Here is a 127,909-nt window from a genome sequence, read left to right as displayed (position 1 = left end):
TGAGAGATCTCACGCTGTGGGGGTGTGAAGCAGGCTGTTGGATAATAAGCAGGGATAATTGTCTTGTAACGGCTGTTTTCTGCAGCTCAGGTCATTGGCTGGTTCAGATGAGTCTCTACATAGTGACATTGAACTGTTTTGAGTTGTTTTGTGTGTGTCTGTGAGTTTGTGTACACAAAAGTGTGCGCTTCTGTTTAGAGCAAGAAGGACAGCTCTAAATAATATTTACTCTGGGGTCAAGTGGTCACATTTTTGTTACACACCAGCTCATAGCGATGTCTGTTATCAGCAGCAAGATGTGTTTTTTGTTAATACTGGATGTTAGGACCTTACATTTGGGTCAGTGAGAAGATAACATGTCACCCATGTTTACTACCTTAATTTCCTATGGATGCCCTTTGGGGACAAAAGTGTTGCGTGTGTGTATTTTCACAACTTTTTATTCATTTTTTATTGGGACACCATCAGAGCTCATATCATGACAAAGGGATGAAGGGTAACACTGAGCCAGAATGTCTTATCACTTTTTGTGAGCTAACTAAAGCTGAAAAAAACAGTACCATCATTAACAAAGAAAAAGGGACATCTTGAAAACAGTGGGTTATGGTGCTCATGGGAAATGCAGTCTTCATTTTGTGAAAACACTGATTTTATCCAAAGAGGTCACCAGAATCAACCAAGCAGCAAACCATGGCCCAACGACATTAAGACTTTGTGGATGTCCCAAAAATTAATGTTCCTTGAGAGTCTACTTGAGACCACAGAAACAAAAAAAATCCACATACACACAAAGCCATAAAAACAGACTCTTACAGCAAAAATAGACATGTTTACAGACCAGTTTGCCAATTCACTATCAACACACAATGGCCAGATGGTGATTTTTTTTCTACTTGTTATTTTCAAGTTATTAAACTTGCAAGTTTTGCCCATATATGGGTATAGCTGACATGGCCATGGTGTCAGCTTTCTGCAAAGAGGCTAATGCTGTGTTCCATTTGTACTCAGAACTGGGAAGTCGGGAGTGCGAGTGAAAGTCGGAAAAACTTGCCTTAACAGCAGTCAAGGCAAGTTCTGTATCCAAATATCGAATTATACCATGTACACGGCTGATTTGTTGCAACAAAAACTAGTCAGAAATTCTAAAATAAAGAGAATATAACAGGAGTTTGATTACTGCTTACCCCCAAACTTGGAATTTCCTACAGGGAACTCGGGGGTGGTTTGAGTGCTTGGACATACAAGTCAGAAATTCCAACCTCAGGGGTGTTCTGGTTGGGTGTTCCCATTCAGAACTCAGAAATTCTGACTTCCGAGTACAAATGGAAAGCAGCGTAAAGATCTACCTCTGAACCTCAACCAAATTTGAATGCAGCTTGGTTGAGTTCAGCATTTTTAATTCAGCTTCTGTCAACAACTGGCTTCAAAACTCTGTATCAGAAACTAATGGGTGAAGTCACAGAGACTACATTGAAATATTATACAGTCAATGGAATCAACACTCCATGAAAACCCCTTATGGCGTCTTAAATGTAAATGATAAATATTTGAGCTTTTATCGTCCTAGTTCTACCGGTGCTGTACGTATACATTAAGCAAACATACATCCATGCAATTTATTTAGTTAGTTATGCTGTGATAAGTTGATTTTAGATGTTATCTGACTTTCACTAAATGTCAAAGGACAACTAATCGAACCCGAGACGCAAAAGCAAGAAAAAGGATATTGTCCTGTAAACACAAGAGAATGAGTTCTATCTTCAGTCACTTCAATTATAAGAAGTCAACATCTCGAGCATGCAATTACACTGCAAAAAACTGAAATCTTATCAAGTGTTTTTATCTTTTTTTTTAAAGTAAATATTGTCTTATTATACTCGATATGAGCCACTTTCAACTTATCAATCCAGAAAAATGTCTTGTTTCAAGTTATCAGAGTACAATAATGATGTTTGAATCGCTTGTAACCAGTAAAAAAAATCTGCCAATGGAACGAGAAAAAAATGCTTGAAAATTTCCTTGAGACTAGAACAATGTCTTAATACAAGTAACTTTTCTCTTGTTCCATTGGCAGATTTTTCAACTGGTTACGAGCAACTCAGACCTCATTTTTGTCCTTAAATAACTTTAAACAAGACATTTTTTTTTTGAATTTGGCTCATATTGAGTCTAAAAAGGAATTTTCTACTGAAAATAAGACAAAAACACTTGATAAGATTTCAGTTTTTGCAGTGTACACTTTATCACAGAGTAAAAAAAAAGGGACGTATTTCCTTTTAGGGCCTCCATCACGTTCAAATTTACAGTTGTGCAAAAATTCTAACTAAAAAGTGTAGTAGAGTGAAAACACAAAATGAAAAAAGGAAACATCTTCTCTTGTAAGAAGAAGTGATTTAGAAACTGGTTTTAAGCTCTGTTTAGTAATGCATGCAATGTTGAAATGGTTGTTCATTGTTGCCCTTGCAAAGAGTAATGTGTCTATGGCACTCAGATAAAAGGAATAAACTAGAAGTTTCAGCTTGAACTTAAAAATTTAAACACTGAAGTGTAAAGGATTTTCACAGTGATTTTCCACCATTCTCCTTTTATCTATACAGCAATGTTTCTGTGTTATGTTCGGACTTTTCTGTGGTTATCAGGTATCCAGGTGAGAACAATCACGCTCGTCCCTCAATGCTGCAGTCCTGCACTCTCTGTGGCACCGTCAGCAGGTTGCACAGCGAGACAAAGGGACGTGTTCTCTGCAGGTCAGCACCTGTGTCCCCCTCTGACCGGCTGCTGCGTTTAATCTGATCTGCAAGACAAGAGAGAGGGGACAAAGGCACAGCTCTGTGTGTGTGTGTGTGTGTGTGTGTGTGTGTGTGTGTGTGTGTGTGTGTGTGTGTGTGTGTGTGTGTGTGTGTGTGTGCGTGTACGTGTACATGAAGCTCTCTTTTGTCTGTTCAGCCACTGGAAACCCAGCCCAACTGAAACACTGATCTGATTTCCACTTCTCTGTTTGTCTGCTGTAATAGATCAAGATTTATTTTGAAATGACAGTTTATTCAGACAACAATTTAAATTTCACTTCTCTGTAAATGGTCTAGACCATTAACAGCAGAGTGTTTGGAATTGTTGTTGAGGTTACTTTCTAAACCAATGTCCATGTAAAACAAACTCTAAGTGTTGAGTTTCTCTGCTGTGCTCAGATTTCCTTTCTGGACAGAGGAGTTTTGAAAACATGTCCAGGCTGGCTGAAATGTTGTCTGCATTCAGGGGCAGCTCTGACACACTGACTTAAAATGTAGACAGCATGCAGGAGCTTTCACACCTCCTGAAAGATTGAAGTATGCTGGTGATGTTACTTTAAAGGGCAAGGTCATAATCCATGTTATTTTCTAAATGCTATTTTTTTGTATTTGTGGACGACCCGACCAATCTACTTACAGTAAAGTTTCTCTGACAACACTAAACCAGCCGGCAAAGTTTAGCAGCAAGAAGCAAGGTCCGTGTTTTTTTTCTCTGGAGAAAAAGATTTCTCGAATTTATTTGTGGCTGACACTGGAGCTGGACTGGCAAAAAGTTACAGGTTTGGGGTAAAATAGGAGGATTGGAATGAGGATTTGGGTTTAGGGTTAGTAAGGTTAGGTTGAGGGACAGAGTTAGGGTATAGTTGTGTACTAGGGTTAGGTTACCCCAATCCTATTTTTCCCCCAAACCCTAACCCTCTTTATGCACAAAAGGGACAAGCCTGAAGTTATCTATAAAGAGTTTGAGCTTTTTATTCAGTCTATGCCTGTATGGTCCAGGGGGAATACCTTTCAAGGTGAATGACACCTGGTGGAACACAGTTTACCTACTTGATTCCTGTCAACTTTGGGCTCTGTGAGGGTATGGACCCTAGTTTTGGAATTATAGTTGTATGTCCTCTTAGGCTTTTTATTTGGCCCATGCTCATGCAGGCCAGAGGAAACCCCCCTAAAATGGATATCAATCCAGACATGGTCACTCAGGCTCCACTGAAGTTTCTCCTGTAACACCATGTAATGATATGGATAAAAGACTCTTAAAACTAGCCTACTCTTGCGCACCACAAGGTTAACCCAGTTTTTCAATAAAGGGCCTCTGACTCCATGATTATACAGTATGACTGTGTTTGAGTGACTGCAGGTCTTGGCATCCTGTGGGATGGTGGAAACATTCACTGAATTTTGGAGCTAACTCAGACACGAGGCAACCTTAGTGCAAGAAATGGGGGCAATGCATGACAGTGCTATTTCCCCAAGTTATATTTAGAGCTGCTGGGGTGAAACTATTTGATCAAGTGTTCATGTCATGAAAAAAAATAAGTATTTAGTTATTTGATACTTGAAGGAAATTAGGCACAGGACCTGGAGTATTGTTCAAAAGTTCTATGAATTTTCAAAATGTTTTAGTCCAAAGGGAGGGAAAGACATTAATAGAATAAACTATTACTGAGAATAAACATTAATCTCAATCTAAACTGATCAGAACAAGGAGCTCTGTTCAGTCTTTTTGGAGAAGAGCAGGTTTTATCTGTTTAAATACTTCCAGAAACTTCCAAAGAACTCTGCGGACAGATTTCACTTATTCTCGTATGTTTGGAGTTCTGGCAAGCAGACGTCTGCAGCACAAAAAAGCTGTTAGTGTTGCGGGCTGAGAGGAGAGGAAGTGTCTTTAGATGCAAGCTCAGTGAGCAGGACTTCCTTCTTCTGTTTTTTTTCCCTCCTCAAAGAGCACAGTTACATAACCTTACCCAAGCACCATTAACAACAGTCAACAGAGCCAACTTAAGAGGCATTTAGAGGCTCTAATTTTCACAACAAATAAAATACAGATGGGCTCTGAATAATCATTAACAGGCTGGAAAGGTTTTAGGGGCAGGTTGGATGCTAAGTGATCTTTCTGGATTTAAAGATGGGGTTCATTTCCGGATTTAAGATGTTTTAAAGAGGCTCTTGTTTTGGTGTAAATACAACATGTTGTTCAAACAGCCCCTTCCCTGTACATCCCTTTGTCTCCATGTATGGACCACTCTTCCTCTTTCCATGTCAGTCAGTCAGTAGGTCTTGCTCAGACTTGCCCTCGTTTTTAACCAATCACGTTGTCTTGCCCTACAACAGGCAGGCCAATCAGCTACAAGGTATGGCAGGGGCTTGGTGAATGGGGCCGCTGTAGCCGTGCTGGGCACCATGTGTGATGTAATACAGCTTGGTTTATGGTACAGTCAGAGTTTCCCAAGACTTCACTTTGAAATATGATCTCTATTTTGGGAAGAACTTGAAGCGTCTGGATTAACTGTACCACAAACAAAAACTTTTTTTTAAACTTTCTACATTTTTTGACTATGGAATCTACTCTTCCTCTGCACACTCATAAGTAGGTCTTAAAGATGATCAAGCCTGATAAAAAGAGTTAAAACCCACAGCACATACATGCTATCGGCACTGGGAGGTGACACCCACCAGCAGCAGCAGCAGCAGCAGAGTGAACTCCAGTAACCCCGCTGAGACTGCACAGGTTACACTGCAGTCAGGACCATCTGTACCATGAGGCCCTGCGAGGGGCAACGACCGCTACGTTATGTCTCTGCACGAAACCAATCGCTGTTTCAAGACTTCACTAGCATCAAACTGAGCTCCATATGCTCTGGGGAGTATGAGCTGAAACAGTCACTGAAGTAGAACAGATATAAAGGATGGATATACTTCTATTTTTTTGATGATTTTTTTAAAACTTCGCTACATCTGAAATAGAAGATAAATATTATTATTAACACCTTATTCAACAATGATACTTCTGTTTTAATAAAATTATTTCGTATGACTGATTTCTCTTTTTTTTTCAAATGACATTAAATTCAAAGAAAGGAACATTTGCATTTTCTGTGGATGTAAGTGTTTTATGTTTTGGCCCCTGAGGGCTTATCCACCATGAACAGCTGCAGTGCATAACGAACAGAAGTAATATGTCTCACATGATGTCTCCTTGGCTCTGTTACATAACAGCACGCAGATCCATCATGCTACTGTCATGCCAAATAAAACCCCCAGAGTTTATAAATATACTAATAGCTAATATTCTATGATGAATATGATGCTTTTCAACATTTTAATGAATTTTACCAACTTCTTTTCAGTCATAATTATTCAAATTAACATTTTGTAATATTCATTCAATCCTTTATTTTTTTAAATTTTACTTTTATTGTGGCTAAAAATGTTTGAAAAGAGGACAGATGATATATTTTAAAGTGTTGGTAGAAACTAAAAGGTCATTTTTGGAGGCTGTGAAAGGCTGAATGAATTTCCTGTGCAACTTATTGCATTGAATTTCTTTTTTTTTCTGTTGAAGACAGAAAGTACAAACTTGAGTGAAAATCGTACTGATAGTGTGGAGTGGAATTCCCTGTACCTGCTGAATTGCAGCTTCTTTTGATCTGATCTAATAAAAAGAGAAATAGGCAGCAGATGACTGCTCTCAGCCGACATATGAAGCCAGTCACTGTCATTGGTTCCCTCTAGTGGATAAAGTCAAGTTAAAGAGTTATAGGTCGAAAGTCTCCATTGTCTGGTTTAAAACAAGACAGAGATTTTGTTAATGAGCAATGTTACAAGTGAGATCGTGAAGGGAGGGAGCTGATGTAGAAATAAAGTTCAACAAACATTATCAGTTATATTTTAGCTCATAGGAGGACCACTGTGATGTCTCTGCTTTCTTTGAGATGTTAAAAATTAACATTTGTGAGGTGGAGCTTTGGAGTCACAACACATTAGGAAAAAACGCACACACAAAGTATAAATGGTCATGTTAAGGATGAGTTTTCAAAAAAAAAAAGAATGACCTGACTCCTAATGGTTGAAGTACTGCCTTGTTTTGAAGTATTGGAGTATGACTGCTGAACAGTTTTGGATAAACATTTGAGGGATGAGAAGCCAGTTGCCAGACTATTAACTAATATGGGCCGAGATAAATGAGTATAATGTGTGATTGTTTATTTTCTTACACTGCAAAAAGTGAAATGCAAGCAGGTGTTTGTCTTGTTTTGGGAAAAAAAGATGCCTGTTAGACTTATTCTGAGCCACATTCACCTGCCTAGTCCAGGAAAATGTCTTATTTAAAGATGCTGAAGACAACAAAAGAAACCTGTTTAAGTTTCTTGCACTAAGATGTTTAATATCTTGAAATAAGACATTTTCTGGACTTGGAAGGTTAATTTGGCTCATAATATTTAGAAGTAGATAAACAAGATGTCCTGTAAAAAAAAATCTGGGGTGATTGAGAAATGACTGCATATCAACCCGCTACAGCATGCTTCAACTATTTCACAAGTATTCAGAGTCGTTTGCAGCTCCACACCAGAGGAACACAGCTGAGGAGACAATGGGTCACACAAGAACTGGTTGATAATGAACCAAATGGTGCTGAATCCTCCTAAAGATCGTGTTCAATCCAGCTTAAAAAATAAAAAGATTTCTTGAAATTTATGGAAAGAAACACTCATAGATGTGGCAAATCAGATGTGTTGGAAAAAACTCTCCCTGATCACTCTCTTCATCAGGTACAGTCCAGATTAACATTTGGTACAATCTACCTGAAAAGCAGAAGATCTGTGACTCAGGTTTTTATTCTGTAAAAGTTTTAAAACCAGAACACTAACGGGAATTCCTCACTCTCATATTGATTCATCTGAACAGACAAAGAGATAATAACTATGATCCACAATCATGCTTTATTCTTGTTGATTTCTTATAAAAGAATCAAATAAAAGTCTCTCCAGGACCTCACACACTGCTCAGTCTCTCAGTTCGGCTGTATCCCGTTTCCTAAACTAAACTATACTTCTCTTTACACCTTTAGTCTCTTCATCTTAAATATCTTTTATTAGTTTGTGACTTCAAACCAAAACATCATTGATTGTCAACACAAAAATCGGTCTTAGCACCAGTACAATAAAACTGTACTTTAGCTGTTCTGAAATACTGTTTGTTTTTTGAATGAAGGAGTAAAATCTGAGAATAAAGGGTCCTAAGAACGTTTTCAAAATGAAGCACCAATCATACGAAGCGTTTTCTTTTCATAGATAGGCTCATCAGATACACAAGAGGTCAAATATATTAATGACTATTAAATTAAGCACAACAAACAGTGTAAATAAAACACTGCAACACAAAGCACTCCGGGATCTGGAAACATCATATCAGGACGCAAAGAGGGGAGAGTCGTGGCTGCAGATTGGAGGCAGTCTGAGCTCCTCAGACACAGGATCGGATTACTTTTCCTCTGAGAGAGATCCACAGGATTCTGTATCAGTTCAGGAGTAGTGCATCCTGGGAAATGGAGACCTCTGCAATCCACCAAGTCTCGTAAACAATCTCTCAATGTCAAGGTCCAAAAAAACCCAATGATTTAATTCTGCAAGCAGGAGCTCTGACAGCGTGGTGCTGCCTGCTCTAACTCTGTGAAATGTTTGAGAATTAATCAACAGAAAGTCTTAGGTCCAAATGATGAGAAAATGTAAATAAGTCTCTGAGCTAAGCGAGTGATTCTGTGTGAAGATTATGTGCCGTGATCTCCTCTCTGCAGGTCTCCATGTCTCCCAGGCTGATGGAGAAATCATCCGGGCACCGTGGCCTCCCTGACTTGAGCTTCACGCGAGAGTCCCCGAGATAAAAGCCTCGGATTTTCTCCCATTGAAAAAAAAAGTATAGCTTTCCCTCGGAAACAAAACAAAAACTCTAAAACATAATCCGTCCTTTGCCACAAGAATACATTTATAGAACCAAATGTGTTAACCCTGATGGCAAGATATACATTTACACTACCATGTACAGACAGAATCATAAAAAAAGTTTTCTCTTCTGTATTCAAATAAACCTAGAGATAGGAACCTGAAAGCTGCTTTCCAGCACCGACATCTCCCGTGTGCAGGTCTGTGTGATCATGTGATCACCTTCTGTCTGAGGTCAAACGTTAAAGTGGAGTGTCAAGTCATTGCTGGAGTTCAAACCCCTGTTACAGCGGACGGAGAGGTTTCCTTTCAGCTGCTGCCTGGAGGGAGGGACTCGAGCAAAAAGACGACACTTAAAGGGAGGCTATCGACTGCGAGGCTTCCCTGTGTTCATCAGCATCTCTTCCTCCTCCTCTTCCTCCTCCTGTAGGATGTGGATGGATGAGCCCAGCAGTCTCTGGAGCTCTGGTACGCATCGCACCAGATCCACAAGTCCCTCTTCATCCTCTCCCTCCTCATCCTCTGCTTTTTTCTTGCCTCTGTGGGGTGAAGCCAGAGTGCAGCTCACCTGGCTGACCGACACCTGCTTCCAGAGCTCAGAGTGAGACAGGTTTACCACCTCCAGGTGAGGGTAACGTGCCCGAAAGATCCGCTCTGACATCTTCAGACGCTTCAGGACGTCGGTCAGGAGGAACCAGTTGCAGAATCTGTGAAAGAGGAAACTCCTGATCTTAGGTACAGAGTAAACAAAATTGTTAGGTTTGTCATGTGTAACTTGTAGGTTTATTTCTCATGAACTCACCCCTGTGTTAAAGACACTTGGACATGGTAACAGGGTAAGAGAGGCTCAGAGGAGAACTCAAACAGAAGGCAGTCTTTGTCTGAGTCCGGCTCAGCCTTCCCCGTCCTATCCTCCTCCAGATCCTGATTCTGCTCCGACAGCAAGAAATCCCAGCACGGCTCCTGATCTGTTTCTGTGAGGGAGAGTTCAACGAGGTCAGAGGGAGAGATGGGCAACAGGCAGAGTTTGACTGCCCTCTAGAGGACAGTATGTGCACTGCATATTATATGGACTGCTACTGATATAAAGCCATGAAAGATTAATGTTGCAGATAATTCATTTGAAGCTTCACTAAGAAACATGAGATGAAAACAAAGTTTATAAGCAACATTATTTGTGAGGATTACTTACAAGCCAACTGTTTTTCATAAATTTGAGCTGTTGGACAATGCAAAGACAGTTATCCAATCTACTGATGTGAAAGCTTTGTGTTTTCTATAATGAGATTATACTGACATGACAAAGATCCAAGTCAGTAAGACTTGTACCAAAAGCCAGATACTTTATCCTGTGTCATAGTTTAATCCTCTTCTTTAGGTTACAAGCAATGAAAGTATCTTACAGAGGTTTTTCTATTTTCTATAAACTCAGGGTCAATTCGGATTTGTTGAATGCAAATCTTATGGTGTTATCTGTGTAAATATGGACAATCAAACACAACTGTTTAAAAGTATATGAACCAACAACAAACATGAAATATGCAGCTAGACTGGACGATTCTGATTTGAAGGATAAAACTGAAGGTGTCTCCCCGACCACTTAAATGACACATTCATCCCTTCACACTGAATTCATTCACTGATGGCAGAAGCTGCTTCATAGAGTGCTCACGTGTATTTTCCACGGCTGTCTAATGATGGATCTTTGTTTTGGGACTGTAGTTAACGTCTCCATCTAGTTCCATTCACAGGTCTGTGGTGGATTAACCTGCTCTGAAAATCGTCTTCTGCCAATTTTTGTTTTTTTGTGATGTGGTCGCCCACTGACAGCTGCATGTGTATGCTTAGCTTGTAATGGTATTTCAAACAATGAGGACTCTTATATTCCATTTCATAGTATAGTTTACATACATTTGAGTGAGTGGGGTTTTTTGAGGTGAAATGTGCCAATTGAAAGTGATGTGGTGTTGCTTTATTTTGTAGCAGTGGCAGCAGGAAGCAGAAAAAGACTGCGATAGTTAAACAATTGTCAAAGAAAAAATACCACTCAGTAAATTTAGAAAAAAAAGAATGAATTTTAGACCCAACTTGAATCCTGTGGGATGTATTGTTTAACCCTGAAACCCTGAAAGACCTGGTGAAGGATAATCCCATTCATTCACATTCTGTTAGCTGTGCAACTGGAGTACATTAAGGACGCTTCCACTGCTGAACCAAAAGCTGCCCTTAACAACTAAATATTCCATTTTTTTAAAGAAATGTGGATGTAGTTTTGCTATTTTTTATATTTTTATTTTCAAATATAGTCCTTGAGATTTGAGTATTTAAGAAAAAATTAAGTGAAATAAAGTGAACAATTTCTCCTTGACAGGAGGTCAAATTAGGGCTAATTTGGTAGCTAAACATTACCAACATATTTCAGTCTCTACAGTTTATCCAGAAAGCTGCAGTCCATTTCCTGTTTAGGCTCTTGTGGTGTTTCCACAGAACTCTTAATCCTGTTCTCCCTCAAATGGATAACTGGCTCCCTGTGGCTGTTTACAACACAGCACTGATGCTGGTACACCAGGCTAACACCCCTTTATGTCCCAACAGTTGAGCCAGAGCCCGGCCAACATAGTAGAGTGATTTCCCTGCGGCCACCTGCTCATTTGTCCAACAAGCCTTGACTGGACTTCCTCACAGCCAGCAGAGGAATGAGTTCCCTACTACCAATGTTTACAAACTGAAGTAACACATTTGATTGATCAGCGGCCTGATGGATTGGCAGACATAGAGGTGCAGATAGAGAAACTGCTCCAAGGTTTCTTACCAAACAGGGAGCTGCTGTAGAAATCCCAGGGTAAACCAGGATCTGGATCCTTGCGGCCTTCCAGGTCAGTAAAATATTCTGTAAAAAAAAGTATGTTTTACACCTGAGCTGTACTTCCTAACTGCTTGAGTGTGTCCATTGTCAGGACAGAGCAAACAAACAACAGCAAAAACAGGTGATTAAACACATCCTCTTAAAGCCACTCAGTTTAAGATATAGCTTGTCTTTGGGGTTCCCTCCCCTTTGCTGCTCAGTGAACGCTCCATTCAAAAGGAAAACTGGGCATTGTGGCTGTATTAGCTACTGAACCATCATCTCTCTCTGTTTACCTGAGATTCACTGCGTGAGAGTAAAACACTCAAGTAAACACTGTGCTGCAGCCAAGTTTACACTAAAAAAAAAAAAAAAAAACAGCGCTAGCAGTGAAGTGTTAGCTGATGTTGTCTCAATCGCAAAAAGCAGCCAATGCTGCAAGAAGATACTAAAAACTGGTTCTAAGGAATATTTGCAATGCTTCATGGGAAAAAATCTATACAGTTTGTTCAAGAATGCATTTCTTCAATGAATCGACTGGATATTCAGAACATAAAATGTTGGATGGTGCTACAGCTTCCCCAAAGTGAAACCAAAACATGTTGCAAGCAAAGACGGCATCTGGATACCAAAGCTAAAAACCCAAAGTTCACCTGGATCATCAAAAGACTGTGATTGTGTATAAAAGAACAGATTTAACAATTCAGTTCAAAACCTATGCCCAGGTCAGGTAGATAAAGATGGTAAGAAAAAAACCACTTCTTTAAAGAGGGGGTACTGTGCTGTTTCCTTAGGCCTGAAACTTTTCTTTTGGTACCACTGCTGTAGCTTTACATGGTTTACATTTCAAAAATCTGATTCATTCGCACACTGGTGTTTCAGCCTCTGTATGAAATCTTTAATTTCAGATGCTATTTCTTTAAGGTTCCCACAAACCCCTGTCTTCTGATTGGCCAGCCCTCTGCAGATCTGTCAGGAACAGAGCTATAGGCAGAGCTAACAGTTAAGACATCCTAATGTGATGACCTCCTTATTTCAGTGAGTCTCGGGAAGATCTCATGCCTGTTTTAGAACAGACCGTTTGAGTAATTTACATTTAATCCGCACCAGCATTATTACTCTATAACCATCATGCTTAGTAATACCCCTCTTTAAAATTCTGTTTTAAAACATAAAACTCTTGCTTTTTAAATCTGTGAGAGCTTTGTTAAATCTGTCATAGGGTGTTTGGCACAACAGCCATCTCCTGACGAGACTCACTGACTTTTATTTAGTAACATGAGCACACCAGTGTGATCATGACTCATCAGCTCCACCTCTCTTCTGTTACTTTTTGCTGATGATTGAGCTAATATATTTTTTTTGTTTACAATGAAGTTACACTACAGCACACATTATGGTTTCAGTTTAGAATGTCAAAAAAAATGCACTTGTGCATGAAACACAGCAACTGAAGGGAAATTCAACATACATCCAGGAGCTCAAACACACTGCTCTGGACTAATGCTCTTAATGTTTTGTGGAAAAACGGATTACATATCCAGCTTTTATGTATCCAAGCTAGGGATGCACTGATCCAACTTTTCTGGTTCTGATACCAATACTGATACCTGGGATTTGGTATCGGCCAATACCAGTCCAATACCAGTGTTAAATAATAACCTGCACGCTCTACTGTGGGATAAGACTGATCATGTTTTGGGTAAAAGGCAAAAAAATAGTTTATGGAATTACTTAAGTTAAAATATATTTAAACTATGAAATATTTAAATGTTTACCATCAAAAGAATTCTTCAGAATGTAAACAAGTTATTTTCAAATGTAAACTTTTATATCCTGTTGACTGATAATGCAGCAAAAAAAAGGCAAGTGCATCAGAGGTAATATTTCAAATCAAGGAGCAAAGAGCGCTGGTAAAAACAAAAACAAAAACAAAAAGGCATAGAGCCGTTTGCCTGGATGGGACCATCAATAGCTTCTGACTGATAACCGATACCACCAATCAGTATCGGTGCATCCCTAATCCAAGTTCTTACATGTGCTTTGTTTTGAATTTATTGTTGATTAATCACTGCACCTAATCCAATGAAGAGGAAGTGAGAGCTGATAAACGCGCTGACTAACTGTTCATTAGGTGGAAGTTGATCAAAGAAAAATGTAATGTGCGTAGCATCAACTTAACTCTGCTCCATTTTTTCTTTGTTGTTAATTGTGTTTCAAGTGGTTGCTGATGATGTAGGATACAAATTCAGCTGAGTGTGGGGTACAGAACAGTGTGATGAGAAAAAAGGCCAATGAGAAGGATGAGCTCACCCGTGAGGAAGGTCTTCATACTGGGGCTGTGTGCCAGTTTCACCGGTGTGTGTCCAGAGTATGTGGCCAGGGTCGGGTCTGCGCCGTGGTTCAGTAGTAGCCAGACTATTGGGAGGTTATCGCTTGCCACAGCATCATGGAGAGGCCTAAATAAAAAGAAAAAGAACACAAAACAACTGCTGTTAAGTGAGTGTACAGCTTAAAATAAACATCTGTTTGAAAACTTGTGCATACCATTAATCAGATGTGTGGATCATTAAACAAGAACAGTTTGAACAAACGGTGAAAATTAAATTTAAATACTATTCAGTGATTAACTTGTTTGTGTATCTAGGATTAGAAGAAGAATCAGCACTAAACTGTGATATTATTGAATACTGCAGTCACAATAAGATTTCATTTCATTATAAACACACAGTCTGTTGGGTGTTAGCACACACCAACACCTGTTGAGGCTAAACATTATCAGGGGAGTAAGAAATGACACATTAATCCTATAGAAAGGTCTGTATGTCGTGGAAAAAAATCTACAGTTTTCTTTTTCATGTTTAAGATATGACATGATAATATTTCATGGATATAAATTTCCCACAGCCATCATGCTAGTTTTTCAAGAAGTGGCATTAAATTGACGGTCAAATCTGAGGGCAGCTGAAGGTTGTGGGGTTTTCTCTGATTGGCAAAATTGGGTGAGTTAAGTTGAGTGTGATGTCAGACAGTCTTCTAGGATTTGAAAAGTTCAAAGTTCATAATGATAAAGACTGAAATAAAAATTGAGATAAAAAATATTGAAATGTGATTACTTGGCTGGCACTCTCTATTAAAAACAGAAGTACATTGGCTTTGCAAACAAATGACCCCTTTTCTTCGAGGAAGCTGTGAAAGAATCAAAATAGCAAACTCCTGATGAAAGGCCAATAAATAACCTCAACTCTGGGATCTGATTAAAAGGTTCCTAAAAGACCTTTAAGAAACAACTGTTCTTTCCATTAATGTAACTAACTACAAACTTAAACACGACATTAAGCCTCACCGTGTTCCATCCTGAGCGCTGCAGTTGACGTCAGCACCGTATTTCAGCAACATCTGGACAATCTGCGTCCAGCCTCGTGAGGACGCCTCATGGAGAGCGGTGTAACCAGCATTATCACGCCGATTGACCTCCCTAATGTCCTTCTCAAGACAGTACTGAACTACATCCTGCAGAAGAGAAAGACTGTGTCACATCAACATGATTCAGAGAAATAAAATCATTTGAATTAAAAAGTGGATTTTACCTGGTAGCCCAGGCGGGCAGCACGCTGCAGCAGGGTCTCCCCGGCATTTTTATTGACAATCAGTCGGCGGACCTCTGGTGGAATGGGCTTTTTTGGTGGAGACTCTGAACTGTTGCTTTTTCCTGATGAGACTTTCTTGTTGGGTGGGGATGATGGCACACTTTTTGGAGCAGGTGGAGGGCTGTCTGTTTTTTTCACATCCACAGCATCATCATTCAGGGGGAGTGAGGCAGCGGCGCGCTTCCCCAAACAGCTGCGTTTGGTCTTCACCTGAAACACAGATTTATTGTTAAGAGCGCCGTGTGTGAAATGGAATCTGTGTAATACACTGCCAAGTCAGAGCAATGACTTCCACTTATCAAGGACCTGAGCAGTATAACTCCAGCTGCCCTCATAAATGTGACAAACACAGCATTTATCTAGCCACAGGGGGGCACTGTGAGCTAATATATTCATGGCCCTTTGTGCTTTACTCCTATCATCCTTGTATAGTTAAAGATATACTGCGAGCCTGCAGCAGAATCAGTGAGCGACTTACCCTCTGCTCATCATTGTCACATAAGTGCTTGCTTTTGAACTTTCTCTTCCCTGAAGGCTTGTCATTACTCTCTGGAGACAGATCCCCATCCTGATAGCGAACTGACCCCGAGCGTGTGAACGAGGGTCTCCGTGGGGGAGGCTCTGGACTGGCGGCAATAGGACTGGGGCACTGATGTGCCTGTGGATCTGTGATGGCAAAACATATCCAAGATTATGCAAAGTAATGGCAAACAGGTGAAGATCGTAAAAATACACAAATGATCTTTTCATTGCAGCCATCATACGGGTGAGCTAATGCTCATCTGCAGAGCTAAACATGGGACAGGAGATATTTCAGGTGCTGTTTGAGCCAACATCAGGTGGCAGAGGACTACCTGGCCTTCACTGCTCTCAGGCTTACCAATGTTGTTTGCTAAATCAGAGTTACTGCTGTCCATGATTTATCCTCTACTGCAGTTTGCAATCATGTTCTTGAGATTATGGACAGTCTCTGCATGTAGATTTTCTCATTTGAGATTCATCCATGTCAGATCTGAGGTGGACACAGTTTTCACTTCAAAAAGCTGAGCTACAGTCTGGATGTTCTGCTTTTGGAGGAATTTATCATCTTTATTTTATCCCAATAAATTTAATATCTACAACCCTAGTCATCCTTTAGTTGATTCAGTTTCAGGAAAAAATCTGCAAAAACAAGACAAATTGGTCATTTAATATCCACTTGTTTTGAACTCACTGAAACCAGGTGGACTCAACAGATGAAATTATGCAGTGATGCTGCTGCTGCTGCTGCTCAGGACAGACATTTGTAAAGAGGAATTTCAGACAAATGTTCAGGAATCATTGCCTGGCTGCTGCACAATTGTTCCCCTGACTAGAACATGGCTGCAACTATTGTGAGTGAGGATTCGTCCATCAAATATTCTTTTAAAACAATACATTTTAGACAGTGATGGTCAGAAAAAAATGACATGATTCCATCACAAACCAAATGTTTGACACTTCATCTGGTCAGCAGCCAAAAAAGATTGATTGATAGTGGTATTTTTGTTCATCTGAATAATTTGGAAAGCTCCCAACTAATGTTTCAGATAAAAGACTTAAAAATTAGAGTTTTATTGAGGACTCCAGTTTGTGGCTGTGGTTAAGTTGACTTTCAATAATCATAGGAATCAAGTCTTGATTACTTCTAGAGTAATTTGATTACAGCTGATGGATAAATCATTTGGCAAACTGCTGCATAAATAGGAAATTTTACTAATCTAAATGCTCACTAATAGGGTTTAAGCTGATGAACCGTGGTCAAAACTTACCAAACACTCAGTTGTTCTGTTTTATAAATCTAGTTTAAAAAATCGTCTGTCTTTCTAATAAAACTAATAAAAGCAATTTTAAATACAGCTGCATTTTTGTCAGTGACCTGAAGAGCAAGTCAATATTGTAAAACTCAGCCAGAAATAGTGAAAAATTTAAAGTTCAGAAGTAACTTCCTTTATTTTATAAGTTTTAAATTTGTGTCTTCAAGCAAATTTTCTATATTCTGTTGAAAAAAATTACAGAAAGGGGAAATTAAAAACTAGACAGATCATCTCAGAGAAACTTGTACCTGCTGGGATTCCACTGTCCTTTCTTGAGGGGTCAAACTCTTCGTGGCGCTCTCCGTCCTCCAGCTTGTCTTTCTCAGTGATGTAATCTCCAGTCTGGTACTTTTTACTGCGACATCGTCTGCGTTTCTTATGAGCAGGCGTCTCACCTTCTGCGCCACCAGCCTTGCCTTTGCCCTGAGACCCTCGCTCTGGTAATGGGTGCGATCGAGGCCTTCCTCTTGGACGACGTGCTGGTTGGGCAGGACTTTGAGGGGGTGACAGGGAAGCTGCAGGAGGGGGCATTGGCGGGGGTGGAGGGGAAGGTGTTGCAAAGCCCCAGAGGTCAAGTCGAGCCTCATCTGCCCGCCGCCGTCCTCTCCTCAATCTGGGGAAGGGACTGTCTGTGTGGTCGGCCTCTTTGCTGCGTAAAGCAGAGCCAACTGGAGGAGCCAGAGTCTCCGCACGGTGAGGACTGCTGCTGCTATCTGTCACTGATAAAAATCACATTTTATCATCAGCTTCTGTGCAAAGATATAAAACTGACACTTGAAAAGTTCCCAGTGAGATAATGCATGTGACTTTTTCTGTCTGTTTAATACACACACTACTGCACTACTAAGGCTGACTGCAGGCTATTTAACTAGCAAACAAAAGCTGTGAGATTCCACAGTAATCCAACTGCATGCACAACAAAGACTTCATATCTGACACAACTGGAAGCACGACTCATTTTGTTGTAAATATTAGAAATGTGTCAGCTTTGAGAGAGCTTTTCAGAAGGGGAAGAAACAAAAGAGATCACCTGGTTTCTTGGGAGCTGTTTGGTCCACCTTGTTGGGACTGATCTTATCCTTTGGAGCTGCTTCTTTACATTGAGGAAAAACTTTTGCCACTGACAGACTTCTCTCCAGCACAGGTGAACACTGTTTCTTCTGCTGAAACACATGAGGGGAGAGAGTGAGGGTGCTGTGTCAGAGATTATTGATCACAAAGCTTTCATGGTGATGGAGGCCATGTCACTGAGGTACAATGAGCCCTTAAAAGTGAAAGTGTCACTTACAGATTAAGTGAGAATTCTATCAACAGGTCAAATATATTCATAGGTTTTCAGCATCTTCTCTGTTTATTCAATTGGGAATGAAAAGAACAATTCTGAAGGCAAGTAACAAAATGTGATCTAAGTTACCTTCTTTTGTGGAGATACTTTAGTTGGAGTGTTTTCCATGTCTTGCTTTTTCTTTCCTGAAGTCTTCTTTGGTCCCGTAGGTGACTTCTCCTTCGCTGGCTTCTTGGGGCTGCTTTTCTTCTGTTTGATGGCTTTAGCTTTGGTTGGCGACTCCTCTTTGGTTCCGTTTGTTTTCTTCTCAAGCTTGTCGCCTCCCCCCTCGTGCTGGCACGCCAGAATAGACGCGACCATGCCTCCCAGTTTTTCACTGGGGGGAATTTCTGGTGCCCCACTTTCTGTCTTGGATATCTCCCCCTCTAACACCTGGGCAAGCTTGCTCTCCATCCTGTTCCCGTTTGTTGATGCATTGGTCCCAAAGAGATGAGACTGGCCAGCAGGCTTTGAGGAGCCCTGCTTTGCTTTCAGTCCCCTGTGTTCTCCGTCAGTGGTGTTTAACTCAGTGTTATTCTCCACAGGCTTGGCCTCATGTCTCTTCAAAGCTTGATTTGAATCTCTTGTTGGAACATCAGCCCATTTTTCCTTTGACCAGTGTGATGGGTGTTCAAAAGAGGAAGTGTGTTTAAATGCTGTGTCTTTGTTGCTGGTTAGTGGACTCAGAAGATTGGCTTTTTTAGACCCAACAGGTGAGGTTTGAGGACTTCCCTCACCTGTTAAGGTGTTTGTTTCAAAGGCTTGCTGCTTTACAATGGACGCGAGGTTAGACAAAGGAGACTTCAATCTCTCCCACTTATCGTCCTCAGGTTTGGACGGGCTGTGATGGGCACTCTGAAACTTTTCTTCTGTAACTGTGTTTCCTTTAGTCTTTGGAGATCCCTGTGAGATTTTCCTCTGAGCAGACGAGGCTTGAAGATGGGATGGCTGTTGCCAAGCTGGATTGAAAACGGTGTTAGAGTACAGCACTGCTGTTTTGCCAGGTCCAGATATCTGATGAATCTGAGCATTGGCAGAGGCTGTCAGGGCTGTTGACAGAGCTCCTTTAGAGGGACTGTTCTTGGTTATGGCTGTGCTGTTGTTTTTTACAGGTTTGACACTGTGAGCGTGTTGGTTGCCCTTCATTAGACAGGATGGCTTCTTTCCTCCTGAGGCCAGGTGTTCTCCTTGGTCAATTATAGATATGAACTCTTGCTTTGCAAAACTCTGAAATTCGTCCACAAAAGCCCCTTTTCCATCTTTGCCACGCAGTGTTGAAGCCAGAATTGGGCTTGCCACACCTACATATGTTCCAGGGATGTTTTTGATGTCTTGTGAAGGTCCCTTACCCCAGGCTGGTTTGGGCTCTGGGATCTGGTGATTCTGAGGCCTTTTTATTTGCTTTTGATGAGACCCATTTCTATGGGTGTTGGGTAAGATAGGGTATTGCACAGCCGGGCTATAGGGGGTAGAATGAGTCCTCTTTGAGTTAAGAAAATCTCTCTGATTTGATTCATTATTATGAGGCTCAATTGTTGTAACAGAAGGGTCGTTTAGGCATTTAGGACGTTTTGATTTAGCGGACAAGTCCAAAGGAACATCTCTTGCTTCAGCTAAGCAACAAGTACCATCATCTGAAGCAGAGGAGGAAGTTTTAAGAGAGCCCATGGTGGTCTTGTCTATGCTGTTTCCTTTCTCTATGTGGTTCAGCAGTCTGCTCTGAGACGTGATGCTGGCCAGAGTAGAACCACAGCAAATGGCAGCAGTGGGCGACAGCGTGTAGCAGGTGGGTGCAGCAGAAGTTAATGATGGGTGCTGCAGCGGTAGGGCAATGGCTGGTGAGGCTACTACTGACACTAAAGACTTATGCTCTACCACAGATTTGGTATTCTTACTGGATGAATGGTTTGGTTTTAGTTTTGTTGTTGATGCTCCCGCTTTTTTCTCTGCAGCCGGAGTCCGGCCTACAGAGAACGAGTAGGGATAGGTCCGCATGAGAGGTGTCCCTCCGACACCTGAGGTTTGAGGCTGGATTTCTTTCTGAAACTGACTGGCTGTGGCTTCTCTCAATGCTGCAATCTGACCCAATGCTGGTGGAAGAGTTATTTTACAAAGTGGGGAAGAAAAATTAGTGGAAGGAAGGAAGGCAACAGGCTGGACTGGCTTGAACATGGCTGCACATTGAAACCCAGGCGGGACACTTTGCACAGACTGTGTTTGTGAAAGTGACTTCTTAGTAGTCGTCATGTTGCTGTGACAAGGGTTTAGGGAGTCCTCTCGGCTGACTTTTATGCCACTTGACCACTGAGGTGCGGGGAAGACCGTGGCTCCGTCAGCCTTCAGTTTAGGAGCTTCGGGCCTCTTTTCGGCTCTCTTCTCTGAGCTGGTGAGAGCTGAGCCAGATGTTGGTGCATTGTTGGGCTGTTGAGGTGGGGAAAGCTCAGGGCTGTGGTTGTAATTGCTAGTGTCCGGACAGGCTTTTGCTGTCTTACAGTCTGTTGTTGGAGTGGTCTTGTTTTGCTGACTGAGGGTAACATCTCCTCGAAACTCAAGGGGGAGCGTCTGGGGGGGATTCCCCACCATGCTAGCAGACGCTTTATTTGGAGCACTGATCTCTCTGCTCACCGTGCCTCCATCCCCTACATTCATTAGTGTAGGATCCACCTGAGTAATAAGAAAAGTTCATTAAGGCAGTGTTAATTAGACACGAGGAAAGGATGATCTTATCTAGTAATGTTACTACAATGAAAAAAAAAAATACCTGCATAGGTGTTTCTTTAACACAACATGCCTCAGGGGTAGCTGAGTCCACCAGGTTAGAGTCTTCCTTGAAATACAGTGATACGCTGTAGAACAAACAAGAAAAAGAGAACACTTAATGTGATCACCGTAGTGCTGCTGGGACTTTCATTGGAGATTTAAACCCGTTTGGTGCCATGTTAAATGATTCAGAGTAACCAACATTGGGAAATTGAAAGCTTCCTTTCTTTGAGACGGGGCTGGAAGGCCAGATGTGTTACAATTTCCGCAGCACGGGGAGACAATTCAGGGCAGCAGAGAGAAGTGAGGCAAGCTGAAGAACAACCCTTTGGTTTTATTTGCACGCTACAGGGAATACTAACAATTTATTTGCATTGATCGATCTGGAAAGTGAATAATCTTTAGAAAAAATTAGGCAATCAGGGAGTGAAATGAGACTTCATTCATTAGTTGTAAATTGGACAAATAATGATCCAGGAATACATACGTAAAAGGCTTCTATTCTTGATACTATACATCACATCTGCTTGTACCTTTTTGCAGGAGTTTTTTTTATGGTATTTTACATGTTTACTTGAAGTCTTTAATTCTGTTTTTGTGTGCAACTGTCCCTTTGAGATGATAATGAGGCTGCCCCGTTTAAAGAGTTCTACCAAGTGAGCAGGTTCAGCTATCCCTCCATGAAACAAATCAGACGCTCAAATGATTGGTAAGCGGCTGCCTCCTTGTGTTCTGTTCAGATAAAGAAGTGCACACCAGAGGAAAGCAGATGACTGCTAGTGGTTAAAGTTCTGTTACTTTCTGCAAGATTAGTGGATGGTTAACTTACAATTACAAATTAAACCCACCTGAATTCAATGCAGTTTTAACTAATGGGTCATGCAGTTTGATTGCTCGTCATTTTAAAAAAAAAACATAAAACACTCCCAACTTTTGTCTGTTAAAAACTCACAGACATTTCAATCTCCATGTCCCCTCTTCAAAAAATATTTCTTTGCATGCACACCATGAAGACGATAAATAATAAATAACGCGATCATCTGAAAACAAACATTGGAAATACTCTCGTAGACACCGGCGACACGCGCCAGAGCAGCTCCTGGTATGTGGGCAGAGGTGAGCGCAGGCGAGCGCATCTGCAAGTAAATGAGACGACTACAAACAGGCAGCAGGCAGCACAAAATCTATGTCAAAGCTTCACCCTGGAGTCAGTGAAACATAACGAATATGATGCACATAATGACTGACACGCCAATCTCTGCTGGAATCTGCGAGCACGGCCGCGCGGATAGCGCTCGGTGCAAGGAGGGTCTGCATTCATTACCGTGTACAACAGTTCGCTTACAGCTAGTTTGTCTTTGTGCAGCGATCATACCGGGTCTGTGATTCCATCCGCTCTGATGTAGGCCAATGAATGCATGCCGTAGTCCGCAACAAAGTGAAGCCTGGCATTACCTCCAAGACAAAACAAGCCTCAAAACACAATTCATGATACGACTTCAACAGCACGGTCAGCTCTCTGTCCACAAAGGGCACACAGCCCACATGCATGCTGTGGCAGCGGGGCACTTTAAAAACAATGTGCTTTTCTGTTAGAAACATCAGCACGGAAAAACTCTGGAGAGCTCCGGGGCTCTCTCGCTGGAGATGGCGAGCAGTCACCATAAAGAGAGCATGGCAGCCGGCTCTCAGGTGATGCAGCCTGGATGCCTCTCAGAACTACGAAATCAAGCCTCGGTGAAAAAAATCTTTCTGGGAGATGGAGGACAGATGTCGGGGCGTGTATGTGACGGGACCACTTCCACCATGGTGTGGCTGCAGGGACACAATGTGGCAGTGGATCCCATCTCCGCCCGATAAGGTAAGTCAACATGAATACGGCGCTACACAGAAAACACAAGGCAGACCCAAACAAAACAAACCCATCATCAGCCTACAAAAAGTCTGCCTGTGGATGCTTTTTTTCTGCAAACAATCAATTCCAGAGATAACACAGAATGAGTTGCTTACAGAAAAAAGTATCAGAGGCACTGTGAGCTAACTTCACATACATTGTCCAGCTGGAGGCTACAAAACAGAGGGCAAACATATAAAACTCCACTGACCACCTCCACCTCCTCTAGCTCCCTGCGCAGCGGAGCCTCCGCGGAGCCCGTCTCGCACCGCTCCACTCCCGGTGGTTAAAACATGTCGAGGCGGGCTGTTGTAATTGATCCCCCGGCCGACCTGACGCGAAGTGCTCCCGTCTCTTGCATCGGCCCTCTGGTAGGACTGTCTGAACCACTCCGGCGATGTTATAAAATGACCCCACCGAGCCTCTCCTTTCCTTTAAAAGACTCCCTCTCTCTGAAAGGCTGAATTATTCCCGAGATGACAAAGATGTCTAATGACACAAACAATTACAAACCAGCTCGTCCAGATGGCAGTGACGAACCAGGCACGGCTCGGATACGGCCGCGTCCAGCCTTTCGCCTCTGCCGACCGCGGCTGCTCACTAATCTCGACGGTTTTCGGTTCTAAAACTCCGGGGAGGGGAGGGAGGAGAGGGGCGGGAGGGAGAGGAGGAAGAGGAGGGGAGGGGTGGAGGGGGGGTCGTCAAGACAGTCCGTTTCGTATCGCCAGTCTCCAGTCTGGTGGGAGAGTGAGAGAGGGGCAGAAGGGTGCTCTGTGACAACATGGGAGATGTAGTGCTCGGCTATCCACGCCCAGGATTAGACGCTGGAGAGGCTGGGAGGGGTGAGGACTGCAGGTACCAGCATGCAACGCGAGCTCCAGCCGCTCAAGGGGAATAGGGAGGGAAGGGGGGAGAGAGGGGTCGCGACCAAAGAGTGTAACGGTGCGCTAAACTGAAAAAGCTTATCAGGGTAACGAAGTAATAAAGTGTATTTCCTTAAACCAAAGGAGGCTCCGAGTATCACTGAGCGTATATTTGAGTCTCAGGTCAATTAACAGAGTCAGGCCACGGGGTGAGGGCTGCTGAGAGGAATTACTGAAATGTAGGAGAAAAAAATAAATAAAAGAGAGAGTGGGAGAGGTTTGGGTCTGTTGCAGAAGAATTAACACGAGGAAGAGAGAGTCAGGCTGCTGGAGGCTGTGAGCTGCAGGCTGCTGCTGCTTCAGGAAGAAGATGGGGGAAACACTAATCCCTCCTCCACTGATGTGTGGAGGATTTCACGACCAAAACCTCAGACATGCTGTCTTTCATCAACGACAAGTTCTGGGCATTTGAGGGGAATGCCATGACAGTAACCATATTACCTTTAACATCTGCTGGAGTTGAGTTTCAGCAAACCACAAAACAAGAACTCTCAAATGGCAACACTTCGTTTTCAAAATGTGTTCTTCGTCTCTCATTGTGACCCGTGTGCCTTTTTCTACTTAACCAAACACACAGCCAGCAACATAAGCCAATACTGTCACATGCAACTTTATATTTCCCATTTTTAAGCAAACTTAAATAGTCAAACCACAAAAAATGCAACACATACAGGAGTGTGACTTCTCATAACTAGACAACATGTTGAACACCCTTATCACAACCTTTGTGACTGACTGTCAGACACTTGCATACCTGAACCGAGTAAAACTAAAGTGCATTTATCAGGCTTCCTTGGTTTGTCCAGGTCTGAGGTTTAACAGTCTGAACACATTTGCCAGCAAGGCTTCGGTCCATACAAAGCATGCCACTCACTCTTCTGTGGCATCTCCTCTTCACTGTCATCACTGCAGTGCAGTGTGACAAAATCACACTTCCTGTTGATACCAGGTCAGGTTTTAACTGGATTTAGACACATTTACTACAGAGGGGTGGGCTTGAGCTAAGCTGAAAGAAAAACTTAAGACTGTTTTCATGTTTTAATTTCAACCCTTAATTTGCATCAAAATTTTCTAATTTTCAAAACAAGCTACTATTTCTATAAGACAAATTTAACTTCAATTTGAATAATCCTTATATGTTCATCTGTAAAAACACAAAAACTGTGGTGGTAAACCTGCCCCAAAAGGACTTACAGAGGGATATCTTATGGAAGTATTGTTATATTTAAATCTTTAGAACCAGAAAAAAAAATCTATTTTTGCTCTCCACTTTCACATCAAACAGGCACTACATCAGCATTCCTCATAAAGCGTAAAAGCTGTAAACACACACTCAATGCAGCTGGGAAGAAACTACTATGAGCAAGAGTTCACATTTGAAGCTGTAAGATGAATGACAGCACATCTGCAACTTCCAAACACACAAAAGCGAGCTGACAAAAGTTTGTAGCATCGAATCTGTCAATGGGTCAGGGGATTTCTGCACTTTCTGATTCTCCCTCAAAGCTCAACAGCCACAAGACATTAAGCTCAGTTATTCCATAATCACATTTGGACACAGTGTTTAAGCAGTACAGGTTACCCTGTCCTGTAATTAGGCCACTTGTCTTACCTGAATCCTGAAAGCAGCACAGGCCCGCTGTTTACAAGAGTGTCCACTCCTCTAGGCCAACAAATTTCCTACTTTTCTCAACACTTGTGGTGGTGAGGAAATGACCGTTCACTCACAGGCACACACACATACACAGAGGAGCGAACCTCACATCGTCGTGAAACTGAAAGAGTTTGTTTACCACCGTGCACGACCCACGTCGGTGCAGGACAACGATCCTGTCCGTCCGCGGAGAGCAGTCCGTGTCTGAACGAGCTCTAACTATTTCGCTGCTCGTCTATCGCGGAGAGGATCGGCGTGTGTGTAAGAGAGAGAGCCTGTAACATGCCCTTCGCCATTCGCTCAGTAATGGCTGCGTGCAGGCAGCCAAATCGTTGACAGATGGCCAAACGTGAAATTGGGAAACCAGAAAACGCCGATCAGTTATGAAAAAGAGGAACGGTGTGGGGATCCGTTCCGGCGTGGAGAAGCGGGAGTAGCACAAAGTGGGCAGCTGACACATCGCATTGTGTCTGAGCCGGGGGTAACCCGGAGACCTCAACGACCGCGCAGGAGCTATCCCGGTAGTGACCGGCTGCTCGGGGCTTCACCAATTATAGACGAGTTTGCTGCACGGGCTCCTGTGTGTGTAGCTGTGGGCTTACACTAAAACTTGTTATGCGTGCATTAATAAACCCCCATGAGCATGGATGTAGTGTTCCGCACATGCACTATGACAACTGCGATAGCACACATGAAGGAAGGCACGTTGTTTATTTCGAAGGCCTGATTCTTTTTAAGAGAATGTCGTTTTCAAAGTGAGCCTACATGGTCATTTATCTGGGAGTCATATTGGAGATTATCGACCCTGTTTAGGCCGCCATGGTTTACGGCGACGAGGATGTCCCGTCTAAGTTGGTGGTTCACCTGGTCAATACTGAATGTCGAGGCTGGGAGGCAGCGGGGGGTTGAACGTTGAGTGAAAAATAAAGCGCATAATTCTTCCATCTTGGTGTAAGTAATGAATTATTCTGCCATAAATAAACGTAGGCAGGATGGCAGCCGATCACAGGAACAGAGGAGGGTGATGTTCTTGTTTGCCAGGTTAATGGATGGCCCGATGCGCCGTCCACATGATGTTAAATATGTGTCTGAAATGAAAACGCATCACTTCGTGTATAGTTACCGTGTCAGCGTTTGGACAGCCTACCGCATCCACAGCAGCCACGCATGGACAGCAGACCCAAGTATACCATCTCGATACACAACTTGGCTGTCCATACATGTGACACGATCCTACATAATGCCGAGGGAGAACAGCGAGACGCCACCGCAACTACTGTGGCTTCTGCATGACACCAACAACTCGAAAATACAGATATCCAGGTCAAAGTTTGGCAGAGTTTTACTCGCCCTCAATAGCGTTGTGCAATGCCCCCTTTAATGCCCCTGCTCGCCCGTAACGCCTTTGTTATTAGTAATCGCATGGTATTGCACCGTCTTACCTTGCGCTCCGAGCTGTCTACAGCCACAAAGCCTGCACACAGCGCAACAAGCTATTGTTGTCTGTGCGAAGTCTTCCGTGTGGGGCCAGGGATGTGATTTTCAAGTAGAATGAATACAGTATGCAATTTTGGCTTGTCCTCGCGATCTTCCCTTATTGCCAGTTTTCGGTCTGCAGCAGCTGGAGATGAAAATCGCGCACCCTGGGTCCTAGCGCCGGGTAAAGCCCTACAGGTGAATAACAAACACGCTGCTGCTCGCTGGGATTCAATCTTTAATTGCAGGGGACCTCGCAGGAGTCAGATAAATACACACCTTACAACAGGCTGTCTCGCTTTTTCTATCTCCAAAGATTCAACAAATATTAGACAACCTTTTAGGGGGAGTCCACAGGAAGATGTCAAGTAATTTTTTTCACTGTCCTCAAGTTCTTCTGACCACATAGGTCCGGTTTACGCTGCTGATCTGCCCTCACACCGAGAGCTGTGAAATAAAGATTATTTAACTGTCACGCTTTCGATACATCCAATTCACACTGACTAACGTGACATCCAATAGGGCCAGTGATTAAAAATAGAAGAAAAATACATGATCGTGTTTAAAACCAGATGTTGAGATAACGTGGTAAAATCACTGTTTTCTGAGGCTGAGTGTTGCATTTACATTTTATCACCATGACCAATGAATGGAACTGCAGGGCACAGATTCAGGGCCAGGAAATCAAGGGATTGTCTATCACCAACATTTCCTGTTTGATATTCAAATAAACTCTACTTTCTAAATCCAAGACAATTACTGAAACCTTACCAAATCAGACTAAAAAATAATTCTGGGTACAGGTCAAAAAGTCTTCCTAAATGACGGGTGAGCAATTTTGCTTCTAGGAATCGTAACCTGCATCACACACAGGTGTCTCTGTATGCTTCACAGTGGGCCTGACAGGAAAAAACGTTGCTATCAGCATGTCTGTCAACATTTGTTTCTTGTAATTTATCAACCAATACAAACAAATCAAGCATATAACTTGAAACAGCAGGATTCTTATCCAGATAGCAAAGATTCTCAGGAGCTGGGACAAGCAACAAACACTAAACATCTAGTATGTGTGTTTATGTTATAGACTTGTGGACAGTGTCATATCACTCACTGGTTTCTGAGTAGCTGTCTTAATGTTTTGGAGTTTTTTTTATCACCAGGGTGGATTATATCTGGAAGAGAAGATGAAGTTTGAGAGTAGGGAGGGGTTGGTAAATGCTGAGTTATCAAAGCAATACAGTCCTTGCCTTTTGGCTAACTTGTACAGTGACTTTAGTTGTGGAACCTGGCAATTTCTGTCGTGTCACAAGCTTAAGCTGGACAGTCAACATTGTGTTGATTTTATTTTCAAGTATTTTTTTCAGCTATCTCCTTTCTTGTTTCAGTCCTAAATATTGTTTAATCGTTTATTATTTTACCTATTATTTTATTTTCTGTCTCGTCTGTTGTGAATCACTTTAGGCTACATGTTTGTATTTATGAAAGATGCCTGATAAACACAGTTGAGTAAATAAAACAAACTAAGTAACTCAGTATGTCAGCCACTTCTCTACAGCTTAGGTAGTAGCCATAGTTATCTTGTCCATCATATACAGGCTACCATACATTCGACAAAAACTGCAGGAGATGCACAAAGCCAGGTGGTGAGCATGAACACAGATACCTGCTGTTTAGTGCAAGCATTAAAATAAAACTAGACTTTTAATCTTTAGATTAAAACTACACTACATGTCATGGTGAAGCCGGTTTGTGTGTTTGGGTTGTTATCAAGTGGCAAGCTTCAGTATAAAAATAAGGGGCAATGAGGAAGTGCTAGAAAACACTGTTCATGAAGTGTCCGCTTGAGGCTGGCTGCAGAAAGACCAGAAACCACATACACACCAAGCCAAAAAAAAGCTCCCTGTCTGTTACGAAAAACGGCTTGGGTCTGAAAAGCTCATTTCTCTACCGGCACACACCATAGGGCAGGTGAATTTTAAGATCACAAGTTCATCCAAGCTTCCCTGTTACCATAAAAGCTACTTAATGCCACAGAGATCAGGAAAGCTTTTTTTTATTTTTTTATATTTTCTAGATAAATGAACTTTCACTGGTCTTCAGTTGAACATCACCAGAGAATCTCCATCCTGATTGGCAAACATGGCAGGAATGAGTCAGATTTTTTAATTTTTCTTAAAGGATAAGTTTGGTTTATACAGCTTTTGCATTGTTTATAGAATGAAGTAGAACAAAATACTCACCCATAAGGCTTTCCTGATCCAAGCAGTGCTACAGGAGATATTTAGATCCAAAATCGTGCAGCGGACGTCCGTATAATGGGATCCATCGGGGCATAGACAGCGCCGCTCCTAAAACGGCATTAATCGTCCAAAAACTCATGTTTTTCACCAATATTCCATCATGGTCTGCTCCGGGTTAGTCCTCTGCTGCAGTCTGTGTCACTCCAGACAGCGCTGCGTGGCTGTAAGGACCTCTGAACTGACGAAGACTTTGTTTACGTTTGCCCCTCAAAGAAAAGAGGAAGTGGAGTTAGCTCTACAGAGAGTACTGTGCATGCGCGGAAGGGCAAACGTAAACAAAGTCTTCATCAGTTCAGAGGTCATTACAGCCACACAGCGCTGTCTGGAGTGACACAGACTGCAGCAGAGGACTATCTCGGAGCGGACCATGATGGACTATTGGTGAAAAACGTGAGTTTTTGGACGATTAATGCAGTTTTAGGAGCGCCGCTGTCTATGCCCCGATGGATCCTATTATACGGACGTCCGCTGCACAATTTTGGATCTAAATATCTCCCGAAGCACTGCTTGGATCAGGAAAGCCTTCTGGGTGAGTATTTTGTTCTACTTCATTCTATAAACAATGTAAAAGCTGTATAAACCGAACTTATCCTTTAAGGAGAAAATAAAGCAAATGACTCGTCTGGAGAGTTGACTTTGTAACCCATTTGTGCCGCAAAATTTATGTCCTTTATATTACTAGACAAGAACTAAATCTTTACACTGCCTTTACATATAACTCACTCGAAAAATGTTTGTATTCACATTTGGAGAGCACGAAACATAACTGCTGAATGATCTCCATGATGTCACATGTTCACTTCTGATTTGGAATTTTCGAGCAAGTCATTCGTGGGAATCGTAGTGGAAATATGGAGGGCTTAGAGCCACTTGCACTGTCAGTCAGCTGAGCTATGCTTCTGATTGGAGGTCTTGTGGTCTTATTCTCTTCTAAAGGACCAAGTTAAAAAAAATCACTCCAGCATAGTGTGTTGTTAGATAAATTAACAGTTCAGACGGGAGGCTTTTTTTTTACCAGTCTGTAAGTGTGTTTATTTTTGCTGTAAAAATCATTTTTTTACGGCTTGATTTGTTCGTGGTTTTTGGTACTTTGGGAGTCTGCTTCAAGCGGATGCTTGACAAACCCCAGTTTATAGCACTTTGTCATTGCCTCATAGTTTTAGACTGGAGGATGCCACTTGGGAGCAAAGGAGTGAGGCTAAGGAGTAAAGTGCTTCATTCAGGATGAACACCCTCCTCAGCGCAGAGATAAAGGAGCGAATAGGAATCTCAAACACTGAAAAAAAAAAAGATATAAAATGACACTCAGTTTGTATCAATACAATAATCAGAAGGACGGATCAATTCAGAGTATTGTTTTTAACTTGAAAAAAGGTTCCTTCATTGATCCAAGTCATCTAAAATTTTCATCACCCCACATTTTTACCCTCTTCAGTGAAGCAGAAGATGTCTGAAGGTCTAACTCATGAAATTTGCATCATGTTTAGCTCCTTTATGTTTTACTCATTTTTGATACACCAAAAGATGTGTAAACCTTGGCAAAAAGTAAACGACTGAAAGTTGGCAGGGACAAACCTGAGCAATTCATCACTTGACTATATGGAACATCCAATCACGCATCTCCACACAGAAATGCCCCCCAGTCTGCACACAGTGTCAAACTAAGGACCTTGTTGCTTTAAGGCAACAGTGCAGACCACCACATCACCACCAAGTAGAAAATATGATAAAACACTTGGGGACAAACCTAAAGAGGGTCACCATACTAAAGTCTATCTTTGAAGGGGGGGATAAGAAATGTGTTTCTCAACCTGTCTTCAATAAGTCAAGTTTATTAAGAAATCCACATAGGTAGATTATAAATTATGGTTTTGATAACATTCTCGGTGTGATACGGCATTTTGCTTGATATTCATGAAGAGCAGAGTAGTGTGGATTTGCTGTGATGAAAGCTTTAGACAGGAGTTAGACAGCCTCTCTTTTATTTCCTGTGTGAATGAAATTCTGAAGGTCAGGTGCAAAATAGAAAATGTCGCTGAAAAGATAGAAAATGAGCAAAAGCAGAGAAAGGGTCTGCGGCTTTATACATGGAAGATTTGAGATGTTTATGCAGAGGAAATTTCCAAATCCACATTAAAATATATTGTAATTATACTGTATTTTTATGTTCACCTCTGAATGGATGTAAATCAACTCTGTACTGTCATGTTTGAATTGTAGAATGTTTAGTTGTCTGTGTTCCTGTGTACTGTAAACAGATCACACACAGCTTAAAAAATAAACAATATTTTACAAATATCAGAGGAAACACTGAGTAAGTCTAATTTACATCAGTGACAGAAAATGCATAAACCAAGCTGAATCAAGTTTCTGTTGTTGAATACTTCAGCTCATCTGATCAATGAAGACTGAGCCCTGCTCCCCATGCCTCAAGACACAATACAGGAGCAGTTTTTCCTGTATGGACACAGAGACACTGTCGGTCAACAGCAAACTGAAGGCCAACGCAGACAACAGCCACAACTCAAGTACACCATATAGAACAGATATTCTCACTTGAGCATTTACTGATGTGCTGTTGAAGCCAGCACACATCGAACAGAGTGCAGTTGCTGTCGCTGGAATGTGTACGATCACAGTATCTGAAACACAAACAGACCATTTTAAGGGTGCACATCATTGTCTGATGCAGCCATAGGGATTGTATGTTTTCTTATCTGCTTCCAAAATTTCTACATATGATGAAATGAATTTAATCTGTGGAAACTAATTTGTGTAAAACTTCTGAAGCAACCGGCAACAATTCCCTTCAGTTACTCTGGATTATCTACAGACCTCACTCTGAGAGATTTTCTGTGGAAATTCTGTGCTTCTACTTGAGAAACAGACCCATGGAAACTGTTGACAGCGAGGTCTGTGGATTATCCTGAGTAAGTGGGACACTGCGGCTGACTTCTTCAAATTTGACTTTCAAACTTTTTAGCAGTACAAAGAATCTGTGCTCACCCTCATTTTGGGGAGTGTTGTCAGAAGAGTCAGACAGGGATATTTGAAATGAACTTCAATAAAAATCACCAACATAGCCACAAAATGTAAGATTTGGTTAAGAAAATTAGTAACTGTTATGTCAGGTGTCTAACATGAGCAGACAGCACAAGTAAAAGTAGGATAGACACTCAGAGCAATGTTTCCCACAGCAGCTTGTAAAAACACACACACACTAAAAATAAGTTGGAAAGACAGTTCATGAAATAACCTAATCACCTCCATCACCACTGGTGCAGCATCGTTCTGTGTCACATACTGCAGAAGTTGCATATGAACAAAGCTTAAAGAGATGGCATGTGATTTCCACGTCCACCAAGGCTCTGCGCACCAACATCTCTGCAAGAGACTACAGTTATTGAACTCACAAGTGCTTGTGAGTAGAAGGCCATCAATATGGCCACGGGCTGTTAAACAGAGGAAACGCTGCTCAGTTTGAAATCTCACTGAAGCGCTAATTTAGCCTTAGACTTATTTTGGAGAGCGGGAGAGACAGATGTCTCTGATCAAACAAAACTAACCTATCTGTCTCCTTATGAAAGGAAATACAATGAAACCAAGCTATTTTTGTATGTTATATTTAGAAATGTGCATGCTTTTGGTCACCTTCACTGTTTAGCACCAGAGTAACCAGCCAGTTGAAGAAATTTTTAATACTTTTGGTTTTTTTTGGCATGATATCTCAGTCACAGGACTTGTCTAAACTCTTCTGCAGCCACACATCACTAATGGGAGCTGTAGCTTCAGTTAACGATGATATATAAAAAGTGTTAAATGTATGGCATCTTGGAGAGGTTTTGTAGTGTTTTGATAGATTTTTTTTAAAGTTGTCGGGTTTTTTGCCTATTTTTTTCTTTCTTAATAACAGTTGAATTGTGGCAAGTCTTAAGCAGGTTAAACTGGCACATAACCACTAAACTGACACCAGCTCAGGCATGTAGATGCTAACCTGCAAGGAGGACTGAAGGCTAATGGTGGTAGCTTTGCTATTGTAAGCCACACTCAGTAAACTAATAAGATATTTTCCACAGATGCACATTAAATGGGCTTAAATTTGCCTGTTTTTTTAAAAAACAAACAGTTTTCTGACCTTTGCTCTTGTAGTCCAGTCTAAATTTGAATTTCAGTTTGAAACAACTCGGAAATTAGTACTTTCAGATCATCTTTAGTGTATAAAAAGTTGACATGGTCTTATTGTCATTCCAATGCATTGCTTTCTTAAATTAGTTACATTTAAATTAACACTGGGAGAAAATTGATGATGAATTTGGCCAAGTCGTCCACAAGCAATGAAGCTAATGCAAAGGTGGAAAATAAAACCTTCATAACAGAAACAACATTCACACCAGGCAAACAGAGCTAAGTTTTACAGCAGAAGATGACCTGTAGAGCCTGGACCAAAAGAAGACTTCAGGTCCACTGTTGCATTTCCAATATGGCTGCTACTGATAATAAGCTTCAAAACTCTGTATCAGAAACTAAAGCTTGCGTCCCAGACAGTACGTCTGTTGTGTGCAGTCAAAGATATTTACACAAACTCATTCTTTACTTTCCACATCTTTTGAAAATTGATATACTGGTATATAGTTTCATCTTTATAAGCTGTCTAAATAAACATGCTTAATGATTATTGCTTCATACGAATATGTGACATGAGGATTTATATGACACAGGGGCTTTTGCCTCTATATCTCCAGCAACTGCTTCAGTGAGGGCAGTTCAGTCAGAAGAAAGTGTTCACAATTTAATCAAACATAATAAATGTTTTGATTAGTTAGTGAAATTGAAGTTCTATGTTGCAAACACAACAGACTTTTTTGTTCTTCCTGCAGTTCACCACAACATGAATCCAAACAATTTGTGCATAATGGCTGACACACAGATATGCTAATCATGAAGCTGAATGATAACAATCAACATAATATTAGTGCTTCTAACTGTAATGGACACAAGTACAAAAGAGAGTCTGCAGTGGCCTCTACCACGCTAAACAGGTAACGGACGTTATACTGGTGTGTGAGGTGACTGAGTGAGGCTCAAATGATCCAAAAATCAATGATTGAATCAAGCACCTGAATCTGCTTTGACTGGCAAGTAGGTAAATGTGATCATGTAGTTTGTTTACCACAAGTATCCAAGTTTACTGTGACTGCAACAATCCCCTAACACACACACACACACACACACACACACACACACACACACACACACACACACACACACACACACACACACACACACACACACACGTGCATGTGCGCTTAAAAAAAAAAAAAAAAAAAACGTGATTAAATGTGCAATGCCATCTGCTCAAACACGGCACAAACAAATCAGATCCACTCAAAAAAATGACAAAAAATATCCAGGGGGAACCTTCAACATCCTGTTTAACACCGTTCAACTGATTGACAGATGAGAAATTACAACCTCAGCAGGAGCTCAAAGGCAACAAGTGGGAAACAGCAAGCATATCTGGATGAAAGAAGTGCACAATGGAAAGCATCTTCTAAGAGAGATCACATTTTTTGAAGATTTTATAAGGATGAAAAGGGGATGGAGAAATTTTGCTTACAACTCAAGGACACACACGGTGTGTTATTTTTCCACATGCATCTGATGTTGTGAACATGGCTTTGTAAAGTCCTGTTATTCGGTTTTGAGGCTAATGTATGTTCTAGAGGAGGCCATGTCAAACATCTGGTGACATCTTGTCCATTAAGTTTACGTTAAACTCATTTAGATTAAACAGACATCAGCTAAACAAGTTTTTCACAGTGTATGTACTTGTACATTATCTTATGACAATAAAGCATCTTGAATATTGAATCTTGAATCATTAGCAGCTAAATACAGTCCAGGTCAAAATGATTAGCACCCATTATATTTTAGGTTTTCTTCCAAACTTTCTTAAGTAGGGATGGGTACCTTTCACATTTGAAACAATACGGTACCTATGCCCCGTACCTGGCAATCGGTACCGGTACTCAATGGTACCAAGTTTCGGTACTTTTTTGTGTTTATGTGTTAAAAAATATCAATTTGATTAATAATGAAATATAAAAAAGTATCACATAAAATCAATAGGTACCATGTTTAGGTACCTAAATGCATCCTTGTGGCTGTGAGGGAGTGGAAGAGTAGGAGATTTTCCATGCTGGACATGAATACAGCATTGCAAGGTTATATATTGAAAAATAAATATGTCAAATTGAAAATAAATACTATGAAATATTGTAAACTTTTTACCACATAAACACAAAAAAGTACCGAAAATTGGCACCGTTGAGTACCGGTACCGATTGCCAGGTACGGGGCACAAGTACCGTATTGCTTCAAATGCAAAAGATAACCATCCCTAAAGGTGACTGGAAAAAATGCCAAAAATAAAAGAAATCGGTTTAGACGTGAGAAAAAGAATAGTAAATCCTCACAACGCAGGAGAAAGTTACTGCTGCATTTCCAAGTGTCAGTGAGGGGAGCAAGAAGTATCATCAAGAAATTCAAAGAGAGCCACACAGTACAGAAAAAGTCTGACAGAGGCAGTAAGCCAAAGATTTTAAAGACTTTGGGAGAAAAAAAAAAAAAAAACTAGCGAGAGATGTGTCTGAAGACTCTCAAACAACTACTTAACATTTGTGTATGACTTAGCCAAGTCAGGAATTGCAGCATCAGAGAAGACAGTCACTAGAGCCTTGCACAGAAACTGACTGCAAGGATGCAAAATTCATCCTCTACAGGAGAAACACCGTCAATCTAGACCAAAGTATGCTAAAGACAATCTGCGGAAATCCTGTGCATACTGGAAGTGTATTCTTTGGTCAGATGAGACCATACTAGAGCTCTAAAGTATAGAGCTGCTAATCTCTTCAAGGTTAAAGACACCTTAAAGATGCTATGAAGAGGATCTGTTTTAATTGGACTGCATCGCCACCTTCTGGCCAGAGGTCTCACGCACACTGTTGTGAAAATTTGACTTTGAGCCAGGCGTGTGTTTGTTTTGGAACTTATTTTCTTTGTTCAAGGCAACTGTTTAACAGATACAATGTGACAAGGTAAGGTATATTTCAGCTACGCAGCTCTGTTGTTTGGAGCGTGGCAACAAGCAAATGTAAGTTTGTACCACACGTTAGTAGCCGGCTATATGTAACGCTACTAGTAGCATGGTGCTACGACGCATCGGTAGGCTAACATGTCAACAAGTAAACTGTCAGTTCGTTAAGCAGCCATCCATTTGAAGCACTGACAGCTTGGTGCTGTGAGACATGTCGGTAATGTGTAATGTAAATGTATCCTGGTTATGTCCTGCCAGTCATCTACCAAGCAGAGCTAACGTAACCTCACCCTTCATTTTATTGATAGACTCTCAAGTTTGAACAGACCACGGCAAAATAACTGCTGCATATGGGCTGGAATGAACATTATCACAAACAGTTTAGCCCCTGTGTTAGCCTTTAGCTCAGGCTTTATCACTCTCTCGTTTAGCTTTCTTGTGTTCTTCTGTCCTTTTTCTGTCTAACAGTTGGGCTCCTGTGTCCACCATCACTACAAAATTAATCACAGAAATTGTTTCTATCAGTGAAAAACACAGATCTCTCGTCTCACTAAACTTCGTCAGCCAGCGTGGTGTTGTCATGGACACTTGGACCTGCCATAAATTGATCCAGTCTTGCTTGACCCGATCGGGAAGCTACTAAAAAGCTATGAAGTAGCATTTCGAAATAACCTACATTGGTTGTGATAATCCCATATTGAAGTGTGGATTACGATCAGGCATACATCTTAAAGGGAGACTTTTTCAAGATCACTTTCAAACTCCTCACAGCCCCTTTAAGAAAGCACAATGTGTAAAGATCTTGACAGAAAATCTTGAGCAGTCAGCAGCAAAACAGGATCTGGTTATCACTTCGTCTTCCAATAGAACAACAAGCCAAAACATACATGGCTCCTGGTGAGGAACTAGCTATAGAAAACCAAAGTGAACATTATTGACTGTCCTGCACAAAGCCTTGACTTAAATCCCTTTGAAAAAATCTGTGGGCTGAACTGAAGACCAGGGTCCATGTAAGGAGACTGTCAAAACAGGAGGAATTTGAAGATTTGCTAAAAAAGAATGGGCTGAGAGGAGTTTCACCTTAAGTATCGCCACAATGCCGAACTACGGACTGTGTGTGTGTGTGTCTCTCTTTCCCTTGCTCCCTCTCCCTCTCCCTCTGTCAACATTTCTCTCCCTCTCTCCTCTATCTCTCTCTCTGACCCCAACACTGTCTAACATGAGTCTGGTTCTGTCCAAGGTTTCTGCCTGGTAAAGGGAAGTTTTTTCACGCCATTGTAACTTACTAAATGCTGCAAAGTGCTGTCCTCATGGTGGATTAAGATGAGATAAGACTCCTTGTCTTGATGTTGGGTTTCTGCTAATCAAATTTTATCAACATTAACGGGTCTAGACCTGTTAATTTTTTTTGTAAAGTGTCTTGAGGTAATTGTTATGATTTGGCACAATATAAATAAAAAAATAATTGACTGACTGATTGATTGATTGATTGATTGAGATGTGTCAGAGACTTGTAACAAACTACAACAAACAACTACATGCTGTTGTCTAGCTAAAAAAACACAGTTGACTAATAGCATTGAGAAGCTAACGACTTTGACCCTGGTAGCCATTGGTATAATAATCTAAGCAGGATGTTTTGGAAAGTCATGTTAAAAATTCATCTGTGTAAACTGAAAGAGACCGTTGTTATAAAGAAGATGTAAACTTCTTTTGAGATACAAATGCAGAGATATATTTTTCTATGTCTTGGTTAACAGAACATCTTAACATTTTGTTCACTGTTTGTTAATGTAATGCAATACAATACCATAAATTATTCCAGCATACGATACCGTTCCAAACTGCTTTGATTGAGTGATTTTTCGACAGTTTATCTAGAAAGAATGAGTTCAACTTTACCTCAATTCTCTTTATCAAACAACTGCGACTCAAACAGCACGACACCACATCTGTAATCTGGTCTTGTTCACATCTGGGGAGTGGAACAATACAACTTTGTAGCAGTAGCCATTAATCAATCGGAGCAACAGCTCTGGCTAGTAGTAGTTTGCCTATACTGATTTAGCACAGGTACATACCATCTTCTCTCTCTCTGATTAACTGACTTTATGGGGTTTTATGTTTATGTGCACAGCCCGCAGAGCATCAGGCATAAACTGAATAAAAGCAATATGACGAGCATGGACATCACACAACACAATGCGATGCGATGCATTACCATGCAATGCGATATATTAGTCTACTATATGAAAGTCTACTATGCAATCATATACTGTGCAATATGATATGTTACAGTACGATGTGTTACAATACAATATATTACAACATGATGTGCAACAATAGGATATGTAACAATACAATGTTAAAATACTATATGTTTTGATATGTAACGATACAATATGTTACAATGTGTTACGATGTGTTATGATACAATATGTTACAATACGATATGTAACTTTAAGTTAAGATATGTTAGGATACACTATGTTACAATGTATTGTGCTGCGATATGATACACTGTGTTATGATTTGATGCAATATGATTCAATGCGATACAATGCAATACTTTATGATGCAAATTCTAGAAAACACCACAAGACTACTGGGTCATGACTACTATCTGGCATTTCTTAAAGATCCAGGCAGAAAACAGTCATCTTATTAATGACCCACATAAAACATATTTCCTGTTTGCTAATATTAAGTTTAAAAATGTAGAGAACTTCTCTCTGGTATCAAAAACCCATAATATATGTTAGCTATGGTATGGATTTACCCCAACTTTGATCCAATCCCCTTAAATGAATTGGCCTTGTCTGCTAACTGGTCTGCGGTGTTAGAGCCAGGATCAGTGAGCAAACAAGCTCTGGCTTCCTCTCAAGGTGTGCTATTGTACCCCACATGATAAACAGATGCAGCTGTCATCCCCACATTTTTCCTACTCACGCCTAACTGCCCTTCCCTCACTGGCACCTAAGGAAGCTGGAGCGCTCCAGTCAAAGTGGCTAAAAATGGAAAGATGCTGCAGAGGAAGGAGAGGAGAGTCTTTGTCACTGATATGAAACCCACCAGCGGTAAAATATGGAGAGCTTGACATTTAGAGACACCTTGAGGAGGTCTGGAGAAGTTTCTTAATTAATGCTCTGACAGTAACAAACACTAAGAAGCCAACAATTTTGGTGAAAGATGAATATACAAACTTAGCCTGAATATGTCAAAGACAAACTTGGCAGGAGAGTTGTGACTGTGAGACTTCCTTTTCAGTTTTGAACTCTTAACATTTGTTTTTGATGTAGAGACTACAGCGGACACTCTGGCAGGTACTACTGATGGAGCAGCAGAGTGAGGAAAAATCTAAGCCAGCACTTTTTCCTGCATACGTGAAGCAGCAGTTCAAAAGAGAAGTAAAGTTACGGTTGAGATGCAGAGGTCAACTGTGTTAATTATTCAAATTTTGGCCTGTACTTTCAGCTTCCTGATCAACATTGCTTGACTGAGTTGATGCAAAGTGATAAAATTTTGTATAATTTAAACTAAACACCAAATTTTGCTGCAGTTTTTGTTTGTTCAGCCATGTGTGCAAGTGTACAATAGATTTCTCTTACACGGTAATGTTAATTTACTAACCCATTGTGCATACTACTCCAAAAATTGAATGATCCATGAAAAGAATTAATTTCTGTAATATCTCCAAGGTAATTTTTCATGCTGTGAATGCAATTTAAAAAGCAATCCAAAACAGAGACATTCTCCTTTTCTGTTTTGTGTATTTATCATTCAGAGACAAATTTTGGTTGTGGACTGATATTTTGGGATATAATACGCATATTTTTATAACAACATGAGTTAATCAAGAAAATAATGTGCCTTTTAAATGATAAAGAAATAAAATGTTAGTTTTAATACACTTTCCTCAACTTAAACATTAGTGTAAGAAGTTGCATCGTGTGACAGCTCTGATCTTATCCAGTGGTTTTCAGTTATTTTCTTTCATGCTCTAGGGGACAGAATTTTTTCACATCCTCCCTGAATTGAAATACTATCGAGAACCTGATAATATCTATTTTTATTGATTATTTACCTGTGCAATGCTTCAAATACAGATCAATGGAACAAGGAGATCAAGAGAACATAACTTCGGGACTGCTTTAGAATCCAGCAGCTGTCAGTCGCATCATTCTCAAACAGTTCTCGCTTTGTCAGAGATTTCTTACAAGTTGTTCGATTGCAAATCAAACAGTATATCAAGATGCCAAAGCAGAAAATGGTCAAGGGCAGAGGAAAATATCAGGAGGACCTCACTGATTTTTCAGGTTAGCAAACTGTGGAAACACATGGTATGTCTGCTAACACAGAGGGGGAGAACTCCAGCGTGAAGAAAATTAAGAGACTCACACAAGAGGTGATGAACGTGTTTATGAAAGAAGGATCCTAGAACAGAGATTCAGAGGAACAGCATAAAGAAACCCCTGCTCTAGAAGCTCAGTTCATGGAGACCATCAACAACATGCCTAAAAAGCTTCTTCCGAAGAAGTATCTAATGCTGAGAGGGGATTATTACACAATGCAGGTGAAGCTGGTGAAAAAGCTGCACCAAGAGAGGATGAAGAATAAACATCTCAAACAACAGACGGAGAAGAAAGCCAAGCGTGAATCTGAAATCCCTGCTCAACAACAACAGGCTGATTCGTTCAACTGTGAAACCAAGGAGAAGATCAAGTCTCTGGAAGACAGGGTGCTGGACTAACAGAAACACATCCTTTATCAGGAGATAATAGGGCGCAACACCCTTAAGGAAGACACCTTTGAGAAGGAGAAACATCTCTTGGAGAGCTGAAGGAGCTCAAACATCTACTCAGTCTCCAGAAATGTCCTCAACAAGAGGATGAGGAGCTGAAAAGGATGCTCAAAACCAGCCAGGAAGATCTCAGCACTGACAAAGAAAAGAAGAAGTCTCTCCAAGAAAAACAGGAAGGTCCCAGAGTTTATTCAAAAAGCTCAATGAGAAGTATGAGACAGAGGCCATCAATGTCCAACATCAGGCTGAAATCCTTTGAGCGAGCTCCAGAAGGAGGTCCAGTCTAATGCTGACAAGGCTGTGGGAGACCAGAAACTCAGAACTTAAAAGACCAACTGAAGAGCACCCAACAGAACGGCTTGGGAAAGGAGAGAGGTCTCTTGGAAATAACCCAGAAGCTCAGTGTGTCTCTCAGCTCTGAGAAAGAGCTTCTGAGGGAGTTGGGGGAGCTAAGAAGAAACAGAAAATCAGCCAAAGGAATTTTGATTCCAAGCTTCAGAAAGAAAAACTTAACAATCAGCTTCTCAGGGAAGAACCAGCAGTTTCCATCAAGAGAGACAGAGGTCCTTGATAACAAACTGCAGAACGAGGACTTCAGCTCTCTCACAAACACGTTGGCAGCACCTTGAAGAAAAAACTGAGAGCAAAGAGCTTGCTCTTGAGAGATTGTGGCTCTGAAAACTGAACTCAGATTCATATCCACTTTCTAGTTAAGGTTTTAGATGAGCTGAATTCTCAAAGAGGAAAGTTTTCCAAAAAAGATCCAGCCAGCAAGCAGGAGGAGGCATGGGCTGGACACTGAAGTCACTGGGACAAAGACTCCAGCTGGACCTTCAGCCTTGAAGAGGTTCAGACACTCCATGGACATGAGGGAGCCACATCGCTGGAAGAGGAGGAGCAAGGTTTTAACAACTTCTCAGCCCCATCCTTCTGACCCCTCCTCAGGCAACCAGCCCTCACCATCACATCCACCCCATCACCCTTCCCCCTTACTTTGGGTCTTCTCTGGGTACTCCGGTTTCTCCTACGAGCCTGATAAATTAACCCAAAAAAAATATAAAAAATACAATAATAATAATAATAATAATTAAAAAATGATTTCAGATTATTTAAACTCAGCAGAAGAAAGCATGTTTTGCATATATGGCTAATGTGTCATATATCATCAAATCACTTGATTTGAAGGGGTCCACCTACGCTTGTTTACATGCGATGATTTCAGGAGTGTATCTATTACAAAGTCGTAATGTTCAGCTTTTAACTGTTAAAAAAATTTGCCCAAGGTCCCCTGCTGTGGAAATGAACTCAAAGGCTTATTCAAGAAAAGAACAAGAGCAAACAAACAAAAAACACCCAAACTTACTGGTTGTGCTCATATATCTGTGGTTCCTTAATTAATCTGCCTCCACGGATACTGTCGTCATCCTGATTTAGTCACTTCAGGGGTCTTCAACAAAGACATGCAGAAAACAGGTCGGATATCTTCCAAAGGTGACTCCAACTGATAGGATTGAAGAGATGCTGATGCGCTTTGAGGGGGTGTGGAATCAGAGTTTTTACAGTCCAAATCAGAAATCTGAAAATGCACACACTCCCCCGTGCCGTTTCACCACACAGTGGTTTCGGAGCTTCGAGGCTGCAGGCTGATGAGAAAGACGGGTAGATGTGGTTGACTCAGTCGGTTCGAGCTGGCAGCTCGCAGTGGCTGAATGAATGTAGGATGTTAGCTTCCTCGCTGTGTGATCCACAACAAAGAGTAAAGAGACATGAGAGGGCTTGAATCGTAAACTGAGCCAAAACACCAGCAGCTCAGCTGTTCGCGGGTTTGGTGTAAAAGCAGCATGAGCTGCTGCAGAGACTGGAGCGGGTCGGTATCGGTATGTGTAAACGAAAAGCCACGGAGAAAAAAAAACCTCTGGGTGACGTTACAGGAATGAGTCGTCAAAGGGATCGGACAGCCAACGTTGAAACATTTATCATGTCACCAGAACACACTCAGATTTAATCCTGCTGTTTTTCCGTCTTTAATCAGCTGGTTCCATAGTGTAGCGGTTATCACGTCTGCTTTACACGCAGAAGGTCCTGGGTTCGAGCCCCAGTGGAACCACATCTTTTTTCCCCACGTCTCAAAACTCATTTTGTTAGCAAATTGGTAGTGCAACACGTGGAAGGGTCATTCTTTAAATGCGGTGCCTTTTGCGTCCCCAGCCTAAATCCAGCTGCATTTTCTGAAAATAACAGAATTAAAAAAAAAAAACAACCTTTTTATTTTAGTCAAATTTCACTAATTATCTGTTAAAAAGACAAGGATATGACTCATAAAACTTAAACAGTTTTTTAAGATACCATTTAAAAAATGAAAAATGTGCTATTTAGCCATGTCCCCAGTGCCCTCTCCACTGTTTGTTCAAGAAAATTATGTTGTTGTTGTTGTTTTTCCCCAAAATATTTCTGGATATTTTTATTCAGCTATAAGGGGTTCTTTATATGTCTGATAATTTCATCAGCAAAAAATTATATTTTTGTCTAAAATTGCAGTTTAATATTCGTCCCTGGATTTAGTGTCCACCATGTTATCCTAAGTTACTGTACCTCTAAGAAGGCTCCACCCACATCAGCATGATGCAGTCTTTTGATGTGATGTCATTCCAGAAGAGGGAAATTCAACAGTGGTAAGATTACTCACTTTTCTTTTGTTAATTTTATTTTATTATATCTACTCTTTAATGATGAAGATCTAATGTGGTCAATCATAAAATGTCAACTGTGTTATCCCAGTTTTATGAAGAAAATTATCAAATATCATAATTTTAAAAGGTTCCAGGGTAAAAATGTTGATTTCTTGTCAGCTATCCCAAATCCTGTAAGCTTAAATGCTAATGAAGCTAGGCTAAAAGCTATTTTTGTTGTAAAATGTCCACCGTGTTATTGTCCACCGGTGGACACAACACAGTGGACCCATTCATTGTGACATATATTTTCAAAACTTTAAAAAAACGTATTAAATTTAGCAGATTTAGATTTACCTGTATGCTTTTCATAAAGCTCAGAGTCATGTTTTTAAGAAGAAACATCAAAATGAAATAAAGAAGTTTTTTTTTATTTTTATTATTTTATTTTATTTTTTTTACCATTTCTGTGACCCAAAAGTACCGTATTAAAAGAATGACCCGGAATCCTTATGAATGGCAAAGCGTTACCATCATCCTCAGCGAAAACTGGTGATTAAGATTAACAGGTTACCTGTTTATCAAAAGCAAAGCAAAACTCACATTGCAGCTTTTGATGAGCCCCAAACCAGCACGCATACCTACATTATAAATATAACAGTACTCTGATATTAGGATTCTGTACGCATTACTCAAACTTTCAGAATACTATTTCATTATAACACAGTGTTTACACTATTGGAGCCTGACAAATACTACCAAACCCACCTTTAAAAACAAACAAACAAACAAACAAACCTATTTTACAAGGACTCAAACAAACTAGCTGATTCAGAAGTAACTATCAATAGAAATCTGATTTACAAAAAAATAATACTCATTTCAATATATATAAATATATAGGGTATTAGTTTCACCTAGACATTTAAACCTATGGAGAAGGATAAGGACCACAGGAAAAAAAATAAAAACATCCAAGTTTTTTCTTCCTTTTTTGAGAAAAAAATGAGAATTCTGAGATTGAAGTCAGAATTCCAAATTCTGACCTTAATCTGAATTCTGACCAATCTCAGAATTCTGAGAAAAAAAAGTCAAAATCTGAGATTAAAGTCAAAATTCTGACTTTTTCTCTCCAAGTCTGACTTTTTTCTCCGAAAAAACATAGTAATGGAAAAAAAAAATGGATGTATTTTTTTTCAGTGGCCCCAATCATCTTCCGTATATGGCAGATTCAAGATTGTAGCTAGGATTTTATGTCACTTAAGAAAAAGTATCCCCAGGGTATTCTGAACAATCAACACATCAAATGATGAACAGGTGTGCACTATCAAGGTGCAGCCCAGCCATTATGTTTTATGTTTTGCTTCACTGTTACTGTACACTAACAAACAAGGTCACATGTGATTTTTGACATAAATAAACAAAAATCATTTCGAATGTAAATTTTAAGTCCCAAAATTGAAAGCGTATACTACTTTTCTATGTGCTAACAGCCACATTACAATTCCAACGGCTACATTTGGGCCGTTTTGTTAGACAATATAAAGGTTAGCTAGCTTTCGAATCCCAAAGTGATTCAAACGTTACTCACCAAACCTTGTACTGTAGAGAAACTGTTTTCTTTGAAGGTATTTGGTACGTTTTCTTCCCCTGTTAAATATGTACATTAGGAATTTTTGGTTGATTTATGAGCTAGTTTAGCTGACCGTTACCCGGGGAAAACAGCGCCATCTTTCTTCCTGATAATACATTCGTTGCTGTCTTGACTTCATTTGAGCTAGCTATCACGTGGCTTCGGTGACATATTTATTCTAACACGATTTTATCGAATTAACTTTAATGAAGGTATCAAGCACAACGTGAAACTGTCAGGAGGTTAGGAAAAGTCTGAGGAGTGGGTTTAGAAAGTGGCCAGGGTTGCCAGATCTGACGAACAGTTTTCAGTCCAAACAACGTAAAACCTGCCCACCTGGGTAAAAACCATGCCAAATCTCAACCTCTCCAGAAACACGCTAAACCATAGCCTGCGTCATATTGGTTGAGACCTGGCGATAGAACAAAGACTTGACACTTGGCACTTAATGCGACATTTATTACTTTGTGGCACCCTGTTCTTTTACACCACACTCGGATTTCTATAACAGTACTAACAACAAGCAGCAGAGATTTCGTCTTGGACAGAGCAACCCATGATTTAAGCTCGAGATTAGTATCCAATTCTTTTCAGTATAATTTTGTATTTTTCCCTACCTCTGCAAGATGCTTTTTCTAAACTCAAAGCTTCTTAATACTTTTTTAAAACCTGCTAAATATTGTTAAAAGCAGCCAAAAGTTTTCAGCCCGCCCAACTTGTTCAAAAGAAGACTAATGTGGCTGGAAGCTAACAAATCTGGCAACGCTGAAAGTGGTTTTTCTTTCAGAACCGGATATTGTCAGATAGTAGTTTCCTGTTGTCACATTCATTTGTGTCCCCAAAATGGCGAACGTAGCTGCCGCTGCGGCTGCTGCAGCAGCCGCTGCCGCTGCTGCAAACAGAGACCCAGCTGTTGATCGTTCATTACGATCAGTGTTTGGTAAGTTTGCTGTTGTTTTGATAAGCCAGTTGGTTACCCAGTATCATTGTTAATCAATGGCTAATGAATTAAAGCCTGCTAACATGGGTAGCCAGTACCGTTAGCCTGGCAACGAGGGAAGAAACATAATGTTAGCTACCTGAGAACTAACCAAAAATGCAGTAAAAGAAATATCGATACATCCTTTTTTCATATTGACGTTTCTCATACCTTCTCAATTACTTAGTGGGGAATATTCCATATGAAGCCACTGAAGAGCAGCTGAAAGACATTTTCTCGGAAGTCGGGCTTGTTGTCAGCTTCAGGTAAGTGAAAGATCGCCATTCATTTATGTTGGCTGTTGGTTAGCTATCATTAACATACTGGTGTTTTCAGGTCAGATTCCTCTAATTACACGGAAACTTTAACTAGTAAAACATTCCATGTAGTTCTGTATCTCAGCGTTTACAAGGGAGTGAGATTAATTTTCCTAGTGTATTTTTAAGAAATATAACAAACCATGTGCACTTTCTCATATGAATATATACCTTCTTAATTACAGGTTAGTATATGACAGGGAGACAGGAAAGCCAAAGGGATATGGCTTCTGTGAATACCAAGACCAGGAGACTGCCCTCAGTGCCATGAGGAACCTGAACGGGAGAGAGTTCAGTGGTCGGGCTCTACGTGTTGACAATGCAGCTAGTGAGAAAAACAAGGAAGAGCTCAAAAGTAAGTGTAACAACACTTCTATTTGTGATCATTTGAGGTGTTCGTGTAAAGCAACAGTCGTCTGATACTTTTATCTTTCACAGGTTTGGGAACTGGAGCTCCCATTATTGAATCTCCCTACGGAGACAGCATCCAGCCAGATGAGGCCCCAGAGTCCATCAGTCGAGCTGTGGCCAGTCTGCCACCTGAGCAGATGTTTGAGCTGATGAAACAGATGAAGGTAGGCTGAGTGTTTCGCCTGATGGCAGTCGCTTTTTGAATTGTGGTCTTGTGCTCCTTTGTTTTGCTGAATGAAATGGTGTCGGTAAAAAGACGCATATCAGAATAAAAATCTTAAACAGATACCCTAACCTCATGGACTGAAGTCTACTATTTTTAGTGAGGTTTAGTTACAAATTGGTATGTTTAACTCATTTTTTAACAGCTCATAACTCTGGCTCTTGATATTTGCCCCCAAAAGATCAGGATGATGGGGTTTTTTTCAGAGGTTACTTCTTAGGAAATGTAACTTGTGATTTTTCTTACACCATAAATACAGCAGATACATCTGTGGTCCGACTCCAATCCCTTGCTTGTTAACCGTGTTTGTCAACTCACACCAGCGGTGTTTTCAGTCGATCAAGCTGCGTCACTGACAGATAGCTGGAGTCCCCACGCTTCCCACTCCATTGATAGGTCTCTCTTAAGTCATGTTGGGCTGTAAAACCTCAGTCCACTTGCCGTCATAGTCAAGCTGTATACAAACTGATTTGTCTAATTTGAAAGTTTTAGTTAGTTAACGGTCACAACTTCCCGCTCTATCTTCCCTTTGCTAAATTTATGCATCACAGCTCCACGTCTGGCAAAAATAGTATGGCTGCATGTTACCTGCAACATGATGGACCAGCCACACAGACAGACAGCAACAGAACTGAGCCAGTGTAAGTTTACTCATTGACTTGAATAGAAACCTAACTGAGCCGTTACCTTGGCGGAGTGAAGAAGGACTACAGACACATCTGGTGTATTTCAGAAGTTAGTCATGCTCTTCATGAATTATTGTCTTTAATTTGGGGCTATGATGTGGTTTTAAACTCATAGTTTGACCCAAATGTTTTTAATTTGTTTAATTGATGTTCTGCTTAATGGTTTTGTTTTTTGCCACATAAGAAATGCTGAAAATTGCTTTAAACTTTATTTAGGTACAGCTTAATTTTCAATTTTTTGATTATGTGAGGTGGCCTAAACATCCAGTTTTTATCCTGCTCCTGAAAGTCTACATGAGCACTTGTAATGTCTAGACTCTGATGTTATGAATGAATACCTGAAACCAGCTTGACATGGCAGTTATGTGTTTGCGTATTTATACTTAGATCTTGTGCAGCTGTATGGTGAGTTGTAGTTGACAATGGAGCGGATTATCAGATACTTGTAGGATTTCCATTTATTGGTCCAGTTTTATTTTTGTTTTATCCTTCAGAAATGTACAAAGTGAAAACGACAAAACTTAAGTAATCCAATTATGTAATCTAACAAAGTTTTTTACTGGAAGTCCCACTTTCAAATTCTATTATAATGCTACCCTAATCTCCAAGCACTTTCATAAGATGTCTCATTGACTTCCTGGTCATCAGTTGCATGCAGATGGTCTTCCCTTCCTTCCATTAACAGAAGCTGTCTGTCTCAGCCTTGCTCGGGAAGCCCTATCTCTGCACATCTGGTCCGTGTACTTCATTAAGCTCAAAGAAACAACATACTGCAGACATTTTTTCCCTGCTAGAGTTGTTTTGTTGCTCTGAAGCCTGTTCTGTAGGACAGCTCCATATAATAGTATTTGTTTCATTTTATTGTGCTTATGCCACTATTTTGGTTTACTGTGGACATCATTCTGAAATATAAAAGAGGGCAAACAGTACAGCAGGATATCTCACCTTTCTGAAGGATCTCTCTTTGAAGGTAAAATTATTTAAGAGTTTCTCTTTTTCTCTGCATCATATGTGTGATATTTCCTTCCTCCAGCTATGTGTGCAGAACAGTCCCCAGGAGGCGAGGAACATGCTGCTGCAGAACCCCCAGCTGGCCTATGCTCTGCTGCAGGCCCAAGTGGTGATGAGAATTGTGGATCCTGAGATAGCCTTGGTGAGAGAAGAACTGTTACTTATCTTATATTTAGTAAGATCAAAACTGCAACTTACTCATACTGCAACTTTATTAAAAACAAAGACCACTTCTGAATTAAGGCACATTTTTGAGATCTGCTGCTCTTCTGTACTCTTATTCTTTAGAAAATGCTTCATCGTCAAACTACAGTCCAGCCTCTTATTCCTGCTGGCCAGGGTGGAGGGGCACCTCCCATCAATCCACCTGCTGCACCTTCCAATGTGCCCGTGTCTCAGCCTCAGCCTGTCGTGAGTAGAGTGGTCATTCACCCTTTGGAGAAGCATTCACGCACAATCACTGCAAGATGCAAAATCACTGCTCTGGTGCACAGAATAAGTAGATATAGAAGCGGAGATGCCCTTACTGAAACAGGAAATGCGTGTTTGAAGTGGTCCATTTTGTAGACTGCGGTATGAATGAGAGACAGAGATGTTTGTTGGATGGAAACACATCTTTATTTTGTACTCCTAATGGCAAATTTATGGTTGATGTCACATCAAGCATCATCTTTATCATCTCTCTAACTGACAAACATGACTTGTGTAAATCCAGGAACTGAAAATAGTAAATGATGAAAATGTAACGTCACTAACATGGCTGTGTTCAGTACGCCCATCTAAAACTTAAAGACAAATTCAGGTTGTGAAAAAATTTTATCAAACTTATTTCACAAAATGTTATTCAGTTGGTTAACTCACTTTTTCTCCCATTGTTTCGTTCAGCCTGGAATGCACGTCAATGGAGCCCCACAAATGATGCAGCCTCCTGCTATGGGTGTTGTTCCAGGAGCGATGCCCGTACCAGGACCAGGGCCGGTACAAGGACCAGGACCAGTGGGACCTCCAGGTAACAGTCAACCTGCATGCATACGTTTACTTCCAATAAATCATCAACTGTGTTGTAGACCAGGGGTGGCCAACCTGTGGCTCGTGAGCTGCATGCGGCTCTTTGCTTTTCCACTTGTGGCTCTTTTATCCATTCATTCAAAAAGTCCATTCATTGTTATGAGTAGTGGTGTGCAGATCAATCTAAAATACAGATGTATCAGTACCAACACTGGAATCAGTGTTGATCAATACATGTGTGATTAGATTGATAATTAAGTTTCAGTTTCTCTTCTTTACATTTACTCCTCTCACTGCGCTCACACACACACTCCGCCCCTCTCCCTCTTCCCCAGCCCCAATGACTGCTGCCGCTCAGTCACGTCACTCAGCAGCCTGGCTGCATGATGGCAAACACGAGCTTTGCTTGGTTTTATTTTACAGCTGAAAACCAAAATACTGCAAGCTGTGATGTTTTCACAAAACAAGAGCAGGAGAGACAGTTTATGTATTTCCATTCATGGGTATTAAGTTGTGTTTGATATAAACTTGGCTTTGAAAATGGGGAATGTATTTATTTTCATTTTATGTCAATTTGTGTTTTGTGTATTAGAGGCAGTTCTAGGTAGTTGTCAGACCACTTGTATGGTATGGAAGCACCACCGCAATTTTTGTGAGTCTTGTTCTCTGATTGGTTGGCCACCTCTGGTCTGGACATTACAGACATTATGACATTACTATGACATTGCTCTTCCTTATTTTATGTTTTGCGAATGGGGTTGTTTGAGGTACTTGTTAATAGTAAATGCATTAGTCAAAGGGGGTGTCCTGTCTGTAGTGGTCGATAGAAGTGTGTAAAAATTATTGATACATTGATATATAGTGATCGTTTGACCTCCGATACAATTTCGATATTTCAACTCTTAAAATCCATATTTTTGTAAAAATTAAAATTGATGGTAGGTGGCGCTGAAGAGCTACCCTTGTATGTTGCCAATTGTATAATAGACATCATCTCAAAGTAAATTTAGAATATTAATTTTCTAAACTTGATAATTTGGGTCTTTGTTGCACTGAGTAAATCACTATGCCTTAGACATAAATTATTTTCCTTGGTCCTTTTTATTTTAAATAATAATTTTTATTTATACAAACATCATCCTTAGTTTTTTCTTATATAAATGTTTAGAATATAGCAATTTATCACAATATTGTGATATTGTGATACATTGAGACATCGTAATGCTATCGTATCGTGACCTAAGTATCATTATGCCTATTGTACCAAGAGGTTTTTGCCAATACTCACCCCTTGTGTTTGGCAACCTTGGGTAACCAGGGTAATCCACTTATCTTTTGAAATATACCCCATACAACCCTACTTCAAAAAACACTGAACTATCCCTTTAATGTTTAAAAGTCATTAATAGTTGCTGTGTTGTGTAAAAGTTTTTTGGCATCTCCTACAGAATTAGTCCACTTGACCACAAACAGAAGAACAAAACTGTACTGCACACAGCAGACAAAAAGCAGAATTAAAGGAGCAGTGTGCAGAATTTAGCCACATTTGGTGGAACAGACTCAGTAGAAATGACATGAAATATTTGTAGGCATATTTAAATTAGTGTATAACCACCCAAATATAAGTCTTTTCATTCTTGTATACCTAGACCAGTACACCATGAATTTGTATTGATAGAAGTTTTTGACGATACGGAGTTGAAAAAAGCAGGATCATACTAATCATGCATCACTGAAGCTGCTCATCCTTCATGGCCACCGTTGCTTTAATGGCAGGAGGGCGGAGCAATGAAGCATCCCAGTCCAGAGTCTGACCACAAGATATCACTTAATATTCCCATTTCTACACACTGTACCTTTAAGGTCTCAGTAAAACTGACATTTACTTGTTTCAAAACCATCCAAAACAACACGTGCAAGGGTTTCTGATTTTGCCCAGCCACGAAGCCAGCCTCAGTGGGAAAAGCATTCATGCTTATATGTAGTGAATAAGTGATTAATCACAATCAGTAATTAGTCATGCTGCAAAAATAGCTCAGATTTTCCTTTGATCTGTGTTGATGACAACAAAGAGCCCAAAATGTGCTTTAAAACAGTGCTTAATTAATATATAAGGCCCTCAACAATACCCCAAACACTGTTTTATTATTTTATAAAGACACCCCCCTCTGGATCCCCCTCAGTTTCTACTAAAACTAACTGTAGCCCCGAAAGATGTTCAAATTATGTTTATAAGAAAAACAAAAAGGTAATTTAATTCTGAGGCTGTCATGGCTCATGATGATCACTAGGTGTCAGTGGAGTCATGTAATTAGGTGAGCTGTAATCAACTCTGGAGCAGCCTCTCCCTGAATGTTTGGCATTTTATTTCCTCAGTGTGTTTAGGAAGCTTCGCTGAACTTGAATATAACCTTGTGTAAAGAGTCGTAAAGCTCCCTTTCACCTCTGTGTGTTTATATATGTGTATTTCTGCATGTCACTAGCACGCTTCAGACTGCTGTTATAGTGCTGCTTTGCTCTCTTGAGTTTTGTGTCTCTTGTTCTCTTCACTTTAATGCTGGCTCAGGAAACCTTCAGCATTCTCCCACAGGAGCGTCTGGGCAAGCTGCTATCGAGCGGCCTCAAGGTATCACTGTACTCCTTCCCTTCTCCAGTCAGGTCCTAGAACCGCTGTGGAGAGGTCACCATGCAGGTTTATGATAGCTTCAGGTTTATGATAGCTTCAGGTTTTAGTTGTAGCTCTCTACTGATCAGTCGTCTGTATGTCAACTGTTAAAAAAATTCTTTCACACATTCAGCCCTAAATTAGTCATAAACTCACTTGTATGATAGTAAAAAACTCTGAGTGTTATCTTAACTGCAGCAGAGTGTGCTTCGTCATGATGGGGAGAGGATGGTGGTGAACAGATACAGTTTGGGGCAGGTGCCAGGAGTCATAGTGTTTTTGTGCAATTACTTTAGGTTTTTCAGCCAAGCCTAATGAGTGGATATCACAGTGAGTGTGAAAATAATGTAATGTGGAGAGTTTTCTCCACACTCATATACTTACTCAATAGTGAAAAATGAGGCCTGTATTTTCAGGAAGTGTAAAGAAGCCATTTGTGTTTGGACAAACCCTGTAAGAGGATCCTTAAGAGAAGAATCTAAATGACGCTGTTGACCTCTCAAAACTTGAGTTAGGCATGTGTATTAACTCAGGGATTGTCAAACTTTTCAGCCCATCACCCTTGAAATGTAAGACAAAATTATTCCATTGTTGAGGCTGTAGCAGCTACGTCACCATTAAGTTACAAATAACGTTCAACTACTGTTTTGAATTTACTTTTTACTGTAATGGGTTTAATATGAATTATTATATACTTTTATTCTATTTATATATAAAAAAAATTTAAAGGTATTTTTCGATCACTAACTCAGTTTCCAGACCTCTCCAAGGGATCTCAGACCCCACTCAACTACTGTATTAACTCAGCAAGATAAGCTACAGATCTACAGTTTCATTTAGCAGAAGCTTTTTTCCAAAGCAATGTACAACACAAGCAAGAATTTAGACAGAAGGTAAAATCTGGTTAGTGTGACAGATGATAACAGAGGTTCTCAAGAGTCATGCAAAATATAGCACATATAAAACAAAGGAAGTTGGCCAAGTATCCCGGCCAATACTCACCTTGTTCATAGACTAAGCCTGTCGCTGTGCCACAGTAGCTGATATAAACTTAGCACAAAAAGTAAATGAATATGGGAATGCTAGATTATTCTTTTTTTCAAACAGTGCTTCTTGGCAATAAATCTTAAGTTGTTAAAGATAATATATTTTCCCTTAAAGTGGTGTAAGAGTTAATAGAAATAGCTGAATAAGCTGTTTGGCATTAGCAGAGAAGATTTGGCTAATTTTTCATGGGCACAACCCACAGACTCAGGTCTGCTGCTCATCCCACAAAAGGGAAATAAACAGGCTTTCTAACAGTATAAGATTTATAGTGAAGAAGCATTGTCCCAGTAAAGAATAATCTACCAAACAACGATCTCCTTACTTTTTGTGCTAAGTTTGATTACGTTGCTGTAGTATTCATGATTTAGAAAAAAGGTTTAGGACTAAAAATTGTTTCTTTAGTAGTTTGTTGTCATTAAGCTGCTCAGTAGTATTTAAGCAACTTGTTCAGTTTCACAAAAGAATCTTTTTAGGTGTGATAGAAAGTCACATTGAAGGTTCTGTTAATCCAGGCACATTCAGAGACGGTGTGATTAAGGCCTGAATGACTTTGGCTGGGTGCCCCAGTGTTTTCATAAAGTAGATTTAAACAGATCCTTGACTCATAAAGTAGATTTAATAACATGAAAAATAAAATGGGCCTGAGCAGTTAATTATGAATATTGTATCAGAATAGGCTGATTGCTAAAAAGTTATTTATTCCCAAATTTCCTCAACCATTGCATCCTTCATTTAAAGAGAGAGAGAGAGAGAGAGAGAAAACATAACTTTTCTCAAATAAGTGGAGTAGGCTGTCAAATGTGGAAAAGTGTGCTCAAAAATAACAGAAAACTGCAAAGATTGAATCCCAGAATCTCAGTAAACAAGGGGTTTACTCCTGAACCTGCTATTGCAGCACATGATGGTGTATTTTTGTTCCAAACTTGTTTCCGTCTTTGCATCATGCACATTATTGAACGATGATTTATCATTGTTAGGAAATGTTGCATGTCTCCAGGTGACAAATCTAACCAATGCCAGATTTTGAACAATGCAGTCTTTCTTCCTGCTGCTCTGTCCTAGTTGGACTGCACTATGCAGCTTGAAAGCTGCCAATAGTAAAGTGCATGTGTGGTACTGAATGTGCAATTATTAAGTTTTGTAAAGATACACCTGCCTGTCACTGCCCAGATATTTGTCTCATTCTGAGCTGCACAGTGTGGCCTACATTGTCAGTGGACAGGTGTGACTTTAATCACGAAGCAGGCTGTCTGAGTCACACGCTGAAATCAGACCTTTAAAAAATGGAATAATTGGTTTGCACAATCACTACCTTTGGGTTCATTCTCACACGGTAGTGCACTATGGAGCTATTATTGTAGCACAATTATTTGTGTGTGTGTGTTAATGCATCCACAAATGCCTGAACTGATCCACAAATGTGTAAACAGATTCGCAAATGTGTAAAATATTTACAAATGTGTACACAAATCCACGCAATCCATCCACGACACTTTGTATGGTTCAAGAAAGGATGAAAGATAAACTAAAAATAATTTAAATCACATAATTTTCTCATCAATTACGCCATTCACTCAAATGAAGTCTAGCCTGAGTGTGCTAGGACCAAAAAGGGTCAAGTTAGACTCACAGGAGAAGACCAGTCTTTCATAGCACGTGTTGACACTGTTCTCTTTATGTATTAATTGTAGGTTTGTTAGGATCTAGCTGTTTCCTTGTGACAGTTTTTTCTGAATATTTGTTTTGTAATGTTTGTTATCCAACTTAGCCTCCAACTATCACATCAAATTTCAGCTGTGTAACAATGATAAAAAAAAATATGTGTAATATTTCCGCAGCAGATTTCTCACCATGTTGTTTCCTTGTCTCCAAAGTGTCTGACCTGTGAGCAGTAACTAACCGTTCTCATGCAGACAGGCGTGTTTGTTTATGGTGGGGCTGTGCAGATAATACAACCTTCTGGATGTGCTGTCTGTGTTTCTTGGCACCTCTCAGTCCCTATTAGACGACGCTGACCCTTGGGTTGCACGACAGACTTTGCCATTTGTAGTTGTATTGAGCCCAGGAGAGGACTGAATTCATGAACCAGAGGAGATCTCTCTCCATGATGTAACTTGCTGGCTAATGCTGAGGTTGAGACAATTTTTTGCCTTAAAAAGGCCTATTTATTCTACATTTTCGTGTTTATGTGCTGTTTTTAGCCATGGTGCTGTTGCCATGGCACTGTGGGCAAATCTGGCTCAGCCATCCACGGGTGTGATACCCCTCCATTCCCCACCCCCACTCTATACTTGTGGACAGACATCACGGTCCACAGGATCTGACAGAACTGAACTTGGGCTTTTGTTTAGCAGCTAATTAAAATGGGACACACTATTTAGAATTGTAAAAATGTAATAATTAATATTCACACCTGGCTGGTTTTCACCGAACTCTTTCTGTACTGAGCCAGCAGGGAATCAGAGAAAGGCTCTGGGTTTTAAACTGAGATTTCTTGTGCTCTGGTGTGCAGCTTTGTACTTTAAAAATTCCAAAACAAAAGCAGAGTTTGAAAAGGATCTGAGCTTGTGAAGGGAGATTAGGAGTTGATATAAAATGAGAGATCTGTCCTCCTTTCTTTGGATTTATCTGTTTTAAGCTGCATCATTTTTAGTCATGCTAATTAAGCTAAAGATGCTACTTGTCTTACTCTGGAAAACAAACATCTTCTCCACACTGCAAGCAAATCGAAACTTTAAGACAAACAACTCACTCTGTTCTTGCTTTTGATCCTGTTTGTAATGTGCGTCCAGACATTACCCAGCTATTTGCATGGGTTGCCATGGTAACAGCACAGGTTCAACCACATAACTGTCAAGTGCAAGAGCATAACAAATGAAGATCCATCATCTGGTCCATAAAACATATGTCTATCAAGTTGGGGTGCAGAAGTCCTCTGTCACAACAGAGAAACTCGCTGATGGAGTTTTCTGATCCACTTTAGCAGCTGCGTGACTCACCCCAGACTTTCGTTACTTGTGAATGTTAAAATAACTGGAAAAAGACTTTTGACTGCAATTTACCAGCTTTCTCATCCAAGTCAAGTCAGGTCATTGTTTGGAGAAATGACAACAGTTAAAGAGGGAGTATTCCTTTTATAGATGAATAGTAAATGGCAGTGTTGGATGTCCATGCAAAATGTACATTGATTTTTAAATTCAAAAAACTGAAAACTGCTCCAAATGGTCCATCATTAAAACATCACAAGATTTTCACGAGAACATTTTTAAAGATAGTTAAACACAATACCCCCTCTTTAAAATTAACAAAAAGATGCCATAATTCCCTGCGAAAAAGGCAAAAACATCTATTGTCAAGCTATAAAATCAGAACACTATTGCATTTGTAGGGTTATGAAATTGATATTTAGTGGATAACTACAGAGTTTTGATCACAGTTTTTATGTGTCTTAGCATGCTCCCCCTAGCACTTTAACTCCATTCTTGAACGATGTTCAAAGCAGAGTAAAGAGATGCCAGAATATCACTGTTTATGTTTGGTGCCATTAGCTTGTTCTGCTTTTTTCTCTTTTTTTCTGTTGTTGTTGTGTTGTTTTGTTTTTTTGTTTTTTTTTAGCAAAAAATACTTTTAAGTGTTGATTGTGTAATCTAGACTTCCAAAAATGGGTTCAGCTCATTGTTAGAATTACATCTCTTAAAGGCTCTGTTTCAGGTATTGTTTCAAGCTGCATGTTACCTTAAGGAATCTGGAAAATCATGCTTTTTCCTGCTCCTTTCTGTTTTCCTCATTGTGTTTGTCAGTGTCAGTTGTCAGTTTTTTTTTCTCAGTGTTTACGATTTACTGAGGACAGGACTAACAACATCCCACACATTCATGTTTGTATCCTATAGGCCCTCCTCTTGAGTCACCATTGATTCAAAGTTGAGCTGAATGCAGCAAAATCTTTAACCACTTATTGTTAGGCCAGTTCCCAGCAAGCCTATTAACCCAGACTGGAATTCAAGCCTGAAATCAACCCAACCCAAGAATAAAGTGAAACTCTTTCTTAAAAGGCTATAATCACCAGTTTAATTGAGTCACACTAACACATTACAAAGGTGAGACTTTATTCTAAGCTGGTGTTAAACTTTCATTAACCTATTTCAAGCCCATCCCATGATGACACTTAGACTCAGAACTCTAGTTACATGAGTTAAAAGGAAATAAGTGTGTTTTTTTAAGCCTGTGACCTATTGACTCATAATACACTGGAAAAGATAGACATCTTATCAAGTGTTTTTGTCTCATTTGCAGAAGAAAAAAACCTTTTTAGACTCAATATGAGCCACATTCACCAGACCAGTGCAGAAAAAATGTCTTGTTTCAAGTTATTTAAAGACAAATATGAGGTCTGAATCACCACTGAATCACACAAGTAAAAAAAACTGCCAATGGAACAAGAGAAAAGTTACTTGTATTCAGACATTATTCGAGTTTTTAGCTAATTTCGGAGCAGGTTTTTTTTTATCCATTGGCAGATTTTTTTTTACTTGCTATAAGCAATTCTGGCCTCATTTTTGTCTCAAAGCAACTTAAAACAAGACATTTTCTGGGCTGACCAGTTGAATGTGTCTCATATCAAGTATAACAAAACAATTTTTACTTAAAATAAAACAAAAACACTTGATTAGATTCTAGTTTTTTGCAGTGTGTCACACTGTTAGTTTTAAATTTGACATATTTATGTCATAATATAGTGACTCGTGATGTCTAACACACCTGTTGCACTTGGTCCTCTCTGCATGCTCTCTATGGTGATGTTCTCATGGTTATAACACCAGAGTTTCAAGATTCAAGTAGGCGACTTCTCTCACATCCTGCCCTCTGGTTTTTATGTTTTGTGAATCTGTCACCTCCCTTTTAACACCTGCTTAGACCTTAAATATCTCCTCTGTGTGTTGTGACATCAGATTGATCAGTGTGTAGTTTGTTGTGTGCTTTATCAACACCAATCAGCTTTGATCGCTTCCTGGTGTTTATTTCCTGAGCATCCACATAAACTTTTATATCTGTGTGGGTGTAAGTGTGTGGTTTTCCTTACCTGAAACTCAATTGAAGCTCATTTGTGATAGATGACTCATGAAACATTTCCTCTTTAAATGAATGAAAGAAAAGTGTTTCCATGATGCTACATGTTTGATTTTCTGTTCTCAGGACCTGGTGGGATCCCACCCAGAGGCCTTCTGGGAGATGGTCCTAATGATCCAAGAGGAGGAACTCTGCTGTCTGTCACTGGAGAGGTCATCGACCCTAAGTAAGACTTTCACTGGTGTCATGTAACTGTAATTACAGGACGGGATGAGTCAGTTTGAGATGTTAGTATAATATTTCAGCTCTACAATACAACAGTGCATGGTTAAAAGTGTTTTAAAAAGCACGTGGCTTTTTGTTCCATCACACTAATGATTATTGTAGGTATTATGAGGTTGGCCATTCCCATATATAAAATCTTAGAGAAAGGTTTTTGTGGCCAATTTTGTGTTTTTGAGCAAAGCTTCATGAAAGCATTTGTTCAGTTTTACAATTTCAACACCCTGAACGTGAGGAAACATCAGCAGGAAATGCCCATTGTGATAGTAAGATGAGAGGAAACAATACAATTTCTTATAGTTTATATGTTTTCAACCAATTTTTATCACCCCAACTTTATTTAGCACCTTTGATACACAACAGCACGTAGCTAAAAGTGCTTTACAACAAAAGAGAGAAAAAGGATAAATGGACCGAAACGGTTCAATTAATGGACTACAGTGGTTTAATAAAAGTCATTAAATCAATAAAAACAAGTGAAATTTGAATACATAAAGACAAAAAGCAGATACGTATTGTGAATGCGATAAAAACTTAATTATAACCTTAAATTAATTAAAAGCTGAAAAAGAGTTGTTAGGATGCTTTCTAATATCAGAGGCTTACTCTAACAACATGGCCAGACATGCAAGATGATGGAGAGATACAGGCATGATGGAGTTAAACCGTTGAGACAAAAGATGTAACAATATACAAAGAAGCCAAGAGGGGAAGAGATACAAAGAATTAAAAAAAAAAAACTTAATTGAAGGAAATTAACCTTTAGTTTTTTTTTTTTTCTGAATCTTTGAAGTCGCGGTTACATGGGAGCTCCTCCAACCCACCAAGCCCCACCTGTACACATGGCCCCAATGGCAGGCGGCCCCCCTCCAGACATGAGAGGACCCCAGATGGACATCAGAGGCCCACCCATGGGTGAGCCCAGGAACATGATGGGTGACCCAAGAGGGCCCCCGATGATGGAGCCACGGGGACCCCCCATGGAGTCCAGAGGTAGGTGTTATAGAAATATTTCACCTTTCAAGATGATGAAATTCCCTTTGGACGGCAGACAAACCAAGTGTCACTAAATCACATCAGTCATTATGGTTGACAGTTTTCACACAATACACCGTGTGTTAAAACAAACCTCTTTCTTCCCGCTGAGATGGTGACACTTGATAAATCTTTCCCTTTTCCTGGTATTGAACGCCATCTCTAAGGTTGTACAGATCAGTGCTGCGAACACTATCAGTTACGAAAACAGTTCTTCGTTTTATTTTCATGAGTCTTTTTTGTAGGGCTGGGCATGCTTATTGTACACACCAAATTTTAGGGCTGTAGCTCGAAGTAGCCCGAGGGCTGCAGTTTTAAGCCCCTGGGGGAGCATTCATTTTTGGGCAAGTAGCAGGCTTTGACAGTGAACTTGTGTGTGCATTTTGGTCCTGATCCAACATTGTACAAGAGAGTTATTAAGATATTAATGAAACGGCAAAATGGTCAACTTTGGCAGTCATTTTTGGCCACGCCCCAAAAAATTATTACAATCCTATTTTGATTATTAATCTTCAATGTGTCTCATATACATAAGCCAAGTTTGGAGTTGGTCTGAGAAAAAACCTAGGACTAGTTCTTTCAAATACATTACATACATAAGCCTTATGTTGACAGCCTGCATGGACTGGTTGTAGAATCAGTTGCTGTTGTCTGAATTGATGTACCCCTCCTCTTTCTCTACTCTCTACCCGCTTCCTTAAAAAATAAAGTCTCCAAAACCTCAAAAGAAATCTAAATAGATAAATCAATTAATTAATTAATCCTTTATGAAAAGTTAACTTTTTTTTTCTCAGGCCGTGACCCGAGGGCGATGGATGCTCGTGGTCCAGTGACTGGACAAAGGGTTCCAATGGCTGCAGGAATGCCAGGCCCTGTTCCTCATAGCATGGGCGCTAATGCTCCTCCACCTGCAAGACCGGTAACAACTGCATCCTGTTATATCTGTGTCTTTACTTAAACAGCTTTTCTCTTCTGTTTGTGTGTAAACCAATGTTACCAATATCCAGGTTACGTTTAATCCAAAGCAATTCAGAGTTAGTACATGCAACCAGACTGTTTGAATCCTTGGTTATCGATTAAAAAATCAAACACAGCATTTACTACTGCTTATTGCACAGATTTCAAAATATTACTGCACGGATGAACAGTGAAATCTAACAGTTTGATGGTTCCACAGGGACCTGGTATTTCAGGGGTTCCCCAGTCCGGTGGAGGGTTCAGTCCAGGGCAGAGCCAGGTCTCCACACAGGACCAGGAGAAGGTAGGTGCCTCTGTCTACTTCAGGTTCAGAACAAAATGTAAAACAGCTGCTTTGATCAGATGGTTGTTGATCACAGCCTGTCAATCAGCGATGTGTTTGAGAGCTTTCAAGTGAAACTCAGCCTTACCATTACCATCTACTGATTGAAAGTTATTGTAGGTATGCGCTGCAGGCATGTATACGTGTATCACCTGAGGCGCAAGAGCTCTTGAGAACATAGCGCTGATTGTTTGTCTTCAACAATAGCCTGAAACAAAAGGCTTGTAAAGATCAGACAAGATATTTGAGTTTAATGTCACCTTGAATACTATTAAAGCTCACATGCATTTCCCTCTGCGTGACACCTAGATTTCATCATGCTTCGTTGTCTATCTCCAGGCCGCCCTGATAATGCAGGTGCTTCAGCTGACCCCAGAACAGATCGCCATGTTGCCCCCTGAGCAGCGGCAGAGTATCCTCATACTCAAGGAGCAGATTCAGAAGACAGCTGGGGGAGCAACTTGATGATCTGACAGCAGTAAACACATCCAGAAAGAGAGGTTTCTGGTAGGCTCAGATTTTTTATTCAATTCAGAAACGATAAAAAGCATCATGATGGGAAAACACTTTTTGTTTTTCAAGGATTACTTCTTAAATTTCTTTTTTTTTTCTTTGTCTTCAGGACGGTCTGTTCTACCCTGTCCTCGCCTGAACTGGTCTGAAGACATCTCTTTAGTTTGGATTAACATTTAGTTTTTTTTTTTTTTTTTTTAATCTGTTGTCTGCTTTGTAAAGGACTGAAAAGTTTGTGCTTGCAGATTCAAAGATAAGCAAAGCTCTTTTGAGCTAAAGAACAAATAAAGTTCACTGCTGGATTTTCACATGGCTTCACTCTTTCCCCCCCATTAAAATCAGTTGGGTTTTTTTTCTCCATTTTGTCACTACTGGTTCCAGATTTTGTCTTACAGTTTTGTCAATAAAATGAACAAAAAATGCATACATTGCTTGTATTTATTCATTTATTAAAAACATGCTGGTATTATTTACAAGAAAAGAGCTTTAAACATCAAGTGATGAAGTGATAAGAGTAGCTTTGATTACCAGAAGTCCTTGTGTTTAGATGATGATTAACCTCAGGCTGTGTGACCTCCTTACCTCCTTAATATACCTACGAGGAAATACGAGTGATATCAACCGCTGACAGTAAATCACCTTCTAATGTTTACAAGAAGCTTGTTTCCTTAACTGGTAAAGCCTGAAGAAACACGTGCACGTGTTAACACTTTCACTGTTTCACTGTTTCACTGTTTCACTGTTAGAGCTGAAAATATTAACACATAGTAACACAAACAGACCCATTTCAGTAGACAATGTGTGATTTACTATATAATTAATTTAATTTTAGATCCTTATGTAAAAAAAAAAAAAGAGGCATAAAGATGAATTATTTTGTAGAAAGGGAATGAGTCTGATAGATGTTTGTTGTTCTGAAGGATAAAGATGAAAACTCATGGATCTTTCACTGGCAAACCCCAAATTTAGAGACCAAAAGTTGAATTAAGACTACATCTGACCAGTTATTTATCAATAAAAATACTCTTTGGCTTCAGCCCTGGGTGTAGTAGTAAACTATAGTTTACTATTTACTGTCTTGCTGTAATGTTATTTTTTGTTTATATGTCTTTTATTAAAGACATAAAGTAAATAAAAACATGTACAATAGAGACAAACACCCTCAGTCTTGATACTTCTGTAACAGTAACATTGTTTTAACATGAACTTGTTCAAGTCTCAGGAATCAAAAAATAAATCGTCAACTGACATGTAGATTAAAACGAACATGATGTGGCTGTGGTATAGAATGGAAATTATTAGTCATGATGAGCATGATTAGTATTGCCCCATGCTAATTCATGGTTTCATAATGGTATGTAAAGGTCTAAATAAAGAAAGCCAGTCCCTGAGTAGTGCAAAAAAAATAACAAGATGCCATGCCTTTCTGTCAGAGCACAGTTAAGTAAGTCCGAACACACCCAGCTCAGGCTGTCAGGCTGCTTTTTCTTTGCTCTAAGATAGTAAACGAAGGGAATTTCCAAACAATGGAAGTCCATAGAAAGCTCAATGCTGTTTCCTCTCTGGATGTCTCTTAGAAGTTTTCCTTGTTGAAGTAAAATTTGGTCTTCCTGGGATCCACGTCTGAGTATTTGGCACATTTCTTTGCCAAGACTTCAGCCAGAGCTCCAGGGCCACACAAGAAAGTTCCAACCACTGACCTGAAAACATCACAAACAAAGTGATGTTAGTTTTAACATTTGAATTTTATCACAAGATGATTCAATGTTGTGGACCAACATTTTCAGCAATGCTAGCAGCTTTGACAGAATGTTCAAAAAACATTAGCAAACTATTAATAATTGTTTAAAAAAATACTGCTGGGTACAAAGTTAGGTTTCAGGTTGAAGCTTTTTTTTTAATCAACTAATATTTGTTTCAGTTAATACTCTTTGAGTTAAAAACTGCTAGCTGCTATGCTGGGTTTTGGGTTAGCTAAATGACACACACACACACACACACACACACACACACACACACACACACACACACACACACACACACACACACACAAATAAACCGTTTTTTTTTTTTTTAAACAAAATGAACAAAGTCTCCTTTAAGAGGAAGTAGCACACTGAGACTTTACCGTAGTTGCATTTGGGGACTGCTATGTAGGCTATACAGTAACACAGTACAGTAGAGTTACATTAGCTAGCTGAACTGTTGAAAATATTAGCCAAAAAAGAGCTAGTTAGGTTTATATCACAGATTAAAATTTGAACCATTCTGGTCTTTGTTTGAGGGAAGTAAATATACGTAAAAATGCTTTGACCAAGCTAGCAGTTAAGTGGAACTGGACTAAGAAATGAGCACACCTCAGCTAATTGCATTCAAAAAACAGCATGCTAAAATGCTAAAAGTTACAAAGTGCTGATATGAAGCCAAAGATTGTAGTTGAGGTATTTTATAAATTCATTGAAGGATGTGACAATGGTACTAGCTTAAATGTAAGCGCCAATGAGACTAAGTTAATGCCCCAGGAGCGGATTTTTGCTTGAAATCTTAAAAGCAACCATGCCATATTTCTTGACACATTTTCAAATCAGATATGGAAACTTAAAAAATGGTTGACATAAGGTCAGAGGTGACATAAAAAACCCATCAAACTGCTTTCAAGAAAATAACATTTGGAACTAAAGGCTGGACTTAAAATAAATGAGCACAAAAACATAAATTTTATCTTACGTTGGGTTTTCTTTGCGGACTAGTTCAAACTCTTTGTCCCAGGCTGGTCTGCCAAAGTGTGTTTTCTGTTTGAGGCCTGTTATCACATCTGCCTCCTTGTCAAAGTGAACATCCTCATGGAAAGGCTGTGAAAAAATGTGGGGGAGGAAAAAGGAAAAGGACAACAGTGAATGAGGAAACAAGTTCACAGAGTTTATCTGGGCTGGACTGAGACTTTAACAAAGAGACAACTCATATCCACGCTCTTACAAGACTCGGGTCCCAGCTGGTCAGGAAGAGTTTGTAAGTGAGGAAGTCCCCCATGCCTCTTTCCTCCATCTCACTCTCCAGCCCCTTGAGAAGGTCGGCAAACCATTCGAAGGCGTGCGTTTCACGGCAGAGCCAATAGAAGTAGATCTGAGACCAGGAAGCAGATACAGGCGACTTGAACAATGGTCCTCTTACATAAGAGCAGCTGATGACTTGTCTTCTTTCACGGCTGGATTGTGAAATCACACTGTTCCTTATTTAAGGGACAATAACTGGCTCTTTGTCTTCATAATAGATGGATTTACAGGTTTTAAATGTAAGAAACAGGCTGATTGTGAAACTGCGTAGCTCTTTCAAATATTACCTTCCTGGTGCGCAGCTTGGGGTTGCAGTCTTTGAACTTGTACCAGATGGACTTGAGGATGGAGGCGAAGGGAGTGACACCAATACCGGCACCGACCAGCATGCTGACCTCATAGTCGAAGACGTCCTCACTGGCTGTGCCAAAGGGTCCATCTACTCCCATTCTGAGGAATAACAATGCATAAGTTGTGTTGTTAAGTCAAATAAACAACAGGGGACAAATGGAACATGGAAATGAAAAGAAGAACAAGTTGTGTTCTGACCACATCAGTGGATTTAAGCTTAAAATTGATGTAAAAATTTAACAGCCAAATAAGGTCAAGCTTATGATTGAATCCGAAATTCTGTTACAGTGTGAGATTCCTGAAGTTGACTAACACAAGGTTCAAGAGTAAGTGGCTATTTAACTCGTGCATGCTTTTAAAGCCACAAGAATTCAGTATGGATGAATGCCACAAACCACACTACATCATCTATCGCCTGTGCTGGATTGCAATAACAACCACAAGATTGGCTTTTAAAAACGTGAGTTTTTGGATTGTAAATAAACATTTTCTTGGAGATGGAAATGTGATGTTGTCAGTTTTCCAGTCTTTTTTATGGATTACTAAATGGCTAATTCAAAGTTTACTCATAATTAATCTGTGTTATAAAGCAAAGGTTTGCTTCATAGTTTGTTGAAACCTGAAGAAAATTACAGTCTTTGGAACATTGGGTCTAAAACCAGATTACTTCTGTACATGAAGTACTCACTTTGGTCCCTGTGCTCCTTCAGGCAGCTGCTCCATGATGCTGATGAGTTTGTCCGTCCAGTCCCCGGCGGAGCGGATATGGACACTAAAGAAGTCCTCCTCAGGGGCCGAGGTCATGGTGAAAGGGTGCCACTCCAGCTGAGAGATGGCTGGGCAGTTGAGGAAGACGTACTGACCCACCTCCATTTTGAAGCCGTTCTTCTGCAGCTGAAGCTCCAGCACCTTGGACGGCCTCATCACGATCTGAGATTAAAGCCAACAGATTAAATGTGATTTAGAACAACCTGTACAACAAGTCTAAAGAAAAAAATGAATCACGAATCAGACCTACCTTCCTGTATCTGACTGTCTGCATGTAACGAATGAAGCGAAGCAGACGCTCACAGAGATACAGAATCATGGGACCTATCACCCACATCCAGGTCTGAAAGATCAGGAACATAGGGACCACAAATTAGATATTTCAAACAATACTCATGGCTTTTCAAATGTGGATGGATGAAAAGTTTACCTGTGGGAATCCTCCAGCAAACTGAGGAATGGGACACTCAGGAACTCGTCCCCAATCCTCAACGCGATCCTTACATAATGTGAAGTTGTGTGGTGGATCTGTTTCAACTTGACCCCTGACAATGCGCCTGTGGATTACAAATCTAAGTTACACCTGTTTCTAACCGTAAACCTCATTTTCATAATGTAGATTCCTCCATCATTCCTTACCCAGCTCCGTGGAAAACAAGACCAGCGAAGAAGATGACGAAGAGATGATGGGTGTACCAGAAGACCTCAAAGTAGCTTCGCCTGATGACCTCCATGGAGGAGGTGATGATGAGGATGAGGGCAAGAGTGATGATCACTCCTGTGAGGCCGGCAATCGTAGTGAAGACGAGGTAGGTTGGGGTCTGCTGAGCATCCTGAAACAGAGGGGAGGAGTTAAAGAGGAAGGTCAGTGAGGAAGAGGATAGACACTGAGATTTTGTCTACTTTGACGGCGCAGTATTGTTTTTTTTTTACATTTGAACTTTTTGAATTTTCAAAAACATTTTAAAATGTTAACAGCAAATGAACTAAAGACTTCTCTACTCTACCCTACCATGCCCTAACAAAAACACAATTCAACACATCACAACATAACAAGGAAATGAAAGATAACTATGAAAAAAAGTTGTGTAACTTTTGCACAACATTTATCTGCCACGTTTTCTAAATATTGAACCTTTTTTCTTTTTCTTTTTTTTTTTTTTAAAGTGAGTCAACCCTACTCTAACCTACCTTACCCCCATACCCTAACCTGAGCAAAACCAAACTATAAAATAAAAGCTGAACATGAAAAATCCAGTCTCTTTTTGCATCCCTTTTATCAGTCCGTGCTTTTTTTTTGTTTGTTTTTCAACATTTTTACAATGATGAAAAACAGAACTACACAATACCCGTTACCCTACCCTACTCTTAAGAAAAACAAAACAAGGAAATAAAAACAAACACTGAACAAAGTAAACTGCGCAACATTTATCCGCCTACCACACAAAAAAACCAAGAGACATCACATTTTGAGGTAAAAATAGTTCATCTTTTGCAATAAATGGTCAAAATGACTTGTAAGTAACAGTTACAAAGAAGCCATTTAGTAGTGACCATTGTAGACATAAATGGAATCAAGCTTGACTTAAGAAAAACCCTATCCTTTTCAGCCTGGAGTCATTTTAAAAGTCTCCCTCACATCTATAGCTGATGTATTCTACCAGTAGATGAAGACTTAATCCTCAATCATACATAATCACTCAAAGGGGAAACACAAAAAATTGCAACTTCCACCTCTAAACAGGGTAACTTACAGTGTCTATGTTGCGAATGGGGTTCAGGTAGGTGGTGGTGTTTGAGTCCTCCAGGTCAGAGAGGGCCGTGCTGAGTTTATCGTAAACTCCTCGTCTGCTGTTGTTGTACCACTCCACGTTCAGCAGGTGAGCTACCATATGAACGGCTGGCGGCAAAAAGAGGGCACGTGTTACTGCTGCTGCTTGCTTACTTGTAAAAGTCTAACTACAGGTGTATTTTCTGTTTTGGAAAAAGACAAAGTCAGGTTAAAATGGCACATTTTCTTATAAAGAAAGTCTAAATATCCTGCTCTAAGTTTTTAAATCATCTCCACCATTGGTCAATATTTATTTTGGCCTTTGTGTGCCCCCCTCTCCTCTTTTCCATCCTCTCACCATGACCCTTCCTGACCTTTTGACCTGCATGTGTCTTTTTATCTCTGTTGGTTTTTATGGTTAGGAGGAAGTAGAACAGGGGTGGCCAACCTGTCGGAGACCAAGAGCCACAAAAATTACCGTGGTACTACAAAGAGCCAAATCAGACATGTGGTCTTGAAATGACATAAAATGAAAAAATATGTATATATTTCCAATCCATCTAGATAGATAGATAGATAGATAGATAGATAGATAGATAGATAGATAGATAGATAGATAGATAGATAGATAGATAGATAGATAGATAGATAGATAGATAGATAGCTATGAGTACATGAGCGATTGAGAGGGGCACATGTAGAGAAGAGAAACTGAAACTTAAGTATCAATCTCATCACCCAAGTATTGATCAACACTTATTCCAACGTACAATATATCAATATTTTATATTGATCAGCACACCACTACTCATAACATGAAGTGCCGCCCAGTGAAAGGTTAAGAGCCACATGTGGCTCGCGAGCCGCAGGTTGGCCACCCCGGAAGTAGAGCAAGTTTCCGTTTGGGCTAAAGTCAGTTTCACTTCAGGAAGGAGCCAAAACTTTGTCACCTCTGAGTAAAGGGTTGGCTCTAGACAGGTAAGACAAGTTTGCAAGGTATAGGAAAATACAATAATGTCAGGGTAGAATTTGCACTTTACAATTACTAAATGAAAAACCCATCCAGAATCTACAGTTTAACAGTGTTAAATCATGTTGTATGAATGAAAAATTAAATTCAAACTTGTGTGGCGGTAGAAAAGGACATTTCTCCGCACCAACACATTACCTCCTTAAGTAGAAATAAGTTTCAAAGTTCATGAATGTGCCAGCATAACTCAAATGAACGCACAGAACAGTTGAGACTGAAACAGAAACGTATGGATGAGTTTACCTGTCATCAGACCGATCATGTACGCCACCAGCTTGTGGAAACTCAGATTATGGTCCAGTTGTTTCCTCATTGTTCTGCCGCAACACTGAAAAGACAAAAATAAAAGACAGACATTTTTTAATCTGTATATTATATATTCAGTTTAGTGATTTTACACTTTCACTGCATATATAAAAAAGTTTCTGGAGCACAGTTACTCAAACATTTCCATACCTGACTCCAAAAATAACTGTACTAGAGACCCACAAACTCTGTCCCTTCAAGGAGTTTTACACTGAATCAAAAATGGACCAACACAAAAGAACACAGCACAACAACCACAATATTTTTTCCCTTGAAATTTGGAAAAATCATAAAAAATGAGCTACATTCAACTAACAGGCCCAGCATGACATGTTTTAAGATATCACAAGCCAAAACTAAGAATGGGTATGGCAGTTTGGACCAGGTGATAGGTTTCATGTGACGCTGTAATTTTATGTGCTGCAACCAACACTTTGTTCAAATCTGAAGCAAAGCAGAAAGCCAACTGTTTTTCATTTGCATGGCTTTAAAGTTTAACTACTATTTTTGTGTATGCCTATATGACCCCTGACAGTGGAAACTATTGTTCTAAAGTATTAAAGTTAACTCACAAACTTTAAATATATAACTAGCTTGCTAGAAGGTGCCCAGGCTCAGGCTTCGGACCCTGAATATAGATTCAGAGATGTTCAGAGGGCACCAGTAGGTTTTAACCACTGCAAGGTGCAACCCAGATGGCACTTAGGCACTTATCCCTTAAAAAATATTAATTAAAAAAAATAAATAAATAAATAAAAAAAAATTTTCTTTTTTTTTCTTTTTTTTTTTTACTTGAGGTAATGGGCTTCCATACAGTCCAGAGGCGCAGTCCAGTCCTTTGAAAATAATTCTCACATGCAGAACATGTGAGTAAAACCAATCTAACATGTAATTTTTGGATGTCAACAATGATCACTTTGAATCTACAAATGTCAAAAGGGTTGTAAAAGAAAATTTAAAAAAATGTCAACAGAAAGGGGACTTTGTTTCGAGACTATGGGGTGTTATTTCTGTATCTACAATAGTCAATGAGTATGACAATACTCCACCTTAAAAGGATAATAACCGTGAATAGAGGGCACCTCGCCCTGCTCGGACACGTAAGAATAATAATCTCACCATGAAGGAGCCGCGCAGCAGAGACAGCAAGTTTCTGCACACCGGGAGCAGGATCAGCAAGCAGTTAAAGTTCAGGACAGCAGCGGGAGCTCTGGCCCAGGCCAAAGCAGGCTGGAATAACACCAACAAACACAAATAAGAACTCATGGCTCTGTATTAAATGATTTAAGAGGTTAAAAAAAATATAATAAAAGAATAAAAATAAGTCTTAGCTTACTCCTGTGCTCTTTTCTTACCCCTAAGAGATGACGCGTGTAGAAAAACTTATCCCCCAGGTCGTAGAAGAGGTAAAACCACACGAAAAGGAAAGTGTTGATACCCATCCACACGATCTGTAAACACAACAGATCAGGTCTCTTGGTAATTTTTCATTCACAATTTAATCATTTTTAAGCTATGTGTTAAAATGTGTTGCGCATTTGCTGTTTAGTCCATTACGTACACAATCTGTGCGTAAATCTTCGCATTAGAAAGTCTAATCAGCGGTATGAACGTTCCTGAAATGTGAATATCATAACTCACCAGTATGAAGGCTGTAAGCCCGTTATTGATTATCCAGTTAGCCATCTTGGTGACTTCAAGTCGAGCAGAAGCAGCAGCAGTTTCCCTGCATCCTCAGCCTGCAGCACCTTTTTATCTGCGACTCTCCCGTCTGGACTCCTCCCTCATCTGCAGGTGTACAGGTGACTCAAGACTGCTCAAGACACAAGGAAATAACACTTGGCAGCTTGTGAAACCGCGCTAATGATCAAGTTTATAGGAGAGGTTTCCCTTTTGGAGTGGGATGACCACATTCCCTACCTGCTGGAAAAACAAGTATGGGCACACAGGAATGAGGAAGTTACACCATGAAGGAAATTTTTACCTGCTGAAATATGAGGCACTTATTCAGAAATAATGCTTTATTGTGTGTGACTGGAAGAAGTGAGTAATCTTATTTTATGATTTAATAATAAAAAAAAGAAATATGGCTGAGTTGGACATTAGATCATTTTATTTTATTCAAGTAAAACAGCAGTAGTTAAGGCACCAAATGAACACGACTTAACGTACAGACAGCTGTGACAGCACTTTGATAAAGTAAAAGCTCATTCAGTGGCAGTTTTATTCACAAATTATCGTCTTTAAGGTTGTTTTTTTAGAGACAAACACCTGATATTTTCTAAAGGCTGAACCAGGACCTGTTTTTTTTTTTTTTCCAACCAAGGCAGCCAGGCTGGACAGTGAACAACACAAGGCATTCATCCCTGCAGTCCGGGTATGAGGAAGATAAATTCTTCTTCTGACCTTTTTTTACCCTTCTGCTTCTTTTTTTAAAGACTCAGTTTAGTGCTGATGTAAGCATGTGCAAGGAGAGGAGGGGGGTAACCCTGAGAGGAGGAATACTGGGGGAGTCCCGCTCAGTCTTTCAGGGCTCCTCGGACACACTTTGGCACATTTCCAGCACACCTGGTTCAGTCCTCCTGTGCGTGACCTGCTGCTTTGTGCATCGCTGCGTATCTCTCCATGCTACATTCTTTAGTATTGCAGGGGCCCAAAGTGTGCAGCATGCTACAGAGGGATGTCCTACATCCATCTTAGAAGCCTGAATGAGTAGTTAGTTGTGCACATTTGCAAACATTTGTCCTCTAATGCATCACATCACTAGCTCAGAAACATACAATCACAGTGGTTTTTGTGTTGAAAGACTCAAAAACTTGTTCACATATGCAACCTGCAGCATCTTGGATGCATTTTTACATAACAGAATATGTTAGTTTCCTTCCTCTTTAAGCTCTCCTCAAGCTGCTTCCATAATGTCATCAACAATAGCCGTCTCCCGCTCTCCCAGCTGCTGGGTGAGGTCAGGGGTTTCTGAGTTGTCAGGATTTAGCAGCTCCATTGGTTCTTCTGGCACCAGCACCAAGGTGCCAGCATTTGAGTACGAGCCCTGCGGCTTTCGTTCTGTCCCCCTCTGTCTCCCTCTAAAGCAGCAGACGCAGTGCAGACAGTCGTGGACGTTGTACTTAAAAAGGCGTCTGCAAGGGTGGCAGAACTGATAGAAGAGCAACATGAACAGCACAGCCAGGCTGTACCCAATGAGCAGCTGCACCACCAGCAACGGCGCGCACACATACTCGTAGAAGTCTGATTTGTAGAAGTACCACAGCGTGATGAGGAGGAAGTTCTCCAAGAAGCGTCCGAAGTAGTAGAGGGCGAGGCGATCCCAGCGCTGCTTCCTCTCGATGAGCTCCTTGTGAGTGAGGTCAAGCTGCACGGCCGACCAGCAGAAGACGTTGATGCAGGCGTAGAGCAGCGTGAACATGAACAGCACTATTATGGTGCCGAGCTTCGAGAAGTTTTTCTCCACATCCTTTGCCAACGAGCCCCTCTTGTGCCAGAACTCGGCCCAGGGGAGGAAGAAGAAGAAGAGCAGGTTAACCAGGCCGACGAGGATCACCCAGTGTGTGAGCGCCGTGCTGAAGAGGACCAGGGCTGTGATACGGGTGGCGATCTCAAGCCCCCTCCACACGATCATGCACAGGTAGGCTGCAGGGCGCAAACGCACTTTGTAGTCATCATAGCGGATCTGGATGGCAAGAACACTGCACACGAGTGCGCCGTAAGTGATGGAGATCAGGGTGATGATCATCAGGGCCACTGCCAAAACAAACATCATATTTGAGTTAGGGCTACCGTTACATAACTCAAAACTTGCTTTAATAGTTAATTTAATTTATGTCAATGAGTCACATTTTCTAAACTTCAAGCTTAAGTTATCGGGTCAATTTAAAATCAGGATGCCACAGAGTAAAGTTTTGCATGATTTTCACTTGCCAGAACAGGAACATGACCCCTGACCCCTTTCTCATCCTTACATCTCACAGGTAGCATGTATTTCTCCTGGATAGCGGCGTATAGCTGCAGCGTCAGTTGAGGTGTGGAGCCCAGAAAAGCCTGGATGACCGCTGTACGTTTGAAGGCATTTCTGTGTGTAGCCAGGATCCGCTCTGATTGGCCGATTTCCAGCTCGATGGGTAACTTCTGCCCCTTCTTCAGGTGGATCTTCCTGGAGATGGTGACATACGGTTCCTCTCTGCTACCTGCCCTGAAGTAGACCACTAGAGCCTCGATACACCTGAAGAGGCAGGAAAAGGAGTTGGTGTGAGAGAGTGTAGTTATATTTTCCACCAATAGGGGGCAGTGCATTGTTAGATTTGAATCACCACTATGGGAAAATGTGTCGTTTTACTTTATAACATCAAAATAACAGAAATAATGTGAAAATTTAAGTGGTATTTTACAATAAAAGCGGTATAAAAAGCTAAAACAGAGCAAAAGGAAGCCTGAGTTTGAAACTGAAGCTTGTTTTTACTGAAGAAATTTGCATAGTAATTGCACTAACACATGGATAATCTCAGAAATATTCTTTAGGGTAAGAAATCAATCATCACCAAATCTTTCTTTGTAAATCACGGCTACGCAAACATAAACAACACTGAAAAACCACCAGAGGGCAGCCTCAAGACAGGAAATCACACAACCCAGAGGCCTTAATGCATGCACTGTGAGTCTCTGGGTGTGGTTCTCTTAATGTTTGCAAGGTAAATGCTCCCTGTCTTCAGCCTCAGCTGAGGAAATAAATTCTATTCAAGAAGGAAAAACATGTTGTCACTGCAAGAAGTGTCCATGTAAGAAGTTTGATCGCTTTCCCTTGTGTTTGGTTTAAGTAAATGTATCGGTTTCAACGTTGAAAACTAACAATTCAAAAGGAAAGGATGAGGGCACAATGACACAAACAATTCTCAGTTATTCTGAGCCAAATGAGCGTGTTGCAACAAGGAAACTACCTAAACTGGAAGTGCAAGGTTTCCACTCGCCTGCAGCGAAATGTCAGCGTGATTAACCCTGAATGAAGCTTGTGATTGACCCACAGTGCAAGCACATCTGCAGCTGACAGAAAAACAAACCCTCCCTTCTCTAAGGATTCCCGCCCGAGCTCTAAGTCTCACAACACTCTGCTGGAATGCTAACTTCACTCCCAACTCTCCAACTTTGGACTTTTAGACTCACGGTATCAACAGTTCTACACAAATCCATTCCTTCACCGGTCGACAATGTGCTGTTCTGACACTCAGGAGTCAGTCAGAAATTTTCAGGATCAGTTGTTTCAACTGCAGCTCGTTGGGACACTGCATTTCTATGACAGTGCAAACAGGGAGCAGTGCCAGGCATCACACATGCCCCTGAACTCTGTCTGACCCAAACATTACAGCCTGGCAGGGGAAATGTCAGCATTATTAGGACACATACTCTTATCTCTGAACCAGCACACACCATATTCACTCCAGCAGCAGGCACATGAGGTCACTCAGTTTCAGTCTGTGTAAAGAGAGCGACAAAAACCTGATTTACTGACATCTTTCCCTGGAAATCTGGCGGCACATCAGGCTGAGGAGGCAGTTTGGCGGTACTGAACTGGAGCCAGCACTTAGTGCACTTACTATTCTGTAAAGCAACCGAGAGGCAGACTGACTTTCACTTAGGGGAAAAGGAAAAGCAGCACAGATGAATGCATTAGCAGACAGAATCAATACGCTGACTTCCAGAGGAGCAGCTTATAGATTTATAAAAGGAAACACAGGCTTCTGCTCTGTGTTTGTAGTCCAAACATGCGATCTGCTTTCTCATGGTGAAACACAGCAGAATGGTGCAATGAACAACACGTGAAAGAAAAGGAACAGCTTTCAAAAAGACCTCAAAAGAATCCGTCAACAACTTAAATATCGACTCTTTCTGATTAAAGGGCGGCAGAGCATTCAGGAAATTCTTCCAATAGTTCTTTAGCAAGATCAGCTTGTTTTGGTCACTTGGGATTTCACCATCAGGCCCATTACACTCACTAACAGACAGGAGAGATATTCAAACACAGAGTCCCAAAACAAGCAGTGCTGCATGCTCAGACTGGTCCAAGTTGACATAGTAATTATGGAGTTTCTGTCCCTGCTTCAGGATCAAATACTGAAGGAGACAAGTTGAGACAGGAGTCCGACCTGCTGTGAACCCGACCCCAGCCTCAAAGTTTGCATATTGGCTCTTTGGAATCTATCACTTTTTATTCTCATTAGCTTCAAAACTACCAAAACTCGACTCTGAATGATTAAAAACAGCAATATATGTTAAAGAAGGTTGCTTTAAACTGGTGTTTGAATGCAACACAGAAACAAGATTAGCAATTGCACATCCCTGAGTCACACAGGAAGCCTCCCTCTGAGCCAAGCAGCAGCTGAGGTGATCTGTTTACATCAGCACAGAATGCAATAAGAAGACGCTGAAAAAAGCAGAGCGACCTGTCCTGTAATACCAATTCTTGTGTTGGTTTCCTGGTCTTACCGCCACATTAAAAGCATTTCTCAGAGATGTTCAGCTCAGTAAATCAGACACAAAAAAATGCAAGAAGCAACCACAAAGCTCACACAAGACGTGCAGCAAGCAGAGCTGCATTATATCAGGAGCTGTTTCATGGGTCTGGGCTGGTATAAATCACCGTCACCATGAAAGCATTCTTCGGGTGGGGAAAGATGTGCTCGGGATCATAAAAAGGTGCGCGCTGCTGGATGATAACAGCTGCTTTTGGTTTTGGCAGCTTACTGAAGTCTGTGGACAGTTAAGCTATGCTAACAACATGACTGTACACACATACTTTACAGTGAGGAGTCTGGACTGGGACTTCCTTATAGTTAATGGATGTCAATGATTTTGTCCTCATTGATGTTCTCCTGAGGAAAATCCAATCAACTAATACCTCTAACTCCCAAAAATAATATTTTGACCATTACAGCTCTGGCAAGATGTATCTTCTAAGAACACGCATTCAGCCACTGTCTCTTTAAGGCTCCTTGCTCAACAAGCCCCCTTTTTCTGATTGGTCAGTCCTTTGGAAACCTGTTTTGGGCAGAACTTCGGAGATCTTGGCGTTCGAGGCCCGCCCTTCCAATGTGTCAATAAACACTTACATAACAACCTCATCATTTCAGCAAGTCAGATTTCATGCTTCTTTTTTTAGGAAAGACCTTTTTATGAAGTTTAAAGACAGACTCAGGGATTCCTACCCAATGTTAATATGGAGTTTACCCACGAGCAGTTTAACCACTTTTAGTATGAGCATCCGACATTGTTACTTTATATCAAGCAGAAAGCACAATACCCCTTCTTTAATGGCAGCGTGGTTATCATAACTGATAGACACATGTATTTGGCTTGAGGCCGGACAGCATTGTTGTAAACTCTTTCTTGTTGTATAACTAAACTGTTTTATGCTTTTCGGCTCAAACAAATGAACCTTGAGACTCATAAAAGGGTTCTCCTTTGATCTAGCATTACACCTTATAACATCTATAAAAAAAAAAAATTCAAAATCTTTGCAGCGCACCTACAAATTGTATTGTTTCCTCCATGTTTTCCTCTCTGTTCAGTCTCTGTTCAGCCTCTGTGCCTACAAGGCCCAGAATGCAACTCAACACCACACAGTGTGACCAAAGTGAGTTGAGGTTACATTAGTAGCTGTTGATGTAGCCTCAGGTCACCAGCCTGACACAGAGATAGGAGCTGGCTCCAGAGATCTGCTTACTCAGTTCCTCTTTATTCGTCACATCTTGATTTGTAGTCCTTCATGCCAACTGATGCCGACGTAACATCGTCCAAGGCTGTTTATCAAACTAAATGTAGACAACTTGTATACAACATACAAATACTATATTTAAATTAATCCATGGATATACTTACTGGGGACCCAAAACACAGTATATGATTAGCAGAGTATTTTAACTTGAACCAAATTCCAATCCAACACCTTTCAACACTCACAGATCTGAGGTACTTTCTCAAATCTGTCTCTCAAAAAGTAGTCAAGTACATCAGGATGTCAATAAAATTGCACCTTTTTTGGTCAGTTCACATACCGGCAGACTTTATAGAGTTACTTTCCTATTCTTCACTGTCAAACTGACAAAACCAAGAACAGAAACAAATGGGGACAAAATCAGCTTTGAGGTTAAACCTGTAAGTGTTAGCATCTTGCAAAACACTATTATAGTCTGAGAAGTTTTCTTAAATGTCCAGCTGTATGATCAGAGGCTGATCCAGAAGGGTGGCTTTATTCCATTCCCAGCACTTACTCACTGCATGCCTGCCCTGATTTAAAGGTACAATGTGTAGTTTTAGCTGCATCTGACAGACAATACTAGATGAGAATGGAATACAATATTAGATTTGGTTAAATTTGTATATAATCACCTGAATGTAAAAACAGGTTTGAATTCGCGAACTTAAATCGAGCCTTTTAAACAAGGGGCACAGTGGCTAAAAATGCTGTTGTCTTGCGGCGCCATGATTCTACAGCAGCCCACAGTAAAAATGATTTATATTCGTTTACATTTGTGGTTAAAACTTGACTAATGATCACACTTATCATGTATCACAGGAGCTGCTCGTCCTCTAAAAAGCTGGTGATGATGCGTCACCCCTGGGAGAGGTTTGTAGAGGAGTGTTTCAAGAATCTGAATAATAGTGCCTAATATTTTCATTTCCACACACTGTGCCTTTAATTCCAAGAGGGTTTAATGGTCAGGCTTAAGGGTGGAGACTGGGATTGGGCCAACAACACTGTTTTGTTTAACTTGAGTCAGCCAACTATCTGTCTGGTCTAGCTCTGAGAACAAGTCAGTGATGCAAACACCAGGCTACTCCATCTTCCAAAATAAAAGACCATTTCTGACCAACTTTTTAAAAAAGATTAAGACGCATATCATGCACAATGTTTCAGGCATCATTTACAACAAAAAAGATTGATTAATTTATCTGCAACACTTCTTAAAGCAACTGCAGATATTTGTGTGTTTGCTGAAAAGGAAAAAATCACATCATGCAAAACTGTCCTCGGTGGACAGACCGTGAGTGCTGGCACTCTAACCCTTTCACTACAGATTGAAATAGACTGGAGCTGCAGGTGGTCAATGACATGTGTGGCAGTATCTCCAATGTGTACATAGATAATTTTAGCACTGTGTCCGACCTTGGTCCAGTTAACTGTGGGAACTGAGATCTGCAGGAAGCGCTGCGGCTTTAAAAGAAACATCCAGCCTCCTGGTGAATACTTTGTGTTGTGTTGTCCTGGGTGTAGTCTGAATATCAGTATGTTTTCATTCTTAACAGTACTGAGCAGATAATCTCAGTCCAAAACTATAAGCTCAGCACTGAGGATAAGATCCCTTCCTCTCTCCAGAATAGCATAAGTGACAGTGTTGTCTGTATGTTCCTTAGATCTTTGTGTGTATCTGTTTTTCATCAGTGTTCTGTCTTCAAACTGCTGTTAAAGGACATGTTTTTTGATTTGGTTTGCAGCAACAGTTAAGCCACAAATAATGTCATTTTCAACTTTCAGTAACACTCATCCTGCAAAGAATGCTTCCAGTGGCTCACCTCCACAGAGCGCTGAAGACAAAGCTGAATTTCCTGCCTTGTAAAAGCAACACGCCTTTTCATTTCGCTCTTATTGTACAATAAATTCGGGGCAGCACCCCAGGGCGGGCTGGTATCGTCGTATCAAAGTTCAGAGAGAGTATCAAGTGTACATTTGAATTTCAGAGGGCTGAGTCTCCGCCTTCATTCTGACTTGTGAGTCACAGTTTGCCAAACAGGTCTCTGACCTGAGCTTAACCGACACTTAAGTGCAAACCAGCCGCCTTCAAACCAAACACTTCTCTCAACAGGAATAATTAAATTAAACCTAAATTTCTCTTGACTTTTGACTTAATCACTTGTTTAAAGATCAGGATTTCAAACTGTCACATTCCACTCTTTTCCATTGCTGTCATTTCAAAGAATATACGAAGCCTTTTTTTCCTAGAAAGTTTCACTGCAAAAATCTTCTCCCCCCTCCTCTCTCCTGAGAAAACCCAGCCTGATCAGTGGACTGACTGGTTGAAACACAGCAGGCCTTCAGGTGCTGTAATCCTGAGCACCCAGGTGAGAAGCCTTCTAAACATGAAGGATGTGTAAGTAGGGAGGGTGCCAGCTCAGCAGATTCATTGACCAACCTGTTTTAAAGTCAGTGGGGGAGGGTCAGGGGGGTCCACTGTGACCAAGAAGACATGTTCAAACCATGTTTTGAAAGACTTCAAAGCTCTCTGAAGTAAAAGCTTCTTATAATTTAAGACCGTGGATATTGAACAGTTGGGAGGATGTGTGAGGTTGTTATGTTCTGTCTCTTCTTCTCACTAGACAGGCGCTCCATCTGGAGTGTGATTCAGATAATGACTAAATCTGCAGCTCTGAGTCCACGCTACATGACTATTTACATCAAAGATACCATAATGCTTTCACGCTATCAGAAGTACTTTATTTAACTTAAAATGTTGCTTGTTTTTGCTGTCATTTCTTTAGTTTTAGTTATTTTTTTATGTGTGTGCAAAATTTATCGCTGCTATCCTGGCAGACTACCTTCAGAATGTTTGTTCTTACTTTCTGCCTATTAGAAGAATGTATCCAACTGAAGGTAAAATACTCTTTTCAGATATAACGCCTCCATCTTTTCTCTCTCCCCCGTGGCCTTCGCTCTCAGTAAGATGACTGACGGGCTTACTCTTAAGTGCTGAAACTTCAACACCTACTTCTGCATGCCTGAGTCCATCACAGATAAAAAAAAACAGCCCTTCCAGACACATTGTTTAATGCTTGATCAGATTTCACTTTGACCGGTTTAGTAAAAATTCAAAGCTGTACTCTGTTTTAATAGATCAGATGCAGTATGTGTACCAAGGCTTTGTTTTGCTTTTGTTATTTATCATATTTTCTGATGCCAGTTGTCATTGAAAAAAAATCAAAAAGCCATTTTATAAAGATATCTAATGTTTTTCTAGCAACAAAACTTATTGTTCCTGCTTTTTGTAGTCTAAACACAGGAAGTCAGATCCAGTCAGCGAACTGTCTGCAGTAGGCCATCATTTTTCTATCCCCAACAAGTCATTAAAGACCAACAAATGACACACTTAAGCATGACATCTTGTTCTCTGTTTCACTGCTTTGTTTTCATTAGTAGTGGTCACTCTGTTCACTTTTTTCTATGTGACTAAACTTCAGCTGCTTTCTCTCTCCATTACAGCAGCTTTAATATAAAATGTTTTGTAGACCTGTTTTTTTTCATGAGCTTTAATAGCTTCAGTTCTTAACAGTCTCAAGGTTTGTTGTATTAAAAGTATCAGAGTGTCAAAAAATCTTGACAACCTTTGCCTGCTGTAGTAAATTATTCGGTCCTAACATTCCTGCAGGCTGCTTTCAGTCACTTGGCATTGATTCTGTTCTTTGCAGCTAACTGCTAAGTGAATGTTGAACATCTGGTATGATGGAAAGCTGTCTGAAGAGAAGAAATAGTTTTACATTTACTTTTCGAAGCTCATGAAGTGCGATGAACAGAAGAGCTAACTTTGAGTATGTGCAAGCTGCGCCAAAGTTTCTTCACAAAACCAAATGTCAGGGTGGGAAACATGGGTTTGGATGAGTGCTAAAGACTTTGGATCATACTATGTCAGGATAAATACTAGGCTTTGTTTTTTATTTTCTCTTAGTTTTGTACAGTAAAAAGGGAGATCCTGATGTGACTGTTATGTACAGGTGCTTTCATTAATCTCTGATCATGACAATACATCTGTCAACCAGCTGTTTCTTTCTTCAGTATGATGAAAATGACAATGCCTGTTATGATTCTCATTGATTTGATTCATTTGTCTAATACTTTTACAGCAGAGATAAATATCAGGTCACATTTTCCTTTAGGAAACTAGAAGCAGCAGACAATAGGTATTATTATTGCTTTTAAAGGATTTATTTTGCCAAGAAATTATACTAACTGCTCATCCTTGCAGATCATGGCTTAAAGAGCTTTTAATGAGACAAGAATTAAAAATTTAAAAACTTTCTGTCATAAATCTGGCAGTATGAAAGCATGACTTTCAAGAGCTTTAATATACACTAGCGTATGATTTTGCAAATATTTAGATAAGCTACCTGGATATTAAAAATAAACAGTTTTGTTTTGAAATGAACAGTCATAAGCCCTTCCCTTGCCCTCCTGCTGCACCCCCTGATCTCACCTACCTAATGATAGGGCCAAGCAGTAGCAGGTGCAGGAGGAGCACCAGAGGCCGGTCCCTGCCCAGGTCTCTGTGGATGAATGTGAGCGTCAGCTGGATGAGCATGGCTGGCAGCAGCATGAAGGTGATGGTGAAGCCCATCCAGATGACATCGTCGGTTTTGTGGTACCTGCTGCTGAGCACCGCGGCCGTGATGAACTCAGCACAGTACAGCAGGGTGGCCAGTACCACGCTGAGTGGGGCATGGACCCGCCTGTGATTCATCACCACCATGACTCCATTCTCTGCCACTGAGGGGCACTCCAGCGGGTCTATGTCTGATATCTCCCTCTCCTGCTCCTCCATGGCGACTTCGCACATTGTTTTATCTGGTTTGATTGAGTGGCACGCTGCGAGGCACGTTAAAAGACGACAAACTGAGCTCGTCCCGCCGGATCGCTCTCAGAAAACATGACTTTCAAAAACGATTTCCTCTGATTCGTCTTCTCTCCCAACTCTCCACCAAGTTGATCATCGCCGGCTTCACATTGTGGCACAACTTCCAAATCGGCGAAACTCACACTCCGTCAAGCTTTCGCTGTAATGTCTACTGTATCTTCTTACGTGGCGTCACCAGCCAGCGTACTAGAGAGGAAACCACCCCACTGTCCGCAGTGAAATCAGGCTGATTCTGCACCGTCAGTGGGCGAGAATCGGGGAAAGTTCATACCCTGCCGTCAAAACACAACTTCAGCCAACAGTCGTCGTTCTTACTCCCGTGTTATCTGTTGCTAAAGTTAGGGTGATCGTATTGTTGCTCGTAAAAAGACACACCTGCAGCTGTGGAGTCTGACTGCAGGCTGTGGGAGGTCCGGGTGTCTCTGTCGGCATACTTCTGTGAGTGCCTGCTAGTCGTGTTTTCAGGCTTTCCAATGCTGTCAGTGCCACAGCTGCGTCAAGTCACACCCACACACGCAGGGCGATACCGGAAATAATGGGGAGGTGGCCTTCAAATTAAGAGAGATTAGAGACAAAGTTTAGAGAACAATGCCTAGGCACGTCTAAATCGAAAGTTTTAAACAGAAAATCGGCAGGAAAAGTTATTTCAACTGCACCACAATAAAAACTAAACATAGAAAAAAAAAAAATAATATGCTGCATGTTGAACTTCTGCACAGCTACTAGCATTTTTTTCATGGAGGACACTGATTTGTTTACATGCTTTATCCCATGTTTACACTGCACTGTACAGCTGTGACAGAAATAGATTACAATACTCAAATAAACATACTAGACTGGTATAAACTGCAACAAAAGAAAGTTCAAAGTGCAAGTAAAGGTGTGCCAGTCTAACAGTCAAATTCTTCTAACACCCATGACTAATACCATGACAGAAACTTTGAGAAAGACCTTATGCACAAAAAAGTCCCTGATACAAAAGATAACATTGAATAATTTTCAACACAGGACTAAAGGTATCCAAACGCCTTATGAAGACATGCCTAATTACATTCTTACTTCATTTTATTTGGTAACATGCATTTTTGTTTATTTTGTTTACTTTTTTTCTTTGGGGAAAAAACATAGCCAATTTTCCTTATAAAAATTGGTGCCCATTGTCATGAAAAAACCACCTTTGTTTTCTTAATGACATAAATCAATCTATTACAAAAGTCAATCTATAAAAAAATTGAAAATATATCAAAAGGAGAGGAATATCAGCACTATTTCATCCAGATTACTGGACAAATAAAATTGAAGCCAGCAGTGGTTAGCATATGAGCCAAAAGCAGTGGAATCAGGAGGGAATAACCTACCTTTGTTGAGCAGCGACGTTAAATTGCCTTCAAACATATATCATGTTTACTTATTGTCTCCTATGTCTCACTTTTTATAGCGCTTAAAAGTGAAAATTACAACCTCTAAGAGTTTATATGTTTGACTGTTGTATTTGTCATTTGCATTAAACTAAGTGGAGTCTCTTCTGGTTGTTTAAAAACCAGTGTATGGTTACAGCCTGGCAAGCTGTTTCTAGACTTTTCACAAATTCAAGCTAGCAAGCTGCGAACATAATATGTCATCAGTAATTACATCTAACCTTGAGAACAATACAAAAGAGGACGAAATAAAAAAGACTGAAAGGTCAAACTTAAATAGAAACAATGGTATCAAATTCAATCGTGATAGAAAAAATTGTGTCAGCATATCCTGTGCTTTTTAAAAGTATTTTGAGGTCCACATTTTGGATACATTCAATGGAAATGTCAAGAAATAATGTAACTACTATCAAAACAACTCCTACTTCCTCCTTGTACTATCTCTAATATTATGATTGACTTTGTTCATTTCATAGTCTCTGGACCACTGGTTCTGTGAAACAAATACTCAGCGGTTTTTGTTGCATACAGTATTTGTCCTGTCCAAATGGAAGCACTGGAGAGGGTGTGCATAGAGGGATCAGTTTCTCTGCACTTCCATTTTTAGTTTCCACCAGCAGGCTGGACTTATCCTTGTTGTGGTGACCTGTGGGTGAACACATTGTACACAAACACAGGCAGAATCCCAAATAAAACTTTACGCTATCTCCACAGATACAGCAACAGATACAACCACACATGTTAAAGATACCAATTATTTGCAATTTTATTGTACTTGTTGCAATGACAAATAAAGTTTTATTCTAGACAACACACTCTGTTTCCAAACAGTGGGTGGGGGATTAGTTTATTGTTTTCTCACCACTTATGCAAAAGAGGAAAAACCTGCTCCTAAAGCTGCCTTTTGTCCATGGGGTCCAGGAACTTTATTACCTGATAAAACAATCCCCAGAACTAAATTGACCCTGGGGTTCATTATCTGTGTTCAACTAAGGGGCCAAATACCCAGGTAGATTATGCAAAACAGGACAATGATGTATGGATAGAGAAAAAAACTACTAAAATTGAAACAACTACTTTTGCAATCATAAACATTCTTGCCAACATGAAAAATTATCTTAAATAACCTCCATTTTGCTTTAAAATGAAAACAAAGTTATACCCTTCATATCCCTTCTTCTTCCAGATGAGCTCCAACCTAAAGCTGTCATCACTATGGCAGGTTGCATGGAAATGAAAGTTGTCATTGCTAATTCATGTGTTTGGTGAAGAAGTGGCGTGGATCAGTGGGTTCAGACATTAGAGTCTGTGTGCTGTGTGGAGTAGAAGGAAATGGAAGACGGAAATGTTATCTCCAGTCATGCCCTGGGCATAATGATGCCAGTTAATCAGGTCAGTGAGAGGATGCTCATTCGTTTGTGTATGAAATTCTTTGAAAGGGCCCTGCCTTTGTTTCCTTAAAGAGACAGGTCTACATTTTGTGGACCTTTTCAGTTAACAACTTGAAATCAAAGATCACATCACTTTCATTTATGTTTGCAACTTTGACATAAGGGCACAAAGGTCGTTGATTAGCATAGCCTAGCATACAGAATGACAGCATGGAGAAACAGCTAGCTTTGTATGGTCCAAGGGCAACAAATTCCGAGTAACTCAGTTTTGTTTGATTAACCTTAGTGAAAAATAGGAAACGACCCCATCACTTTGTGTTTGCTTACCTCTGTGTTAGGCTCAGTTACTTTGGACATCTTGCTAATTGCTGCCATGGATGAAACTCAGAGCAACCGTTGAACCGTTAGCAATGACGTTACACGTCAATTATTGGACATAATTCAAATTTTACTGTGAACATTAAAACGTGTCTAGAGTCCGACCTCCTTGCTGCCTTAAAGGGTTCCCCACCAAATCAAATTAAAGGTGAAATCGAAACACAGTATCAGTATCCACATTTCTTTAAGTCTACAAAGTCAATGACCGATCTTACCCATAGATCTTACCATGTGTGGGGATATTGCAGCATTTGGATCCCTCTTCTTTTTTATGCCCTCACGTGATGGGCTCGTAAATGTGATCGAGATCATTTGGCTCATCTGACTTTCAGTTACCATCCCTAACCATGGTTGCCAGATCTGTCAGTTTCCAGTCCAAGCACAATGTAAAACCCGCCCTCCACGAAAGAGACCGCATCTCAATTTTTCTAGAAACTCATGCTAAAACCGTTAAAATATATTATATGCTAGATGAAGAAAAAGGGGTAATCAGCCCCCCCTCAAAGATTGCATCAATAAAATCCAATAGCAACAAAGATGGCAACCAATGAGCCAGTTATCCAATACCAGCATGAAATGTGAACAACCAAGCACCTTAATCCAACTCACTGTAAAATTATTCAGGCCATCTCTCAATAACCTGCCAACCTCCACGTGTAGATCTATCATTTCACTGTCACACACACACCCAATAATCATTTTTTAGTCTGTTACCTGAGACAGATACAATCATGAAGTCAGTCACACAGTGGAACAATACTGTGATCTAACCATACTTTTTTGGTCAATCTATACTATCTCCAGAATATTTTCTCAAAATCCACCAAATGCTGTGAAAACAGGCCCAATCTAGTGACATTGCCCTAACCGCTCTTCATGGAACTAAAATGCCTGTTATATTCTGGTGCGTTTAAGGCCTTTTGATTTAAAAGCATGTTTACTTGAAATGGATAATGTTCATTTCACTTAATTCTAACAAAAATGAAAAACATTTACCTTCTTTCGGATAGGGTCAAGCTACCCACTTAACTGTTTTAAACCTCAATATTTAACCAGGTCAAGTCTCTCTGTAGGTTATTTTCTTCACATTTTAATCAATCTTCTGCTTCAGAAAAGCCAATGGATTGACGTCAACATGATACAGCAGAAGCTGTGAAGTAGGTTGACAGTATCCCAGATTGCAAATTCAGCAGTCGGGGGTCTGTGAAACATGTTTGCTATGTAGAGACGGAGTAGATGGGGGTGTGGTCCTCAGCTGCTGCTGTTTGTGCAATGTGTGTGGTGTGTGGTGTGGTATGGCGTGTGAGTGTGTGTCTATGTGTGTCAGCTGACACAGGGCTGTGGTCAGTCTAGGATGAGTCCACTCAGCAGAGGAGGGCAAAGTCTGATTGGACGCCGCTGTAATGACATAATGAGATCAGCCTGCACACAAACCATTGCTCCAGGACAAATTTATAGTTTAATATCATCAGCAGAAGCTCTGATCCTTTGTCCAGTCTATTCATTCTCCTCATTCAGACTTAAATAAAAAATATTTAGAGTCATGGAGGGGGAAGGAAAACAAATTGATAAGCTTAGTTATGATTTAACGATTTTTTCACAAGTCATGCTAGACTAGACTATAACACAACTCAATCATGTATATTTCATTGACTTCAGATTCCCAGTAGTGTCTGTCAGAGAAAATACATTCTGAGAATGTGGCGCCATCTAGTGGTGTTTCTCTACAAAATGTGTGTGACTGGCTTAATTGAATCATTGTATTACAGTCTATGATTACATTGTTATGCAATGTGTTAACCTGACCTAAGAACCTCTGATGCACCTGACAGTTAGATGACCTTGTAGAGACAGTTATTAAAATGACCTTTTAATCAAATATTTCAAAATACTTTTTCCTGTTGTTTTCTTTTACAATAACACTTTTATAAGACCCATCTTGTTTACACATTTCAATACCTGTTTTCTTTCAAAGTTTTGACACTGACAAGTTAATTGGTCTGCACATTTCTATTTTAATATCTTTAACTTTTTTGTTTTAATTTTTTTTTTAATTGATGCTAATTTATTAATTCATTTTAACTCCCCAAAAGATGTAGAGTAAGTCTGTTTATTTTTAGCCTGCAACATCATCATATCTAATATATATCTAATGAATGGGTTTAAATGTAGATGTCATTGTGCAAAATAGATTCAACAAAACCAAAAAAAAAAAAAAAAAAAAAAAGCTCCAAAAAGTTTGATGATTGAAAAAGGTGATTTGATATAATGTTCTTTTTCATAATTCTTTCAAACAGCACAGAAGTAATGCGTGTATTTGTTTTTTTACTCATCCTATACTTTGTATGTTAAATTGCTTAATCTCTGCATTATTCCACACCCTCATGGTCCAGGAAAGATCATCTCAGCCTTCCTTTCACTGGCATGACAGCATTTGCCCATCACCAAAGTTATGATGTCATCATCTCCTTGAGTGACTAAACTTGTGCTGTCTAAAACGGTCCAATTGTCTTCAGGTGACTCCTTCAGACTTCAACACGCTAAGATCACAGCACGTCACAAATCACACCATGAGACACATATAGTAGTTGTGGGCGGATGTGTGCACCTTTTTGACTCATCAAAGAAGGACCATACCATCCAATGGGATTAGCATTTAGCCAAAGAGACTCTGTGATTGGTTGAAGTACCAATACCACCTCCTTCCCACATGGGGTGACCAAAAGCTTAGTGTGAGCCTGATTAGATTTGAAGCTGATGGGTACAAGATGTTTACAGAGTGCAGCACCTAAACAAATGCATGGACGTAGATCTTCTTCTGTAAGTATTCAAACAGTTTCTTCCTGTATAAACAGAAATGCATTCGTCTTGGCAAACATGGGCATTTATTTAGTCAATCAGTAATGCAGAATACTGGTTAAGTGTCTGCTGAGTTTGAACCTCGCTGTTCTGTTTCATTGTGTTTTACTACACGTGTGTTTGTGCTGTTTGGTCATTGCATTTTAGGTTCAGACCTGTGGTTTAACCTTTTTGGTTAAGCAAAAGAAACACATTATTTCAAGTGATTCTCTTTTGTTGTTTTTATTGAACTGTTTTCACAATTTCTCCAGCTCATCTTTTTGCATCATATTTTTTTATCCCATTTTACTAACTCAGTTTATGTTGACATATGGTGATCAGCTAAACTTAAAACTTTGACATTGAAAAATGAAAATCTCAGCATCACATAAATCATTTACATGGAAACTTCAATGCAGAGCACGTCTTGTGCCCTTCCTGACTGCTGCTGTTGTGCATTTGCATTCACTTGAGTTTTCCGATGCTGTATCAAACAAGGAAACGCGTCCTTACTTAAACTTCAAGGTATGGTAATTACCTGACCGACTCCTACAGCCAAAATAAAATGGGTCAGCCTGTTGACATCACTGAAAGCAGGCCATTCTAAAGTGACTTGAGCAGATTACGCAGCCTCAGCAGATGCCCTGGACAAAGAAGTGAAGATCTGCTGGTATTTTTTTAGCATATGGCCTGACTGTCTGAGACATACCTGCTGCTGTATTGCACAGCTAGCGAGCAATTCTTATCAGATGTGGAAGAAAGCCTTTTCTGAGCTGGCAGATCATTATCCGCTCTGCATGAGAAGAAACTTGGACTGGTTACTGAGAAAAATGTAAGAAAATGATCATGTTTAAGCTAGATTGCAGAGGAAAACGCATTGCTCGTGATTCAAATTGATGATTGATCAAAGAAGCTGAAGGAAATAAGCATGAACAGAATGATAGCGAGCTAATTTTAGAGTCTGGGAAGGCAGGGAGAGACACATGGCAGTCTAAGCAATGCCTGGATGTCTCACCATCTGTAAAAGTCTCTTAAGCCTGCACAAGACACAGAGTATCCATGTGGTGAAGCTGCTGGCCACCCCACAGTGACTCAAGCTATCAGCTGTAATTTTGTGTGAATGTTTGTGAGTTATACCAGAGCTGACCATCTGTCTGCAGGTACCAGTTCCAGAGAAGATGGTGGCCGCTGTGCTCACCTATCTCACTGCAAGAAAACATGTTCAACCTGTTGAGCAACTGCTGCACCTGGGTCTCCAAAATACAGGAGCCAATCAGGTACAAATGTGCAGATGTTTATTTCTTCTTTTGTATTGTATTCTGTATTAATACCTCTAATACCTCTTGTTTCCTTATTATTGCTCAGATTCTTAAGAACTCTTCACTTTTGTTATCAGCGGAATTCTTGAACACTGAAACTTAAGCTATTTTATGATTTTGTACATTTTTACTACTGATGTTTATTTTGAGGCGTGGTTTTCGTACCAACTCATTATTTTTTACTAATAATTATACTGTAATTTCGTCTCATCTCTCTAGGAAAGTCACCATTCTTGTAGTTGGTCTTGACAAAGCAGGAAAAACATCCTCCATCAGAGGGATGTTAAGAGGTAAATCAGTAGTATGCAAAATGTATCTATACCTTCAAGTGCCAAAAGAAGAAACATGTAAAATGAAGTGTTCCCACTCTGTTGTTTTAGTCCCTCATGGCGTTGAAGCAGGACCAACCCAGGGCTGCGTCAGACATGAGCTCAGGGTGGAGAACTACCTGGTCAACCTGCTGGATGTTGGAGGGTCAGTGGAATCGAGAGGGGTCTGGAGGGAGCTAAGTGGGGAGGCCCATGGGATCATCTTCGTGGTGGACTCCAGTGACAGGCAGCGGATAAAAGAAGTCAAGGAAAATCTTGCTGAGCTGCTGAAGCAACCCAGAGTGGCAGGAAAACCTCTTTTAGTGTAATTATATTTAACTTCATATATGAAAGTACATTACAAGAACCTGTCTGAAATATAAACAGCACCCTCTGGTGGCTGATAACTGTGAATGGCCTTGTCTTTTTTAGGCTGGCCAACAAACAGGATAAAATGAATGCTTTTCTGGGAAGTGAGCTGATTGAGATCCTGTCTCTGGAGAATCTGGTCAACCAGAGCCGCTCTCTTTGCCATATTGTAAGTAATGATCCATAAATGATGCTACACTAATAAAAAACACATTGAACATACCAGAAATACCTCTCTCTTGTAGGAGCCTTGCTCAGCCTTAATGGACCTGCGACGCTGGTCAGACAGAAAGACCCTGCGAGGCCTTCGCTGGTTGCTGCGTGCTGTGTGTCTGGATTACCCTGAGCTGTGCACACGTGTAGCCCAGGACAGCAGGAGACCTCTGGAACCAAGGGAGAAGGAAAAGACATGGAAAACAGAGAAAATCCGCAGAAAAACCAAAGCAGAACGGTAAGAGAAGACGTGTCACTCCTGGAAATACATCATGCAATCTGAAAAACCTGAACATGATGTACTACTTGGACGTTTTTCTTACCTCAGAACAAGATCCAGCAAGTCAGATCTTCGACAAGTTCATCGTCCCAAAGAGAGGGAGAAAAATCCCAAGGGTGAAGGGAAGCTGCAACCTATTCGAAGCATGCTGCCAAAGGTTAGGAAATCACTTCTCTGAAGTCTGTTGATACAACCACCCAACCATACAGTCTTACTACAAGACATATACCTTGCTTACATGACAACCTTGGTAGAAACACTCAAAGCAAGGGTTTATATGTGGGATGAGGATGTTGTGTCAGATTATTCTGAGCTTCATCACTCCACACTGGGTCTGTTAGCCCTGTATCTATAGCAAGAATGGGTTATGAGTGCTATATACCTTGGTCAAACAGTTATTACCATAACTCTGTCACTGTTTGTTCAATCAGAAAACCTCGAAAGGAATTGGAAACCAAAGAATTTGCTTTTTCGTAATGTATGGTTCATTTTGGTAATCCCAAGCATGTGATGCAGAGCAAAACATCAGAAATATCCCAGAAGTGCAAAATGGCTTCTGAATACGTCACTCCTAGAGTTTTGCCCAATTAAAAAATAAATAAATAAATAAATAAAAATCCAACGCTGACAAAGAGCTGAGACACTGTGCTTTCCACCAAAAACAGTTGCTGTCTCACTAAACAAAAAAACAAAACAAAACAAAATAAAAACAAAAACGTTTTTTGCTTTTAGTTCTCTTCTTTAAACTGCTAATTCCTCTATACTATGAGCAATAATAATTTTCCAGATCTTGAAAATTCCAGTTTATGTACTACTGGAAGAAAAAGGCCAAAGCACTCAGACATAGGAAATTTTCAGACCATTTTAAAACCATAGTAACAAATTATGTCCAAACCATTTTTAGCTTCAATTGCAGTTGTGTAATAACTTTATAAATAGAAGCCTAGTACAAAACTCACAGCCTGCTACCTCAAAAACTGAGATACAGTTTGCTCTGGCTGTCAACAATGGCTTAACATTATGACCAACCACAAGGTCTGCAACTATGCAGTATTCCACCATCATCAATTGAACCGTTTACTCTTAGCTTGAATTAGTCCTTTGATTATTAAAATGCCGAAATGGTTTTCTGTGTTTTTATTTCCAGGAAACATCTATTAAAAAGAAGCTGGCTACCAAGAAAAAGAAGATGCCAGTTAAGGTCAAGGAATGTGAAAAAGATCAAGAAGCAGCAAACAATGAGGATGAAGATGAGGGTAACAGTAATGAAGGAGAGCAAGACACCTTGGGTCACAGAGAGAAAGCCAACAGTGCCCTGATTCCTCAGAAAAAAGACAAATCAAGGCGTAAACCGAAGGTGAAGGAGGAGACTCTGGATGTGCCAGAATCACCTGAGAATGAGGAGAAGCCGCTCAAAGGTAGAAATCAGTCTTAATTGTCTTTTAATCTTGTTTTCTAACTGATATCTAAAAATGTCTTTATCTTCTCTCCAGCCAAAGGGGAAAAGAGGAAGAAGAAGAAAGTTGTAAAAGTGAAAAGGAAAAACAAAATCAATACAGAGGAGATGTCTGAGGCATACTCTCAACCTGTGGACCTGTCTGCTACCTTTGGTGAGCCTCATCCACTCCTTTCATCTCAAAATCAAACACCATGGCAATGAAATGACAGCTTCATTTTAAAAAACGATGACCTTGTCTTCTGATAGATCTTTACCGAAAAGCAATACTGGCTCTGAAGGAACGTCAGGATCAGGGACAGGCAGAGTGAAAACCTGGGTGTGAGGATGTGGTCGACAGCAGAGGTGTACTGGTCAAACTACATCCCTACACAGCTGGTCATATCTTTCTTTGTGTACCTTTTCTTAAGTTCTTTGTCTTAATCACTGTCTGTAGACCTCAGAGCTGAGTCCTGAACCTTTGGAATAAATTCCACTGAGTAATGAAGGGCATGCCTGCATAAATATTCAATAGCAGAAACTTTAATGACTGAAAATAAAGATGTGACTTACATCAAAGAATAGTAATGTTTTGAAAGTAAAATACAAAACTGTGTATCTGGCCAAACTATTAAGGTGTGTTTTCTTTATATTCATCCATGTCGTTATTTTTTATCATTCTTTAAGCACTCCCCGTCATAGAAAATGCACTGTTGGAATGTGAGACGTTGCTGATGTGAAATAAAATTTTTCCACTTCTTTATCACGCCTCTCAATTGTTTTTACCATCATAGATACTTTCTTATATATCTGGACAAACTATTAAACAGACGGTTCAACAGATTTTAGATTTTTTACAGAAGCTTTTGGCTTGGCTGATTTCTCACTTTCATCAGTGCTGACTGTACTGTCCTGGAGTGAATTAGCGTCCCAAAGTGCTAAAACGACTAAAGATGAGCACAACCTAGGTGTTTAGTCGAGTTAAAGTGAATGTTCCTTGCAAATGCTTTACCAAATGGTGAATTTGTGATCCATTATATCAGATATGTTTAAACTACAGTGTATCTATAGTGTTACAGCTTATTTTATAAATACCAATTGGAACAGCTCCTGTTTAAATCAGGTTTTATTCATAGGTCTCACCATTGCAGGCCCATAGTGCTGTACTTTGCTTTTGAGGGTTTCTGAAACTGGTAAAAATCAAATCATGACAGTTTGCCGAATACCTTCGGACCAAAATCAGAAATTTAAACCCTCTAAATTTCAGGAAACCAGAAAACTTGAATAATAATATCCATAGGCCTACCAGTTATCTTTATTTTTATTTTGCCTAATGATGCTATTGTTTCTTGCTAGCTTACCTGATAAAGAATCAAAGTAGCTGAGAGACTGACAAACTTGATCAAGTAGTCTAAAGAACACTTTGCCAGCACCTCTAAAACTCTCTAATTAGAGAATAATAATAAGATATTAATATCTTATCTCATCACACACAGAAAAACGATTCAATTAAACAAATGGGATAATAACAGCCAAGAATGAGACATTTAACTTTCAAAAGTCCAGTAACTAGTCTCCAGTCTCCCATGTTCCTTACCTTTACAGGATTGGCAAGAGGAGAGGTGATGCAACAACAAGCCCAACTGTTTTGAAAAGTGCTGCCTCCATACAATTAGCTGATTTGATATTTTTCAGTTGAACAGTTTCAACGTTTGATATTTTGTTTTGCACTATTTTCGATCACATTAGGATTAAGTGACTTTAAGTCACCCATTATCAGCCTTCTAAACAGCGTCCCGGCTGTGATAGCGATCGGGGACGGTCTCATGATCAGTAAAGGAGGATTGACAAGAGGGGATACAGCCATAGACATACAGCCACCGCTGACTCCTGCTGTCGGAAGCAGCGCGAACACTGGGGACCAGGAGGGCGCCATCTTTATGGTTCCTCCAGAAGCCCATCCCCCTGGTGCGTCTCCACCTCCGCCGGATAACCGTCCGTCTATCAGCCTCTTCTGTTTGAAGCGCCAGCTGCACACACGGTAGCGTAAAGATGCCCTCACCAAGGACAATAACCATTGTGGCTCTGTCTTTAGCTTTAGGTTTATTTTTCGTGTTTATGGGGACCATTAAGCTCACACCAAGACTAAGCAAGGATGCATACAGTGAAATGGTGAGTGAAACGTAGCGACAAACTGTCCGCATCTGTTAGGATAAAGGCCATTGTTCTGTGCTGGCTGCAGACGCTAAAGGCTCTCTTATTCAAATAATATAAGGTGTTATTTAACTCATTGGGTAAAGATATGTATATGAATGTTTTCGATGTTTAAATGTTGTTGTAGTCCTTCTCTTTAGAGTACGGGTTGATGTCACATTAGACATTTTGTTATAAAACATTTAGTCCTGGTGTATCGGTAACTGCCTCTAACATTAGTTAGCATGCACGCTAGTCTTCTACGGTTTACACCTTTTGGTCTTTACACGCGTATAATGTATGGGAGAACATACAAAGACAACATAAAATTTGATATTTTCGTCTGTTAAACGTGGAAATAGATGATCTTGAAACCCACAGCATCCTTAATTTTCAAAACATGGCCAAATGTTGCTCGTATACTTGAATGAACATACTGGGGGTAATTAACACATGTGTGAGCTTTCCTTTTGAATACGCCTTAGCTACTTAGCATCTCGTTCAATACTAAAAGCTAGTCAACGGTTCAAAGCAATGGCGGCGCATTCGAGCAAATTCTGTGGCATGCACCTGCTGGTGCTGATGTTGTCTCGTCCTGTGAGGACAATTTTAACTGTATGTTTATATAGGCTAAATCCTTGCTCAAATGATGGACATTTTATGATCATTGAGCACAAAACCGATAGGATAAAGATGAAATATTTAAGTGTAGTGATGAAATTTGATTGGTGACCCTGCATGGTCTCATGTATGACCTCACTGAGAATCATATAATGTGACTTCAGTTAAAACAGAGCGATACTGTGTTTAAAGATCTTTGTATTTTTCCTTTCAGAAAAGGGCATACAAGAGCTATGCCAAGGCACTGCCAGGCCTGAAAAAGATTGGAATCAGCTCAGTCCTGCTTCGTAAGATCATTGGCTCTCTGGAGGTGGGCTGCGGCGTGGTGCTCACCCTTGTGCCAGGCAGGCCAAAAGATGTAGCCAACTTCCTGCTTCTACTGGTCATGCTAGCTGTCCTGTTCTTCCACCAGTTAGTTGGTGACCCCTTGAAACGGTACGCCCACGCGCTGGTTTTTGGAATTCTGCTCACCTGCCGACTGCTTATTGCCCGCTCAGGTGATGACCGGCCGGAGAGAGAAGACAGCAGAGAGGAACAGCAGATAAATGACCAAGAAAAGAACAAGGTCAAGCAGTCTTAAGATCCTATTTTACCTTGGTTCAAGCCACAACAAAGGAAACCTAATATGCCTCTGTGGATGGTGATAAATCAAATTTTGAAGGAAACAGTCACCCCCAGTAATAAAACCCCTTAAAAACATCTACTGTTCCGTCCTGCTGGATGACTGATCACTTTCATCAACTCCTGCGCACTCTTAATGTGAAACTGGGAACTCCTGATCCATACATCCTCTATATAGCCATGGACAATCAGATCAGTGGAAGCTTTGATGAGCACCGCTCATGTCACAATGACCCATTTTTCCTTCATGTGTTCCAGCCCTACACTGTGCTAAACGTACAATTTCGTTCTAATCAAATGTGAAACTGCTTTTTGTTACAATATGTTTTGATTTGAGAATGTTTTTTTTTCATGAGACTGTCTTTGTAGCTTGTTTTTTTAGTTTGTTTTTATACTGTAGGTAGGAGTGGTCGATAATTTATGAATTTTAACAGTTCCAGCATGCTTCTTTTGGTCCGAAGTGTAGAAGTTAAACCAAAATGAACAGTGTTCCAAGAATTTGTACCAATAATACATCAATTAGTGTTACATATCCACATTTTTTCTTGATGCAGTGTAACCAGAAAGCAGTTTTGAGAGGAAAAACGTATTACTTTTAGTTCATATCATATGTCTTAAGATTTTTTTTTAAGGAATACGCATGAAATATTTCTCCCAAAGTAAAGTAAACCAAGAATCCTCTTTCTCCTCTCAGTTCAGTGATTACATCGGTGAAATTGTTAAGCTGGAAAAGACAGCACTCTCTGCCGCCGGTGTCTGCTTCCAGCTTGTACAGCAGAACGTAACCAAATTTTTATTATAAGAACTGTTTGCCTGATAAAAATGAAAAACCACCTTTTGTAATTCAGAGCTTAAGTCTTAAACTTTGTCATTCTCTCTTAAGATTCTGCTGTTTTTTTGTTTATTTAATTCTCTCTAAAGATATATAAAAAGCTTCCTATTTGTTTGGGAATAAATGCTCAGTTGAAAATTATGTGAGTTAGTTTTGAGATTCACAGTATTTCTGTAAATGATGTATTTAAAATAAAGAATTGGAGGTGAGACATGCTGGATTTGGTTTGTCTTAAAAAATTTGCATCAAAAAAATCTGTTATGGATTTGGTGTCGAACTTGCAATTTTGTTACATTGAATGAATTAATTGCAAGCTTATAAAATTGGTAACATTGAGCTGTTTTTCGCAAAAGTTAATGAAATTTATCCTCCAGTTGTCAGATTTCTAATAAAGCTAAGGAAGAACACCAAATTTTTGACTGTAGTCATAAGTTTGAATATGTGCTGAAAAGGAATTGCAGCCTATGTTAGCCTATGTATGTTTTGCACTGTTGTTCCGACAAAGCAAGATGTTTGAGTAGCTTAATACCCTCCAGCAATGGCATAAATACTTAAATGCTACACAGCAGATTTCATTTCATTTACCCTTAAAATGGAGGAGCAATGATTCATTTGTAGTTTTCAGGGCATGAAAAAGGAAAAACTACATAAAACAGTTCTAAGCCATCTTTTTTATGTGACAGTGTCCCAGTTATTCTGAATAATTCAAAGACCTTCCTGTGAACTGTTTTTGCAACTGCTTCCTAGAGGTGGGAAAATCAGACTGGAGTAACAAATTGTGACATGACTTTCATGAATCAGGACTTGACCTGATTCTAAACAAAGCTGAACAGACCTTAACTTTGTGACCTGTAACCTCAGTTGTTGCGTGTGTCAAGGTGTTACATTTTATCAATGGAAAAAGAATGGGTGATGCGGTGTACACTGCATGAAAATTGATGAGGGCAGTACATGATGAAGCATGGAAGGTCTGTTTCAATATGATTTTGATGAATGTTTGAGGGAAACAGTCTTGTGCAAAGTTTGCATTTCATAGATGGGTTGAAAGATCAGGAAAAAAAACTAAATTAATTGAAAGACTATATCCTTTATTTGCTGAACATTATATTATTTATTTAACATTACTATTTTAGATTGACTTAAACAAGGACTCTTGTTGAGATGTCTCATTCCAACCTCTCCTCTATTTTTGAACCAATTAACTATTTTACTGAGTGAATGAAATAGTGTTTAGAGCTTCTAAACCAAGTGACCTCCCCCTTTTAATAAAAACATTAAGCTTCCTCAAAACCATGCTTTTCTCGTTGGCTTAGCTGTTCTTTGAGAAGTTAACGTAGACCACTTGTGTGTATATGTGCATGAATAACAGTACAACGTTGTAGCGGCAATACTTAGGAAGCCTGTTTCTGACCAGGCTAGCAAACAAACAAAAAAAAACGAATTAAAAGCAGTAAAACTTCTCTCAATAATGTTTTTCTTGGCAAGTAGAGAAACTGCCTTTGTTTGTTAGAGAAATCCTTATTTAAAATTGCGGCACGATTCCAGACATTATGTACCAATACATTTGGGTTTTTTGGCATCGCTCCTCTGAAACATCAAGCCGTACTCGGAACCTTGTAGTCCCAGTTCCAGTGACGTTTTCGGCGGCTGAAGGCATACGGACTACAACTCCCTTGCAGCATCATAGCGGATGGACCATACTGCGCAGGCGCAGGGCAAACGGTCGCGCGGAGGATTTGAGTTTTGTTTGAATGGCCGGGAGACAGAGGAGTCGAAAACTGTGTTTTCATGTTTTAGCTATGTAGAAATGGCAGCAAAGGCCAACCGGTTGGGGCATTCGGATCTAGAAACATCGTCAGTAAATGACCAAACTGTGTCGAGTCGAAGCAGTAACCGAAGCCTAAGAGTTGCAGAAAAGGAGAAAAGGAAAAACGAGGCGGAGGACCCACTGGTCGTGGCCCTGAAATACTTCACTGATGGTAAGACCTGTTAGCAGATCGGTTGCTAAGCTTGCTGTACTGTTCACGCTGATAAACAAAGACGTTACCGTGGGTAAAACTGACTATCTTACCACAAGATCAGGACAAATCTTTAACAGAAACACTGGCGTATCGATATTGCCAGAGTTGCCGTGTTGCTTATTTAGTCTGTATTTTTAACCGAAAAAGAAGCTAAGCATAGAAGTTAAGTCAGTCGAGTTTATCACAAACATCGTATGAAACGCTCGGCACTGCAGGCTATTTGGATAAACAGCTCGAATACTCAATCCAAACACACTCCCATCAGATATTATACTTTGTATATTCACAGTTACATTTAAACTCTATTGCCACTACTATAGTTGTACTTAAAAAGTCTCAATGATGTTATTGTTTACAGGAAGACTTTGTCGGGATACATAAGTAATACTTGTGTTGTACTATAAGTGATTATATAAAGATTTCAGTTCATTGCTCAAGACAATCAGAGTCAATTTTTTCATATTGAAATCACACATTTCAGATGTCTACAACTTCACTGTCAGAAATAAGTTCAACATCATTGCCGATAGTTCTTTATTTGTTGGTTTAAAGAATAATTTGACATATTGATTCACAAGATTTTTTTCTGGTAATACCAAACATTGTCTGGTGTCTTTTTGATATAATGAACATTTTAACAGCAGTAGTCATACCATTTATAAGAGCTGCATGAAAGTGTCTATCCATTGGTAAGTTTTTCTATAACAAAAGACCTAACCTATTTCGTTTTTTTCTTAGTGCTGAAATATTCAAAGGAAATTTGAGACACGCTTTGTAATAAATCTTTTCTCCTCTGTAGTTGAAGTAGGTACGCCTGTGACTGGGAATGATGAAGTGGAAAAGCACCTGGTGCAGGTGGAGAGGGTGGCCTACAGTAGAGGACTGTCCCCAGAGGCCATCTCTATTATGCTTGAGTTTGCCATGAGCCTCCGTATGGGTAAGATCATAGTAGCAGAACTGGTTATTTATCATGGTGTTTCTATCCAAAGGAATTATACTAAAACCTGTAACATAGACCAGCTTCTGCATCCTTTTTTGTGGATACCCTGTCAGAGTGAGTTTGAGATTTTCACATCACTCACATCAAGCAGTTTTTAAACATGTGGAACTTACCAGTCAGTCCATTACAGAACCAACAGCTGCTACAGTGTTAGCTACTCCTCCATCAATTTGAAGATAATATGACAAACTTTTATTTTGTATTTGCTTTGGCAATCTTTGGAGACATAGTAATACACACAGAAGTCACACATGATTGTACGAAGGTAAAGGTCTACAAGCACAGAATTATTTTAGTTTCTAAATAGAGGGAGAGGAGTCAGATTTGATGATGCAATTAATGCTAGTGGTCACATGTTCAAGTGTTAACGTGTGTATTTGGTCATAAAACAGTCATACATAAACATGATTAATTATCTGTAAAAGGCACAAAATATGCAAAAAGTACTCTCAGGTGTTCAAAGAACAAATTGTATAAAAACATTCAGTTCATTAAATCTGTGTAAGTGGGTTTTAAGATAAAATTTTCTTCAAGACTGGTTTCTGAATGAGGCCCACTGGGAAAAGAAGAACTACATAATAAGACTGGTAACAGTAAGTCTTATATTCAGCTTTCTCCTGTCCTGATTGTATTTTTGTGTATTCCTTTGTGTAGGGACGACTTTGTGTGCCAGGGTGCTCAGATGTTTAATCCCTGCTTTGACAGTGCCACAGGAGGCAGTTGTTAGAGCTGTGGTTTGGTTAGGTGTTGGCAAAATACCTGTAACTTCTCAGGTAAGTGCAGATTAATTTTTTTTTTTCATTGTAGTAGTTACTTTGTATGCCATGTGACTTGACTGTAAAAAATGTACATGACATGATTTCTTTAGTCTCCTTTTTGTAAATGGCACTAATTGGAACCGTCTAGTTTCCCTAAAGAATTAATCATGTACTAATTATTATGAATGAATAATATCATTTAAAGAAAATTTTTTTTAACATCATGTCAGTGAAAATGGGGAGTTTTAATTTTTTAAATAAACTTTTAATAATCTATAATTGTATTTGTATTTGGTTTATGTGCTCCAACTTTTGTGATTATATAAACCTTGATCATATTTGTGTGTCTGTGCACATGCATTGTCCATCAGGTCCTTTTCGTAAAGTGGATGTTGACTGTATTTGACATGATTGATGCAAAGGACCAGCTTCGAGCTATCTACGGCTTCATCTTCAACTTTGTCATGGATGAAAATCTGGTATGTGTTGCATTTGTGCAATAACTTTTCAGCTTTTTTATTTCAAAAGGTAGAGATTTTTTTTAACTCTATTTGTATTTATGAAATGAAATATGTCAGTTTTTTTTAACCTGTGAGTGATTTTCTTTTTTTTTCATTTTGATGAAATGATTATAACTTTGTAATGTGAACTCTGGTCCTTGAAAGTGCTACCAATGTGAAGCTGTTTTCCTGTGCTATGCTTTTTCAGTGCCCGTTCATCTGTCATCTGCTGTACCTTCTGACCAGAAAGGAGAGCAGTAAGTTGAACATTTTAAAACCCATTATCCACATTTGTTTCTTTATTTTAACTTTTGTCTCTCATCTCTTCTGCCAACATTATTGACTGGTTCTGTTTTCTTGTGGTTTTGTAGTAAGAGTCTTCAGAGTTCGGAAGCTTCTGGAGCTACAGTCTAAACTGGTAAACATCCCATGCCCTTAAAGCCATTTATCAAAGCCACTACATTATTTCCTTTCTCAGCACAAACATCTACTCAGTGATGAATAGTAGTATTATTTTCCACACTGTGTGCACTATTCCTATTAGCTGTTACCCTTTCCGAGTCGTTGGTTACTGTAACATTCTCCATTATTAGAAAGCATCAATCACAAAGGGAGATAATGTATACATGTGCTGTTTGTTTGGCATGCTTTTTTCCTTTAGGGAAGGCAGCCATTCCTTCTGCACCTCCTGTCACTTTATAAAGTGTTTTGTCCTGAACTGGTGACGCTCTCCATTCCATCACGCATGAAGGTTTGTACATGAACTCTGCGGTTTATGCTTATCATATCAACATCATCTGAAAAGGTTCAGCTCTTCATCTTGTTGTGTTTTTGGTTGTTTGGTTTTTACAGAGCGGCTTTAGGAATCACATTTCTCCCTGGAAAACAGCGTTGTTGGCTGTACAGAAAAGAAATGGCCCCCAGGTTGCATCCAGCGTCAGCCCAGCCTTCACAGTTAAAGCTAAAACCAACTCCAGGAAAAGGGTACGAAGGTCCACAAGTTTCCAGATATACTGTGTCTGCAGTGTATTGCTTCATTAAGTCCCTCATGCTGTTTGCCAATTTGTTTCCTGCTTTTCATTATGCTCCGCCACTTTGGCATTAACCTAAAGGCTTAACCTGGTGTTATCTTCAGGGGTGAAACTGTTATCATCTCTCTGCTCTTTACAGAAGTCCTCGGAGGCAAGTGAGATTAAAAAAATGTAGTTATCAATATTTTCTTTGCTGTGTTCATGACTTAAGAACAGCGGATTAAAAGTATTGGACCAGATACTTATTTTAAGTTCTGTATAGGTTTAATGTGCAGAATTGCAAAATCACAAGGTCCTCTTGATGAACTTTTTTAAAACCTAGTTTTAGGAAATTTTGAAAATCAACTCAGAAAACTTTCCCCATCTGTTTTAAAACCCCAAAATATAAAATCATTTTATCATTAGCTTTGTTTCTTTTCTTCTGTTCATCACTTGGGAGCCATTTGGAGTGTATACAATCTGAGTTTTCTTCATTTTTCCCCCTTCAGGAGATAAAGTATACATTGGTTGACATGACTTATGTTCATATTTTACTGTTAATTCTCTCTCAGAAACACTGCCACCTGGAGTTTCCAGCGTTGAATTCTGTCGTCAATAAACCGACCCAGGCCGAGACATCCTCTTGCAGAAAACTGGTCCCCCTGGTGCAGCTCCACTCGTTTGCTCAGCTGCTGGAAAATATGCACCGTATTGAGGTAATTCTGCCAGGTCGAACTCACCTCTGCAGCTCTATTGTGTGTGTATCTCTTTGTGTTACAAACTTTCTTCAGGTCTCCACTGTTCAACTGTTTTCCAACACACCTGGAGTACAAACGGATAGAATATCATTAAACCATTCAGCCAGGAGATCATTCATCATTTAAGCACTTGAAAGAAATGCATTTCAGTTCTTGAATGGCATCGTGGGGGGGGAAAAATCTGTTTGATTTGTGATGTATCCTCTTTTCCACTGGGTGGTGCTATGCATCTGTTGTATATCTCCAATAGACAGAAAACAAAAGCACATGTGGGCTGAGGCTGTGATTGTTTTATTAGATTAGAGTATAAAGGAGCTTCCAGCTTCAGTGTTTATCATTTGTTTTCGACGGGTGATTGTTCTTTTACACAGTTATCGCCCGGGGTTCATTCATCATTTATGAGCGATGAAAGCAGCAGACTGGAGATGATATGTATCTGAGTGATGCACTGGAAGAAGTTCCATCGCGTTTGGTCATTTACAGAGACCTCACTCCATAAATGTCTATTTGTCCTGCAGATTCAGTGTCCTGATAAAGTATTATAAGTCATTTTAAACGGCTGGTGGACTTTTATGGGTCATGCAACATAAATTCATACCCACAAAGTCAACGTGTGCAATAAGGCTGGAGACTGCAGCAACATCATCATGTGTCTTTATTGCTGGGAAGCGTCATGTGCTGGAAAAGACAGATGAGTGCAGTCAATCTCACTCATAAAACTATTCAGTGTAAGGCTCTGACAAAATGATCATTGATTATTTCCCTCATTGCGCTGGACTGGAGATGTCAAAAGCTGAATGGGGCTTTCTCTGGGTAATGATACACTTCCTCCATAATTATTGAAGAACTGAGCTGTGTCCATCCTCAGTCTGTCTCCTCCTCATTTCAATTTATTTATGATCCTGACAAAGCCTCCATATTGGGAGGCAGCTGTTCACACACAATAAAGGACTGGATAAACAATCCAGTGTGATGAGGGAAATATCCCAGTACTGGCATTAAGGGGATTTCTGGGTATTGAGGAATTAACCCAGTGGTGGATATCTTGCCTGCTAAGTCAACACAAAGACATCAGCATCATTTTTGTTTTGTTACAGGTTAACACATTGATTTAAGATTGATTTAGGAGAATCAGTGATGCATCCTTGAGATGATGGTTTATGCAAACTTTCAAACATTGTTTTTTTCTCATCTCTTCTTTCTGCCAATCACTAATACGTCTCACATATGTTTCTTATTTCTTCATCATACCTCCACCAGCTGCCTGCTCAGATGGGCTCTTTGCTGGGCTCCAGTCTGGCGCTGCAGTACCTGGACTGCGTACAGGACGAGTCCGCCCTCCTACGCCTAAACTTCTGGCTCGGCTATGCTCTCCACGAAGGTAAGGGGGTAGAGAAGAAATGAGCAAACAGCTGTGACATCGCTTCTGAAAAAGACTCAAACTAAAGCAAACCTGACCCTGACTTGAACCCTAACACGTAACCCAGCGTGCATATCAAAGGGGTTCTTTGAGAGTAGGCTCTGAAGGAGACTGGGGAGGGGGAGATCTCACTCTGAGGAATGATGAAGAAAATTGCAACTTTTTTGTTTTTCTTTCGTTCCCTTAGCTTTCTTGGTAACTTAAAGACTCTTTTTCTCTATTTTTGTGAAGAGTTTTTGTTCTGTGGTGATGGAGGGGCCTCTCAGAATTCAGAGGAGGCTCTGCAGTTTTTGAACAAGTTGCTGTCAACACAACATTTTCTTCAGGTGAGCCCCAACTTTCAGACTTCAGTTTCTGGTATTTAAAAGATGACTGTTGATGCTACACATAGATTTCCACACTACTTCAGCCGCTTTTAAAGCCGAAACGTGGACATTTTTGGAAATGCCCTTTAAATTGAAATTTCTTGGATTGCTTTCAGTGTCGTTGACCGTCACTGAGGCTTCCTCTTTTATAACACAATATAAATAAACAAATCCATATTTCTCAAACATGACGACTAATTTTTATCGTACGCATTTATGTGCCATTGTCCATTTTTCATCCTCATGCACAGAAACTGAACTTAAGCTATGATTTCACTCTTTTTTTATCAGGAAGGCTTTTCCAGTTCAGAAGCTTTTCTTTTCAAATTTCTCAACGTCTGGGACGGTTCGCTTCTCCGCCCAGAGATCCTCGGCCTCCTGAGCAACATCCCTGTCGTCCCGAGCGCCCGTAAGTTTTCTTCATCTGAATGCCTGGTGTTTCACATTATCCAACTACTGCTGTATCACCGCTACCACGTTAGCAAGGCCGGATATTTAATGTCAAAGATTTGCGTTGTGTGTTGAATTGTGAAGCCGGAAAAACTGTAACCTTTTGTCTCCTCCTCTTCAGAAATAGAACGTCTTGTCTTTGACCCTCTTATGCAGCTTTTCTTCACGTCGTCTCTGTTTTTCAAGGTAAGTTTTCTTCCCTCTAGCACACTGGAAATGAATTTGCTGCAGCAGCTCTACTTTAATTACAAAAACCTGAGTTAATAGAGAAGATAAATAATGTTTTTCTTGTATTATACAGCAGTCATTATGGTTCTTTTATTAGCTCAGTGTATAAATTAGAGTGCTTTGTCATTCTCCTTTTTGTTGTGTGTGTGTGTGTGTGTGTGCATGCAGTGCGGCCTTATAGAGTGTCTGAACAACATGCTGTTAAAATGGCTGACCTGGCACTCTGTGTACGCTCTGGAAGACAACCTGGACATCAGCCTTAACAGCCACACCTCCATGTGAGTCTAACACACTGCTCGCTGCTTCTTGTTTACGCCCTGAGCATAAACAAGCTAGGGATCTGTAACACTCTGTTCGTTTACTCGAGCGAACAAGGGTCATTGCTCTTCGAGCTTTTACTTTCAGTTGGAGAAATGCCTCCTCAACCCTAATCAGTCCTTACAGATTTAATAAAAGTGTTAAGATGTTAGAGGGCTTTTATTCCCTGTGGGGGTGTGTAATGAAAAAGTGACTAACCTTTATAGGTGTTCTCGGTCATTAACCAAACCTTGTTACAAATATCAGACGCATTCTATCCATTAATTAGAGGTGAGGCCTAATGCTTTTTTTAGCCTAGCATCTTGCCACAATGTTTTGTACTGAACTTGTTTATTATACACAAACAACTACAGCAGAAGTGTATATATTGATATTTCCTCGTCTTGTTTGTAGCTCATTTATTCATCAAATCTTCTAAATTGGAATCTGTTTGCAGACACCAACAGTCCTATTATCCACCTGAATGATTTTCCAGCTTGACAGAAATAGGTGGAGTCGGTGTTGTTGATGTTATAATACCTTGGACCCATCGATATTGAATCTTTGCATGTGTAAACCCACAATGAATGATCCAATAAGTGGACAGATCCATTCTCATTCTTCTGTTTTTAAACACTCCTTCTGTACGATTAAACTCTCATTTAGAAACTCGATCATGCATTTGTGTAACCCAAACAAACATTACTCTTTTCTCTGTGTATTCTTGGAGTTATAATGAAATGTTTCATGCTGGAGTTTTTTTTCCACCTAGTTTCACTTGGTTTCTCTTCAGTTGAAGTCTATGTCTCTTCTCTGCTCTCTGTCTCAGAAACATGACTCTCTCAGGGTTCAAGGATTCAGTGATGGAGCTGGTCCACTTTGTGGGTCGGCTGGCTTCTGTGGGGCTCCAGCTTGAAGGCTGTCACACTCTCCTCCTCAGCTTTGTCCTGGACTTCTATGAGACGGTAAATAAGTTGAAGATGATGATTCGGTCAGTTTTGTGATGTGGGCAGAGGGAGCTAACCATCCTTATCCAGTCCAAAGTACGTGCTGTTGAACCACAGTTACTGCTTTTAGGTTACTCTAAAAGAAAGAGTTGTATTTTCTTTTCTGTCCAAACTAATTTTAGGATTGGGGGTTAAATAATCTCTACTTTGATGACTAAGATAAAATGATCAGTCTGATAAGTAATCTAATATGTGGTTGTTTACGACACCTTTCCCTCTCCTAGGTTTGTGACACATTTCTAAAGTACGGACTCCCGCTCGTCTTAATGCCTCCACCAGGTGTTTTTTACCCTGCCCTGTTGGCCACTGACCCCGTCAGCGTGGACAGACTGGCCTACATCATGTACAGGTGAGGACTCTTCAGCACTATAAATTTAAAGAACTTTATTGATCCTTTGCATTCATGTATGTTAATGAGAGAATTAAAGTCAACACGCCGAATCCCTCCTCTCTTTTTTAATGCAGAATTCAAACGTCCTTAATAACACAAATCCTCACAGTGACTGATAATTGTTCTCACCCCAGGGGGCTCGAATAATTTCTCGTAGGCTTAGCATAAAAGTGCCATGGAGGAAGAAAATTGAAACATAATTGCTTTTTTATTTTTTGACAGATCATTGAAAGCAACCTATTTGTACAGTAATTCATGTTCACAGAGTTCACCGGTCTATTTTTCTTTTCTCTGTTTTAGGTACAAAGTGAACCTGACATCAGCCAAAAGTCAAGAAAAAGTCACAGAGGTACAAACAACTGCATTTATGTGCAATGGAAGTATTGAATGAATCATTCAGTCATTTGTATTTCATCTATCACACAAAGCACTTGAGAAACTAAGTGGTGGAAATTGTTTTTTTCTGAAGAGCTTGTTTAAAAGTTATCTGGTTTTAATGCATTTCAGTCTTTCTGAGTTTTTGCTTTGGTTGACTTTGAGTCTTTATAAATATTACATCTATATCCAGGTGTTTAGAAACTCACAAGCATTCACCTACAAATAACATTTCATCCCCTCTCAGATGAGGACTGAAAAGGTTATTGAATTTAATACATCTGCCACTGAGAGGTGTGAATTTACAGGGACATGTGGGGCAGCTAGAAGTGAACCTTTGAAATGTCACTGGTACTTTTATTAAGGAAAATGGGATTGGTAAATGGCATCCTAATGAATCTACACATTTGCCCTGACACGTTGGAGACAGAATGGTTTCATCTGACATCTTTACCTGCTTTTCTTTGTTCATTTTGATTCTTTGTTTTTCAGCAGGCCTTTCACATCAGCCGTCAAACTTTCCGAGAGTTCAACAACTATGGAGTGGTCATGGCAAACTGTCTGTGGAACTCCAAAATGTTTCATCCTGGGTCAGGAGTACAGCTGGGAGAGGAGCTGCTCCAGAAGAGTAACGTGCAGCAGTACTGGTCGAGCTTCGACCTCATTCACCATCCGGCGTTTATCAGTTATGCCATCGACTTTCATCAGAGGGTAAGTTTGTTTTAGCTGAAACTCCAAATGCTTTGTGCTCATTATAAAAACAAAATCTGAAATGGGTCAGGAGGTCCAAAACCATACAATGATGACATTTCCCCCTTTTAAATGTCAGATTTCCATGTCACCATTGAGTCATAACATCTCGAAAAGCAGATTTCTCAGTTATTCCCATCCATGGAAGATCTCAGGAGGGTTTGCAGCGACTATTTTTAAAATGTGCCAATATCCCTGAAAACCTCAAGCTTCATTTAGCCTCATGTTAGTGCTGCCATTTTTTAGATGCTCAAAATTCAAATGTGCCATTCAAGCCATGAAGACCTTATTTCAAGCCTAAGTTATTTCAAAACATGCCTTTTGGACCTTTTCAGATTTTGTGTCTAAAGCAGCGCTGAAGCTACACTGGGATAATATAGCTGTCTGTGTGTGAGGTTTCATATTGTGTTGAGGGTTTTACAGAAGCAGAAATGTAAAACACAGTCGTAGCTTTGCAAACACACACTCAGACATGCTCCCACCAGCTCACTGTGATCTCACTCTGTGTTTTGCTTCTATGATTACCTTCTAAATATAATGCCTCAATCTGGCAGTGTGAAAAAGGCCTTTGACTTTGAGAGCAAAAACCAGAAGTTAAAAAAAAAAAAACAGCTCATTGGTTTTCAGCGTCATCCTTGCATCACTTTATTTGAACTGGGGTTTCCTTTTTACAGACCACACGACATGTATCTTCCTTTTCTTTGCACGACATCTGCTCCTCAGCGCCTGCTTTCTTCAATCTATTTAATGTTGCTGATGGACCAGCACGCCGCCACTCTCCAGTTTAGTTAATAGACTTGCCGACAAGAACTGAAGACAAATGTAGTATTAATGTAACTTTCATAGAAGATGCATTAATAGAGAAGGCTTCTTAAGTATTAATGGCTACTGCATGAGCCGTGGGTTTCATCATGTTTAATAATACACGCACCTCTTCTTGATTCGGTCCAAACGCAACATCCAGCAGTGATCTTGTGAGATTTATCTCAGTGGGCTGACTATGAATATTAATGTTGTCTCTTTATCAGTGTTGGCCAGAGAGAAAGGACATGGACCTCAATTCCATAAAGGTATGACAGGTCTCTTTTTCATTCCTGCTTTCATTCCAGACCTCACATGTAGTTTGATGTGCATCAGTCACACCTCAGAGATTATGAGAGGCTGCTTTGATCAAGAGTGTCTTCAGATGTCCCAAATTTGTTTCTGTGTGTGTTTCAGCTCTCCAAGCCATGGCGCTGGTACCTGGAGTATTTGTTCACTCAAGGCTTTGACGGCCTTAAACAGTTTTTTCAGGGCAGCATCAGTCAGCAGAAGACATCTGGTGACGGGGAAGGTGACCATGTTTCCACACCGCCGAGGTAGAGGATCAACTCAGGAGAAACAACAACCACTCACTTCCTGCCTGCTTTGTTTTATAGACTTGTACATATTTTATGTTTTTTTCTCCAAAAAGAGCAACACACAACCCTTCAAAGTCCTTTCATGTACATAGATATACATGCTTTTAAATGTATTGTCTCATACTATTGTCCTGTCATCAGTGATAGACCACAGTGCTTTGGTGTACATTTGTGCAAAGCATTATCAGTTTAATTTAAGAAGACATTTAACAGGAAAGGCTGTACTTTTATTCCAAAAACTACACAAGAAACAGAAGAGGAATGATCTTCACCCACATCAACCTGTTACATGGGTGAGAATTTATGAGAAATGATCAATGTTTCTTTTCACAAGACTCAAGACTTACATATTTCCTTCCCTTTCTTGCGATAAAATCAGCCCTACCTTGTTTAATGTCACTCCTACTTGTAACACAACTTCCTTTGGCTTGCTTTTTATCTGTTCTTGTACAGCGTTTTTTTTTATCAGGAAATGCATAAATTTGCACTTTGTTGAAAATAAACAAGTGTAAACCTTTTACTTTGGAAGCAAATAAAGTCTTGTTTTTTTCTTTTGGTCTTAACATTTAACTTTAGCTTGTCACAGTTTACATAGAGGTGTCTCGCCCTTGTGCCCAAAGTATATCTTTATTTTGATCTCTATAACTCTCAAGGTAAATATTGTCACACATTGCATTCAGTAGGTTCAGCATACTTAAAGGGTGTTAAGAATGACCCACACTGTCTGTAACCTTAGGAGATGTGAAATAGATAAATGCGTGGATGAAAAAAACAGCGCATAACAGGTTCTGCCAAAAATAAAAAAAAAACTCCAGGTGACTGAAATTTGCTGTTAATTTGTTAAATATTAAGCATAGACCAATTATCGGCTGGGCACATTATCAGCACCAGTATTCTGCCTTTTTAAAAATTTGATGGCTGACAAGAAATCAATTCAAAACTGTTATTTTGGTGCGGATGCAGCTGCACCTCTTAAGTTCACAGTCACTGCTCTGTCTCAAGTATAATTTGAGGATTGCACTAAGCCTTTAAAAAAAAATAAAAAAAACAACTCAACTTACTGTTGAAAACTTTCAGGAGCTATTCATTTTTTAGTTTTCTTTTAAAGGTTGTTTTTGCAGGATTTTCCTAAAAAATAAAACATCAACTTTATCAGGAATAATCCTGCTCAAACTTCACCTCTGGGCCTCTATACATCGGGACGTCTCTGGGCGGAGAGTAGACGTGGTTACATCAGCCAATCACAGCGCGCCCAGTGCGCATGTGACTTTAGCAAGCGTAAGAAGGTATCCGAGCGACTACGATAGTGGACCTAAAGATAAGGGACATAGCATGGAGCAAGAAGACCACAATTTAAATGTAATGAAACGTCAAACGGATCAAGCTTTTGCATAAACGAGAGTGAAGCTTGGATGGACTGCTAGCCGTGTCAGGTAACTCAGTGATTAGCTTGTGCTAAAATGCAAAGTCAAGTGCGTGGCTCTTGAGTCTCTCTTCTTTCTTATGAAGAAACATGCTGCAGGTTGCTGTTGGCTGGTAAATGTGTTCGAAGTTAAGCGAACGAAGTGTTTGAATTTGTATTATTTCAAATTTTGATATAGATATATATTAACTTTCACTGCAAATCCTGCACTTAATGGTAGCACATGCAGCCGAGTAACTTGTAGCATTGTTGTGCTAACTAGGTTTTCCTTCCGTTTAGATTCGTATCAGCCTCCTTGACAACTAATAATCTGTATAAGTAGCGGCTCTGAAAAAAATCTCATTGGTCTATTGCTAGTAAAGATCAGCTTTGTCCCAGTTACACCATTTTGGGTTGTTTCCTCATGGATCCTGAATCTTTTTAGAGAGCCCTCTACAAGTTTGATTTGTCTATAATGAGAAGGTGTCGCTGAGGTCGGCATGTGACCCCTAGTTTATGGTGCGTTCGAGGCAACCCGTAACTCGTAAGTTTCCCAGTTGAAATCTCCGAGTTCCGACCTGAAAGCGTTCCAGGCAATTTACGACTTCGGTTTGAGCGCAAGGAATTCTGGGATGTAAACAAACCAGCATGGTAGAAATTCTAAGATTTATGCTTGGTCATTTCAATAGCCAAAGGAGCCTGCAAGTTCTTTATTTAAGTGAAACAGAGGAGGGGAAACGGCGCATGAGGTATTAACTTTATATTTCACGGTATATGACGTTATCTTAAAGTGTATTTTTTGTTGATTAATGCACTGAACGCCAGAGTTGTTGCCAATGTGCAATGTGTGAACAACAGACTAGAAGTTTACACTTGTTGCCCAGTGATATCTCTCTCTCCCTCTCTCTCTCTCTCTCTCTCTCTTTAGCAACACATGTCCACAGTCTCAGACACATAACAGATTATAGTACATAATCATGTGTGTAAATTGTGATTGCAACGTTCAAATTTTCTTTACATTGTAGTAAAGTCTATTTCTCAAAGTGTGTCACGCGCAGCGCCACCACATCCATAGAGACTTCCATATTGTTTTGGCACAAATGTGACGTCACAAGTCGTAACTCGGAGTAGATCGATCTGGTACGAGTTCACGAGTCGTAAGTTATGAGTTCGACTGCCTTTCCAGGGCATTCTCACGAGTTACATGTGGGAAATATACGAGTTACGAGTTGCCTCGAACGCACCATTAGCTTTTGTTTCAGCTGTTCTGAAGAAGGTCAAGGTGATATGGCCCAAGACTCTTAAACTTGTCAGATCTGGACTTGGTTGCTCTTGTGAAACCTCTTTTTGTCAACTTGGATGATCTAGCACTAATCAAGCAACTCTAGAACTCTAGTTGTTGTAGTTCAATGTTGTATAAGCAGAAAAAACGGTGTGAAATTGCCCTTTTTGCAGTCCACACAGTGAATACAGCTCCGTGTTTCCTTGATCCCCTGGTAATGGTAGAATCAGAAGGTATGAATGCAATCATCGAGCCTCACAAGTGGTTTCTGAATTTCTTTTCCCCTCAAGATGTAAATTACCTCTTCATTGGCAACAACTGTCACTCAAACTGCGCATCTGTTGAATTCAAAACAGACACTTTTTTTTTTTTTTTTTTTTACTCTTTAATGTTGAGATTGTAAGTTTTTAGAACACTGATGAAAAGATGCAGAGTCGCACTGAGTATGTGCTCTCTCTCAACCTTGAGCCAAATTTCCTCCTGGCAGGTTTTTTGACGCGCTCTGCTGTGCCTTCAGACTCTCCCTCCTCCCGCAGCTGTCACTCACTTCGCATCGGCGCGCAAGTTTCCTACTCGGTATTCCCTTTGATTATTACTCCGTTTTGCTGGGCTGATACAGCCACTCGTTGAAATCCCACAGATGAGACCCATCGGCGTGTGTGTTGTGTCACTGGTGTGAGTGAGCAGGAACCACCTTAAAGCAAGCAGCCCGCTGATGTCAGCGTCACAGACTCACCGACTCCTCCGCCGGTTCAGCGCTACACCGCTCCGCTGTTTCAAATCTTCGTCTGCTCTGCCGCTGCTCTCACTTTTCTTCACCTCATGTCTCGACTACATCCACGGGAGTAGCTTGTACCAGCGTCTTCGCTTACACATTCAACTGAGCAGCGTGTGCCCTACTTGAGCCAAATCTGTGCCTCGGGAGAGAAAGGTAAGATTGTGAGAGGCTGCTTCTTTTGGAAGTGTTTACTGCGGGAGATGTGTGTTTGGGGAGCCGGGCAATCTCCCAGGGAAATGTTTGATGGTGTGTCAGGTTTCTTAAATCGCGTTATTTGGTCACTCTTTGGCATGTTTGATGCTGTTAGGACACTGTGCGTCGTCCTGGTCACAGTTTGCAGCTGGATTCCTCTTCCACAGGGCGACATCCATGTGATGGATGGGGCTTGCCTGACGGACTGAAACTGTTACGTGCGCCTGCTTCTGGTAGATGAAGCTGTAGATAAAAGAGGTGCACATTCGGACGTTTTGGAAAAGCCTCCTCATGTGTTTGCGTTACGTTACTTTGTCATTCATCATTCAGATAAACATAAAGCTGACAGATGGAGCAGAAAGACGCACAGAGCACAGCATCTCCATTCATTAACTACGGATCAGAGGAAGTAACATTTACAGACACCGATTAACTCCGCACTCCAGTATGCGCTTTTGTGATGGAGCCCAACAACCCTGCAAGATCTTTCCCTGCAAGTTCCCTCCTAGGCTCGCCTCCTGTAGAAAGGAGGCAGCGTTTTTAAGGCTTTTTGTGCCTCATCAGTTTGTATGGGTGGAGACTGACGTGTGATGGCAGACTGAGGCGTTGAGCCGGATTTGAACTCAGGATGTCGCGAGTAATTATGGTTCCAATTACACGGTTTGCGTCTTAAGCCCCAGGACGCATCACAGTATGGCAGGATGGGATAATTTAGGGGAATATTTGGAGGGAGGAGTTTCCACTGCCTCTGTGGAGATGACAACAATAAACACGGCAGCCTTTATCCTGCTACAAATGTAAACAAAGTAGCTGGAGTAAAACATAATCTGGCAGCACTCACCTGTGTGATTGACTGTGAAGTCAGGTGTCACTTTCAGAGAAGGAAGTTACAGGATATGTATTCAACTTTGCCTTCACAGGCTTTTATGTCCTTTCACAACTTTTTAAATGTTTTCACAGTAAAGGGATCCCATGAGTGTTACAGTCTTCACCTGTGTTTTAGATCAGCTCATCAGCTGTTCATTTATCAGCAGATTTAAATTAATCTTAACAGATTAATTAGGAACAGAAATCTTGTCATAAAAATTTCATCATGCTGGTTTTGAACATCAAAAGCTTTCTCTTTGTCTGGCTGAACATGCTTTTTTATTCTTTCATCTTTAATCATAAAGCAGGGTAATTTTTTTTTAAATTCATACTCAGTCCCGGATTAAACAAAAGGTCCCTGGAGGTGTTATTGTTTTCTTTTAAAGAGGGAACTGAATAATGTCAATCCCCAAAGGGACATACAGTGATATACTGCCTCGCGGAGCCATTCCTCTGAAAAATGACTGATGTTGTCATTCTACAGGACCTCTCGGCACTATCTGGCTGCATTCATTTAAAACAGCTTCAAGTAATTTTCATGGACTGTAATCTGTCTGTACCTTCACTGAGAGCTAATTTTTCTCAGAGCCAGAGCAGAGTTGAATACATAGACAGTCCAGTTTGAGCTGATGATAGGATTGTGTGTCTTTTGATCTTAAAGAGTGCTGCAAAGGAGTCAGGCAAATGTAAAAAAAACAGACCAAATAGATAGCAGAGGTAATAGATGTTAATCACAGTGTAAAAATGTGGGGACCGTTGCATCCTGAAGAGTACAAATGGCCCTTTATATCCAGATTTGGCAGAGGGAAGCTGTTTTTCTTAAGGATCCACACTGTGCTGAAGTACAATAGTGAAAGACGCTAAAAGGATTATGAGGCTGCTCCATTGTCACAGCATCTTTCCATCTACATGCCTTCTGGTAATGTTTTATGTTATGCATTTTCAACACTCTCCCTCCAGCTGTGTTTTGGAGGACGCAGATTAAATTGTACAGCATCATCTCATTTTAAAGTCCTTTTATAATTCTTCAGATGGCAGTGCCACTGTTACTTGTATCAGATAATGTGCAGTCAGTGGTTTCCTAGTGTTTGTTTTTTTGGTCTCTTCTCCCACAGTCCTGTCAAAAGAACTAAATTCCCTTGTCATGGGCACCACCCTTCACGCTCCACATGTTTTTTTCATGCCAAACTGGATGTCACTCCACTCCTAATAATGGTAACTGGAGCAGTCATTTTTCAAAATTTTTAATATTGTGGTTGTTTGCTGAAAACAGTGGAATTTGGGGGTTGCAAATCAATGTTTGAACCTATCTCAGAAGCTCTGAGACATTTTGTCAGTCAATTTTTTTTGGCTGAATCTGGATCAATGGGAATCATCCTGACTTCTGTAATGCTGTTGAGGCTTTGCTTGCCACAAAATGCAACAAAAGTCTCTGATCATGTTTGGTTAATAGAAAACAGAGTTTTCTGTCTCTTTTTAGACAACTTTTTGGCAACAGTTGTTATCTGAAGCTATTAAGCAAACCACCTCAGATGCACACTGTTGCTGATACAGTTTTAATACTAACTGTGATCTGTGTGGTGGCAAACATGATCAAATCCATAATATTCCCTATTCAAGTTGAACACATTAGCCAGACTAAAATTATCGTATCTGGGTTTGCAAACTGATGGATAAGAAAAAAACACCAAGAGTCAATGTTCAAATTCAGACATTACATCTTTGTACCTTCATACTGCACAGCAGATACGACTGTGATACTTCTCATTTATTCCCTGAATCTGTTTTTTTGCTCTGATAATTCATGTGGCATGTTTGACAGTTTTAGATGTAATATATCAGCTGCTGCCCAGACGGCTGATAATAAAAATTAATTGGAAAACATAATTTGGAGTGATAAGCGTGCATGACTTTACATCTCAAAAGTGTAACAGCTTAAAGGCTGCAGTGTTGGCCTGTTTTGGATGAGGTGTGATATCAGGAAAGCTCAGTCTAATGACTTAGATTAATATGATCCACATATCAAATCACACTGGTTGGTAAAGGGTCATACCAGTCAGGATCAACTCAGAGTTCCTGAATGACACAACAATTAGTAGGTAGGCCGAACTTTCAAGAAACTAGAAAAGCACTCAGAGTGCAGACATCCGCCATTCATATTGTGATTGTCGCGCAACACTTTAGTCCTACTTTAATGTTATACTCCCTTTCAGCAGACTGTCTGCTACAATTCCATGTTAGTTTCAGGTTTGTACAATAATTAGTTCCCTGACAGTGTTGAAAATTATGATGACTCAGTACGTATTTCATATTCTGGATCTAAGTATCCAGAGTATTGCCAGAATCTGAATCGTACTTTTACATCTGTCAGAAATTAGGCCTTGTCTTGTATTGTGTTGCAAAGCAATCCGACCATTTATCTTGGAGTTTCATACACATATGATGAAAACAACCCTATCTCACAATAATTAAGAATCCTGTAAAAAAAAAAATCCTGGATCCAGACAGTGATCCGGATCACCTCTAAAATTTAATGACTTCTTCCTTATCCCATTTCAAACATTTCCTGAAAGTTTCATCAAGATCAGTTTGTTTGTTTTTGAGTTATGTTCACAGACGAACTAACAAACAGGCAGACAAACTCTCCCAAAAACATAACTTCCTTGGCGGAGGTAACTGTCTGCTCTGCAGCAGTCTACACCCTCTTTACTCCGACTACAGCCAATCAAAACGGTGGCTTATTTTCATAAACCCCTGTCCCTTCAGAGACTGAATTTAATGTTTCTTGTTCAAACTACAGTGATGCATGTTATAAACAGCCAGAAATTACAATTATATGCAACCCTAACAACAGGGTGAGATTTACTTCCAATGAAAAGTTTATGCTCATACCGGACAAAGTAAACAATGGAATATGTGGTTCAATTTGTCCACAGGAGGCGCCAAAACCAACACAAACATAAAGTTCCTCAAGAGAGTCTGTCGTGTTAAAACTTTGTGTCTACATATCTAACAGCTCCTAAAAGTTCAGCCACAACTTTAAATTCTAGAAATCTCTTTCAGGTCTTGGCCCTTACTTACTTCCAGACGTCTCTACTTAGACTCTCTACTTTTGCTCAGCTTTGTCACTTACTAGACGTGGTGTCACAGCCAACTTGATACACAGATGTTTTCCTCATTTCAATTTTTCGTTAAAATGTTTGAGCTCCAGGACCTCCAGCACCTTGATGGGTACACACAGGAATACAAATAAGCCATCCCTGGTAGGATTCATTATGATACGAGACATTTGTATTTTTCCGTCTTACTTCAGTTTTGTGCATGTCAGAGGATAATCCTGCAGTCCTTCAAGGCAGGGAGCTGCCTTTTTTCATGCTGTGTTTTTATCACCTCTGATGAATCCTAAACATGTATTTTGGGATTTCATTATTTACACCGTTATGTGGGGAACAAGCAGTGTTATAGATTGTCTGGGGCATGTTTTTCTGTTCCCTCTTTTTTAATTCAGGAGAGTGATCTGAAAATGTCATCCTCTGTTAAAGTCTGCCCGGGGTCTTTACTAACTCAAGTGGAGCGTTAAGAATTAGCAACATACCAACTGCTGTAGTGACATTACATGTTCCTGCTGAGGAGAATTTGCTTTATTTATGAGGAAAGGTGATTACTGATTAGATGCTTTAGTTAAATAAAATAAGCATGGTGATAATGAATTACTAGTGTAATTTCTTTTTGCGGAGGAAAGCAGTGATGAGTTTATGGGTTGTGAGGCCACTTGCAGTCACACGGGTCAAACTGACATAGTAATTTAATTACAGCTGACCCCAGCTTTGACCTTATTGATATCACTCTGCTCTCCAGTGGGGCAGATGAAGACCTCAATGATTTGTTTTCCCACATCTCCCTGTACTGCTCGACTGAGCATTACCATAAAAGACCTTTTTCATGTGGGGTTTGTGGCATTTGTGTCGACTCTCCTTCATCTGTACATAAGTGTAATTAGCAGTATGGTATGTTGCATATTCCCAGTGGAGTCTGCAAACAGCATAACCGAGGATATCAAGGCTCATTTTCCTCCCTTCAGAAGAAGCCGTTTGTTGATGCTCTCTCCCGCACAGTATGAAAAACAACTTACAAAATATGAGATAATCCACTGAGCTTGTGTCCCATGAAGTGGTAATTAAGTTAAGTCAGAGTTTCTCTGCTGTGTTTCATCTTGCTTTGGTTTGATGTTTGAATTTGTAGCCATACATGCAGAGAGGAGAGAGCATGTCAGGCTATGTGTATATCAGTAGGAGGTATGCACACCAGATTTAGCGCTGGCATGTCCTGGTTCAAATCTGACTTGCAGTTAGTAGATGAAGGGCTTACTCTGCTGTAAGAGCAAAAAAGAGAAGTTGACCCAAAACATGTCACATTTAGTCATGTCTTCTTGTTGTGCTCATCTCATTCAGTTGTAAAGAATAAGACAGGCTACATACTGTATCCTCTCTAAGTACAATGAAAGGATGATAACTGAGTATGAATTGATCTGTTTGCTGTGACATCAAACTTGATATGTTGTTCCCCTGTGAATCGATTCGACAACACAATATGTTGTGTTAGTGTAAGAATCAGTGGATCAACGTCTGTCGTTGTGCTGGTACTTAGGATACCACTGAAGATGTTAAACTGACAGCAGAAACAGTCCACCACAAACTCACTTCTTCTTTCTTGTTCATGTTACTAATATTCGTAATTCTTTTCGTAAAAGGTCAAGCGCACTAAAAAGTTAAAACCCCGAAAGTAGTGAAAAATATGAGACAATGCGGAAGTGCTAAAATCTGCTGTTTCTCGTGTGTTCGCTTGAGGCTGGCTCCGGAAGTAGCGGAAGTCACATACACACCAAGCCAAAAAAGCTGTTTTCAAAGCTGAAATTAACCTATTTACAGCCTGGTTCAAAAAACGTGTCTTGTCTGAGTTGCTAATTTTACCACTGGCTCCCACTGTACGGGGGTTGAATTTTTTTCTAACTCGGCCATTCGGAGTATATTAAGATTGCGAGCTCCCCCAATAAGAGGCACAGCTGAGGGTCACGTGACCGACAGGCGCCCTATGGCTGTAGGCGAAGCCCTTGCCACTACCAATATGGCAGCCATAGCCGATGTGCTTCATTTTCCGTTTCAGAAATAGACGGGTGACGTCGGCGACACTACGTCCATGTTTCATACAGTCTATGCTCTAGACCAGGGGTCACCAACGTGGTGCCTGTGGTTACAAAAAACAGCACTGGCCACAATGAAGCTTCTTCCTAACATCATTGTTCTGTGAATCATTAATAATAATTGTGAAACAATAATTGTGAAATAACAAACATTGACCTGTGAGCAGGTTCTTCACATAGTATCACTACTTCTTCTATGATTAATGTTATTAAAAAGTGGTCTGCGCAATTTTGTTCAGAAACAAATAGCCCTTTGTGCCAGTCATTTCCCATGAGGTAGCCCTGGGTCTCAAAAAGATTGGTGACCCCTGCTCTAGACCATGGGAAAAAGGTTAATGATGATGATGATAATGTCTACAGAATTTATCAGGAGCCATATTTTCCCCCAAAAATGCACATCATGTGAGTCAGATGGAAACATATCACTCTCTGCTGGAGAAAAGTGCTAACTTTTTTCCAAGCCAGTTTACAAACAAAAACTGAAATAAAGAATTAGAATTTGAAAAAACAAGACTTTTTGACAAAGAATCCCGATGTTGATATTGCCAAAATTCCTCTAACCATCCTGCTATTGATCGATATTTTAACTGACCAAACATCTCAGTGGTTGTGTCATCTCAGTTACTCACTCATCCTGTTACCTTACGAACAGTCACATGATCAGCAGATGTGTCTCAGACTTGTTCTGTCACATACGGCATATGTTGCTCATCTCTCAGTTATGTTTACTGTAAAATCAAGCCTGTAGTTAAACACATGTACTGAACATGATCAATATGATTTCTGGTGAGATGGTCTTGAAAATATCTGGGATAACTAACCAGAGGAGCAGACTGGAAAGCTTCTTCACCAGATGTTACAGCTCGTCAGCACGCCAGGAAACACAACTTTACCCAGAACCAAGTGGGAAGCTTAAAAATAAGGGCAGCTTGTGAGATTTCAGTTCTATGGAGCTGTAAAGATCTGCGAGTTGTCCTTTGTGGAGCTGGCCTTACAATTTTCAAAAGACTGTCATTGGTGCCATTGTCGTAAACCAATGCGATAGCTCTCTCCTTCATTTCTTGTATTTCTTCCATATTTTAAAAGTTTTATTAATGTAATTACACAAAGAATCACCCTATGAAAATGGGATCCTTTTCCTTGAAAAGTAGCTCAGCAGAGGAAAATGGCTTTAATTAATTGATAAGGATACTGTGCTCCTGCTCTGTACAGCAGCAGATACCATAAACTTGTTTCACCGATAAAGTTTCCGAGCTGTCTAAGTTTTGTTTCTGCATCCCAGCCCTGCGTGACCTCTTTTAACCCCTCAGACCACAGACAAGCTGTCTCTTGTGCATCCACAATTTCTGTCTCACAAAAGTGCCACCGATCACAACCAAACACCTCCAGCCCTACTGGAATAAAAATATCTCAGTTGTCAAGTGGCTGTCCCTCCTGAGACTCAGATGGACGGATAGTTGTTGAACACCTTGGAGCATCATCATCCGGAGCTCTGTGGCCATTGGACAGCTGTGCTCAGTCATGCAAGCTGCAACAGTGCCATCATCTTCCTGCACCTCTCCATCATTCCTGGCTCGCGCTGAGAGATGGCGAAATGGACAAATGGGGCAAGAATGGGGATAGAAAAGCAATTTGCTAACTCCATAAATTCCTTCGCCTGCGGTACCTATCCTTGGCCACGGTGACTGCAAGCTATTATTTAGAATCTGGTAACCGATGCTTTCCTATTAACATTAAATGGGCTGGTGTCTGCGGGTTGTCTCACATGACACGTTTATGTCTGTTATTTACTGCCCCACACTGCAGGCCTTGCTCTCAGAGCTGCTCCAAGGGGTGGATCACTCTGTGGCCTCATGTGGCAAGTCATCCTTAATATGACCAGATAGGAGGGGGAGAGGAGCAGAGACCAGCCAGAGCCAAATACAGAGAGAACAGTGTTAGTGTGTGAAAAACGAGATATGCAAATGAAATAGAAAGCGTGAGAGTACGGGATGACTGAGCTGGCATCAGCGCAGATTTGTGTGTTTTCTTCTGATCTTCTTGTTCGTGTTGGTTATAAGCTTGTGTTTTTGGCTGTGCAGGCAGAAACACTAAGCAGGAGCAATTACCTGTGCTGTGGCGGTGGAAGTAAACAGTATTAATAGTATTCAGGTAGTGAACGATTTTTCCACCTGGACATTTTCTTTCCTCGGTGAATGTTTTCAATACTCAGTGGTTTGAGTCAGTCAAACAAAAAGTCCACCTGAGAAGCAGAAAGGCACGAGTGTCAGCGTCTTGTTAGGATAGCTACACACAATCAAATAGCAGATTGAGAGGGGGACAAAATTTCAGTATTGCAAGATATCATTCTGACTTTTCCAATACAATGACTGTTTTGCTGGTGGAAAATTCTCGTTTTTTTAATTTAAAATAGGGTTCTTTCCAGAAATGAGCCTCCAAGTTTAACCCACCAGGTCTGAGGGTGTAACAGTCAGGCTCTATATCGGCAAAGACTGAGTACAAAACTGATTGCTATTGGGCTCAATTGTTGGCAAGTATCTGGGTAGTTACGGCACAACCATGCATCTCACATTAACAAGACATAAATATGGCTTGAATGTTAAAATTATATGATATTTTTTTTAATCAAAAAGAGTAATTTCAAATTTAAAGTGCTCTTTGAATTGTTTTAGTGGCTAATGATGATTTGCCTATCAAAGGTCACCTGCAGCTATAACCCTGTCACCACCACATAACTCCTTGAGGTGGCGCTAATGAATTTAATCCTGTGCTTAAGCTTTTTGGAGTCTTTCTTTTCTCTATTTAATAGTAGCGTGATTTATCATCACATGGTTTTCTTAGAGCTGATCATTTATCACAGAACCACTGCGTATTGGTTATTGTTTGTCAGTTACCCTGCATTATACTACAAACACTCACTTAGGAGATTTGACTCAATTTTCCTTTTTTTTGAAGAGTTGTTGATCTCAACTTATTTGAAACTCCCCTGTCGTCTACCTCAATCCTCACAGCGCAGAATATCACCTTTAGAAATGTGCTAAAAAATAGTGCTACATGATGAAAATCACACTTGGAGTTGGATGTTTTTCTTTATTTCAGTTATTTTTCTCTGCATCCTTCTCCTTTTTGCTCTTGCACTCCCTGTGTGTGTTTTTCACTCATGCTCCTCAGTTAAGACTAATATTTCCTATTTTTTTGTGTACTTTCTTGCCCTCTTCTGTCAGGGTCATAGCTTTGCTTCCTGCCTTTTTCCCCTCCGGTTTGATTGCTCCTAATCAGTTTCACCTGTGTGTCCTGTTCACACACCTGTGGTTGGTTACTCTGACTGTATTTTAAAGTGTGTTTTCTCCTTTCTCTGTCGCTACATTAAGGCCATGTCCACACGTAGCCGGGTATTTAGAAAAACGCATATATTTTTATGCGTTTACACCTGTCGTCCACATGAAACCGCAGTTTTTACGTCACCGAAAACAATGTTTTCTAAAAATTCTGGCCAAAGTGGAGATTTTGGAAAACTCTGGTTTAATGGTTTGTGTAGACGCTGGTAAACGGAGTTTTCGGTTCTTAAACGTCACGGCTGAATGACAGGGGCTCATTCTGGTTGGCTGACATAGGTTTTATGTCTGAAAAATACTGCCCATTGTGGGTTTGGCATGCCTCGAGCCGCTCTCGAGCCGGCAGATTTACCCGCTGCATGTGGACGGAAGTATTTTAAGAAATGAACGAGGGGGGATATTCATTTTTTGAAAATACCCGGCAACGTGTGGTCATGGCCTTAGTCTATCTCCAAAGGTCTCTCTTCTAGGGCTCCTGTCTTTCCTGGTGTTTTCAGTTGGACATTTTGGATTCTGTTTTAATGGATAATTTAAGTTTAAGTTTTGTGTAATCATATGTGAACTTAATCTTTATTCGTCTGCACCTGGGTCTTCGCTGCCTTTGCCTGCTACACACACTGAAAATGAAGGCACTCCTCCAATATGTAAAGGTATTGCAATAAAAAGAAAAAAATTGTATTGCACTGTTAAGAAAACATTTCATTGCAAAGCCTGATATCAGAAATATTGGGGGATGGGTAACTTTCAACTTTAAAATGATATGGTACTGATGCCCGGTACCTGGCAATCAGTACCGGTACTTAATGGTACCAATTTTTGGTACTTTTTTGTGTTTAGGTGGTAAAAAATATTAACTTGTTTAATGGTAAAGTAAAACTTTTTCAATTTAACATGTTTATTCCTCAGTATATAACGTTGCAATGCTGTGTTCATGGAAAATAACCTGCTTTTCAACACCCTCACAGTCACAAGGATGCATTTAGGTACCTAAACATCATACCTTTTGATTCCACACGAATCGGTACTCGATACTTCTGACAGAATTTGGTTGGAATCTAAAAAAGTAACTAATTTGGTACCCATCCCTAGAAATATTGGATATTTTGTCCAGTTTTACTTCAGAAATTTTGGGTACTGTGTAGGTGTGGGAGAAAAAAATCGAAAATCGATACATCAGGATTTTTTGTTTGACAATATCAAAACTGAGATTCTTTGTCCAAAAACATTTTTTTTTCAAATTCAAATTCTTCCTTTCAGTCTTTGTTTATAAACTGGGTTGGAAAAAAGTTAGCACTTTTCTCCAGCAGAGTGTGAAATGTTTCTCTCTGACTCTTGTGATTTGCATTTTATGGGAAAATATGGCTCCTGATATAGTCTGTGGACATTATCATCCTCATTTAACTGTTTTCCATGGTCTAGAGTTTAAAAAAAAAGCAAACGTAAAATCACAAAAATCGTAAATATGAAAGAATCGCAGTTAAAATTGAATCGGCACCCCAAAGATCGTGATAGAAACGAATTGCGAGAATAGCATATTGTCCCAGCTCTAGTATCCAGAGGAAACCTCCTTCAAGCTTTGGCGATCTCCTGATGTTTCTCTTGTTGAGGTTCAGCATGTACTAAGAGCTGGCGAGGAAACATTCATGATCTCCTGAGGGAGACTCTGATAACTCCTGGACTCCTTGTCTGGAGCCACCTTCAGTCTATATTCTTGGTGGATGAATTGTAATAGGATGAATTGGCATAACAGGGTTTATATATGGAGCCATCATTTGTGCATGTTTTAATCTGTGCAGTATTTCATAGGAAGCCTTCAAATTTGTCTCTTTCAACTGATGTTAAAAGTGGAAAATTTAGCAAAAGTTGGCTCGCTGTTTTTAATCTCTTTGTTAGCATGTTAGTATTACTATTGAGCTCAAAGGGCAGCAGTTTGAGTTCAGTTTTACCAAGTTTCCACCAAAGCTGTGCACTCTTAGATGTTTTCAGCATTTTTCATGGGGAAAGGATGATGAAAAGTCGGCACTTTAAAAGAGATCATAGCTTTCTCCCAGTTCGACTATCAGGCGGCAGCACAGTGAGCTCCAGATGTGATGGTGATGTTGTATCTTAATCCTGTCATGCTCTGTGCCAGAAACTCTGGCTTTGGACGTTTTTTCCTTATAACTGTGTTTGTCAGCATGTAAAACGGGGCTTTGACTAAATATTCAGAGAAGGAAAATAAGAAATATTTCAGCCTTTATGCTGAGTAAGTTAAGTTTACTTCCTGACAGCTACAAAGAACAACTGAATGATTAAATATGTTAAAAGTCAGTCAGTAATGTCCTGTTAGTGCACTTTTTAGTGAAATCCCACAGCACAAGAACTGCAATCCATCCACAAAATAGTCTGCTCCTCAAGATAAGTGTGTAATTTAAATGCAAAGCTACATCCAATCTTTCCAAATAGACTCTTAACATGTAAGACTTTACATTGTGGGTGTGTAGATTACACTCTGATCATAACCCTCCTCCACAACAGCTCAACAATAACTGTAGTTAAAGCACCAAGTTCACCGTACTCAGCTTGTGTCTTCTTATTGCATCTGCAGGAATCTCCTTGGTTGCATTTGAACAAATTGCTGTGGTGTGTCGGGTCTGGTTAGAGTGACGTGGTGTTTGCTTTTTGCTGGTCACACTTCATCTTTAGCACATGTGCCAACGTGCTCCAATTAAAGCTGACATGTTCTGATGCTCTGATCAGCCTGGTGTCATATCTGGCAGTTTGACCTCAGGTCAGCTTTCTGTCGTTTGCCGCTGTGTTGCTCTGCTCCATCTTTGCTCTCTTTGCCCGCCCCTTGAAAGCAGATTGTTGATATTCTGCTGCAGATGTTTATTGTGTCTGTTGCTCACACCTCAGTGAGCTGAGGATGAATTTCTTCTTGTTTTTCATCCTATTTTTAGATTCAGGTAATGGGATGGACTTATTTGGATAATTACTGTGAGTCTGTGGAGACGTTGGAGGATTTGTGCTGTATAAGATGAACTCTGTGGAGAGTGGGTTAACCTGCAGACTCTGAACGGGAAAAGTCCAACACTGGCAATCTGGCAAGTTTTAAAAGCCGGTTCTATATCTCTTTTTATTTCTGCTCTTTTGAAGATAACTTTTGAAGTTCACTTCCATTTCTTTTAGCATCCCTGTTGGTATCTTTTGCCCATTTTGGTGAGTGATCTTAATCCCTTGTGGGAGTTTTAGGCCCTTGGCTTTTGTTGTTTTCTTTATTTTCAGACCAAATGTTATTTTCACAGCTTTTGCAATTATTCTTCTCATAACATTTTACTCACCTGCACCACTGCACACACTTTGCAGGGAAAGGGCGGCTTCACTAATTAAAGTTGTTAATGGTAGCCATTAGTGCAAGCGGCACAAGCAGCACAAGCTCTAACTCTGTCATTGTAACAGCAAAGTATGGTTCAAATGATGAAACAATCTGTGGGTAGTTTCCTGTCTTTAGAGCTGCCCCATTGTGCATATCAGTCTCTATTTCTCATTTCCTATAATGTCTCACGGTGAAAGCTAACACTGTGAGCCCTAACTAGTATTAATTAATGATAAACATCCATGCATCCATGCTTAAACTTGTGACAAACTCATCCTGTTTTCACTTTGAAAGTAATAAGCTGTGTTTGCTTTTAATTCATGCATGTACACAAGGTATATGATGTGGTGTTAATGACGTATAGTCCTGTTTTTGAGTAGTGCTTTGTGTTCGCACATCTTTAGAACAAAGGCAGCTTTGATTTCATCAAAGTCCAGTACTTGGTTGTTTAGTCCAAATTTGTAAAATCTGTGCAGCTGCAGAAAAATGTTGTTTCTCTTTTATCTCATACCAGAGGTTAAAGCTGCAGTATTCTCTATCTCTTTCATGAATCCAAGTTGATCAAAATCCCTCAAAACAACAGAAGGTGGCTTCCTTGTGTACGGACTGCCCTGTCAAATAGTATGTAAAACAGAAGAAAACCATGTGCTGAAGTTTCATACACTGAAAAAAGATTGCAGAAAATTCCTGTTTGCGAGGTGCCACTTTTTTTTTACTGTTGAATTATTTACAGCGTCACTATTGCATCTTCATTTACAGAATAGTTACTGTATTTTCCCCACAATCCTTTGCTGTTTACAGCAATAAACAAAAGACTTTTCCAGTAAGCTGGTTTAGATATTACAGTAAAATGCTGTTAAGATTACAAAAACTCTGTTACGATTTTATTACCAACATTGAATTCTTACTAGAGATAGACCTCTGTGATTTTTTTAGGGCCAATATGGATACAAATAATTGGTAGCAAAGGAGGCCGATAACAGATATTTGGAGCTGATTCATTTGTAATCAGAGTGATATAATACTGGTGTCAAAATTTTTAGTAAAACGAACTCCAACACTAAACTTTGTGTAAATTCCTTCAAGCAAATGTTTATTAAACAGCCCCCAGGGTCAGCAGTGTGTCTAATGAAGTTAAATGAAAACTTAAAAAGAATAAATAGCTCCCTGAAGTTTAAAGCAAGGAAAGTTCTCCCAAAAAGTTTCAGGTTTTTAATGATCAGGCTGGAGGTCATTATCAAGGATTTGTTGCACAAAGTCCAAGCTGATGATAAATCAATCATTTTGTTCTGTTTGCTCACAAACAAGTGTTGTCTCTCAGAAGCTGACAGATTCACATTTTTATACATTCATTTTTTATGTTCAGTTTCACCTCCACAGAAGACACTTGTTTGTTATCTGTCAAATATCTGCTGGTCATCCAAATTTAATGAGAAGTTATGTTTGCTCGAACACAGAGCATGAGAATGAATCATACCACAACAATGAACTCATGTTGTACTGAAGGCTTGTTCGTTTGTGTGTGTGTGTGTGTGTGTGTGTGTGTGTGTGTGTGTGTGTGTGTGTGTGTGTGTGTGTGTGTGTGTGTGTGTGTGTGTGAATAGATTTGATGGGGTAATTAAGTGTTTTTCTTCTCTTTGGCAGAGCTGCTCCACACATTCACGCTGAGTTCATGCTCTGATATTTTACAGTGTTTAATAGATAATAGAGCCAAACTGCTTCACCGTGATGAAATCACTTTGAAATCACACTTCATTCCATTACCTTGTGTTTCACCTTGGAAATGATCACTCCTCTCTGAATACATGATTTCCTTATTACAATTACCTTATTAGTTTTATGAGCTGCCTGGCTTCCAGCAGCTGTACATTCAGGACCTGAGAAACCCTTTGTCCATGTAGAACTCCCTGTCCTGATATTGCCTCAAAAAGCCAAAAGTGCTCCGGTGTTTCTCCTTAAAGGAACCTGAGCTGAACCTAATGACTGTCTACATTATTCAGTCTAAAGACCAGCGTGACTCTCTCTGTTGAAGCTTAATTGAGCACCACGGCACTGTTCCTCTTTCTGAATGATAAAGTAGGATTTTGACTTCTGCCCGGGCTACAAAAGCACTTTATTACATGGCTGTCCCACATCCAGCAGAAAAGGGTACAAGGAGACATATTTTGAATGCATGCTTGGCTCTGTGTGTGTGTGTGTGTGTGTGTGTGTGTGTGTGTGTGTGTGTGTGTGTGTGTGTGTGTGTGTGTGTGTGTGTGTGTGTGTGTGTGTGTGTGTGTGTGTGTGTGTGTGTGTGTGTGTGTGTGTTTGCTGCAACTATAAACTGGCTGGGTCGATACAGTTCTACATTCTGATATCAGAGATCATTTCTCAAAGCTGCATATTTCCCCTCTCCTTAAGGCAGTCTCCGCGGCCGTATGATTTATCAAAGGGAAAAGGTCACCTCAGCAGG

General features: G+C 40.1%; 7 protein-coding genes and 1 non-coding gene across 22 annotated transcripts; 5 read left to right on the top strand and 3 right to left on the bottom strand.

Annotated features, from left to right (window-relative positions):
* Positions 1 to 6,992: 6,992 nt before the first annotated feature.
* bcorl1 (BCL6 corepressor-like 1) lies at positions 6,993 to 45,588 on the bottom strand. 10 transcript variants are annotated; one of them, XM_074674043.1, is made up of 12 exons: positions 27,059 to 27,220; positions 21,147 to 21,231; positions 18,476 to 21,049; positions 18,092 to 18,221; positions 17,310 to 17,774; positions 15,705 to 15,892; positions 15,167 to 15,436; positions 14,923 to 15,089; positions 13,890 to 14,035; positions 11,544 to 11,621; positions 9,534 to 9,705; positions 6,993 to 9,438 (listed from the first exon to the last, which is right to left on the bottom strand). In XM_074674043.1, the coding sequence occupies exons 2-12, from the start codon at positions 21,150 to 21,152 to the stop codon at positions 9,096 to 9,098; spliced, it is 4,539 nt and encodes a 1,512-aa protein (XP_074530144.1). In that variant the 5' UTR covers positions 21,153 to 21,231; positions 27,059 to 27,220; the 3' UTR covers positions 6,993 to 9,095. The 10 variants fall into 10 exon arrangements, with proteins under 10 accessions (XP_074530144.1, XP_074530141.1, XP_074530136.1 ...); XM_074674040.1 differs by having other exon boundaries at positions 6,994 to 9,438; positions 18,092 to 18,224; XM_074674035.1 differs by lacking the exon at positions 27,059 to 27,220 and adding an exon at positions 23,553 to 23,690 and having other exon boundaries at positions 6,994 to 9,438; positions 17,310 to 17,780; positions 18,092 to 18,224.
* On the top strand, positions 43,324 to 43,396 carry trnav-uac (transfer RNA valine (anticodon UAC)). The gene has a single exon. It is a non-coding gene; the product is annotated as a tRNA-Val (tRNA).
* Positions 45,589 to 46,388: 800 nt separating the features above from the next.
* Positions 46,389 to 62,496, top strand: cstf2 (cleavage stimulation factor, 3' pre-RNA, subunit 2). Of its 2 annotated transcripts, XM_074674364.1 has the most exons (14): positions 46,389 to 46,531; positions 46,758 to 46,836; positions 47,073 to 47,242; positions 47,326 to 47,462; positions 49,241 to 49,360; positions 49,507 to 49,629; positions 50,104 to 50,227; positions 52,793 to 52,852; positions 59,132 to 59,231; positions 60,081 to 60,280; positions 61,117 to 61,241; positions 61,500 to 61,583; positions 61,962 to 62,129; positions 62,245 to 62,496. In XM_074674364.1, exons 1-13 carry the CDS (start codon positions 46,435 to 46,437, stop codon positions 62,085 to 62,087), a joined length of 1,545 nt encoding a protein of 514 aa, XP_074530465.1. In that variant the 5' UTR covers positions 46,389 to 46,434; the 3' UTR covers positions 62,088 to 62,129; positions 62,245 to 62,496. The 2 variants fall into 2 exon arrangements, with proteins under 2 accessions (XP_074530465.1, XP_074530466.1); XM_074674365.1 differs by lacking the exon at positions 52,793 to 52,852.
* An 889-nt stretch (positions 62,497 to 63,385) lies between these two features.
* Positions 63,386 to 71,104, bottom strand: nox1 (NADPH oxidase 1). The gene is made up of 13 exons (XM_074674363.1): positions 71,056 to 71,104; positions 70,770 to 70,865; positions 70,534 to 70,644; positions 69,352 to 69,436; positions 68,062 to 68,207; positions 66,947 to 67,140; positions 66,738 to 66,864; positions 66,558 to 66,650; positions 66,228 to 66,469; positions 65,476 to 65,638; positions 65,112 to 65,258; positions 64,863 to 64,987; positions 63,386 to 63,835 (listed from the first exon to the last, which is right to left on the bottom strand). Exons 1-13 carry the CDS (start codon positions 71,098 to 71,100, stop codon positions 63,709 to 63,711), a joined length of 1,701 nt encoding a protein of 566 aa, XP_074530464.1. The 5' UTR covers positions 71,101 to 71,104; the 3' UTR covers positions 63,386 to 63,708.
* Positions 71,105 to 71,509: 405 nt separating this feature from the next.
* On the bottom strand, positions 71,510 to 85,580 carry xkrx (XK related X-linked). 4 transcript variants are annotated; one of them, XM_074674875.1, is made up of 5 exons: positions 85,516 to 85,580; positions 84,048 to 84,164; positions 81,667 to 82,648; positions 73,392 to 73,651; positions 71,510 to 73,173 (listed from the first exon to the last, which is right to left on the bottom strand). In XM_074674875.1, the coding sequence occupies exons 3-5, from the start codon at positions 82,020 to 82,022 to the stop codon at positions 72,314 to 72,316; spliced, it is 1,476 nt and encodes a 491-aa protein (XP_074530976.1). In that variant the 5' UTR covers positions 82,023 to 82,648; positions 84,048 to 84,164; positions 85,516 to 85,580; the 3' UTR covers positions 71,510 to 72,313. The 4 variants fall into 4 exon arrangements, with proteins under 4 accessions (XP_074530976.1, XP_074530977.1, XP_074530978.1 ...); XM_074674876.1 differs by lacking the exon at positions 85,516 to 85,580 and adding an exon at positions 85,237 to 85,429; XM_074674877.1 differs by lacking the exon at positions 84,048 to 84,164 and having other exon boundaries at positions 85,516 to 85,559.
* Positions 85,581 to 88,063: 2,483 nt separating this feature from the next.
* On the top strand, positions 88,064 to 92,734 carry arl13a (ADP-ribosylation factor-like 13A). The gene is made up of 10 exons (XM_074674842.1): positions 88,064 to 88,107; positions 89,286 to 89,402; positions 89,664 to 89,734; positions 89,825 to 90,077; positions 90,185 to 90,290; positions 90,367 to 90,572; positions 90,663 to 90,771; positions 91,762 to 92,032; positions 92,108 to 92,224; positions 92,320 to 92,734. Exons 1-10 carry the CDS (start codon positions 88,088 to 88,090, stop codon positions 92,379 to 92,381), a joined length of 1,332 nt encoding a protein of 443 aa, XP_074530943.1. The 5' UTR covers positions 88,064 to 88,087; the 3' UTR covers positions 92,382 to 92,734.
* Positions 92,735 to 93,889: 1,155 nt separating this feature from the next.
* tmem35 (transmembrane protein 35) lies at positions 93,890 to 97,382 on the top strand. The gene is made up of 2 exons (XM_074674843.1): positions 93,890 to 94,221; positions 95,078 to 97,382. Exons 1-2 carry the CDS (start codon positions 94,102 to 94,104, stop codon positions 95,441 to 95,443), a joined length of 486 nt encoding a protein of 161 aa, XP_074530944.1. The 5' UTR covers positions 93,890 to 94,101; the 3' UTR covers positions 95,444 to 97,382.
* A 541-nt stretch (positions 97,383 to 97,923) lies between these two features.
* cenpi (centromere protein I) lies at positions 97,924 to 109,594 on the top strand. Of its 2 annotated transcripts, none has more exons than XM_074674227.1 (20): positions 97,924 to 98,295; positions 99,137 to 99,274; positions 99,992 to 100,110; positions 100,467 to 100,574; positions 100,804 to 100,852; positions 100,967 to 101,013; positions 101,257 to 101,346; positions 101,448 to 101,579; positions 102,178 to 102,321; positions 103,624 to 103,744; positions 104,015 to 104,109; positions 104,440 to 104,557; positions 104,720 to 104,784; positions 104,995 to 105,104; positions 105,953 to 106,088; positions 106,355 to 106,479; positions 106,822 to 106,870; positions 107,392 to 107,607; positions 108,675 to 108,716; positions 108,865 to 109,594. In XM_074674227.1, the coding sequence occupies exons 1-20, from the start codon at positions 98,007 to 98,009 to the stop codon at positions 109,006 to 109,008; spliced, it is 2,337 nt and encodes a 778-aa protein (XP_074530328.1). In that variant the 5' UTR covers positions 97,924 to 98,006; the 3' UTR covers positions 109,009 to 109,594. The 2 variants fall into 2 exon arrangements, with proteins under 2 accessions (XP_074530328.1, XP_074530327.1); XM_074674226.1 differs by having other exon boundaries at positions 97,925 to 98,295; positions 107,389 to 107,607; positions 108,865 to 109,593.
* The last annotated feature ends 18,315 nt before the right edge of the window (positions 109,595 to 127,909 follow it).

This window comes from Halichoeres trimaculatus, unplaced genomic scaffold, assembly GCF_033239565.1.
Source record: "Halichoeres trimaculatus isolate MK-OKI-2021-1 unplaced genomic scaffold, fHalTri1.1 fHalTri1_scaffold_7, whole genome shotgun sequence".
Taxonomy (NCBI): Eukaryota; Metazoa; Chordata; class Actinopteri; order Labriformes; family Labridae; genus Halichoeres; species Halichoeres trimaculatus.
The sequence above is the reverse complement of the archived record's forward strand: the minus strand, read 5'-3'. Positions and strand labels throughout refer to the sequence as shown.

Coding starts and splice junctions, on each gene's coding strand:
- cstf2 (XM_074674364.1), top strand. CDS start 46,435: ATGGCGAACGTAGCTGCCGCTGCGGCTGCTGCAGCAGCCGCTGCCGCT. Junction 46,532..46,757: donor TTCATTACGATCAGTGTTTG/GTAAGTTTGCTG, acceptor TCAATTACTTAG/TGGGGAATATTCCATATGAA. Junction 59,232..60,080: donor GGAGAGGTCATCGACCCTAA/GTAAGACTTTCA, acceptor GAATCTTTGAAG/TCGCGGTTACATGGGAGCTC.
- nox1 (XM_074674363.1), bottom strand. CDS start 71,100: ATGGCTAACTGGATAATCAATAACGGGCTTACAGCCTTCATACTG. Junction 65,639..66,227: donor GAAGGAGCACAGGGACCAAA/GTGAGTACTTCA, acceptor GTTATTCCTCAG/AATGGGAGTAGATGGACCCT. Junction 63,836..64,862: donor GTCCGCAAAGAAAACCCAAC/GTAAGATAAAAT, acceptor TGATGTTTTCAG/GTCAGTGGTTGGAACTTTCT.
- arl13a (XM_074674842.1), top strand. CDS start 88,088: ATGGACGTAGATCTTCTTCT. Junction 90,573..90,662: donor AGAAAAACCAAAGCAGAACG/GTAAGAGAAGAC, acceptor TTCTTACCTCAG/AACAAGATCCAGCAAGTCAG. Junction 90,772..91,761: donor TTCGAAGCATGCTGCCAAAG/GTTAGGAAATCA, acceptor TTTTATTTCCAG/GAAACATCTATTAAAAAGAA.
- xkrx (XM_074674875.1), bottom strand. CDS start 82,022: ATGTGCGAAGTCGCCATGGAGGAGCAGGAGAGGGAGATATCAGACATA. Junction 73,652..81,666: donor CTGCTTGGCCCTATCATTAG/GTAGGTGAGATC, acceptor CTGCCTCTTCAG/GTGTATCGAGGCTCTAGTGG. Junction 73,174..73,391: donor ATACATGCTACCTGTGAGAT/GTAAGGATGAGA, acceptor TTGTTTTGGCAG/TGGCCCTGATGATCATCACC.
- bcorl1 (XM_074674038.1), bottom strand. Junction 15,437..15,704: donor GTGACAATGATGAGCAGAGG/GTAAGTCGCTCA, acceptor TCTGTGTTTCAG/GTGAAGACCAAACGCAGCTG. Junction 14,036..14,922: donor AGCGCTCAGGATGGAACACG/GTGAGGCTTAAT, acceptor CTTTTTATTTAG/GCCTCTCCATGATGCTGTGG.
- cenpi (XM_074674226.1), top strand. CDS start 98,007: ATGGACCATACTGCGCAGGCGCAGGGCAAACGGTCGCGCGGAGGATTT. Junction 101,014..101,256: donor TGGAGCTACAGTCTAAACTG/GTAAACATCCCA, acceptor TTTTTCCTTTAG/GGAAGGCAGCCATTCCTTCT. Junction 101,580..102,177: donor AAACCAACTCCAGGAAAAGG/GTACGAAGGTCC, acceptor ATTCTCTCTCAG/AAACACTGCCACCTGGAGTT.
- tmem35 (XM_074674843.1), top strand. CDS start 94,102: ATGCCCTCACCAAGGACAATAACCATTGTGGCTCTGTCTTTAGCTTTA. Junction 94,222..95,077: donor AGGATGCATACAGTGAAATG/GTGAGTGAAACG, acceptor TTTTCCTTTCAG/AAAAGGGCATACAAGAGCTA.